Here is a 144,179-nt window from a genome sequence, read left to right as displayed (position 1 = left end):
GAAAATACTGGCTGCACCTTAATACACTTAGCTGCATAACACCAGCTGGGATGCAGATCGCACTACCCTTCTGCAGCTTGACAAAGCCCTGACAATATCCTACTTCGATTATGGGAGCCTGGCATACGGTTTGGCATCACCCCTCAGCACTGTGGGTACTGGACCTGATACACCACTGTCGGGTATGACTTGTGACAGGAGCCTTTCAAATTAGCCCTATCAACAGCTTACTCAGGGAGGCTGGGATCTCACCACTGCAGATCAGGTGCCGACAACAGCTTGTCTATTTCGTTACTCCCCACCCCCAGGAGGCTCAAGGTCCTTTCGTGAGTACGTGCGTGGCGAGCACAGGGCCCTGAGCTATTGCCCCCTTCCTTCTTTCCTGGGCTGCATTCCTTTCCCTTTCCCTTCTCTCCCCCTCCCCCTCCCCCTCCCCTGCTAAAGTTCTCTGTTCACCCAAACAGGTGAAGCCTATCTCCACTATCTTCTTTACAACACTCGATAATAATAGTCACTATTTCTATACTCTATGTAACTGATTAACTATTTCAATTTAAACGTTTCTATCACTACACACACAGATTATTATGTTTTTTACGAGCGTTCATTTGTCACTCGGAACACCATTCCTCCCTATCTTCTAATCTTCATTATACTTTTTAAAGTCGTTATGAGAAAATAACCCTTTTATTTTGTTCGATCCCGGGTATGCTAACAAATAAGCTCCAGGATTCGGAATTTGTAGGATAATGTATGGGCCAGTATATAGTAACTCCCATTTCTTGATACTTTTCTTTATTACAGATGATTTGGTATGTCGTTTGACTAGTACCTTCTCTCCGACCTGGTATGTCTGTACCCTTTTGATTAATTTGTCATATCGTTGTTTTCTTTGATCCGTCTTTTTCGTCATATTTATGATAGCTTGTCTTATTTTTTCTTCCCAAGGCATCTCAGTTTCCTGAGTTTTGGGGATATGGTCAGTCCAGAAGTTTTCCTCTTTTGTTTCGAACATCAATTCACGAGGTGTATATCCCGTTGAGGAGTGAGGCATGTTATTGTATATCTGCTCAAACTCTTCCACATAATTTGCTCACGCAGTTTGCTTATTATGGCAATACGTCCTCATAAATCGATTGAATTCTCTAAAAATCCTCTCAACCAAATTGCCTTGTGGGTGGTAAAATGATGTTAGTGTTTCACGCCGACTTGAGACAAAGTCTGCTTCCATCGGAGTCCCGTGAATATTTTAGCATTGTCTGTTATGATCGCCTTAGGTGTACCAACATGTGGAAGATAATCCTTTATCAATCTTAATACAATTACTTTGGCTGTAGCCGCCTTTATCGGGTACAGCTTTACGTATTTCGTACACACATCGAGAAATGCCAACACATATTTAACACCACCTCTTGAAGTAGGTAACGGTCCACACAGATCGCACGAAATTAATCCTTTTGGTTCTTGTACTAATATAGAGCATAATGGATGCTTAGTCCCTTTTGAACCTGGCTTTGTTTTTTGACAGATTATGCACCTCTTTAAGATCTCATGCACTCTGCGCTTTATGTTGGGAAAATAACAGTAACCACTTATTTTGTCTGCACATTTTGTCGCACCGAAATGTCCCCAGGTTAAATGAGTGAACCATACAAGTTTGTCTATTTGTGCCTCAGGTATACAAACACACCAACGGACTTTGTTTGGCCTTCCACAGCGGAAAAATAATACGCCATTTACCAGCTTGTAATAATTTGCCATCTGATCCGAAGGTTGCTGTTGTAACCTTTGAATGACACTTCCCCATTGAGCATCCTTTTTCTGTAACTGGGCCATATGCACACACAAATTGACGTAGTACGTCTTAAATGGATTTTCCTGCAGCAGCAATACAGGGAATTCTGAGGAATTATTTACTTCAATCTCTTTTGTTAAACCCAGCGGTGACCTTGATAGAGCGTCAGCAATAATGTTTTGCTGCCCTGAGACATGTACGATCTTAAACTGGTATTGTTGCAGAGCGAGCGTCCATCTAGCCAGTCTGGGGTGTAACAGTTTACACGTTTGTAAAAACGTTAATGATTGGTGATCGCAATATACGATAGTCTTCCACCCATATAAATAATAATGAAATTTTTTAAACCCCCAGACGACCGCAAGGGCCTCTAATTCTGTCGTCGTGTACGTTCGTTCACAGTTGGACAAAACACGACTAGCAAACGCAATAGGACAAAAGGTAAGCTGTCCATTTATCTTGCGTACTTGGAAAAGGCACACTCCAAGACCCACATTTGACGAATCTGTTGACAGGTAGAATTCCTCTTGCATGTCCGGATGGTACAAAAGCGGTGCATTTACTAATTGCTTCTTTATCTCTTCAAATGCTTCTTGACACTCTAATGTCCAGAGCCAGGGCACATCCTTCTTCAGCAAACTATTCAGAGCTGCTGCATTCATGGCCTGATTCGTTATAAATCTTCTAAAAAATGAGGCAAGACCCAAAAACCCTTTCAATTGCCTCCTATTTCTTGGTGTTGGAAACTTACTAATCGCAATTAGCTTCTCCTTGGTCGGTAAAATTCCCTTTGCGTCAATTATATGCCCCAGGAACTTGATTCTGTCTAGTGCAAAATGGGATTTCTGTAGGTTAGCAGTTATTCCCATGGTTTTGAACACGTCCAACACCCGACTCAGTAAGGTAATATGCTCTTCCCAGGTCTTCGATGCAATAAGCATATCAACAAATACTGTTATCCTGCTTCTCAGTTCTGGGCCTAGGGCATAATCTAGAGCTGCTATAAAGATTCCAGCACTAATGTTGAGTCCGAAAGGAACTACAGTAAATTGGTAACTTCTTCCGGCATAAATGAAAGCTGTATATTTCCTTGATACCTCATCCAGGTTGACCTGCCAATAAGAACTCCGCAAATCGATGCTCTTCAAATATTGGACATCCTGGAACCGTTGTATCAATTCGTCTATGTTTTCCGGATGTGTTCTCACTGGAATTATGATTTTATTTATTTCCCTGGCGTCGAGTACCAATCTCACAGTTCCATTTGCTTTTGCCACGACCAACAATGGGGAGCAGTATGGGCTTGTGGATGGTTCGATCAAACCCCATTTTAACATGCGATCTATTTCTTTTTGAACTTCAGCCTTTAACCTCCAGGGAACAGGATAGAAAGTTCTACAATATGTTTCGTGCGGCTTAACGTAGAGATGGCATATGTATCCCTTAATAACTCCTGGCCTTTCATCAAACACGTTTTCATACACTAATAATAATTCTTTGAGCTGCTTCTTCTGATCTTCAGTAATGCAGTCGGATTCATTTAACTTCTCATACACTAATTGACCGAAATCTCCTTTGACTTGGACCTCATTATTTACGTGCTGTTCAGAATTTTGTGCAGTCCTGATTACTTGCACGCTGATCCCACTATATTTTCTGGTAAGGCTTTCCTTTTTCAACAAGTCCAACTCAATTTCTTGTTTATTTACATTTAACCAAATTTTTCCTGTTTTAAAATCTATTCTGCATCCGTATTGACGTAGGCTGTCGACTCCGATAATGCAGTCTACCACCAAATTTTTCACAACAAGGAATGTGCTTAATATTGCTACATTTCCGACTTCTACACAAAGTAGTGACTGCACTTTTACATTAGCCGATCTAGCCCCAACGGCGCCTATTATTCTGCAATTTTGAACTGGAAAAATTGGTACTCGTCTTATATTTCTGATCTTGTTGAATAGAGCCACCGAAATAACATTTGTGGTTGCAGCTGTGTCTAAAACCGCCACTGTAGGTACAGTCTCCAAAATGACTTGCACTTCGGCTACTGCCACCTGTTCCTTATCCTCATCTTGGAGTTCTAAGTCCTCGGTCAATTCATCTGCCAGTAATCGTCCATTATACGTTAGCATGGGTACACATATCCTGTTGCCCCTCAACCTATTGTTGACCGCTCCTCCGGGGCACGAGTGGGTCCTTACAAGTTTGTTGAATTTTGATTCGCCTGTTGGTTGATATCGTCCGTCACTTCGGTAATTACCGGTTGATTCGTAGATGTCCGTCCCCACTGATGTTGGTTGTTTGAGTTTATTCCCCCCGGTTGATTCCACTTTCTATTACCGTTATTGTTCCAGGCTTGAGGTCTGAAATTCCTTTCGTTTCCCCATACGGGATTGTATCGTTTCCCATTCCTGTTCCCCCCAGGGGGTCCACAACTCTTTTGTGGATACGTGCGTGGCGAGCACGGGGCCCCGAGCCATTGCGGCCTTCTTTCTCTCCCGGGCTGCATTTCCTTTCCCTTCCCCTCCTTTCCCCTCCATACTCCTTTCCCCTCGCCCTCTCCGCTCCCACTATTGGTGTCCTTGCTTATGTTGGCCCCGCTATCCTCCTGGTTCTGTTGGTTTTACTCTCCGGCTTTGTTGCGTACTTATCTCCTCTTTTTGGCATTCCTTGGTCCCCCTCTGGGGTTTGACCTCCATTCCAAAATTTCTCTTCCGTAGTGTGAGCCATTTGGGGAAGAGCACCTTACCTAGTGTCTCCGACGTGCGCCCTCCTAGTACATTCCACCTTTTCTTTCACGTCGTGGTCTGATGCTAGGGTGCATAGCCAGCACGGTAGCCAGCCCGTGTGGTGGGGTCGCTATGTACCCTTTTGGTTGAGCCCCCTGAACACACAGGGATCACACTTCTGATACCTGAGCTGTGACCTCCTCATGCATGCCTTGGAGTGGTTGCTCGTCATCCTGGAGCATCGGAACTCCCGGCAATGGCCGCCGTGCCAGACGGCCCTTGCTGTGGCTGGGTGGCGCCCGTGAGGAGAGCCCCTGATCGGAGTGGGTGGTATCAGGGCGGATGCTATGCAGATGAAACGCATACGGGTCCAAACCTCTGGCCGTTCTGCGGCCGTCTCTCTGCGTGGTACTGATTCCTCAAGTGCTGCTTCTCTTGCCCCTTCGGCCTTCCCTTCCATGGCTACCCCCTGGGAAGAGGGTCAGGCCCGTCGTCTAGGGGCAAAACCTTTCCCCCGTTATCTAGTTTGCACCAGGACTGATGGAGATACTTTCACCAGTGTCAAGCCTTTATTCTTTGTGGAACACATTGAAGACAAGTTTGGCGAAGTGGACTCCCTGAGCAAGATGCGGTCGGGTTCGTTGCTGATTAAAACTACTTCAGCTGCCCAATCTGCGGCCCTTCGTGCCTGTACCCATCTTGGCACAATTCCTGTGTCTATTACCCCTCACCAGTCTCTAAATATGGTACAAGGTGTGATTTTCCACAGGGACCTCATCCTTCAAACTGATGAGGAACTTCGGGACAATCTCGCACGGCGGGGTGTTCACTTTGTTCGGCGTGTTCAGAAGGGTCCTAAAGATAACCGTATTGATACTGGTGCCTTTATCTTGGCCTTTGAAGGGGATACCCTTCCTGAGAAAGTTAAGATTATGGTCTGTCGCTGTGATGTGAAGCCGTACATCCCACCTCCTATGCGGTGTTTTAAGTGCTTGCGTTTTGGCCACATGTCTCCTCGCTGTTCCCAGGACCCACTCTGTGGTGACTGTGGACGTCCACTCCATGAGGGGAGTCCCTGTGTTCCCCCTCCTGTATGTGTAAATTGTCGTGGTAGTCATTCTCCACGTTCACCAGATTGCCCAGTATATAAGAAAGAAAAAAAGATACAAGAGTATAAGTCCCTCGATCGTTTAAGCTACACAGAGGCCCGTAAGAAATATGCACGACTGCACCCTGTGTCCATGACATCAAGTTACGCCTTGGTTACATCTTCCCCCCTTCCCCCCCCTTCCTTACCCCCATCCCGGACCCCACTCCTCCCCCCCTCCCCTGCGGCTCCCACACCTTCTCCTCTGGGTGCTGCTCCCCCTCCCCAGCCGGAGAAGTGTCCCACTCCTTCGGCGTCTGCCGGTCAAGGGCGCCTCTCCCGGGATGCCCCTTCCCGGCACCTTCCAGGTCAAAGGTCTGCTGCCGCGCGGCGACCGCGAGAGCCGCGGTCTGTCGGCCCCCAGGTCGCCCGGTCTCTTTCTGTTCCTGATCTTGCTGCAGCTGGCTCCTTTATGCCACACAGCCCTCCTCGATCTCAGCCTGAAAAGAAGAAGAAACATACGTCCCGGGACAAAGAGCCTCTGGTGTCACCGGAGGTCCCTTCCCCGACTTCACAACTGGATTCTGACCTGTCGTTTATGGATGTCGCCCCCTCCTTGTCTGTGACGGGTGGGGACCCGGCAGTATGACTGGATTTAGCGTGTTCAGCCCTCATTTAAACCATCGTTCTGTGGTTCTCCAATGGAATTGTAATGGCTACTATCGACACCTTCCGGAATTGAAATCCCTTCTTTCGTCCTACTCTGCAGCTTGTGTGGTTCTCCAGGAATCTCATTTTACTGATGCTCACTCACCGACCCTCCGTGGGTTCCGTGTTTTCTGTCGAAATCGGGTCGGACCCTTGCGGGCTTCAGGTGGCGTTTGTACGTTGGTCCGTACCGACATTGCTTGCACGTGGATTCCTCTCCAAACTACATTGGAAGCGGTTGCTATTAGGGTCCACTTAGACTCTGCAGTCACCGTTTGCAATCTTTATCTCCCTCCTGACAGGGCTCTTACACCTGCTGCCTTAACCACCCTTCTTCAGCAACTTCCTCCTCCCTTCCTCCTCCTTGGGGATTTTAAAGCTCATCATCCTTCGTGGGGCAGTGCCTTTCCATCTAGACGAGGTCTTCTTATAGACCAATTCATTGCAGACCACGACCTGTGCCTTCTTAATGATGGCTCCCCTACTCATTTCAGTGCCGGTCATGGTACCTTTTCTGCCATTGATCTTTCTCTTTCTTCTCCCTCTCTCCTCCCTTCATTACACTGGTCGCCACACGACGACCTTTGTGATAGTGACCATTTCCCGTTGATTATCACGCTCCCTTCGCGCTCCCCGATGGACAGGTTACCTCGTTGGTCTTTCCACCGCGCCGATTGGCCTCTATACACTGCACAGGTCGAGTTTTCTCCCTCTTTGTCGGGTTGTTGGGAACGATTCGTTTCTTCCCTTGGTTCCACTGTCCCTGTCACGGGTATGGGCTACACTTCGTTCTCTCCAAGGTTGCCATCGGCAGTCCACCCTACCAGGCCTTCACCTCCCAGATGGCATTTGTACGGACCCATTAGTTATCGCCGAACATCTTGCGACCCATTTTGCAGTGGCATCGGCGTCAGCCTCCTATCCCGCTGCTTTCCTTCATCAAAAACAGCAGGCTGAAGCTCTCACCTTACGTTTCACCACTTGTGAGTCAGAATCTTATAACGAACCTTTTACTGAATGGGAATTTCTTTTTGCTCTCTCTTCTTCTGATGATACGGCCCCTGGCCCAGATTCCATTCATAACCAACTGCTTCAACATCTCAGTGCTCCACAACGGCAACATCTTCTTCGGGTGTTTAACCGTATCTGGCTCCAGGGTGACTTCCCTTCTCAGTGGAGGGATAGCATTGTGGTTCCTGTCCTTAAGCCTGGTAAGAACCCCCTATCTGTTGACAGCTATCGGCCAATTAGTTTGACCAATGTTGTTTGTAAGTTACTTGAACGGATGGTAGCCCGTCGGCTCACTTGGGTCCTCGAATCTCGGGATCTATTGTCCCCTTACCAGTGTGGCTTTCGAGAGGGACGATCTCCAATCGATCATTTACTTCGCTTGGAATCCGCAGTTCGGCAGGCTTTTTCCCAGCGCCGCCATTTGGTTGCAGTGTTTTTTGACCTTCGCAAGGCCTATGACACGGCCTGGCGCTATCACATCTTACTAACCCTTCATCAGTGGGGTCTTCGGGGCCCACTCCCGAATTTTATCCGCCAGTTCCTGATCCATCGGTCATTCAGAGTTCGAGTTGGTACTGCTTTTAGTTCTCCACGGACCCAGGAGACGGGCATCCCACAGGGTTCTGTCTTGAGTGTCCTTCTTTTCCTCATTGCTATCAATGGACTTGCGGCCTCTGTCGGTCCCTTGGTCGCCCCTGCCCTGTATGTGGATGATTTCTGCATTTGGGTTAGTTCCTCCTCGATGGCATCTGCAGAACGGCAGCTCCAGGTGGCTATACGGCGTGCCTCTGCATGGACCCTCTCACACGGGTTTCAATTCTCTCCTTTAAAATCGCGGGTGGTCCACTTCTGTCGCCGTACTACGGTCCACCCTGATCCAGAGCTCTATCTCGCTGCACAACGATTGCCTGTGGTTTCACAGTTTCGTTTCCTGGGTCTTCTTTTCGACAACAAGCTCACTTGGTTGCCCCATATCAGACTCCTGAAGGTAGGATGTTTCCGTAAACTCAATGTCCTTCGCTTCCTTGCCCACTCCTCTTGGGGTGCGGACCGTTCCCTCCTCCTCCGTCTTTATCGTGCTCTAGTTCTGTCTCGTTTGGACTATGGTTGTCAAGTTTATGGTTCAGCTGCTCCTTCCACACTGCACGTGCTGGATCCAGTCCACCATCGTGGTATCCGTTTGGCCACCGGTGCCTTCCCTACTAGCCCTGTTGATAGTCTCCTGGTTGAAGCTGGGATCCCACCCCTTTCTGTTCGGCGGTCCCAGCTTCTGGTGTCTTATGCCCTCACTATCCGTTCTTCTCCCACTCACCCCTCCTATTCTATCCTGTTCCCAGACCATGGACGTCGCCCACCCGACTCCCGCCCTCGGGCGGGTTTATCGGTTGGGCTGCGCCTTGCGTCTCTTTACCGTGATTTTCAGCTTCCTTCTTTGTCCTGTCTTCCTCGCTCCCTCCCCTCCACCCCTCCTTGGTTAGTTCCTCGGCCTCGAATTCGGATGGATCTCCGCCGCGGTCCGAAAGATTCCATCCCCCCGGTGGTGTTCCGTTCCTTTTTCCGCCAAATTTTATGGGAGTTTCGGGATGCTGTTGTTTTTTACACTGATGGCTCTAAATCTGCTGATCATGTTGGGTATGCCTTCACGTCCTCTGTTGGAACGGAAAATCATCTGCTGCCACCTACATGTGGGGTGTTTACTGCGGAATTGATGGCAATTTCCCGGGCCCTTATCTTTATTAAACAATCCCAACACAACCGCGTTTTGTTATGTACGGACTCGATGAGTGGCCTTCTTGCTATTGACCGGTGTTTTTCGCGCCATCCCTTGGTCTCTGCCATCGATGACCATCTCGCTGATATTCACCGTGCTGCTTGTTCCATTGACTTCCTATGGGTCCCTGGCCATGTGGGTATCCCGGGAAATGAGCTCGCTGATCGTTTGGCTGGGGGAGCAGTTACTTACCCCCCGTTTCCTGTAACCCCTCCTGCAGCGGATTTACGGCTTCACATCAAATCCCACTTCGTGCAGTCATGGGCCAATTCTTGGGAGGCTACTCCACTGTCTAATAAACTTCGTGCAATTAAGGTGACACCAGGCCCATGGCGTTCTTCCTTTCGCCTCTCCCGAAAGGACTCGACCACACTGTGTCGTCTCCGCATTGGTCATACCAGGCTGACCCATGGTTTTCTTTTGCGTGATGAGCCACCCCCGCTATGTGGTTGTGGAGCCTTCCAGTCAGTGGCCCACATTTTGGTTGAATGCCCCCTTCTTCTGGCTCTGCGTGCTAAGTACAGACTCCCCCACACTTTACCTTTGATGTTGGCTGACGATTCCCGGATGGTCTCTCTGGTTCTCGGTTTCCTCCGGGAGAGTGGTTTTTATTCTCAGTTTTAAGGTTTTTACTCTCTCTGGTGTTGGGGCAGGGCGGTGAGTGTTTGGGTGTCTCCCACTGTAGGCAGTGTTCAGAGATTCCCGATTCACCTCCCTGACCAGAATCCTCTTTTCTTCCCCCTTTACTATGTTATTACCCTTTTTTTAAGGCTTGGTTAGTCTTTCTATTCCAATACGTATTTTCTGCATTGTAGCAGTTGTACCTTTTAAGTTACAGGTGGTCTTGCCTATGCTGCTTCAGCATAGTGTTGGGTTCGTTCTCTTGCCGACTTCCCTCATTTGTTTTTACCAATGACAACGTGACTGTCCTTTTACGTTTTTCCCTGTTTTCCGTTTTATTGTTCAGACTTTTCTGAGATGTCCCGTTAGCAGAATGGTGTATATTTGAAACAAGGGACTGATGACCTCGATGTTTGGTCCCTTAAACCTCAAACAACCAACCAACCAACCCATTCCTGTTGTTCCTTGGATAGCCCCTCGCAAGACTATTGCCGATATTATTATTGAGATTTTGAGGAGTTTCTCCACAATTTATCGATCTCTGTGCGTTCCCTTGCCTACCATTTGCCGGAGGTTCTATCTCCCTATATTGGAATCTATTGTTACGGGCTTTCTGGTTATTCTCTTCTATAATGTCTATATCCCCCCCATGAACCATGGACCTTGCCGTTGGTGGGGAGGCTTGCGTGCCTCAGCGATACAGATGGCCATACCGTAGGTGCAACCACAACGGAGGGGCATCTGTTGAGAGGCCAGACAAACATGTGGTTCCTGAAGAGGGGCAGCAGCCTTTTCAGTAGTTGCAGGGGCAACAGTCTGGATGATTGATTGATCTGGCCTTGTAACATTAACCAAAACGGCCTTGCTGTGCTGGTACTGCGAACGGCTGAAAGCAAGGGGAAACTACAGCCGTAATTTTTCCCGAGGACATGCAGCTCTACTGTATGATTAAATGATGATGGCGTCCTCTTGGGTAAAATATTCCGGAGGTAAAATAGTCCCCCATTCGGATCTCCGGGCGGGGACTGCTCAAGAGGACGTCGTTATCAGGAGAAAGAAAACTGGCGTTCTACGGATCGGAGCGTGGAATGTCAGATCACTTAATCGGGCAGGTAGGTTAGAAAATTTAAAAAGGGAAATGGATAGGTTAAAGTTAGATATAGTGGGAATTAGTGAAGTTCGGTGGCAGGAGGAACAAGACTTTTGGTCAGGTGATTACAGGGTTATAAATACAAAATCAAATAGGGGTAATGCAGGAGTAGGTTTAATAATGAATAAAAGAATAGGAGTGCGGGTTAGCTACTACAAACAGCATAGTGAACGCATTATTGTGGCCAAGATAGACACGAAGCCCATGCCTACTACAGTAGTACAAGTTTATATGCCAACTAGCTCTGCAGATGATGAAGAAATAGATGAAATGTATGACGAGATAAAAGAAATTATTCAGGTAGTGAAGGGAGACGAAAATTTAATAGTCATGGGCGACTGGAATTCGTCAGTAGGAAAAGGGAGAGAAGGAAACATAGTAGGTGAATATGGATTGGGGGGAAGGAATGAAAGAGGAAGCCGCCTTGTAGAATTTTGCACAGAGCATAACTTAATCATAGCTAACACTTGGTTCAAGAATCATGAAAGGAGGCTGTATACATGGAAGAACCCTGGAGATACTGACAGGTTTCAGATAGATTATATAATGGTAAGACAGAGATTTAGGAACCAGGTTTTAAATTGTAAGACATTTCCAGGGGCAGATGTGGATTCTGACCACAATCTATTGGTTATGAACTGCAGATTGAAACTGAAGAAACTGCAAAAAGGTGAGAATTTAAGGAGATGGGATCTGGATAAACTGAAAGAACCAGAGGTTGTAGAGAGTTTCACGGAGAGCATAAGGGGACAATTGACAGGAATGGGGGAAAGAAATACAGTAGAAGAAGAATGGGTAGCTCTGAGGGATGAAGTGGTGAAGGCAGCAGACGATCAAGTAGGTAAAAAGACGAGGGCTAATAGAAATCCTTGGGTAACAGAAGAAATATTGAATTTAATTGATGAAAGGAGAAAATATAAAAATGCAGTAAATGAAGCAGGCAAAAAGGAATACAAACGTCTCAAAAATGAAATCGACAGGAAGTGCAAAATGGCTAAGCAGGGATGGCTAGAGGACAAATGTAAGGATGTAGAGGCTTGTCTCACTAGGGTAAGATAGATACTGCCTACAGGAAAATTAAAGAGACCTTTGGAGAGAAGAGAACCACTTGTATGAATATCAAGAGCTCAGATGGAAACCCAGTTCTAAGCAAAGAAGGGAAGGCAGAAAGGTGGAAGGAGTATATAGAGGGTTTATACAAGGGAGATGTACTTGAGGAAAATATTATGGAAATGGAAGAGGATGTAAATGAAGATGAAATGGGAGATAAGATACTGCGTGAAGAGTTTGACAGAGCACTGAAAGACCTGAGTCGGAACAAGGCCCCGGGAGTAGACAACATTCCATTAGAACTACTGATGGCCTCGGGAGAGCCAGTCCTGACAAAACTCTACCATCTGGTGAGCAAGATGTATGAGACAGGCGAAATACCCTCAGACTTCAAGAAGAATATAATAATTCCAATCCCAAAGAAAGCAGGTGTTGACAGATGTGAAAATTACCGAACTATCAGTTTAATAAGTCACAGCTGCAAAATACTAACGCGAATTCTTTACAGACGAATGGCAAAACTGGTAGAAGCCGACCTCGGGGATGATCAGTTTGGATTCCGTAGAAATGTTGGAACACGCGAGGCAATACTGACCTTACGACTTATCTTGGAAGAAAGATTAAGAAAAGGCAAACCTACGTTTCTGGCATTTGTAGACTTAGAGAAAGCTTTCGACAATGTTGACTGGAATACTCTCTTTCAAATTCTGAAGGTGGCAGGGGTAAAATACAGGGAACGAAGGGCTATTTACAATTTGTACAGAAACCAGACGGCAGTTATTAGAGTCGAGGGGCATGAAAGGGAAGCAGTGGTTGGGAAAGGAGTGAGACAGGGTTGTAGCCTCTCCCCGATGTTATTCAATCTGTATATTGAGCAAGCAGTAAAGGAAACAAAAGAAAAATTCGGAGTAGGTATTAAAATTCATGGAGAAGAATTGAAAACTTTGAGGTTCGCCGATGACATTGTAATTCTGTCAGAGACAGCAAAGGACTTGGAAGAGCTGTTGAACGGAATGGACAGTGTCTTGAAAGGAGGATATAAGATGAATATCAACAAAAGCAAAACGAGGATAATGGAATGTAGTCAAATTAAGTCGGGTGATGCTGAGGGAATTAGATTAGGAAATGAGACACTTAAAGTAGTAAAGGAGTTTTGCTATTTAGGGAGTAAAATAACCGATGATGGTCGAAGTAGAGAGGATATAAAATGTAGACTGGCAATGGCAAGGAAAGCGTTTCCGAAGAAGAGAAATTTGTTAACATCGAGTATAGATTTAGGTGTCAGGAAGTCGTTTCTGAAAGTATTTGTATGGAGTGTAGCCATGTATGGAAGTGAAACATGGACGATAACCAGTTTGGACAAGAAGAGAATAGAAGCTTTCGAAATGTGGTGCTACAGAAGAATGCTGAAGATAAGGTGGGTAGATCACGTAACTAATGAGGAGGTATTGAATAGGATTGGGGAGAAGAGAAGTTTGTGGCACAACTTGACTAGAAGAAGGGATCGGTTGGTAGGACATGTTTTGAGGCATCAAGGGATCACAAATTTAGCATTGGAGGGCAGCGTGGAGGGTAAAAGTCGTAGAGGGAGACCAAGAGATCAATACACTAAGCAGATTCAGAAGGATGTAGGTTGCAGTAGGTACTGGGAGATGAAGAAGCTTGCACAGGATAGAGTAGCATGGAGAGCTGCATCAAACCAGTCTCAGGACTGAAGACCACAACAACAACAATGTCTATATGATCTAACGTTGTGAGGAACGACTCCAAGTCTTTATCGTTCCCGTAAATTAATTGATTCCGTATGTTAGTTGGTAATCTTGCCTTAAGTATGTTTATTATATCTGGCAAAGGCATAGGTCTGTCCCAATATCTGGTTTTATTTATATATTTTTCAAAATACTTCCTAAGGCTTCCCTTTGAAAAAGAGAAAGGCTCTGGGTAGAGCACCTCCTGCCTTAGGCGTTCCTGTGCCCCTTCTGACCAGAACTTTGCTAAAAACGCTTTCTCAAAATCGTCATATGTCGAGCAAACAGAAGTCATGTCCGAGGCCCAGATCGCCCCCGAACCTTGTATATACCCAGTAACGAAACTGATCTTCTGCTACTCCGACCAATTTCTGGGTAGCACTCCTCTAAAACTTCGAATAAAAACAATCGGATGGACCCCCTTTTGTCAGTGTTAAAAATCTGAAATTGCCGATGCTTTATCATTTTTTCTTCGGCATGGCAAAGGCTTTCGTAATCTCCGTCAGGTAAAACTTCACGCGAACAACTAGCTCGTGGCAATTTAATATTTGAGTTACTTACACAAGTCGGTATGATGTGCGAATGTGCAGTAACTGGCTCTATAGTCGCTGGCAACTTCTGCTGCTGGCCTGTATTCATTTGTTCTGAGCCTTGTTGTGAAACGCGTATCGACTCTGCTATCGTTTGTTTCCAATGCTCGAAATCAGCGCCTAACTGCTGTCGCACTTCAAGTCCTTTCGCAAACAAATTCTCTTCCTGTTTGCCACATAAACTCTGGAATGCTGCTTTAACATTTTGCTCAACGTTTTCACACGTTAGCCTTTTGTTTTCTAATGTGATTTCGGATAATTTACCCGTTAATACATTAATTTGGTGGTCTATAACGTCTTGACGTTCTGTCAGATGTTCAACACTTTCCTTTAGGTTCGTCTGCGTACGTGCCAATTCAGGAAGTTGCGCAATTGCACATGACATTGCATCTTGCTTTTGTACTAATTGCGGAACCATTTCCACCTGTTCCCGTACGGTATCTATCTTAATGGCTACATACTCCTTCATTTCTACACGTACGCGGTGAGTAGATTCCTCACATTGGGCTTTCACCAATTCTATTTGTGCAGTTAATTTTCGTTCCGTCTCTTCGGCCTGATCTTTAAGTTCCTTTGTCTTCGCCTCTATCCGCTGCTCTAATTCGGAAAAACTGTCGTGTAACTGCTGCTTAATCTCAGCTTTCAGATTTTCCTGCCCCTCCGTAACTGAGGCTAATTTCGCGTTCAAATCATTTTGCCCCTCGGTAACTGAGGCTAACTTCGCATTAATGTCAATTTTCAGATTTTCTTGCCCTTCAGTAACTGAGGCTAATTTTGTATTTAAATGATTTTGCCCTTCAGTAACTGAGGCTAACTTCGTGTTAATGTCGGTTTTCAAATTCTCCTGCCCTTCAGTAACTGAGGCTAATTTCGCGTTAATGTCGATTTTCATATTATTCATGCTCTCGGTTATCATCTGCATCTGTCTCATGATAATTACTAATGGATCTAATCCATGTTGCATACCTGCTGTTACATCTCCAGCCGAGTCTACAGGGCGTTCTATCGCGCTATCTGTAGCGATCGGTTCTATAACACTTCTTACTACATCACTATTATCCTCAGTGCTAGCAGCTGAAGGCTGTTGCGTGTTGCTCTGCTCTGCTTGACTCATCTTAAACATTGCCCTAGTTAAAACCATATAAATATTCTACAGTCAATATGTATATATCTCCCTTCACGCAATAATACTTCTGTGGCTACTTTCTTATAGTACTTATACAGGTAAATGCAACTAGGGCAGTTCAATCAATCTACGTCTGGCATGAACACAATTAGTAAATGTTCAAATCTACGTCTACTTCCAGAATACTAGCAAGCTTTAATAAAAAATTATAGATCTGGCCTTTTTTCTGCGCCCAGCGTGCTGTTTATCTGTGTAGATTTGACTGCGAGTATTTCTTCTCTTTCCCAAGTTAAGTTGGCTCGTCGTAATTCACATAAAACAGAGAACAAAATTATTTTAACAACGTCCAAAAATGTGTCCTGTCACGGATTGGCCATTATAATGAATTTTCAGTACTTTTTTTGTAAATGATGAAAGTCTATGTGAATGCAGCTTGCCGCTAACTTGGTGTAATGTTTTGTCTGTACAGAAGTGTATGTGTCGCCTTTATCGCTCTTTCACTCACACATAAATCGTTACAATAAAGTCAGGGCTTTGTTTTCTTAATAGGCTGATCCTTGAAAAGACAGACAAACAATTATGCTAATTGAGGATTCTGAGTAATTTCTAGAATTTCATTCGCTCTCTCTCTCTCTCTCTCTCTCTCTCTCTCTCTCTCTCTCTCTCTCTCTCTCTCTGTGTGTGTGTCCTTTATCTGTGTACAGTTTAAATCTATTATTTACATGAAATCAGCCTAGTAGAATCTCTGGTGGAGCCCCTCGTCTTAATATTCAGCGGCTGGCTTGCTAGAAAAGATCTTTGCATTTGTTGTTATTATTAAGCGCTGCATTCAGTTGGGAAAATCGATCGTTTGAACAATTCGTTCAGTTTACGACAGATCTAAAATTTCAGATGTGGACGAAGCCTTTTTGGACGATTTATAAAAACTCAGAGATTGCAGGCTCTCTCCGTCACAGCTGAAACTTCCCAATTAATTACAGGGCCCAGACAATCATCAATGATTCAGACAGAGAACTCATTCGTCATTCACTCTAGAATAAAATGGTCACAAACCTTATTTCTGAGGAAAATCGTCTATTGAATCCATTTCCGTACATGTTCCGTTTTCTGTGGATTTTCAGTCTTATGAAATTTGTTTTTACAGTCTTTCTTTCTCTTGACCTATCACGCTAGTGGCACAAACTTTCCTATTTTGCTTTAGCGCGAAGAAGAGTAAATAAATCTCTTTTAACAATCCGAAAACTCCCAACCGATACTTTCCGAAGCTGTTCCTTTCTCTCTCTATAATAACCATGGAGCATACATCTCCGTACCTCTGTTGTTCCCAATGAATAAACGTACTAGAAAAATACCTTGGCGTCGACGAGCTGTCGGCGCATATATTACTAAGAAATCTGATCAGATACTTTTCAAACGTAAATAAATGTGGATGATTTGATTGACCACTATTAATTATTGCGTGGTAGAAGATAATTTTCCGTGGGGAGATTACAAGTGGTTGCTTGTCATCCTGGTGCTTAGCTCTCGGCAAGGGTCGCCATGCCAGATGGCCGTTTCTGTGGCTGGGTGGCGCACATGGGGAGTGCCCCTGATTGGAGTGGGTGGTATCAGGGCAGACGCTAGGCAAATATGTGTACAGGTCCAGAACTCTAGTGGTTCCTCTACGGCCGTCTCTTTGAATGGATTCATTTAGAACTGCTTCTTCTGCTCCTTCAGCCTTCCCTTCCATGGCTAACCCCTGGGAGGAGGGTCAGGCTCATCAGCTAAAGGTAAAACCTTTCCCCCACTATTTGGTTTGCACCAGGAGTGATGTTGATACTTTCACCAATACCAACCTTTATTTCTTGTGGAAAACATTGAAGGCAAGTTTGGCGAAGTGGACACTCTGAGCAAGATGCGGTCGGGATCGTTGTTGATCAAAACTGATTCAGCTGCCCAGCCTGTGGCGCTTTGTGCCTGTGACCATCTTGGCACGATTCCTGTGTCCGTTACACCCCATCAGTCTTCGAATATGGTGCAAGGTGTAATTTTTCACAGGTACCTCATCCTTCAAACTGATGAACTTAGGGACAATCTAGGACAGTGGGGTGTTCACTTTGTTTGGCATGTTCAGAAGGGCCCAAGGGACAATCGCACTGATTCTGGTGCCTTTATCCTGGCCTTTGAAGGGGAGACCCTCGCTGAGAAGGTAAAGATTATGGTTTATCGTTGTGATGTGAAGCTGTACATCCCACCACCTATGAGATGTTTTAAGTGATTGCATTTTGGACACGTCTTCCTGCTGTTCGCAGACACCTCTGTGGTGACTGAGGACGTCCACTCCATGAGGGGGTTCCAGTGTTCCCCCTCCTGTGTGTGTTAATTATCTTGGCAATCATTCTCCATGTTCACCGGATTGCCCAGCTTATAAGAAGGAAAGAAGATAGAGTATATGTCCTTTGATCATCTAACCTACACTGAGGCTCGTAAGAAGTATACACGTCTTCATCCTATGTCAATGACGTCTAGCTATGCTTTAGTTACATTTTCACCCCTTCCTCCCCCTTCCTCACAAAGTCCTAAACCCCTCTCCCCTCTGGGTGCCGCTCCCCCTCCCCAGCCAGAGAAGTGTCCTACTTCTTTGCTGCCTTTCAAGGGAGCCACTCCCGGAACCCCCCTTCCCAGCACCTTCCAGGCCAAAGGTCTGCTGCCACATCACGACCACAAGAACCACAGTCTGTTCGCCCCCAGGTCGCCTACTCTCTTTCTGTTGCAGATCTAGCTGCAGCTGGCTCCTTCTCGATCTCAAACAGAACAGAAGAAGAAACGTAAGTCCTGGGACAAGGAGCCTCTGGTGTCGCCATTGATACTGACTCTGACCTGCTGTTCAGACGTCACCCCCTTTTTAGTGATGGTGACCCAGTGGCATGACTGACTTTAGCCTGTTCGCCCCATATTTGTATCGTCGTTCTGTGGTTTTCCAATGGAATTGTATTGGATATTACTGTCACCTACTGCAGTTGAAATCCGTTATTTCGTTTTACTCTGCAGCTTGTATGGTTCTACAGGAATATCATTTTACTGATCTCACTGACCCTTCATGGTTTTTATGCTTCCTGTCGAAATCAGTCGGCCCCTGCAGGCATCTGGTGGCGTTTGTACGTTGGTCCATAGGGACGTTAGCTAGCACATGGATTCCTCTTCAAACTAGATTGGAAGCAGTTGCTGTTCGGGTCCACTTGGACTCTGGGGTCAGTTTGCAGTCTTTACCTCCCTCCTGAAAGGAATCTTACACCTGCTGCCTTAAATGCCCTGTAGCAGCTTCCTACTCCCTTCCTCCAACCTTCCCCCTCCCCCCCCCCTCGCCCCTCTTGCGGCGGATTTACAGCTTCATATTAAATCCCACTTCACACAATCGTGGGCTGACTCTTGGGAGGCTACCTCCCTGTCTAATAAACTTTGTGCAATTTAGGTGACACTAGTCCTGTGGCGTTCTTCCTTCTGCCTCTCGCGAAACGCCTCAACCACCCTATGTCGTCTCCGCATCGACCATACCAGGCTGACCCATGGTTTTCTTTGGTGTAATAAGCCACCCCCACTTTGTGGTTGCGGAGCCTTCCAGTCAGTAGCCCACATTTTGGTGGAATGCTCCCTTCTTCTGGCTCTATGTACTAAGTACAGACTTCGCTGCACTTTACCTTTAATATTGGCAGACGATTCCGGATGGTTGAAAAGGTTCTCAGTTTCCTGTGTGACACTGGTTTTTATTTTCAATTTTAAGGTTTTTAATCTCCCTCTGGAGTAGGGCAGGGTGGTGAGGGTTGTGGTGTCTGCCACTGTAAGCTGTGTTTGGAGACTCCTGACTTCCCTCCCTGGCCAAGATCCTCTTTTCTCTTCCTATTACTCTGTTTTCATCGCTTTTTAGGTTTAGTAAGTCTCCTTTCACAATACACACTTTTAAATTCTAGCGGCTGAACTCTTTTGAATAGCAGGTGGTCTTGCCTGTGCTACATTGGAGGTGGGGTATTTCCTGTCCCTAGCATAGTCTTGGGGTTGCCCACTTGCTGACTTCCTTCCTTTAGTTTTCACCATTAACAAGACTGCACTTTTGGTTTTTAGACTTTTACCTTTTATCGTTATGACTTATCTGAGATGTAAATTTGTACAATTGGACCAACATTGAAACAAGGGTCTGATGACCTTGCTGTCTGGTCCCTTAAACCCTAATCAACGAACCCACCATCCAGTCTGCTCTGAGCTGGAAGACTACACCTGCCTTCTTGATGGTGGTGGGCACTACCCTCCCTGTTGATCCCACACCACCTACCTCAGGAGCACTGTCCCACCAACCACCACACTGGACTCGCATTCGGGAGGACGACTGTTCAATCCCGCGTCCGGGCATCCTGATTTAGGTTTTCCGTGATTTCCCTAAATCACTCCAGGCAAATGCCGGGATGGTTGCTCTGAAAGGGCACGGCCGACTTCCTTCCACATCCTTCCCTAATCCGATGAGATCAATGACCACGCTGTCTGGTCTCCTTCCCCAAAACCAACCAACCAGCCACCATCAGGGACACCAGTCCACCCTTCTCAGCTGGAGAAGTGTAATTCTTCTTTGGCTTTTCTAGGAAGGGGTCGCTTGGTTCACTCCCTTCCCAGGTTTCTGCTAGTGGGAAAGATGTCACCCGCCAATGGCTGAAGTGCCCAAAAGCAGCTAGTTGTAGGGCTTCATGATCAGCCTCAGTCCTGGAGATTGAATAAGTGAAGCCCTCCCAGCCAGAGAAACTCAAGAATTAGCGTGAGAAACCCAGGAAGAGAACAAAGACAAAGGTAACTAGGTGGCACCCCACCACCGCTACCTACAAGCTGTGTGTCTGAGGAGGAGATTCTGGTATCTGCTGAGGACCTAGCGATAAGTCGGTGGCAGTAGGTGACCCTGAGGCATAGACTGCCTCATTTTTTCATGCCTTCGCAGTCTCATTATCACGTCATCCTCCAGTGGAATTGAGGCGGTTTTTTCCACCACCTGCGTGAGTTACGGCAACTGTTAAGCTTTACACCTGCTCTCTGCTTTGCGCTCCAGGAAATCTGGTTCCCTGTAACGTGTACCCTTACCCTTCGTAGTTACAGGTGATACTACATGAACCAAAGCGAATATAATAGGGTGTCAGGTGGAGTTTGCGTTTGTCCTGAACTCGGCATGTAGTGAAACTGTGTCCCTTCAAACTCCTTTTGAAACTGTGACTGTCAGGATACGTATGATGCAGGAAGTAATGGTCGGCAACGTATTTCTCACTTCAGATTGTGCGGTACCCTGAACATATTGGTTGCACTGATTGATCAACTCCCTAAACCTTTCCTACTTTAGGGAGATTTTAACGCCGATAAGGTTAGCATCATACTAACTGGCCGTGACAGATGTCGAAAATTTACTGTCCCAACTCGACCTCGACCTCTGCCTCTTACATACTGTGGCCGCCACACATTTTAGTAGGGCTCATGGTAGTTACTCGACCATTGATTTATCAATTTCCAGCCCAGAACTTTTCCCATCTATCCACTGGAGAGCACATGACGACCTGTGTGGTAGTGACCACTTCCACATCTTCCTGTCACTTCTCCGGCTGTCACAATGCTGTCGGACGGAATCGCCATGTTGCACGATAACGGCCGCCCCACACTGCTGGGACTTCAATCGAAGCACTGCAGTACCTCTGTACAGAAGGGCTCTTTTACTCGTGTGATGGTCAAACATTCGTGTGACTGTCACACATTTTGCGGACTGTAGAAAGGCTTTCGTGGACGTCGTTTTAGTCGGACGCGAAAGTACAAGACTGGGTGCGGTTGTGGCTGCATCGGCGACTGGCCGCGCTCCACGAAACAGGAATTGATCGTCTCGTCTCCCAGTGGGATAAATGTACTAACGCGTGTGTTGATTACTTTTGACTTCAGGTCTGATTAGTGTAGTTGAAAGATCAGAAATGCGATTGTTCGCTAATAAACAGTCGTTTCACTCATGAAACAACCATCACCCACTGAAGTTTCCCTCCGATCACCGAGGTTATGCCACATCGCTTAGAATTCTTACACTCGCATTGGCAGAGCCTTCTGCACCGGCAAATAAATCGCTTAGAGGCTCAGCGTGTAACTATCTTCAGGAAAAGACTTTAGACAGTTTCGAGATCCGCATCGACGATATAAGCACACTTTCCACAGCAGCTCAGCCAAATCCTCAACTTCTTTGCTCCCAGCTTGACCCCTCGTCTCTTCGTTATCACTCTAGTCTTGTAAATTTATCTGCAAGTTGTCTCATAGCAAAGAGGTGCTTGCACTCGGAAAGTCGATCTCAAAACTTCTCACTGTTACAATACGGTAACCCCCCAGGGGGTCCACAACTCTTTTGTGGATACGTGCGTGGCGAGCACGAGGCCCCGAGCCATTGCAGCCTTCTTTCTCTCCCGGGCTGCATTTCCTTTTCCTTCCCCTCCTTTCCCCTCCATGCTCCTTTCCCCTCGCCCTCTCCGCTCCCACTATTGGTGTCCTTGCTTATGTTGGCCCCGCTATCCTCCTGGTTCTGTTGGTTTTACACTCCGGCTTTGTTGCGTAATCGTCTCCTCCTTTTGGCATTCCTTGGTCCCCTCTGGGGTTTGACCTCCATTCCAAAATTTCTCCTCCATAGTGTGAGCCATTTGGGGAAGAGCACCTTACCTAGTGTCTCCGACGTGCGCCCTCCTAGTACATTCCACCTTTTCTTTCACGTCGTTGTTTGATGCTAGGGTGCATAGCCAGCACGGTAGCCAGCCCGGGTGGTGGGGTCGCTATGTACCCTTTTGGTTGAGCCCCCTGAACACACAGGGATCACGCTTCTGATACCTGAGCTGTGACCTCCTCATGCATGCCTTGGAGTGGTTGCTCGTCATCCTGGAGCATCGGAACTCCCGGCAATGGCCGCCGTGCCAGACAGCCCTTGCTGTGGCTGGGTGGCGCCCGTGAGGAGAGCCCCTGATCGGAGTGGGTGGTATCAGGGCGGACGCTATGCAGATGAAATGCATACGGGTCCAAAACTCTGGCCGTTCTTCTGCGGCCGTCTCTCTGCGTGGTACTGATTCCTCAAGTGCTGCTTCTCTTGCCCCTTCGGCCTTCCCTTCCATGGCTACCCCCTGGGAAGAGGGTCAGGCCCGTCGTCAAGGGGCAAAACCTTTCCCCGTTATCTAGGTTGCACCAGGAATGATGGAGATACTTTCACCAGTGCCACACCTTTATTCTTTGTGGAACACATTGAAGAAAAGTTCGGCGAGGTGGACTCCCTGAGCAAGATGCAGTCGGGTTCGTTGCTGATAAAAACCGCTTCAGCTGCCCAATCTGCGACCCTTTGTGCCTGTACCCATCTTGGCACAATTCCTGTGTCCATTACCCCTCACCAGTCTCTAAATATGGTGCAAGGTGTGATTTTTCACAGGGACCTCATCCTTCCAACTGATGAGGAGCTTCGGGACAATCTCGGACGGCGGGGTGTTCACTTCGTTCGGCGTGTTCAGAAGGGTCCTAAAGATAATCGTATTGATACTGGTGCCTTTATCCCGGCCTTTGAAGGGGATACCCTTCCTGAGAAAGTTACGATTATGGTCTATCGCTGTGATGTGAAGCCGTACATCCCACCTCTTATGCGGTGTTTTAAGTGCTGGCGTTTTGGCCACATGTCTTCTCGCTGTTCCCAGGAACCTCTCTGTGGTGACTGGACGTCCACTCCATGAGGGGAGTCCCTGTGTTCCCCCTCCTGTATGTGTAAATTGTCATGGTAGTCATTCTCCACGTTCACCAGATTGCCCAGTATATAAGAAAGAAAAAAGATACAGGAGTATAAGTCCCTCCATCGTTTAAGCTACACAGAGGCCCGTAGGAAATATGCACGACTGCACCCTGTGTCCATGACATCTAGTTATTCCTTGGTTACATCTTCACCCCTTCCTCCCCCTTCCTTACCCCCATCCCGGACCCCACTCCTCCCCCCCTCCCCTGCAGCTTCCACACCTTCTCTGGGCGCTGCTCCCCCTCCCCAGCCGGAGAAGTGTCCCACTCCTTCGGCGTCTGCCGGTCAAGGGCGCCTCTCCCGGGATGCCCCTTCCCGGCACCTTCCAGGTCAAAGGTCTGCTGCCGCGCGGCGACCGCGAGAGCCGCGGTCTGTCGGCCCCCAGGTCGCCCGGTCTCTTTCTGTTCCTGATCTTGCTGCAGCTGGCTCCTTTATGCCACACAGCCCTCCTCGATCTCAGCCTGAAAAGAAGAAGAAACATACGTCCCGGGACAAAGAGCCTCTGGTGTCACTGGAGGTCCCTTCCCCGACTTCACAACCGGATTCTGACCTGTCATTCATGGATGTCGCCCCCTCCTTGTCGGTGACGGGTGGGGACCCGGCGGTATGACTGGATTTAGTGTGTTCAGCCCTCATTTAAACCATCATTCTGTGGTTCTCCAATGGAATTGTAATGGCTACTATCGTCACCTTCCGGAATTGAAATCCCTTCTTTCGTCCTACTCTGCAGCTTGTGTGGTTCTCCAGGAATCTCATTTTACTGATGCTCACTCACCGACCCTCCGTGGGTTCCGTGTTTTCTGTCGAAATCGGGTCGGACCCTTGCGGACTTCTGGTGGTGTTTGTATGTTGGTCCGTACAGACATTGCTAGCACGTGGATTCCTCTCCAAACTACATTGGAGGCGGTTGCTGTTAGGGTCCACTTAGACTCTGCAATCACGGTTTGCAATCTTTATCTCCCTCCCGACAGTACTCTTACACCTGCTGCCTTAACCACCCTTCTTCAGCAACTTCCTCCTCCCTTCCTCCTCCTTGGGGATTTTAAAGCTCATCATCCTTCGTGGGGCAGTGCCTTTCCATCTAGACGAGGTCTTCTTATAGACCAATTCATTGCAGACCACGACCTGTGCCTTCTTAATGATGGCTCCCCTACTCATTTCAGTGCCGGTCATGGTACCTTTTCTGCCATTGATCTTTCTCTTTCTTCTCCCTCTCTCCTCCCTTCATTACACTGGTCGCCACACGACGACCTTTGTGATAGTGACCATTTCCCGTTGATTATCACGCTCCCTTCGCGCTCCCCGATGGACAGGTTACCTCGTTGGTCTTTCCACCGCGCCGATTGGCCTCTATACACTGCACAGGTCGAGTTTTCTCCCTCTTTGTCGGGTTGTATTGATGACGTCCTACGTGACGTGTCTGACGCGATTGTTCGCGCTGCTAACGTTGCTGTCCCGCGCTCATCTGGACTATTTCGTCACCGGCAATTCCCGTGGTGGAGTCCGGCCATTGCCATTGCCATCCGTGATCGCCGTCGAGCTTTGCAACACTTCAAGAGGCACCCATCCGTAGCCAGCCTTACTACTTTTAAACGCCTTCGCGCTAAAGCCCGTTATTTAATCAAACGGAGCAAGCGGATATGTTGGGAACGATTCGTTTCTTCCCTTGGTTCCACTGTCCCTGTCACGGGTATGGGCTACACTTCGTTCTCTCCAAGGTTGCCATCGGCAGTCCACCCTACCAGGCCTTCACCTCCCAGATGGCATTTGTACGGACCCATTAGTTATCGCCGAACATCTTGCGACCCATTTTGCAGTGGCATCGGCGTCAGCCTCCTATCCCGCTGCTTTCCTTCATCAAAAACAGCAGGCTGAAGCTCTCACCTTACGTTTCACCACTTGTGAGTCAGAATCTTATAACGAACCTTTTACTGAATGGGAATTTCTTTTTGCTCTCTCTTCTTCTGATGATACGGCCCCTGGCCCAGATTCCATTCATAACCAACTGCTTCAACATCTCAGTGCTCCACAACGGCAACATCTTCTTCGGGTGTTTAACCGTATCTGGCTCCAGGGTGACTTCCCTTCTCAGTGGAGGGATAGCATTGTGGTTCCTGTCCTTAAGCCTGGTAAGAACCCCCTATCTGTTGACAGCTATCGGCCAATTAGTTTGACCAATGTTGTTTGTAAGTTACTTGAACGGATGGTAGCCCGTCGGCTCACTTGGGTCCTCGAATCTCGGGATCTATTGTCCCCTTACCAGTGTGGCTTTCGAGAGGGACGATCTCTCATTTACTTCGCTTGGAATCCGCAGTTCGGCAGGCTTTTTCTCAGCGCCGCCATTTGGTTGCAGTGTTTTTTGACCTTCGCAAGGCCTATGACACGGCCTGGCGCTATCACATCTTACTAACCCTTCATCAGTGGGGTCTTCGGGGCCCACTCCCGAATTTTATCCGCCAGTTCCTGATCCTTCGGTCATTCAGAGTTCGAGTTGGTACTGCTTTTAGTTCTCCACGGACCCAGGAGACGGGCATCCCACAGGGTTCTGTCTTGAGTGTCCTTCTTTTCCTCATTGCTATCAATGGACTTGTGGCCTCTGTCGGTCCCTTGGTCGCCCCTGCCCTGTATGTGGATGATTTCTGCATTTGGGTTAGTTCCTCCTCGATGGCATCTGCAGAACGGCAGCTCCAGGTGGCTATACGGCGTGCCTCTGCATGGACCCTCTCACACGGGTTTCAATTCTCTCCTTTAAAATCGCGGGTGGTCCACTTCTGTCGCCGTACTACGGTCCACCCTGATCCAGAGCTCTATCTCGCTGCACAACGATTGCCTGTGGTTTCACAGTTTCGTTTCCTGGGTCTTCTTTTCGACAACAAGCTCACTTGGTTGCCCCATATCAGACTCCTGAAGGTAGGATGTTTCCGTAAACTCAATGTCCTTCGCTTCCTTGCCCACTCCTCTTGGGGTGCGGACCGTTCCCTCCTCCTCCGTCTTTATCGTGCTCTAGTTCTGTCTCGTTTGGACTATGGTTGTCAAGTTTATGGTTCAGCTGCTCCTTCCACACTGCACGTGCTGGATCCAGTCCACCATCGTGGTATCCGTTTGGCCACCGGTGCCTTCCCTACTAGCCCTGTTGATAGTCTCCTGGTTGAAGCTGGGATCCCACCCCTTTCTGTTCGGCGGTCCCAGCTTCTGGTGTCTTATGCCCTCACTATCCGTTCTTCTCCCTCTCATCCTTCCTATTCTATCCTGTTCCCAGACCATGGACGTCGCCCACCCGACTCCCGCCCTCGGGCGGGTTTACCGGTTGGGCTGCGCCTTGCGTCTCTTTATCGTGATTTTCAGCTTCCTTCTTTGTCCTGTCTTCCTCGCTCCCTCCCCTCCACCCCTCCTTGGTTAGTTCCTCGGCCTCGAATTCGGATGGATCTCCGCCGCGGTCCGAAAGATTCCATCCCCCCGGTGGTGTTTCGTTCCTTTTTCCGCAAAATTTTATGGGAGTTTCGGGATGCTGTTGTTTTTTATACTGATGGCTCTAAATCTGTTGATCATGTTGGGTATGCCTTCACGTCCTCTGTTGGAACGGAAAATCATCTGCTGCCACCTACATGTGGGGTGTTTACTGCGGAATTGATGGCAATTTCCCGGGCCCTTACGTTTATTAAACAATCCCAACACAACCGCGTTTTGTTATGTACGGACTCGATGAGTGGCCTTCTTGCTATTGACCGGTGTTTTTCGCGCCATCCCTTGGTCTCTGCCATCGATGACCATCTCGCTGATATTCACCGTGCTGCTTGTTCCATTGACTTCCTATGGGTCCCTGGCCATGTGGGTATCCCGGGAAATGAGCTCGCTGATCGTTTGGCTGGGGGAGCAGTTACTTACCCCCCGTTTCCTGTAACCCCTCCTGCAGCGGATTTACGGCTTCACATCAAATCCCACTTCGTGCAGTCATGGGCCAATTCTTGGGAGGCTACTCCACTGTCTAATAAACTTCGTGCAATTAAGGTGACACCAGGCCCATGGCGTTCTTCCTTTCGCCTCTCCCGAAAGGACTCGACCACACTGTGTCGTCTCCGCATTGGTCATACCAGGCTGACCCATGGTTTTCTTTTGCGTGATGAGCCACCCCCGCTATGTGGTTGTGGAGCCTTCCAGTCAGTGGCCCACATTTTGGTTGAATGCCCCCTTCTTTTGGCTCTGCGTACTAAGTACAGACTCCCCCACACTTTACCTTTGATGTTGGCTGACGATTCCCGGATGGTCTCTCTGGTTCTCGGTTTCCTCCGGGAGAGTGGTTTTTATTCTCAGTTTTAAGGTTTTTAATCTCTCTGGTGTTGGGGCAGGGCGGTGAGTGTTTGGGTGTCTCCCACTGTAGGCAGTGTTTAGAGATTCCCGATTCACCTCCCTGACCGGAATCCTCTTTTCTTCCCCTTTTACTCTGTTTTACCCTTTTTTCAGGCTTGGTTAGTCTTTTTATTCCCATACGTATTTTCTGCATTATAGCAGTTACACCTTTTAAGTCACAGGTGGTCTTGCCTATGCTGCTTCAGCATAGTGTTGGGTTCGTTCTCTTGCCGACTTCCCTCATTTGTTTTTACCAATGACGACGTGACTTCCCTTTTACGTTTTTCCCTTTTTCCGTTTTTATTGTTCTGACTTTTCTGAGATGTCCCGTTAGCAGAATGGAGTATATTTGAAACAAGGGACTGATGACCTTGCTGTTTGGTCCCTTAAACCTCAAACAACCAACTAACCGACCAACAATACGGTAAATCCGTGAAAGAAAATGGAATAATGTGAGGCTTGTCCTTCGTTTTCAAACTAAGTATCTCATGTTCGTGGGAGTAATTAACTACTTCATTACTAAAGACGCTCAAATGTGACGAATAAAAATCATTTTCGTTACATATATCCCGTCTTGCAGTGCAACGGTTTTATCAGTGTACTTCCTGGCAAGAAAATTGAAGTTCTCAGAAGACGAGAAAGGGAAGAGGAAATGGGTAAGCGCCCAAGTGATAACCTTACAACGCCAATAAGTAAACGGAATTAAAAGCGACCGCACGTTAAGCCCAATCGACAGAAGGGAAGAGAGCTAACATAAAGGACTTCCTCGTGGAGCAAGGTGCACAAAATACGCCGTAGAGACATCGAAGTTCCCTAACCAAAGATTAAATGTATTTCGCCATATTGCTTAGACAGATAGAAAAGTAAAGCGCGATCGAAATCTCGTGCGTCATTCGATAAAACGACCGATAACTCCGACGGCAAACGTATACCAGACGCAAGCGGTTAAAGAAAAAAGCTTCGGATCAGGAAATAGCGAACTGTCAGACGTTGATGAAAATGAGCACAAAGTGCTGGGGATCACTACTTAACAAATGGTGATAGCTAAAAAGGCAATGACCAATACAAACCTTTGTTAAATGTTCCCCTCACGACGAGTCGACGAGAGCAGGTCGGCCAAGTGTTTGGGAGGGATTTAATTCGCCGGAGCTTGTCAACGTGATGGGAAGACCAGTGGCGATGCCGAAGTTACACCGAATTCCGACCGACAGAAACACAGATATCACCTGAATCAAAGGAAGAGGTAGGAGGCCGAGGTAGGAGGACTGCAGCCTTGGCAGCAGGCTCAGCAGCCTCATTTACCGTCAGACTGGCGTGACGTGGAACCACATGAACATCACGGTGGACGTGCAAGAAAATCACGGTGACTGCTTCAACAGCGAGCAAACGGAAGCGTTCTTGAACCCTTCAACTAAGGGATGCTCCGTGTACAGCAAACAAAAGCTATGGAGGGCAGTGAGGGAATCTGAACATACGACACAAGTAAAGAGACTGTACCGCCGTATCCACTGGGTGCGAAGAGTTATGCGGTAAGAATCGAGCAGTGTTATGAAAGACGATACTGAAAATGAGTGTGTGATGGTATTTCAGTGTTTACAAAACAAAGCAAAATTCACAAAAATCTTGACAGGATGAGTCCACTTAGCGGTATGAAGTTGTACTGTCCACACCCTGCATGCATGCTCTAATTCCGTTGGGATGGGTGTCCTGCAACGGTTGTATCCTCTCCAGAGACAAGCTGGCACACAACTGGTCCTTGATATGGATGTGGGATCTCACTGGCCACGGCAGTGCCTCGGTAGAAAGGTCATAGAGACACGGCCATGTATAGATGAACATTGTCCTGTTGAAAGATGGTGCCGTGATACTGTCGCATGAGAGGTTACACATGAGTGTGCATGTTGTTTGTGACGTACCGTTGTGGTGTCACAGTTCCCTCAATCACTGTTAACCCTACCTGGAAGGCTCACCACACCACGACTCCAGGAGTAGTGCCGATGCGCCTCTCTGCCGGTCGCTGTGGCCGAGCGATTCTAGGCGCTTCAGTCCGGAACCACGCGAACGCTATGGACGCAGGTTCGAATCCTGCCTCGGGCATGGATGTGTGTGATGTCCTTGGGTTAGCTGGATTTAAGTAGTTGTAAGTCTAGGGGACTGATGACCTCAGATGTGAAGTCCCATAGTGTTAGAGCCATGTGAATCAATTTTGTGCGTCTCTAAAACCTTGGGAGAAAGGAACATCTCCCCAGGTCTCCACCATCTTCACCATCGATGCTCATGTGCGGTTTTGAAGCACCGCGATTCATCGCAGAACAGTGTGACGCCATTCATCAGCGATCCACGCTTCCCTGTCAGGGCACCACTCCAAACGCAGGCGTTTGTGTCGTGGCGTTACCGACAGCCTACGCATGGGATGACGTTTCCCTAGTCTGTCCCCGTGACCAGTGGGTCGGGATGACACTGAACGTTGCACAGGGTCCATTACTTGTTTCCGGATGGCAAGCGCAGGTGTGAAAGGGTTACGATGTGCTCGTTGCACAGTACCACGATCCTAACTTGTGGTAGACACTCGTGCTCGATCCGAAGTCTGACGACGCCTACTCTCACCCTCACGTTTCCATACAGTCCAGCACTGGGGTACTGTCACGTCCAGCACTGGGGTACTGTCACATCCGACTGCCCCACAAGTCCTGCACAGTGATCGCTCAACACCTGACACTAATCACGCGTCCTACATACACAACCAGGTGTGGCAGCAATACTAAACGCAGAGAACGGTAATGCACTTTGGTTACTGTTCTAAATGTCACAGAGAATTGAAGCTACAATCGTTAGGTACCCTCCTCGATGTGTACATGTAGAAACTTATTGATATCCTACAGTGTCTTCGGGTAATCAATACTTTTGTCAGGCAGTGTATTTCTGTAATAGATATCAAAAGTACATTTTCAGACAGTATGTAACGCTATTTTACAAAATTTACTTTTGCACACAAGCATTCACTAAAATTAATACGCAGTACTTGATGAAACAACGCTTGGAAGAGTTTACGGAAACTGAAGTATAAGCAGCGAAGAAAATACAGATATTATAGAAACGTCATTTCGAACAGAACAGCTTCGGAGTTATAACAAATAGCAAGCTAGTTAATCGGCATAATATTCTGCAAAAACCATCTACTGCACTTTTGAAGTGATTTACAGTCGCTGCGAGGTACTCTATTGAGTGTAATGGCTCAGACCCCAAACGTGGACACGTGGAAGAAGCCATCCGTTTAAATTCTCTGTTGCGCATGTTGCCTGAGCATAGTAAAACGAAGTATGTGTCTGACGCTGGATGGCGTTCACATAACATGAAATGCAGTATCTGTTCGCGGAAATCATATTCGCATTAAAGCAGCTATCGTAATTGGAAAGTGAGGTCTATATGCCAGTAACTTAGACGTGGTTGCTGAGGGGTTAATATAATATAGTGGAAAACGTCACAATTCATTTTTCTGCCTTAGAGCAGTCTGCGTCCCTTTCTATGCTTCTTAGAGAAACATATTACAGCGAAACAATAATGACATAGTATAATGACAACATCACGTGCACCTTAACTGTGAGCTGCTTTACTTTTGTGGTATCATGTAAGTGCGTTGCAAACTAAGTATATGTGACACACGAACCTCACACGCAGTGTGAAGCATAACACGAGCTGGAAGAAGGCGTGGAAGACTTCCCAGAGTTCCGTTACGTCTCTTGTATCCAGCACCATCCACACTGTTGCATCGTCGACTGGCCGTGATGAAACCCGAAATGATACACGGGGTATGGTGTTCCGCTTGCGTATGCTCGTTTTTCTGAGAATCAGTGTCCCAGAAATACCACATCCAGGCACTTGGACACCGTGGTACCAATACCATAAAAAAGTAGGTAATCGTAAGCTGAAGAATGGAGTTAAAGGAATCCTGACAAGAAAACCAAATGTGCGCCGATCACTAACTAGGCCATATATAATACATAACTTGGAAACATTTGCTAAACTGGAGATGACCAGCGGCATTATCGTCTGGATAATGTACCCGAATATTACTGTAGTGTGCTCGGGGAATTAGATGCCAGTCAGGACTACGTACCTACAAATCACCAAAAAATTACTTTAACACTGTCCATCCTCTGAAGTACAGCTTCTCACCCTGTTTTGAAGCTGCCAACAGGACGCTGATTGATAACTCTTTGGGAGTCTCAGATAACTCTTTGGGAGCCGATGTTTGCCTGTGTTCAGAACAACCTCTACCTTGTCCTATTCTACAGTCGTTGGCCAGTTGACAGTACGGGATATCTCACTGAAGAGATCTATAATATGACATACATTTAGCTGAGGCAGTTGGTCAGTCGGTGAGGTGCAGCAATCTTGCTGGTAGGCAGTGTTAAAAAACTGGCAGTAGTCCTACTCCGAAGTAATGGAGTCGAACTCATCGCCTGTATTTACGCAATATATTCGTTTGGCTAGACATATATTTTGCTTAACATGTAACAGGAACGAGCACTATCATATCCAGCGTAGAATATAAGCGGCGATTTTTAGAAATTTTTCACGTAATCCCTATGAAAGTTTGATGGTCTACGACCAGTTCAACGAGGCAGGTAGAGCGTTACACTACCCTTGACATTTGCATCATGTGAAAGTTACTCAGTCATAGATCTGAATCCAGTACGAAAATTCTCAAGAGTCAGTATTCACCTTTATCAGACTAAGAGATCTGAATCCAGTAGTTCGAAAATTCTCAAGAGTCAGTATTCACCTTTATCAGACTAAGTGCGCCAGATAAATCTGCACTGAGAACCTAAACGTGCGAGATAACTGCACTGAGAATACTCAAGATGTTGTATTCAGTTTTATTACATTTATTCGATATACAACATTGTAACATTCTGTTTATTGGAGCCGAAGGAAAGACTGTCAGCAAAAGCAGCGGCATCAGGAATTTTCGCAGAGGATCCCCGGGAACTCGAGAGGCCCCGTCCACAACAAACACGCCCGGTGGCGTCGCAGCTTGTATTCTCGGTAAACGTGGCTGTCCTCGACTGACGAAGTTGCAGCGTCTTCCCCCCAGAAGTGAGAGTACGACTTGATGCCAACACCTCCGCTCCAACCTGCGAATACAAAGCAGTGGTGTCGATCTGCAAATGGGTTGCGAAATGAGATGAGTTTGTAACACAGGTGGGAGCTCCTATGTAGCGAAATACCATCGGTACTTACTGACCTGAGGAAGTACTGCACACAGCTTCGACATTGGCGTATGCATAAGCTACCTCTTCTCTTTGTGACTATGCGATGCCCTCTTAGCTTGGTTGTGTATTACCACAAGCCAACGATGCGATGTCCATTTGGCTAACGAGTTCATCGCTACAAGCTAGAGACGCGATGTCCTCTTGATTTCCTTGTACACTACTAAAAGATAACGACGCCAAGTCCTTTCGGGTTTCTTGTACACTACTAGAAACCAGCGACGCCATGTCCTTTCGAGTTGCTTGTACACTACTAGAAACCAGCGACGCCATGTCCTTTCGGGTTGCTTGGACACTACTAGAAACCAGCGACGCCATGTCCTTTCGGGTTGCTTGGACACTACTAGAAACCAGCGACGCCATGTCCTTTCGGGTTGCTTGGACACTACTAGAAACCAGCGACGCCATGTCCTTTCGGGTTGCTTGGACACTACTAGAAACCAGCGACGCCATGTCCTTTCGGGTTGCTTGGACACTACTAGAAACCAGCGACGCCATGTCCTTTCGGGTTGCTTGGACACTACTAGAAACCAGCGACGCCATGTCCTTTCGGGTTGCTTGTACACTACTAGAAACCAGCGACGCCATGTCCTTTCGGGTTGCTTGGACACTACTAGAAACCAGCGACGCCATGTCCTTTCGGGTTGCTTGTACACTACTAGAAACCAGCGACGCAATGTCCTTTCGGGTTGCTTGTACACTACTAGAAACCAGCGACGCAATGTCCTTTCGGGTTGCTTGTACACTACTAGAAACCAGCGACGCAATGTCCTTTCGGGTTGCTTGTACACTACTAGAAACGAACGACACAATGTCCTCTTGGCTTCCTCGTACACTACGAGAAACGAACGACACAATGTCCTCTTGGCTTCCTTGTACACTACTAGAAACGAACGACGCAATGTCCTCTTGGCTTCCTTGTACACTACTAGAAACCAATGACGCGATGTCCTCTTTGGATTGGTTGTACCCTACTACAGGCTGTTCTCCCGTCACTGTGCCTGCGAGTCTCTGGTGTAAAATATCCAGCGCTTTCTCTTTTATAGTTGTACGACAATACAGTGAGTGATTTCCCTGGAAACGACTGCTGACGTCTTTGCTTCCCCCATTGTCTATGATTATTTTCGCTACATAGTGCATATTACACTGCATTTCACGGTCTACCAAACGATGAAAGGTATATTACTTCAATCATTGGGCTTTATATTTTCCATCTGGGCTGAATACTCTCACCTTATATTCGCCAGATCCATGTTTGGTAACTTGAAAACACTTTCCCAGACGTCGCGTATGAATCTCTTCGGACACTCCAGATTATTGGGGTCTAGTGAAGCAGGGGATAAAACCCGTCGGCTTTGACCAATGACGTCAGAATTGGCCAGAGAGCATTTATTACACAGATGGAAGAGCTGACAAGACTGTTCAGAAACAAAGGAATACGAGAGATGAAAAATATGGTTGACATATATCATGACAATTATTTTCACGTTTCGGATATCGCGTGTTTGTATCGTATTTCTGTGGAAAATGAAGGGGAAAAATGGATGGAAATATTGGTAGCGTAGAATACCTCACATCGCATATATACGGGTTGTATCTCGAACGTCATTCGAACTGTATTGGTTAAGTGCAGTACGGGATACAGGTTTAGCGTACGTCGATTTCTTCGTTTTCGTTAGCATCGTTGTTCAGTTGAACTATATGGGTCAAATGAAGCATGGGATAAAATTTTTCATGTGTTGTTTCTTTCGCCTCTGCTATCACTAATAGTCTGTTCTTACGTAGATAGTAGTACTACAGATGGCAGAAGGAGCTACGTAAATAATATTTGTATCCCATACTTCCCTATATATATATATATATATATATATATATATATATATATATATATATATATATATATATGTGCACTGCTAACGAAAAGGAGGAAATGGACGTACGTCAAATTTGCAACCCGTACCTCAGTTGAACTACGGGAAGAGGCCATAAGACGACACATACAATTTGTATCCCATACTTCACTTTGGGGTATAGTTATTTTTTTTTTCGCCTCCAATGCTAATAGTATCGACTGAAAGTTATAGTTTTGATCACTGCAGTGACAATAGTATCCCGTTCTTTAGTTGAACTATACAGTTACACACAACATTCGTATTTTGCTCTCCAGTTGACATATATAGGTAAATGTCATCAATGTTACATATGTCGTTCTTTTCGAATAGGTAGTGTCGGTGTGAAGGCCAACTGAACCACAGGATACAAATTTTAGTTGTGTAGGGCCGAATGAATTGCAAAAAACCAATTATATAAATATTTTGAGCAATATGTCGCGGTCTCTCTTAAAATCACATTCAATTATTTTAATGTACAATGACAGCGCTTATCCGGAACACAGAACTGTTTTATCTATGGCTGAAAGTGAAGACATTATTATCTATGAGTAATGTATGACGTCATTGGTCAAACCCGACGGGTTGTATCCCCTGCTTCACTAGACCCGATTGGTGCCAGTACTTGCCTCATTTTCAAAAAGTATTTGAACTGGCAAAACCTCACTGTATACATCGTTTTAACGTCAGACGTGCAACAGTAGCTGAACTAACAGAATCGTAACCGGAAGGAACGAGATGGACGTTCGTATCTTTTTATTTTATGGCTTCCTATAATCATATGATGCGAAAATCGGTATTCCATTAAAAGTTCACAATCTAAAAGTCCCAAAGCCCCTCCCAAGGCCGCTCTCTTGTTTTCGGTTTTATGCTATGATCTCCTGACTTGGATGTGGGCCAGACATTGAAGTCTACCCAGAATGGCGGAGCTAACCCATCTTGTTGCTTCGCGAGCGGTTGTGGGACTGTCAGTCCTGGTCCAGGTTTAAGTCCCGTTATTGGTCAGCCTAGATCGCAGCGAAGTTGAGAAGCTTCGTGAAGGAAACAACTTATTTTCCTCTCAGTACTACTTTCTACGCACCTCATAAAAACGGACGGAACAGTAAGTACGCCCATATTGCTTTGGTTTCAGACAGTCGTACAAGAACAGTGCGCGCGCGCGCGCGCGCACACACACACACACACACACACACACACACACACACACACACACACACACACACACACACACACGCGGGCACGCGCGCACATGCTTGTCTGAAATTTACTGAGCTCTAATACATAGATGAATTGCTTCTTGGTTTCTAGGTTACACAGAAATTTCCACGTGTTATCATACGTTAAATATTATTTTAAAAATTTCTTCTTTGCTTAGTCCGTTCGGAAAGGTTAGAATAATCATATTTTATTTCTGTTTACGAACACTATTCCACCCTATTTTCGTACACTGCTGTGTTAAATACGTATATAACCTTGTGTGTCGAACACCTTATCCAAATACGACATATCAGCAGTAACACTTGCATTCAAACTTAGGAATTTCCATGTTGCTTCTAGAAATTTCACAATGTTTTTGTCGATTATTGATTAACGTTTTCTGGTCATGATATTTTGGAGGGGTCCTGTCTAGGGAAAACGTCTTACGCTGTTCGAAAACAGTAGTAGTAGTAGTAGTAGTAGTAGTAGTAGTAGTAGTAGTAGTAGTACGGAACACACTCCTCTCCATACGTTTCTGATCCCACCTGAAAAGTCATGTTACTGATTTCTGAAATTTCACAATAATCTTGATGTGTACTCGCTGTTCACTTAAAGTACGTATCATTTTTCGTCACAATGCAAACCCTTTCTGATCCTTGCGAAATGACCTTTCTTGAAGTTCCTAAAGATGTATTCAACTTTGACCCTGTTTTTTTGTGGATACTCAGCCAGCAGGAACAGAGTCAAGGGCGTGTCTGACACGACGGCCAGTGTCAACAAGAAGTGTCATTTTGACACTCTTTGTAAACAAATTGTTGTCTGAATTTTTTTTTTACAATCGATAGAGCAACCTCGAACCAGTGATCTACAATACGCTCTATGAAACAGTCTGTGAGGAGTCCGCTTTTGGAAATACTGATTGCTACGTTTTGCTATGTGTCGGCAGCCGTAATTGGAAAGAATGTCTCAGCGCACAAATTTAAATCATTCTGTATATAATTATAAATTTTATATTTCGTTTGTAATGAGAACAAGAGCATCGTTTTCATACACTACACAGCACTGACATTCACGTCGGTAGCGACGAGAGGCGACGAACATCCGTACGTGACACTGCCTCCAAAAATAGTAGACTAGCCTTTCTCCTGTACCCACTACATGTGACACATTCGTTGTTATTTCTGTGTCCATTCTCTTCTACCAATATGGTCAAATGAATCCTTCATTCGGAGCCTGATAGAGACTGACCCCATTATTCCAAGTACCTTTGCAAATAAATTTTCGAAAGCCTTCTTCGCTCATCACTGATTTGTATTGTTTTTGGTACTGGACGCTAGATTTTAAGCGGAATTGTCTTCCCCAGCATTCTTTTAGCTTGGATCTACGGCCGCATTACATTTCTTTTGAGGAATGTTAAATGAATTATCAGCGTTAGGCAGTTTGTTCACTCGAAATAAACACTTTGTTTCGTTTCCAGTTAATTTCGCCACTTAAAGCATTTTCAAGCAACTTAATGATAGTTGTGGACAGTTTCAGATAAAAAAGAAATAACATACGTCCTAGATACGTCTCACAAAAAATTACATTATATTCTTACACGTGTAGGGAACAGTATGGAAAAAGCAACATGTAATGTCTCTTCTGCAACAAAAATTCGGTAGGTATGCTAACAAGCTGTATGTAAATGCACTAACATTCTCACCACAAGTCATACTACATTTTTGTTGTTTCTTCCTTTCTTTGTTTGAAGCTGACGCCATGTACGTTTATTACCGTCATGTACGTTTATTACCGTCATGTCTGTCTGTACCCAAGAGAAAGAAATTACCTAGGTGCAAATGAAATAGTGTGTATTTGGAATACGCAACAGCCTGTGCCAAACCTACATACCAGGTAGTTGTAATTAAAGTGGAGGTGCTCACGGAGGTCCAGTGTAAGCTGTCACCATCGTATGGCAGCGAAACTTGTTAGATATCGAAATGAGAAACCAATTTACGCTGGAAAACAAATCATTTCAGATTCTGGCCATTAAATGCAAATCTGGCGTTGTTCATTGTTTATATGACGGTGTAACAACCACATTGTCATTTGACAAACCATAACAGTGTGGCTATCGAGAAGAGAGCCTGTGCGCTGTTAGCGAAACTGTTTTACATGAACGTCATCAATTACAGTGTTGGACTGAGAGTATCACCGACTGGTTTAGATGATGATGATGATGATGATGATGATGATGATGATGATGATGATGATGATGATGATGATGCTCTAAAACACAGGTCAGCTTGGTGTGGCACCTGAAAGAGAAAGTCGTCCTATCCCGGTAGAAGTTATTGACTAGGTTGCTGTTCCTGTTGCTGTGACTGACCGTGGAACACGTACCCCAGGTGGTGGTAGTGCTCGCGCAGTCTCACGAGAATTGTCATTCCATGGTCAACGGTACAGAAAGCTTTGCGGTCTGTTTTAAACTGGTACTCGTACAAAGCCCAGACGGTGCAACAAGTGAAACCTGACGATCCGCAGCACCGTCCTGAATTAGGTCTTCGGTTTTTGCCACGGGTCGAAGTTGACATCCGGCCGGGCAATATTGTATGGAGTGACGATTCTCATTTTACATTCTATGTTACAGGGTACCGTGATACACGGAACTCTGAATTACGAGCTCCTTTGAATCGCGTTTCGCGCACGAAGAGCCACTGAACTTAAGGTGTGTGTCTGTGTGTTGTTGATTCAAAAGCACCTTTACTCTCGGTCCATTCCTCTTTTTAAGAGAATACACCCAGAGGGCCTGTCAGGTGTACCGCGATGTCTGCACGTTGAGACCTCCTTGTGCAGCAAGTGATTCCTGTTGCGGAAGAGCGCAGCTGTGTGGAAAGCACCGCTTTCCAGAAGAATGGCCTAAAAGACCACATGATCTGAATCCATGAGACTTGACTCTGGGGATACCAAGGACACGTTCGCTCTCAACCTCGTCTGAAGGTCACTATAATACAGGAACACGTTACTCAGATTCCAACCGCACTGCTGCGAGCAACTGTTGATCTCGTCGTTTTAAGGATGCAGCATGTCGTCGACGTTTCCGCTGTAAGCAGCGGTTAATAACAAAATGAACATTATGCCTTCCTATTTCCCCTTTTTTGCTCACGTCCGTTTCATAAGCAATTACATATGAAGACATTTCTATACGCCTTTATTGCATTAACAGCGCCAGATTTTCACCTCGTGGTCAAAATTGTAACTAATTTTCTTTTCCAGCGTAGATCGACTCCTCATTGAAGAGTTAAATTGGTGTCCTTTTGAAGGCAGGACACATGAGGGAGACAGGGCTTAATGGAAAGTGTTGCTGCATGGAGCTTTCCACTGAAGCTCGCTCTCGGAGGGATAAGGGCTACGAAGAAAAATACTGCGTAGTTTCTCCACCAAGGTACAACCTCAGAAGGATGATTTCACGTGATTCACAAGGAAACGCAGACAAAAGCTTCTAGTTCACAAAGATTTATTACGCACAACCCCAAACAATTTTACAAAATCTTTTACAAAACCGACCTTTCAATTGCCACCAATAAGAAATATAATTAAAAACTTTATACAGTCTTCACAAGAGTGTAACGCATGAAGTTAGTTAACATTCTTCCTTTTAACTGAATTACAAAGAGCAGCAGATGAATATAGATTACAAGCATAATTTCTCACGAATTTAACAGAAACATACCTGGACTACATCCCCAATGGGCAAACAAGCAACAGCACGGAATATTACTTAACAAATTTTAAGTAAAAAGGCAAATGCCCAACAGGAACCTTAGACCAATTAACACATAATAAATCAACGGAATTCCACCAATTGTATAGCTACTTTTTCCACTGAAATCACTCATGAAATGTCTTTTCAAGTAAGACACAATATTTAGGCAGAAGTCAGTTATATTAATAGTCTGTTTCACGCAACGGCGGCGGCGGCGGCGGCGGCGGCGGCGGCGGCAGCAGCGGCAAACCTTGGTGCCGCCCGAACACGTTAACGAGGGTAATCTCCAATAGTTGGGAGATAGAATACTCAACCTCTGTCAACTGCTGGGGCGAACAGCGACTCTGACAGGATACAGCCAAGTAGCGCCGAGCGTCACCAAGACCTAACCGGCCGAGCTAACGCCGTCCGAATATACACTCCTGGAAATTGAAATAAGAACACCGTGAATTCATTGTCCCAGGAAGGGGAAACTTTATTGACACATTCCTGGGGTCAGATACATCACATGATCACACTGACAGAACCACAGGCACATAGACACAGGCAACAGAGCATGCACAATGTCGGCACTAGTACAGTGTATATCCACCTTTCGCAGCAATGCAGGCTGCTATTCTCCCATGGAGACGATCGTAGAGATGCTGGATGTAGTCCTGTGGAACGGCTTGCCATGCCATTTCCACCTGGCGCCTCAGTTGGACCAGCGTTCGTACCGGACGTGCAGACCGCGTGAGACGACGCTTCATCCAGTCCCAAACATGCTCAATGGGGGACAGATCCGGAGATCTTGCTGGCCAGGGTAGTTGACTTACACCTTCTAGAGCACGTTGGGTGGCACGGGATACATGCGGACGTGCATTGTCCTGTTGGAACAGCAGGTTCCCTTGCCGGTCTAGGAATGGTAGAACGATGGGTTCGATGACGGTTTGGATGTACCGTGCACTATTCAGTGTCCCCTCGACGATCACCAGTGGTGTACGGCCAGTGTAGGAGATCGCTCCCCACACCATGATGCCGGGTGTTGGCCCTGTGTGCCTCGGTCGTATGCAGTCCTGATTGTGGCGCTCACCTGCACGGCGCCAAACACGCATACGACCATCATTGGCACCAAGGCAGAAGCGACTCTCATCGCTGAAGACGACACGTCTCCATTCGTCCCTCCATTCACGCCTGTCGCGACACCACTGGAGGCGGGCTGCACGATGTTGGGGCGTGAGCGGAAGACGGCCTAACGGTGTGCGGGACCGTAGCCCAGCTTCATGGAGACGGTTGCGAATGGTCCTCGCCGATACCCCAGGAGCAACAGTGTCCCTAATTTGCTGGGAAGTGGCGGTGCGGTCCCCTACGGCACTGCGTAGGATCCTACGGTCTTGGCGTGCATCCGTGCGTCGCTGCGGTCCGGTCCCAGGTCGACGGGCACGTGCACCTTCCGCCGACCACTGGCGACAACATCGATGTACTGTGGAGACCTCACGCCCCACGTGTTGAGCAATTCGGCGGTACGTCCAGCCGGCCTCCCGCATGCCCACTATACGCCCTCGCTCAAAGTCCGTCAACTGCACATACGGTTCACGTCCACGCTGTCGTGGCATGCTACCAGTGTTAAAGACTGCGATGGAGCTCCGTATGCCACGGCAAACTGGCTGACACTGACGGCGGCGGTGCACAAATGCTGCGCAGCTAGCGCCATTCGACGGCCATCACCGCGGTTCCTGGTGTGTCCGCTGTGCCGTGCGTGTGATCATTGCTTGTACAGCCCTCTCGCAGTGTCCGGAGCAAGTATGGTGGGTCTGACACACCGGTGTCAATGTGTTCTTTTTTCCATTTCCAGGAGTGTATTTCAATCAAGGCGCCTTCCCCTGTATTGGTCAATAGGGAACTGATTGTGCCCGCCGTTCATTGTACACTGTAACATAAAAAAAGACAACCAAACCAAAGAACATAACACAAACCCTCTTACTTTAGCTATGCCCCCACTACCTTTAAATTTAATACCCACAACACATGCAAGACCTCAAACACTATTCACTTCTTACAGCTCATAATTCTTTACGCTTACAGGCAGACCCCAATAACATGCTTAAGTATGGAAAAGTTAACGGCGTGCCGAACCAAAAGCATAAAAACCCATAATACAGGACACCATAGTTACGGCCCCCCTTCAAACGGAGACCACAGAATGAATCATAAGATACTCAAGTAATATTATAAGCACGCTGTCTTAACACTTAACATAGCCTGCGCAATATCCTAGAATGACTCATGCAGCCTTCACGCTATTCACGGTTAGTGCTCGTCACTGAGCAATGCTTTACAGTCTTTAACACCACTACTCAACATATACCGGAACCAAGAGCGAATTCCTTATTCCCGCCACGGCGGGGATAATCACATACAAAAACTGTTTCCGGCGGTGAACACAAATTACGATCAGATTGATCACAAACGCAACTTCAGAGAAATAGCTGATGCCCACCGTGTATAGCGGCAAACGATGAGAATCCACATAACGTACATAGGCATCCAGCATAAGGCAATACAATATACACACTTGCTAGTGTATTGGAGGTCATCATCACCACCAGCCCGCCGGCGACACTATCCTCAAATCAAAGCACAACGCCGCGAGCAACCAACGCTCCTCCGTAACGGTCACTCCCAGACTCGCCAACACAACATATGCCCAAGCAGCGGGCAAGAACGATCACTTGGACCTCGTAGCTGAAAAGCGAGAGAACCATAGCCGGAAGTGCCGTGCTTAAATAGCGGCCAGAAGAGGAAAACCAAACAGAAAACGTGCATGCCAACTCGAACGGGATTACTGCTCCTACTAGATAGACATTGGCGCCAGTGACTCCACCTCTGCTCAGATGAGACCGACCTGCGTCCGGAAATACGGCATGATCACGGAAAAGGCAGCGTTGCTTGGGCCACGAAAGGTCGCCTCCGCTTTAGAGAAGATCGGACACATTAATGAACATTTGAAAATACAGAACAGAAAAAAAGTTAACATGAACATGGTGTGGGGTTGTTATAGAAGCCACCCCTATCAGACAGAATGAGAACCTAATGGTCGTCGAAAGGGGTCGCCCCTGCCACGTTTCCGCGAGTAGCCGACCCAGGCCTTCAACCTGCACTTGAGGCGAGCGCAGCAAACAACGGGACCTGTCTCACAGTGACGCACTGCTCCACTAAAGGGAAGAGAAACTGCATTTGCACTCTTCTTCTGTTCCGTTCATGTCATCCGTAAGTGCTCAATCGCAGAGGGCCAAGGGCCCTGAATTACGTAAGTAGGTGCAATCCAGCCAACGCTGCATTTCGTAATTTCTGTTGTGTAGCGGGATGAACTAAATCCCGGCGGCAGCGACTTGATAACAGGTACGTACTCGCACATCTAGCTCGCTATGGCGAAAATGAAAATAAAAAAGCATATACGCCTAATAAGGCAATGGAATATTTTTATCAAGATACATAACAGCAGTTGATTAAGAATCGGAAGTATGATAATTTTGAAATACTGATGTGATTTTTAGGAAAAACGACTTACTTTTAAGGGCTTCTCTACTCTTCAGCAGTTGCTATGCACCCCCGTTCGACAGTTCATCACGATCATGGTAGTCCTCATCATTCCAGCCATCCCCGCTCTCCAGGTTATCCTCGGACGTCCACATTTCCTCATTCGTGGCAGCGACAATTCCAGGATTCTTTTGGCCATCGTCCTTTCTCCTTTCGCCGTTCATGGCCATACCACTGCACAGCTCTATTCTCAATTCTTTTCACTACTGGTGGTTCCATATCCATTATCTCCCAAATGTCCTCATTACTTTTCCGCTCTGTTCTGGATATCCTGGCTGCCCTCCTCACTCCATCCCTTCTGTATTCTGCTTCTCTGCCGCTCCACCAGAGTCCATCCTTGCGCAGCGTACATGAATACACTTTTCATTTCTGTTTGCAGAATCGTCGTCCTTGTTTCTTTTGATATTTCACAGCTCCACAGAACTCCATTTAGCATTTCAATTGCTCTTCTTGGGTGCTGGATCCTGCGTACCACATTTGCTTCACAGCTTCCCGAGGAATGGACAATGGATCCAAAGTTTTAAACTGTTTTACAGCTCCAATAGTTTCCTGCGACAGTACTATCTCCCTTCTATCTTCTCAAACTACTAGATATGTTTTGCATGTATTTATTCTAAGCTCACCTCGTTAAAATACTTTCATTAACTTCATAAATTTGACATCCTACTTCGTTCTATCAGTACCTGATCATCGGCAAATGAGTAAATAGGCATGGCTGATGACACTGTTTCAATATGTACTACTTACATATTTTAAGTAGGGTCGGTGAGATAGTGCAGTCCTGTTTAAACTGAGAAAAAGCCTGGCGTAATAAAATGTATGTGTACCACATGGACTTGATACTACATGACATATATTGCCGTAAATCTTACTCCGTTTCGTGGACGAAGCCATAGGCTGCTGATCGATAAATAAGAAAAAGGCTTCAGCCGAAAGTAACTGATTCATCACATTTACTCGCAGTAAATGAATATGACCAAGTACGCCTCGTTGTGGGTGTGCGTACTATTAATAAAATAATTCTATTAGTTTGCATGCAGTCAAACGTTCTAGAAGGAAAATTACAAAAATTCATGCAGTAGGGGCTGTTTGACTGGCCTGGATCTTCACTATTTCTATTGACAGTTCTTATTCTCCAATGAGTCAGGAAATAGAGTTTATGTCCGCGCTGACAGAAGTTATTAGATGTTTAAGTTTGGGCAAAACGTAAATCCGGGTGTATTTATTTTGCACTAGGCAAAGTTCGAGAAAAAGATACCCTAGACAAAGGAGCACTGTATGTTATCTGCATTGCTACTCCTAAATGGGTAAAATACCTCGAATTACTGGACCGAACGTTACGTATATTTTCACATGCTGGAGTCACAGTTAACGTGTAGAAACCGAAGTTTGGTCGTTAGGAAGCAATTTTTGTCATGTTATATATTCTGCAGGAATAGCACATGATCCTGAAAAGAGCACTGAAAAATTTTCCCTCTCCGAAGACAAAAGGGTAGTTGAAATCCTTCCTTCGCCTTTGTTACTTTTTCGTCGGTTTGTTCCTGGACAGTTACTTAACGGTCCAGATTGGTAGAGCCTGTTCAGGAAGAATTCTGCATGGTGTACTGGTCAGAAAAATTTCAAGCAGATCTCGATGCACTAAAGAATTCCTTAGTAGATTCTGAAATGCTATGTCACTCTGACATAAGTTTAGATATTGCATCCTTTTCGGGAACAGGTGCATGACTCTTTCAAACGCCTGAAAAAGGGCGGTAATATTGAAGTTAACATGATTAGTTTTGTTAGAACCCTTTCAGAGTGCGAAGGTGGATATTCTGTTTGAGTCAGAAGCTCTGGCCCTAATACGAGCGTTTAAGTAGTTCAGTTATTACACTTCAGGAAAGCACGTTGAGGTAATTTGTGACCACCCCGCTCTTAGCTTTTTATTGACCTTGATTTAAAATCCGTGCAAAGATTGGTAACTTGCTTTAAATATTCAGAAAGGTAAAATTGTGCACTTCACAAAACTGAAAAATGTAGTATCCTATAATGTCAATGAGTCACTGTTGGAATCGGCCAACTCATACAAATACCTCGTTGTAGTATTTCGCAGGGACGTGAAATGTAATGGTCACATAGGCTCAGTCATGTGTAAAGCAGGTGGTAGACTTCGGTCTATGTGTAGAATACTGGGGAAGTGCAATCAGTCTGCAAACAAGATTACCGAAAGATCACACCTCCGGTCAGTTCTAGAATATTGCTCAAGCTAAAACGAATAACGGGGATGTTGAACGTTTACAGAGAAGGGCAGCATGAATGGTCACAGGTTTGTTGCATCCGTGCGAGAATCACAGAAATACTGAAGGAACTTACGACTTTAGAAGACACTAGTAAATTAGTAAACTATCTCGAGAAAGTCTGTCCATATTTCAAGAACATGCTTTAAATGATGGCTCTAGGAATATACTACAGTCCCCTACGTATTGCTCTCATGAGGATAGTGAGAATAATATAATAATTATTATATGCACACAGGCATTCAGCAGTGATTCCTCCCGCGCTCCAAACGCGAATAGAACGAGAAGAAACGACAATAAGTGTAATGATGGGACGTACCCTCTGCCATGCACCTCACGGTGTTTTGCAGAGTATAGATGTATCTGTAAGCTACTACAGCATAGGATTACTAGATGGGCAGCTTTTCTACAGGAATAAAGTTTCAATATAATGCATATAAAAGGTAATAACAATGTTGTGGCTGTCGGTTTGTCGAGTCTGCCGCAAGGACTAACTGATCTTACGGATTTAACAGGACAAATAACTGACCATAGAACACCGTTCATGAAAGAAACTCAATACAGACAAGAGTACATATGTGTAACAAAATGGCTACATTATAGGATTCAGATCCGACGTGGCTTATAATACTCTTATTACACAAAAGCCACCTGCCAAAATTTTTCAGCATTACAAATCTCAAAACAACGCTTTAATCTGCAAATGTAATGTTTTTGGTGACAACTGATGTGTGTGCGATACAGATACTCGTTATGTTCGGGATCATCACGATGCAACTATACGTTCAAGAAATCTATATATTGCTACTTTCCAAATATGCGTCGGGAAGTTAAACAGCTATTAAAAACTTGCGTACTGCGTCGAAAGGCAAAGATTAGTTGTAAGCGCTGCTACACGGAATGACACACATCTTACAAACACAGCCACTACAAATTCTGATATCAACAGAACAGAGCATCTGGCCAAGGTGGTGTCGAATATTTAGTGACCCTCTATGATTTTCTCCTAATTATATCCAGATATATGCTAAAAGATCACCGGCAGCGTCCATTTCCATTAGGATCTTCAAACGTTATATGCCAACAGATAAATCATATTCCTCAAAGACAATGAGTGGAATTGTACGTGCAAGAAAAAGAAATTTTTTTTAGCAAGTGATCAGCATTAAACACATTTTGAGACCCTGGTACCACCTTACAGTAACCTCCTTGAAAACGTTTTCACAGAACCCAGTCAGCTTACAAGAACTTACGCCACTATACCACACACAATGGATAGAATTTATTGAACCGTTTGAAAAATATTCGAAATAATTCGTCTATTTGCGCAACACCATACGCATCTGCAGAGTTATCATAATTTAACCAACGAGTGGATAAACTAATTGCCACGCCTGCCTAAATAAACCAGATCTGGGAGAAAAGGTAAGTAACAGGCTTGTCGCACTCGCTGACTATGCCAGAAATATAAAAGAAAACATACGACGAAATTTGGTTACGTTCATATACGTTTAGTTGGATAAACAGTACTGCTCAATTCTCATCCGAAATTGTCTGCTTTACATAAAAGAAATAGCAAACAGCTATTACTCTCTAGAGCCCAAATGAATAGTCAACATACAACACCCAGGTGATAAACTTTTGGCCTTTTCTAAATCCGGTAAAATTAAAGGAAGATCTGAAAATATATATCTACATCTGTAAAATTGATCTTGTTCTCTGAGCTGAGGAGGTATTACATGTACTGTTTTTAACACACACACACACACACACACACACACACACACACACATAAATTAAAATTGCAGAATGTGGTGCCACACAACGTGGCAGTACACAAAATTGGCGCTAATAGCATAGCTCTGTGAGTGAGGACTCGAACCTGTGGCGGGAGTGGACGCGCAATTTGTAACATGACTCAAACCACGCAGCCACTCAGATGAAACAGCATAGCAGGAAATGCTGAAGTAAAATGGGCTTAACCTGACGTGTACATTTACAATTTGATAGTCCTCGGTCATTACTGTCGTACAAGACAAGGGAAATATTTGGAAATAAATATCAAATACTGACTTCTTTCTGTAAAAACGATGAAAACATGTCTGATTTCATGACTAGAAATGAAATCTCCAGGGACGAGTTGAAATTTAACTATGGAATGTGATAAAGCTCTGCATTAGAAACCCTTAAATTTTGCCGAAACTGTAAAATGCTAAAGGAAAGAGGGAGCGTTGTGTGCGACAAAGGTGGGCAACCTACGACGGGAATAAAGTGGAAGTGAATCCTGTGTTTGTCAAGAGTTGTGTAACCGGAACATTTACCGACACCGAAGCATAAGGTGAAAACTTTGCTTACCCTGACTTGCTTAAAATCCGCCTGGCAGTGGTTTAATGTGGGGAAGAGGGATGCCCTTGACAGGTGTTGCAAGGCGTTCCATATAATCGGGATGGTGCGAGGACGTTATCCACTTTACGTCAGTACCGACCAACTGTTTGCCGCACGTGAGCAGCGCGAACCTTGCAACAACCCCAGTTACGCAGTGCAGGCTTTGTCGAGAGAGAATTTCCTACTCGCCGAAATTACGAAGTTGAAAACGTAGTAATTAAAATGAACACAATGCAAACTACATACAGACACGGACTGTGCGTAATGTAAATCTTCATAGCATGTTACGCCATACAGGCTCTACTTATGCTGTGTGACTAAAAGAAACTCGTGTCCCTGAATAAAGCAGAGCGAGTCACTTACGATATTGTAGAATCGCTTATCACTTACGATTTATCAAAATGTACATACACTACTGTCGAACAACCACCTCTGGCCGTAATAGCGGCCTTGAAACGCCTGGGCATAGTCAGAGCTTGGATGGCGTGTACAGGTACAGCTGCACATGCAGCTTCAACACGATACCACAGTTCATCAAGACTAGTGACTGGCGTATTGTGACGAGCCAGTTGCTCGGCCACCATTGACCAGAGGTATTCAGTTGGTGAGAGATCTGGAGAATGTACTGGCCACGGCAGCAGTCGAACATTTTCTGTTTCCAGAAAGGCCCGTACAGGACCTGCAACATGCGGTCGTGCATTATCCTGCTGAAATGTAGGATTTCGCAGGGATAGAATGAAGGGTAGAGCCAGGGGTCGTAACCCATCTGAAATGTAGCGTCCACTGTTCAAAGTGCCGTCAATGCGAAAAAGAGGTGACCGAGACGTGTAACCAGTGGCTCCCCATACCATCACGCCGGGTGATACGCCAGTATGGCGATGACGAATGCACGCTTCCAGTGTGCGTTCACCTGCGATGTCGCCAAACACGGATGCGACCATCATGATGCTGTACACAGAACCTGGATTCATCTGAAAAAATGACGTTTTGCCATTCGTGCAGCCAGGTTCGTCGTTGAGTATACCATCGCAGGCGCTTCTGTCTGTGATGCAGCGTCAAGGGTAACCGCAGCCATGGTCTCCGCGCTGATAGTCCATGCTGCTTCAAATGTCGTCGAACTGTGCGTGCAGATGGTTGTCGTCTTGCAAACGTCCCCATCTGTTGACTAAGGGATCGAGACGTGGCTGCACGATCCGTTACAGCCATGCGGATAAGATGCCCGTCATCTCGACTGCTAGTGATACGAGGCCGTTGGGATCCAGCACGGCGTTCCGTATTACCCTTCTGAACCCACCGATTCCATATTCTGCTGGCAGTCATTGGGTCTCGACCAATGCGAGCAGCAATTTTGCGATACGGTAAACCGCAATCGCAATAGGCTACAATCCCACCTTTACCAAAGTCGGAAACGTGATGGTACACATTTCTCGTCCTTACACGATGCATCACAACATTATTTCAGCCGGCCGCGGTGATCTAGCGGTTCTAGGCGCTCAGTCCGGAACCGCGCGACTGCTACGGTCGCAGGTTCGAATCCTGCCTCGGGCATGGATGTGTGTGATGTCCTTAGGTTAGTTAGGTTTAAGTAGTTCTAAGTTCTAGGGGACTGATGACCACAGATCTTAAGTCCCATAGTGGTCAGAGCCATTTGAACAACATTTCATCAGGCAACGCCGGTCAACTGCTGTTTCTGTATGAGAGATCGGTTGAAAACGTTCCTCGTGTCAGCACGTTGTAGGTGTTGACACCATTCACAAGGATTGGGCCACTCCACGCCCACACCAACGTGGTAACCAAACCAAAAAGTTCTATTGTCACCGCCGTATAACATGTTAGTTTTTGAATCCATGCGTCTGGGTAAGATTACTCATTAACATAAGCGATCGAAGGGTAGCGGTTGTAAGGGCAGAGGAAGAAACCTCTGCGACAGTAGGACGGGTAGTAAGGGCAGTAGCGGCTTGCTATCTGCGACAGTGCATGCGAGGTGTGGTTATGTTAGTGCGACGTATCGTGCATCGTTACCTTTGTCTTTGCTGGAGCTCGTTGCGGGGCTTTCTGCAGATGCTGCGTCCCTGCTACAGTTTAGAGTCGTACATTAGTGGGCGATCGGTCATAGATCGGCTCACAGACAGTGTAGGGGTGTGTGTGTGGTTGGTTTGCGTGCCGTGTAGAGTACGTTTTCCCTGCGGTTGCCTGTTTTTCGGCTGGTCGAGCATTTGGGGTACCAGTAGTAGCTGTGTTGCAGGGGCTCGCCAGTACTGTCGTGTTAGCGTGCTATGGACCATAGATGTTTAGTTCTTAGCCAGTAGTGTCCTGGGTCTGTTATGCTTCCATCTATGGTTGTGGTCGTAGTTACCCAGAGAAAGGATAAACGGGTTGCGCGAGTGTCTCGTGTTATTGTACAGTCGTGTGGAGAGTTTCTGGAATACCTGCAAGATGGAATCTAGCCGGTATTCCCGGTGAAGGTCCGCGATGCGTGTGTTGCGCGGAGCGTTGCTTATGATTTTGAGTACTTAGTTCTGTATGAGCTGCAGACGGCGCAGGAGAGTGGGCGCAACGTATCCTCAGACAGGGGCTGCGTACGTCATCAAGGGTCGAATAAGTGTCATGTACATGGACCTAGACACCCTCCTATTCAGTGTATTACGCCTGTTAAGCGTAGGGTAGAGTTGTTTGAGCCTCGCGGTTGCTTTGTTGGTCACGTGTTGAATGTGGTCCCCCCCCCCTCCCCCCCCCCCCCCCCCCCCGAGTAGTTTCCTGTCCAGCCAGACACCGAGGTATTTGACCTTCTCGCGGAAACGTACTGGGCGTGTGTGTTGTGTTATTGGGTTGCAGTGATATTGTTTGCGCAGTTGCTTCCGTCTTCTAGTGAACAGAACGGCTTCGGACTTGTCGACGTTTACTCTAACACGCCATTTCACCAGCGAAGGCTCCGCCGTTCTGAGTGCAGTCTGTAGTCGTGAGTTAATCTTAGACGGCTTCCAATATTGCGCAAGGATGGCGGTGTCACCCGCGTAGATTGCCACCGTCGTGTTGTGTGTAGCTTGGAGGTCATTAAGGTAGAGGTTAAACAGTAAGGGTCCTAGGATGCTTCCTTGAGGTACTCCTGCCTGGATACCATGTCGTGTCGATTGTCCCTGCACGTCGGTGTTCAAACTCCTGTCCCTGCGTCGCTGAGTTTGCGTATTAGGCCGTCGTGCCATAGACGATCGAAAGCGATTTCGATGTCCAGGAACACCACCCCAGTTGCTTTGTTTGTGTTGTATCCGTGTTATGTATTCAGCGACGCGGAAGAGTAGTTGTGTTGTTGAGTGCTCCTGTCTCAGGGTGTCGTTTGTGATACAGATCCTGGTGAGTCGTTTTAATATTACCTTCTCAACGATCTTGCTGAGCGCGCTCAGCAGACTGATGGGTCGGTAATTTTGTGGGAGGGAGTGGTCTTTCCCCGGCTTCCTGAACATCAGGACTTTGGCCGTCTTCCAAAAGGCGGTAAGTGTTGATACTTGAGTATGGCATTCGTGATGTGTGTTAGGTAGTCTACAGCTTTGTCCGTGAACTGCTGGAGGACGCGGTTTTGAATGCCATCGTGACCAGGGGCCTTCCTAGCGGTGGTATGCATGATGGCCCATTTGACTTCAGCTGTACTAGCTTGTCGGATGATGTTGCGCGCTGGTTGGGCCAGAAAGCGTGTGACCTCGTGGTCGGTAGCAAGTGTGAACGCTGGGTCTGAGGGATCCAGGTTCGGTGTGAATGACGTTGCGAGTGTGAGGGCCATCAGTTCCACTTTTTCTGCCGCAGAATATGCTGGTCCGTCGGGCCCCAGTAGCGTGGGGGTGTACAGTTTCTCCCTGGTGAAGCGTCGGGCCAGCTGCCACACGCCAGGTCGCGTGGTGTCCAGCCCTTCGAGTTTCTGGTCCCACTGTTGTCTTAAATATTTGTATTTTGTCCCGGATTATACCCTGGAGCCTTTTCATGTGCTGTTTGAAGTGCTGGCGCATGGTACGCTACCAATGTCTCCTGAGGCGGTTCCTCATTGAGATAAGGCCCAGGATCTCCTGGGGCAGGGCAGCACTGTGTTGTTGTTGTGTACGGATCGGTATGGTGCCGGTTATTGCGTCTTGGACGGCGCTGGTGAGGGTTTCAACTGCCTCGTCAATTTGAACTGTCTCGTTAATCGCGTGGGTGGGATGCGACTGTCAAGCGTTTCCTTGAAATGCGTCCAATTCGCGCGCCTGTAGCCTAACATCCTGCGTTGTTCCATGTGCTGCAGTGTTTCTTCAATGTACAGTATAACGGGTTGGTGATTTCAGGGCAGATCGTTTTCAACGGCAACGTTGAGTGTCGTTGTTATGCCCTTTATGAGGGCCATGTCTAACACGTCTGGCCTGTGTCCCCTCCGGTAGGGAATGTGCGTCGGTTCGGTCGGCGCTAGTGTGATGTAGTTTCGTCCTAGTGCGTGTTCGTATAGTTTCTTGCCGTTGGAGTTTCGTATTCGTGAGTTCAAGTCCGGGTGTTTTGCGTTAAGATCTCCAGCGGCGATTACGCGCGGTGATATGTTGAGTATTGTGCTGATGTCGCATGCTTTGATGTTTTTAGGGCTGTTGTACACTGACACCAGTGTAGTGTAGGCTCAGTTGAACATGACCCTGACGGCGGTTGCCTCTAGTTTTTCAAGTTCAGGGAGCACTATGTTTGTGTGTTCTATGTCTTTGTGTATGATGATGGCTGTTCCGCCATGACCGGAGCCGTCCGGTCGGTCGGTACGATAGACGCAGTAGCCGGTGAAGTTTAGTTGGTTGCGTCGTTTGAGCTTAGTTGGTTGCGTCGTTTGAGCTTAGTTTCGCTCAGTAGTGCGATAAGGATACCCTTACGCTCCATGAGCGCGGCAAATTCCGCCCTTTTGTTGTTGATCCCGTCTGCATTCTAGAACAGGATCTGTGTCAGTGTCTGGCTGTTTGCGATGGGGGCCGGGTGTGGCGTGTTATCCATGTACGCGTGTAATCAGTGTGGTGAGCGCTGTTTGTATGACGGCCCAGTACTGCCCAGGTTGAGCAGTCATGAGCCATGTGATGAGTGTGGTAACGGCCGCCGCGAACTTGTTAAAGATCTGAGCGGTCGTGTGATGGGGGAATATTGTTGCCAATAAACCCTCATGTGTTATGTTGGTGTTGTGTGTGTCGGCCTGTGGCTCGGTTGTAGTGTTGGCGGCCGCTGTAGTGTTGGCGGCCGCTGTAGTGTTGGCGACCGCTGTAGTGTTGTTGTTGTGAGGAGTATTTTGAAGTGACTGTTTCAGTTGTGGTGAGGGGTGGAGTAGTGTGTGTGTGTGTGTGTGTGTGTGTGTGTGTGTGTGTGTGTGTGTGTGTGTGTGTGTGTGTGTGTGCGCGCGTGCGCGAGCGCTGGTATCACTGGCTTGCTGACTGTGTGCCTGCGTTTCAGTGTTCTGTTATTTTTGGGTACTTTGTTGTGGTGTACGTGTGTTCCCACTCCTGTTACCGTGTGGTCGCCTACGCCTTCTGTGGGTTCTTGGTTCTGGGGGTCCTTGTGTAGGTGTGTCTTCCTGTGTGTCGAGTGTGGATTCGCAGGCTGTGGCTTCAAGGGGTGGGGTTGTGTTGTTTTTGGGGACTGGTGTTGGTACCGGTGTGGTTGTAGTGTTGCATGTTGGCTGAGACGGTTGTGTTGTTGTCGCAGCGGTTGTGTTAGGTGCGTGTGCTGGGCGCAGAGGTTCAGCGGCCTGCTCCGCTCTTCCAGGGCGTGTAGCCATGGCGAACGATACTCCGTTCCTAACAGGGTTTGGTGCGGGCCTTGCCGTGTTATGGCGTTGGGTGGCTTAGATTTTTGAGTTTTGCGCCTCTGCGCCTCTTTGTACACGTCGCAGCCCCTGTAGTTGGCCGCATGGCTTTGGCCACAATTGGCGCAACGGCGTATGTTTTGGTGGATTAGTGTGCAGGCGTTGGATGCGTGTTTGCCAGCGCATCCGCGGCAACGGGGTGCCAGGCCGCAGCGAAGGGACGAATGATCGAACCGCTGGCAGTTGTTACATTGTTGGGGGACTTGTCGTGGTTCGGATATCTCTACCCTTACGTCCATCTGCAGAAGGCTCTTTATCTGCAGAAGGCTCTTTATCTGCAGAAGGCTCTTTATCTGCAGAAGGCCGCGGGAGGCGGCCGTGTCGGCCATCTCGACCAGGTAGTGTGGTAGACGATGGTGGGAGCGGAAGCCCGTCATTCTGGAAGCACTTTTACAGGCGAATCCCAGAAAGTTGAGCGCCGCTTGTACTGTAGTGTTTGGGGTATTGGGGTCCACTCCCTTTACCACGTACTGCTGTGTTCGTTCTTCAGCAGTTCTGTACGTATAATGTTCGATCCCCTTTTCTTTCAGGAAGATAAGGAGATCTTTGTATTCGTTGTTAGTTGACACGTACAGTAAGGCCCCTATCCCCAGAGTACTTCGTTTTGAGCGTGCAAGGTGGGTGCCTTACCGGGAATGTTGTGTTGAGGACACTAAGGTCCTCGTAGTTCTGTATTACGACTGGGGGAAAAACCAGTCTTCTGTTGTGCGGGCTTACCTGGGGTTTGTGTTTCTGTGGTGTTGCTGACCGCAGTTCGGGTCGTGTTTGTTGTTGTGGTAGTGTTCCTAACCGGAAGTGTGAGTTTCGGTGTAGGCAGCAGCGTCCGGCGCCAACCTTGTGTGAATGTTCTGAAAAGCTAATCATTTGCGTATGAAAGCATTTTCTTCCTGTCTGTTAAATTTCGCGTCGGTAGCACGTCATCTTCGTGGTGTAGCAATTTTAATGGTCAGTAGTGAAAATGTGTGCACATATGTATTTTCACGTTGTTTTAGAAATGGAGATTATGTACTCTTCGTATTTTAGAAAGTCTTTTTCAGCACAACTGTCTTTAGTTGTATTTGTCGTACAGTACTACAATACCGCACATCCCGCCGATAATGTGTGATGATTGGAACTAAAAGGTGACAGTGGTGGGATGTAGTACAAAGAGATCGACAAAGGTCAGTATTGGGCTCATTACTGACTACTCTTACTTCAGTTTATTGTTCTCTCCCACTGCAAAAATCACGTATACGCTAACGACCTTCAGCTACATCTAAGTGCAAATCCAACAAAGCTGTTTAATCATCCAACATATAAATGCTGATTCGTTCCCTTGTCAGAGTGGACGCAGAACGCAAGCAGTCTTAGTCGTTCAAAAACGACCTTCTACCACGCAGTTCAGAGAATCTGTTCAATCCTTAATCCTAAACAGCACGGAAATAACTCCTCTTCTTTCGTAAGAAAAACTTCGGGATAATTCTGTACCATCAGCTAGACTACACTGAACTTAACAGCAGTCTGAAAGGTGGCATCACTTCATTCACTAACTAAATGTAAAACAGATTTCCATTTCGAACTTAATAAGAAGCTCGCAGTGACTAACATTCCTCATACCCACTTACGGTGATGGTATTCTTAAAGGAGTTTCGTCAAAAGGCTCACACAGGCTGGAACAAGCGATAAACTCTTCTGTACATTACATTTGTGACATACGCTATTTCAGCCATATCACTCTTGCCTATGAATAATTGTCATGGCTACGTCCTGTTAAGTGGATCCCTTCCCATCGTCAGTTCTTCTACTATGTGAACTTAAGAGCAGAAATACTCGTTCTTTACAAAGTAAGATCCTCTCTGTACAATCACATAACATTGCCGTGTTCTCCAAATCATTCTGTGCACCAGAAATCCGACTTGGGAACATTCTTCAAGACATTCGAGAAATTAAATTCCTTCCAAATTTCGAGAGACAGCTAATAGTCGACTCATCACAACAGACATTTCTACCATATACTGGTCTGCAGCTCACTATCGTTATCGTCAATTCTCCCTCCCCCACAACTTTTGCCACTACTTCTAACCCAAGTCGTTTGAAAACTTTTAAAGCATTCATATGCAGATAATTATCAAATGTGAAAAAGGAAGTACGGAATGCAGCACTGCATTTCTAGACTTTGTTAGAATGTTGGTGACAAACCAGAAACGGTATCCTGGAACGGATGCGAAATACTGGAGTTCGGAACCCCATGTATAACCTACTGACAGATTTTAGTTTAAAATCTAATGGCGCGAAACAATTACAATTATGTGTGCCAAAATGTCTCCAACAGAAAAAGTTTGCCTTGCGCCAAACGTTCGCAAGAGGGGGTACGTAAGCTGTAGTTCTGTCGAGCCACAAACCCTAAACCAAAATGTTCTGTTTCTGAGCTATCTCGGGCACTTCCCTGTAATAGTCGTGATCAGCCGAAATATGTTTCTGGTGTTATAAAAATACGGAGACTGGCCACTCAGGGAGATAGCTTGGGGCGAACTAGAAGCGAAACGAAGCTCTGGGAGTGAGGCGTGGATGGAGATTGGCGACAAGGATCGTTGGGATCCTATCCCACAGCTCTGGGCTGCATGGGGTTACAGATAGAAAACCTGTATACCTACTCACTTCCCTTAGGTATGCAGAGAGCATTGTAGCGTAAGAACAGTAACTAACGTCATAAAAATATACAACAGAGTATAGAGGATTTAAACATGTCACACCATAATTATTCGCAATAAAAAGCTGTCCGTCAACTCCACAACCCTCTGCCCTTGTAAAAATGAGCACAATTCAAACACTGCGATTGCCATGTAGACACTTTCATTGCTTCAAGGTGATTGGTTTCGCTGCCATCATATAAGGGGAAAGCAAAGATACTAAGGGGTTAAGTGAGACTACAAGTCATATGACAAACAGTTTTATCCCTATCTTTTCCGTTTTACTTCTTTATAAATGTCACAGCAGTTTTATCCCTGTGTTTTCTGTTTTACTTGTTTATAAATGTCATCGGCTATAGCTGGATCAAAACCATTTTTATGTGAGATATACTTGAACTTCGTCATTTCTTGCATGACACTTCGCTTTCCGATGGAATTCTTCACAGCCTATTTACCACAGAGTAGAAGTATGCTTTTTTACATTTATTGGAATGGCATGAATTGGTATTAGTAATAAATCTGTAGAGGCGGATTTCCTGAAAATACTAAACTTAAAATGGGCAACTACCTTTTTTGGTAATTCTATTAGCTTCCATTTAAACACGAAAAGTAATCTGGTTATGCGGTGTAACCTCTAGACTGTGTCGTAGGAGCTTAAAATGTTGGAAGTACATTTTGTGGAGTATGTTAAGGTCGCAAAACCACGAGAATACAGTTAGTTGCAAAGAAGTAACGAATTGAAACGATGCGGCAGTTCTACTGCATTAACAGCGTCGATTTACTAAGCAATAAACACTTCTCATAACTTTGTGGGCGTTGTGAGCCAGTAGTAGTTTCGTAAAAATTTGAAATTATGTGTGAAGCTTAAGTCACAAGTACTAGCACGTCGTTGTCTACACTTTCACCCTACATCTAACCTTTTGATAGGTAGGTGGTGTCATCCCACAGCGACGTTTTTTTAATGAGTAAGTGATACGTGTACCAAACTGACCCATTAGTTTAGGAGGAATTGAGTTACATAAATAGGTACATACATACATTTTTATATGTTCCGATTAATGTAATACAGTATTCATACATTCTTGAACAGTATACAATATGTAATGGTATGCAGGTAGCATGTTAAGCCAATTCCAGCAAATAATAAAATTAAGTAGCGGACACTGTAATGTAACTAATACAGCTGGGTACACGAATGTCCCCTGAATTGTGAACAGAAGGAATCGGCCGTTTATAACGACGTCACAAACTAATGCCGCCATAATTATGAATTGCCTGGATTGAAGTGTAATTATCTATACAACAGTGTTCTCGGGAAAACTGTACTAATGTTTAAATTTCCTGGCAGATTAAAATTGTGTGCCGGACCGAGCACTTCCCCGCGAAAGGAAAATGTGCAGAGATCAAGTCCCGCTCCGGCACACTGTTTTAATCTGCCAGGAAGCTTCCTATCAGTGCACAATCTGCTACAGAGTGAAAATTTCATTCAGCACTAATGTTTGTATTAATGTTGCAGAAGTCGCTGGATGAAGTGCGTTACAGTTTTGTTGAAGCTGCAGGCGGCGGAGGACTCCGGGAGGGACACCGGCGCTTGTCGTAGTCACAAAATACCTCTTCCTGTAATTTTCCTCTTCACTTACCTCAATAAATAAAATGCTTGGTACGGTTCTTTAACATTGTATTACTCATTCACACATACACTACATCAACATCGAAATACTTCATCTCTGTCCGCAGCTCGTGGTCGTGCGGTAGCGTTCTCGCTTCCCACTCCCCACTCCCGGGTTCCCTGGTTCGATTCCCGGCGGGGTCGGGGATTTTTTCTGCCTCGTGATGACTGGGTGTTGTGTGATGTCCTTAGGTTAGTTAGGTTTAAGTAGTTCTAAGTTCTAGGGGACTGATTACCTCAGATGTTAAGTCCCATAGTGCTCAGAGCCATTTTTTTTTTTACTTCATCTATAAAATCACACATCCTCGTTGTCCTTTTACATACGAGAAAATCTGACTAGTTGTCTAAAACAAAAAACTGTACAACAAATTGAATGAGAAAATATTTTCTTTTGTATGCGGCTTACCGCGCATTCAGAATTAACGTCTTTGCCAACTCTGGTTCAATCGGTGTTTCACTTTTGTTTTGTTTTTAAATAAATATTAACTTAGTGGCATCCTGGGGGTCTTTCATCAAGTACTTATACAGCGACCACTGGTAAATATCGAAGTTGTTACCCCACGGGGTTCGCCGCTCTTCAGCGGGTCCTTTCTTGACTACCACGGGGGCTCCAATCTTTGCGGCATCTTTTTCTTTCCGTGCTGCATATCTGTCCTTGATCTTCTTTTATCCCCCCCCCCCTCCGTGGGGAACATGTCTGCAATGTTTTTGGAAAGGTGTTCTGCACTTTCAGTAGCCGATATCAGAAGTCTCTCCACTGTTTCCCGTTCCTTATTTCTTCTCCTATACTTTTTCTGTTTCGGCGTTTGAGGTTCAGCTTTTCTTCTTCCTCTCTGTGCACTCATGAAGGTCAGCCCACTCACGCATGTGACACGTAACGGTTGACTGGGTTACACGCAATTCCCAGACCCAGATTGAGAGGTAGGGTTCACACGTACCCTCTGGTACAGGCCTGGTGCAAGGAGGGGTGATTACCTGAGCTGCTACCTTCCCAAATAGCCGATTAGTCCCTCTGTCAGGTGTGAACAACCACCTAAGGTGGATGCGCCCCCTACTGAGGGGGGCCCCAGTTAGTAGCAGTGCACCATAGGAGATGCTGGCAATCATGGGGGAATGTCTCGCAATGAGCCAATCATCTACACAGTCAACGTCTACTAAATGTAAAAGCAATGAGGCCAACGATTCAAAGACCCTCCCAGTGGCACAAAGGTTCCTCATGGTTAGTCATACTGAAGACGTACTGAAGACAGTCACTGTTATTCGGGAAGATGTTGATGCAGTTGCTGGCCGTGTGGAATTCAGCTCTCTTTTACACAATGGCACTCTGATTTTGGAGACTACTTCTGATTGTCATGCACAACTGCTTGCAGCTTCGCTCCTCCACAGGACATCTGTGTCATCGTTAAAACCACACTCGGTAAACTTTCTCCAGATTATTGGGCAACTCCCTCACCCCTTCCTGCTGCTCGGTGACTTTAATGCGCACCATCCCCTTCAGGGTTTACCCAGAACCTGTCAGAGGTGTCCTCTTGGCAGACCACCTTACTCAACTCAGCCTCATCCGCCTCCATGAAGGAGCAGCCACGTTCCTTCCAGACTCCACTCACACCTATTCCCACTTGTATCTCTCGTTCCTCACTGCCCAGCTTGCCTATCGTCTCAAGTGGTCCGTTCTGACAGGTATTAGAGCGACCACTTGCTGTGTGCCGTCCCATTGCTGACTCCTACCCCACCTATGTGCACACAAATGGCAGCTATCCTGGCGACCTTAAACGAATATTTCTCCAGTTCCGATGACAGAGTATCATACAAACATTATCCTTACCGTCGCAGAACGTTCCATTCCTCGCACTTCCTCTTTACTGTGCCGTGCCGCGATCCCTTGGTGGACTGAGGCGTACTGCGAAGCAATTCGTGCGCGGAGACGTGCTCTTCGCGTTTTTAACTGTCATTCTACAATGGCAAACTGCATTCGTTACAAGCAGTTGCGTGCACAGTGTCGTCGCGTTCATCGGGATAGCAGAGAAGCTAGCTGGATTATCTTTACTAGCTCTTTTCACAGTTCCACTGTGTGGGCCAACCTCTGACGGCTCTCTGGTTCAAAGTGGTTCAAATAGCTCTGAGCACAATGGGACTCCACTGCTGAGGTCATTAGTCCCCTAGAACTAGAACTAGTTAAACCTAACTAACCTAAGGACATCACACACATCCATGCCCGAGGCAGGATTCGAACCTGCGACCGTAGCGGTCTCGCGGTTCCAGACTGCAGCGCCAGAACCACGCGGCCACTTAGGCCGGCACGGCTCTCTGGAATCAAGGTCCATTCCCAAATTCCCGGCCTGACAGTAGATGATGATGTCATAATGGACCCGAATGCTACCTCCAATACATTGCGGAAATTTCGAACTCCACCCCCTATCACCCTGCCCTCCACAGTCGGAAACAAGTGGAGGTGGCTCGGGCAGTACCTTTCTCTTCTCAAAATCGTGAGTGCTACAATACCACTTTTACTATGATGGATCTAGATCATGCTCCCACTTCATCCCGATCTTCCACCTCAGGGCTGGATGATATTTACATTCAGAACCATTCTCTTGTGGGCAAGCACTTTCTCCTTCATACGTACTACCGCATCTGGGCAGAGGGTACGTTTCCCAGATGCTGGAGTGAAGTCACTGTCATGCCCATACCTAAGCCTGGTAACGACATATAGCTTCCTTCCAGTTATCGCCCCATTTCTCTCACCAGCTGTGTTCGCAAGGTGGTGAGACATATGATGGGTGCCTCGCTGGTATGGTCGCTGGAGTCTCTCAATCTGCTAACCACTGCACAGGGTGAATTTCGAGTGAGCCATTTGAGACGCCTTGCTAAACCCACAGGACAGGACAGGTAGTTTAAATTGTGGAAAGAGGCCTAATTTTTGAAACTTAATAACTGGCTGAATACGCCATACAATCTCATGCCCTAAGGGTAAGACCACTTTCATTTAAAATCGACTGAAAGCCAATAACTTAAAACTCAAACCAAAATCAGAAATTTAAAAGGCAGGAGGCCTTATCTTAAATCAGTTCTTTCAGTTAGGCTGAAGGCCCAAACGATCTCCCACATTAAGAGCAAAACAACTTTAAGTTAAAAAAGAACATCAGCTAAAGGCCCATCTCTTAAGACTCAACAAAATCAAATTTTTAAAAAGACCAAAGGCCATACTTCAAACAGTTCTTTAAATTAGGCTGAAGGCCAAAACAATCTTACACATTGAGGACAAAACAACCTTCATTTAAAAATAGGCTAGAAACCATATAAATACAAACAACAAGAACAAATAAGAAAATGTACACCATGCTGGACAGCGATAACACGATGAGGAAAGTACACTGTCTGAATTTACGTCAACAGCCAGGGCAGGTAACCGGAACGTTAACGGCCGCAAGACAGAAGATTCCGATGGCGCACTTCAATTCGAAACAACCAAGTACAGTGAAACTGCACCGGAGGGTTGCTAAAATTTGCCAACTTGAAAACCCATGTTGTTGCTCGCGGGAATGTTCAAACAGCCGACAACAAAATCCAAACTACACAATCCAAACGACTTGCTGGTAGATTAAGTCGAAACTCAACTTTCGTGTCCAGGATCGGTGAGCCACGAACCTCGTAGCAATGGGAACTGCACTACACACTCAGACCGCGTGTAGACCCCGCCAGCGGCCTCGACCAAAGTACGTGCTGCAGAGATTTCCTCGCTGCTCCAAGCCAACCGACCAACTGCCCAGGCCCGGAAATGGTGAAAGGACCAAATATACGTAGACTGATGAGACGACCAACCGAATTACCAACCAACGGCTGTCCCGCTCCGATCTCCCTCTGTTGGATAGTTCATGTGTGTCGCCAGCGGTCGGCGAGCACTGGCTTTCGGCGCCTCACCGGCGCTCCGTCCCCGACTTCACTGCTGCTGTGTCCCGAATGCAGTGCTGGTCCGTCTCCAACTGACAGCCAGACACACCATGACCCGGAAATACTATCGGTCGCTCCAGAGATGGTACGCACTGCTGCTGCCGCTCATGGGCAAATAAGGCAGGAAGTTAGTGACGCCAGTAAATGGAATAAGAAAACGAGACGGCACTACCGTAATAGATGATAAACAATAAATGGGATAATCAAAATATCCACGGGTGTACTGCCGGTCTACAGTGTCCAACGGGCACAATATTTCGGCGATCATACATGTCGCCATCATCAGGTGAACTGACGGACTGAGCTCCTGTGAACGTGCCGGCACGGAGATCCGTACACTATGGCTGCTCAGGGGGAACTGGGTTCGGTCGCGGCGGCGGCCGATTTAAATACCCTCCGCCCGCGGCGCGCTCACTCCGCCGTCCGCGCCCCGCGCCACGGTCGCGCGGTGGAACAGATTGCGACGGCGTCTGAGATGACGTCGGTGTGATGGCTCTGTCCGCCGTGGTCGTCACAACTATACATTTGCTCGATTTACTCTTGATTAACCCAATCGCTGGTTCCCAAGCCTTGCTAAGATTATAGCCACAGTCACGGTTTATGAGGTCGTCATTGGTGCGAATTTCGATGGCCTCTCTAACAACGCTGTCCCAGTATCTCGACGTCTGTACCAGAATCCTCGTGCGTTCATACTCCATAGCGTGATTTTCCGACAAACAATGTTCAGCGACCGCCGACTTGCTCGGATACATCAGTCGAGTGTGCCTCTGGTGTTCACGGCATCGATCCTCGACGGTACGCATCGTCTGACCAATATACGACTTGCCACATTGACACGGAATCTGGTACACGCCGGCCTTCCTCAAACCGAGGTCATCTTTGGCGCTCCCCACCAGTGCACGAGTTTTATTCGGAGGGCAAAACACAGTTCCGATCCGGTGTTTCTTCAAAATGCGGACGATTTTCCGCGAGAGTGAGCCTGTATATGGGATAAACGCAGTGCCTACCTCCTCCCTCGTGATTTCATCCATCTCCACAGGTTGTGCTGTAGTGGGTGGGCGGAGAGCACGTTGAATCTGCCACTCTGAGTACCCATTTTTTCGAAATACAGTTCTCAGATGTTCCAATTCCTGGGGTAGACTCTCTGCGTCAGAGATAGTGCGCGCCCTATGTACTAGAGTTCCCATTCCTCTGTGAAGGGTGGTGGCAGCTGTCTGCGTGCAAATACAGATCAATGTTCGTTGTCTTCCGATACACCCCATGGCCTAGGGTGCCGTCAGGCCTTCTCTTGACCAAGACGTCAAGGAAAAATGGGTACTCAGAGTGGCAGATTCAACGTGCTCTACGCCCACCCACTACAGCACAACCTGTGGAGATGGATGAAATTACGAGGGAGGAGGTAGGCACTGCGTTTATCCCATATACAGGCTCACTCTCGCGGAAAATCGCCCGCATTTTGAAGAAACACCGGGTCGGAACTGTGTTTTGCCCTCCAAATAAAACTCGTGCACTGGTGGGGAGCGCCAAAGATGACCTCGGTTTGAGGAAGGCCGGCGTGTACCAGATTCCGTGTCAATGTGGCAAGTCGTATATTGGTCAGACGATGCGTACCGTCGAGGATCGATGCCGTGAACACCAGAGGCACACTCGACTGATGTATCCTAGCAAGTCGGCGGTCGCTGAACATTGTTTGTCGGAAAATCACGCTATGGAGTATGAACGCACGAGGATTCTGGTACAGACGTCGAGATACTGGGACAGCGTTGTTAGAGAGGTCATCGAAATTCGCACCAATGACGACCTCATAAACCGTGACTGTGGCTATAATCTTAGCAAGGCTTGGGAACCAGCGATTGGGTTAATCAAGAGTAAATCGAGCAAATGTATAGTTGTGACGACCACGGCAGACAGAGCCATCACACCGACGTCATCTCAGACGCCGTCGCAATCTGTTCCACCGCGCGACCGTGGCGCGGGGCGCGGACGGCGGAGTGAGCGCGCCGCGGGCGGAGGGTATTTAAATCGGCCGCCGCCGCGACCGAACCCAGTTCCCCCTGAGCAGCCATAGTGTACGGATCTCCGTGCCGGCACGTTCACAGGAGCTCAGTCCGTCAGTTCACCTGATGATGGCGACATGTATGATCACCGAAATATTGTGCCCGTTGGACACTGTAGACCGGCAGTACACCCGTGGATATTTTGATTATCAAATACGCCGGGAGAAACTCAAGAATCACAATAAATGGGATGAACACGATCCGTTCTCGGCTCAAGTATCTTTGTGTATACTGATGGCTCTTGGACTGACCGTAGTGTCAGATGTGTCTTCGTCATTGGCACTTTGGATTTCAGGTATCGTCTTCTGGAACACTGCTCAGGATTTACAGCAGAGCTATTTCCCTGTGTCAGGCCACAAAATACATATGAGAACACAGGCTTTTCATTTGCGTCACCTACTCTGACTGTGTGCCCTCCACAGCCTCTGTGTGCTGTACACTGTCGATAGCTTAGTGCAACAGGTGAAGGAAAGCCATCACTTGCTCTTTAGATAAAGCCATTCTGTTGTCTATGTGGGTTCCTGATCACGTCAATCTGATGGGAAACAAGGCTGCTGACGCAGATGCCAACCCTGCAGTCCTTGTACTTCAGCCCACTATTTCTTCCATTCCCTTCGATGATCTGTGTTGCCGTCTGTCAGCAGGTGGTGTCAGTTTGCCATCACCACTGGTCCTCCCTTGATGGGAACAAGCTCTGGGGAATTAAGGCTCTCCCAGCAGCTTCGACGACTTCCTCTCGGCCCTTTTGTCGTAAGATCATTTTAACTAGATTGTATATTGAGTACTGTCCTTTTAACCATCGCCATTTAAGTGGTGCTCACTCGCCACTTCCTGTGCGTTGCCCTCACCCCCAGCGGTTCACCATTTCCTGACGGAATGCCCTTTTTTAACCACTTACGTTCTCATTCATGTTTGCCATCTGACTTACCGTTTTAGCGAACGACGCGATGGCTGCCGACCGCGTTTCACGTTTTATCCGTCGTCGCAATATGGCGAAGGACATTTAATCTTTAGTTCAGGACCTCCGTTTATCTATGGCGAATTTTATGGACCTTTCTCGAAGTCCGTGCTTTAGCTGTCTTTCCTTCCGTCGATTGGGCTTAACGTGTAGTCCTTTTTAACCCCCTTTTTTTCCTTCGTGTTCTACGGTTCTGACAGGGTGGGGTGGTGGTATCACCCTAGTTCTTCTTGTGCTCTAAAACAAAAAAACAAAAAAAAACAAAAAAAAACAACAAATCAAAGTCGAAAGACCGAGTATGACTTCGGAACGACATTCATTTGTTACTGGCCTCTACCAACCTTAGATGCCAATATGTCTGCGCTAGTATTGTGGTACTGTTACAGGCACATTCATTCAGATTACTTTTGCCATGCGGATCTGACTTGCAAAGCTATTTTTGATCTGTATTCAGTCTGAAAATGAGTGAAGAGTCAGATACTACTTCATCATGGGTGATAATTTAAACTCCTTCACTCCCTTTCTGTGATTTACAGCTAAGCTATCAAAGTAGTAATTGTAAAATCCTGCGGCACTGGAAATCAGTAGAAAAACTGCTACACATTTACACTGACTACAAAGCGAACTTCTTTTTACACAGAAAAGAGGTTGAGTGCCTAAAGAAGATGCTGAAGTTTAGTAATGAGAGAGGATGAGTCCTCTCACTTTTCTCCATATTCAAGGGTACAATTTAATGTCTGCTTTTCACTCAAGACATCCTCTTTGTGAGACGACAGGACGTTACCAACATGAGCAGGCACTTATGGAATCATGCATATTGTTAATGCATTCAGGGTCGTTTTTGTGGAGTTGCGAACAAGTTGGCAGTTCAACCACTTAACAGTAAATCTTGCAATGGACGTTTGTGGCTTGAAAGCCATGAGCAAATGTTAAACTAACATCTTGAAGCACTTGCTGGGGGCAGAATTCTGGGCCCAAGAGTTTCTCCCACAGTGTGCAAACAACGTGTTCGGTCAAAGGTGCAATTTCTACACTGTTATAATAATTATCCATGTAGAGGTGATGCCACTTTCCATAAGAAGTTGTCAGTAGTTCCATCACTGTTTCTGCTAAGGCTTGTCCAGCGCCGGAATACATCTTAAATGAGGAAATGTATCCCGTACTCGAATCTCACAGTATCCGAATGAGTATGCCACATTTAAAATTTAACCGTCGACGTCACGGTATCATTCCTTCATCAACTGAGGTGTTTTGACTTAGATTAAACGTTTCTTTAAACTCTTTGGAAAAGTAATCAATTACGAATTGAACATTATCCGGTTTATTGTTGTTGTCGGAAAAATGTAAAAATAATATTTTTCTGAATCGGTTGCGGGACATCGTTTTGCGAAATATCGGTGTATCTATCAACGGATTCGTTGACCAGTAATCATCGATCTCTTTTTTTACAATTCCCATAAGGATAACAAGCCCACATCATTTTCGAAGTTCGGGTCCCGTAACGTCGACAAATTTGGCATTTTTTTCGTCCAGTTTCCTTCTATTGCAATTTTGACTAAAATACATGTTGGTTTCGTTGCTAATATATTCAAACGGATAGTTCCCAATATATAATTCTAAGATATCCACGACGTTCTGTGTATATTTGGCAAATGTGTAGAATCCTTCAAATTTATTAGTGGTCCTCAGTAAATCATAGTCCGTCTACTTCATCTGATTCAACCTAAACATTTAGCAACCGTAGCGTTCGCAGAATTCCTCTTGGACGGATTTAACTATCTTCCGAAGATTCTGCTTCACTTTCATTTTTTTGATATCCAGTGTCTTCTTCCCAATCGGCCAAGTCGTCCGGAACGTCAGACAAGACGTCCGCGCATTCGTCGTAAATAATAGTTTCGTCTCTTTCGTCTGCCATGATGAAAGTGCACAAGTATTTATAAAAACAAAAAACTTGTTGACGTGTGTAACTTTTTGTTACCTAAACAAAACACCAGCGGAATGAAAAAGATACTAAAGTGCTGTCACCGGCCACTGCGCGATAGTATGCTCACGACGCCACTGTGGTGGCGCCGGCCGTTGACCGCTATTTCGCGTACGACACCACTCCAAGGTCGCCGGACGGGGAAGTGTTAATATTAACTTTGATTAGAATTGGCGATGAGTAGAACAGACGACTTGGAGGGAGACATGGAGCTTGTGGAGTCTTGTGAATGGCACTAGCTCCTTTTTGGGGGAGGTTGTGGAAGTGCTTTTGTGGAGTTTACTAACGCTTGATGGGAAGTGAAGGGAGGAGAAACTCGTTCTTCTCATTCAGACTCCAGGCTGGAGGGGGGGGGGGGGTCTTCTGATTGACCCCGGTCTGGAGATGATTCTGGTCTTTTGTTATGAGTGGATTGCGCTAGGAACACTTGTCCTGGGCGTGACTAGGCACTAGCACTGGTCTTGACTGGAGAGCATGTGGTGAGCCCACCTGTACCATCAGTTTAGACCTCAGTTATGTCTGACAACTTGATGTGCGAAGTGCGATCTTACTCGTAACAGGCCTGATGCTCTGACATTTGATCTCAATTGTGTGCACTACTGTGTAAGTGAATCAAATTGGTCCATGTCATGCCCGGTGAACGGGATTGTCACTCGCTGGAATCTGCTGAGATTTCAAGGCTCTGTTAGAGATAGACTGCGATCCGTCTAACAGATCGCTAGTTGCCATTTCACATATTTCCTGCCCGCGATAGGGAAGTACAGGCGCTGCACATGGTAGCTCTGCAGACGATTGAACCACAACCATCACCTGGGATGGCGCCGCACATCGAGAAAAAGTGTACTGTACTGCTGCTCCGGCTTGTTAGGGCAACAAGGTCGCAGTCTCGCCAGCTGTTCTCAGCTGCATCCAGACCTAGTATAACTGCTCTGTAGAATAAATCCATCGTCTTTTCAGATTGCGTTATCCATATTTTGAGCCAGAGTAAATCGTTCAATCAGAGAAACCTTAGTCTTTGACAACCAGCAGCCACACAGAGTTGTCAACTGTTCCTTGCATATTTTTGCTGACATAAATCGTTTTATTTTTGTCATCACACTTAACATGTACTGTTGTCCAATTTTTAATCAATAAATTTGTGCCATAACTTTTTACAAGAAACCAATCCCGTGTTGATATATTAATCACCCATCAACAATTGGCAAAAATGAGTCACCACTTCATTAATACTATTTCGTCACTGAAGTTCATTTAGATTCTGATTACTGTGAAAACCTCGAATGCAGGGTATCAACAACAAACACAGTGAAAGGGCAAAATCAATTTAGCACACACATGGGACAGGTAGTCAAATGGAAGGTTTACTAGTTAAAGTGATTGCTGTCAAGGCGGTTAACTCGGAATTGCCTTTCACCTTCCAAAAGTCCCGAAACTCCAGTGTAGTCTTGCAGTAATATTCCTCTTGACGCATTTATGCAGTACCTGCTACGTATTTTCTAGCAGAGGGTAGCTTCATTGATCATCTTGTGACACTTTATCCGTTTTAAATTCAAGTACAACGTTTCCGAGACATCGAATTCGATGTTAGATCTGCTTTCGTTTACGAGTAAGAAGATGCGCTGAACATATTCGTCGTGTAGTTACCTTCGTTGGCCGCGCGGAATCCGCTGTCTGTACCTAATTAGCCCGTCAGTTCTATCGAAACTGCGACCTCAATCGGTCGCCATGTCGTGGCTCTTTTGAAAGGGAAAAAAGTAGTAGGTGTGACGCATTGTTGACAAAAGCGGGTCCTCTGTCATTTAAGAGCAAAATGGCGATTCAATATTCACTGTAAACTATGTACAAAATGACTTACTGGAAGTCACAGACACAGATTAAGTTTAGTAATGAAGAGTAGGCTGAAGTTTAAGAGCCAAGTCAATAAGAATCAATGTGTATAGGAGCGATACGGAAGTAGAAAATGAAGAGATAAGCTTTAAGTTCTAAGACGCCATAGGTATTACTATGATGAATAGCTAACTAAGCAGTTCACCTGAATCGGCGGGAATTCAATATGCAGAAAACACTGAAAAGAAGGGAAGACATAATAGTACATCTGTTACATCAGGAGTAACTTCCATGGTGCTTGAGGGAGCTTTAAAGGTTAAAATCTGCAGAAGACAGAGGTTGGAATATATCCAGCAAACAACTGAGGACGTAGGTTGTAAGTGCTACTGTGAAATGAAGACGTTAGCATGTGAGAGGAATGCATGACAGGTCGCATCAAACCTGTCAGAAGACTGACGAATAAAAACGTACACTCAGGTTGTTAAAATGTAAAGTTGTATTTGGACTGTTAAGGAAGATCACTATAGTTCTATACGTGAAGTAGTTATAGACGCAAATGATTGAAGTACTAAAACTACTTAATTATTAGATAGGTGTAAAGTTGATCGCTTTATTTTTCCTTTCCAAATACGCGTTAGCATGTAAGCGGCACACCGTTGCATATATAGATACACCGGCGTTAGCGACCCGTTTGTTTCTCTATCGCGCAGTCGGTGACGGTTGCTTGAAGACATATCTGATGGCCAGACAAAGAATAATGGAATCCTGAGTCACATGTCCTAGCACGGAACAGGGCGTGCGGTTAGGAGATCTCAATAGCAAACAGGCAATTATTTGGTGGTGCGTTCAAACGACACATGCAGTGCACAATTCAAGACAATTCCTATGTATTACAAACACATGCTTCACGATGGTGACTGAAAGAAGATAATATTCACGACGGAGAGATCGATAGACTATCGTGTTTTGGGTGGGGAAGTGATACAGATCTATGTAAGAAAAGTTAGTGAAAAGTGCCCAATTTTCGGAATAGTTATTACCGCAGCAGTGGAACTTTAATTTGTGTAACAGCATCCCTTCCTTCCGTGTCGAGCTTTTCTGTTGTATTGCTCGAATATTTCAGAATTTCTACAAACGACAGTACCACGGATGAAGGAGCAGTTTGTGCTTGAAGCATCAGATACGTTGTAAGAACCACAGTCGAAAACATTCTCCTATTACCTAATGCAGTGCAATAATCTTCTTTTAGCCGGAACGCTTACAAGCACTGTTCAAGTATGGGCGGAGTTGGTTGTTGTTTTGTGTACCATGTATAGCAAGAGAAGATTGTCATGAAATACATCCCACAAAAATACGAAATAAATGTAAGTAGTGAACAAAGGTACTTGGATTTCGTAAAAAGAAAATACGGGAACGGGCTTCACTTGTGAAAATGTTGATCTGTATTCAACAGTGCGATGATGGTGCGCGATCCTCGATTCAGCAACTCCATCGCTTCCACCGTGTTAATAAGCTGGAAGCATAAAAAGTTCAAAATTAGGACAGTTCATAATGATTAAGAAAGGAATGAAACAAATAAAATTCTAGTTATTAAGAATGTTACCAAGGATTAACTACAGAACCTCTTTCTCGGTATGTCCGTTAGAGCGCGAACAAGGAGCAAAAGACAACTGATTACACCAGATTAAGTCATATATCAGTTGCTTGTAAGCAGATTCAAGTATATTAAACCAATTTTATCACACACTGCACTGAAGTATGCTTCAGGAAAAACTACATCCTTGACTAGAAGTAAGAAACGCGTACGTATGTAACTGGGGTGTAACACAATGGGATGCTGGAGTCAGCATCCCATTTCTGACTCCACGGCTGCACCGAAGGTTTAGCTTACTATCCTTCGGTAAATTCAGACACCTCGAAAAAAGATGGTTCAAATGGCTCTGAGCACTATGGGACTCAACATCTGTAGTCATCAGTCCCCTAGAACTTAGAACTACTTAAACCTCACTAACCTAAGGACATCACACACATCCATGCCCGAGGCAGGATTCGAACCTGCGACCGTTGCGGTCAGGCGGTTCTAGACTGAAGCACCTAGAACCGCATGGACACACCGGCCGGCTCGAAAAAAGATGTTAAAATTTACAAAAACAGCAGCGGTTTAAATTGTTAGGTCTAACGGTCCATTTCATGAAATGGAGCTACCAATCAACCTTAATCACACAATCCTGTTGTTGATACCGAATAACTTGTTTGGAAATAATTTAATCCCTTTATACCCGAATTTATCGACAAGATTAATTCAACACCAAACTACCTTACAGTGAAGGATTTTTCCCTAATAAAACAAAATTTTAAAAAGTTCTTTAGTTAATATTGTCGTGAAGTAGAAAAAACAGTTCGTCTTCGATTAGTGTGGGACAGCCATATTAAAAATAGCGTCATTGTCAAAAATCGTATGATTTATATGTCTAATAATAAATAAAAATTCTGCAGAATGTCTAAATCCTGGAAACACATACCAATAACTTTTTGAATACAGTGGCCAGATGAGCTAGTAAACTTACCGTCAACATCAGCTGGGGCGCCAAGGTAAGCCTGTGACGTCGCAAGTTATCACGGGATAACATTTATTGCAGTAAGATACCTGGACGTGGAGCCCGGTGAACGTAAAGGAGGCTACAAACTTGTGTCTTAGCCATGGGTCTCAGCACATCTGTCGCTACTAGCCAGCGGGAGAACGGGCTTCTGTGTCACTTAGAACGAACGTATGTTCGTACCGCTACGAATCTAAATAAAACATACTAAATATTAACCGATTGTTTTCAAACTTCGTATACTATTTTTTCTTGTTCAGAAGATGTCCTCCAAATTTCAAAGCTGTACATATAATAGTTTCGGAGATTGAGAAAATTACCAAAAACCCACCAAATCGACACTTAGGATGAAAAATTCAGTTAGGAAGGATTGTAGTTTGTCTTTTGTTACCATTTGAAATCATGCACAGAGTCTTCAATATATCAAATCAATTAGTTTGGATTTTTATTTTCAAAACTTTAATTATTCTTCATTTTGTAGTATAAAAATTCAGAAAAAAACTAGTATATGTTTATTAAGTTGTTGTGTGAATAAATGAGAATGACTGAGAGTGTGTATGTGGAACATACGAAAAAATTCAATATTATATTATGTACAACATTACGTAATTGGTACATGGGAAAGATGTAATTTACCGCCGGCCGCGGTGGTCTAGCGGTTCTAGGCGCGCAGTCCGGAACCGCGCGACTGCTACGGTCGCAGGTTCGAATCCTGCCTCGGGCATGGATGTGTGTGATGTCCTTAGGTTAGTTAGGTTTGAGTAGTTCTAAGTTCTAGGGGACTGATGACCACAGATGTTAAGTCCCATAGTGCTCAGAGCCATTTGAACCATTTTTTGTAATTTACCCACAACACTGATGACGTATGTCTAGGGGCGATTGCTTTTGTAAGAAGCAGACAGAATGTTAGTTTGAAGTGGCATCGCTTCCTAAATTATTTTCAAGATTAATTTTATTTCGTTTTGTTTTACTAAACATTGTGTTAGTATTTGCATTTTGGGATGACATAAATTACTGTCTGAACAGTGATTGCCTTAGGCGTGTTTCACCGTGATGATGATCTCGAAGGATCATTCTGATTGGTCCGTTAGACTGATCAGCCAATCAGAATTAAGTAGTTCCCACGCACAGCTAGTTAGATATGCTGTGAGTGAGGCAGTATCGAGAGAGTCGCTCGCCAGCTTCGGATGCGGAAGGACATGTTAAATGTGATGATTCTCATTATGTGTAAAATGAAGGAATATTGAGTTCCTCACGTTTAATACATGTCGTGACTAACGCTGATGTAGTTACAAACAGTTTGATGAAAGTTTGGAGTTTCGGGAGTGTTTTGTTGGAAAGTTAGTCGCGTGTGAACTTTCGACCTTTATGAAAATTCCGCGTGGAGTATTCCGTATTCAGTTATGGAGTATTTTGCGAGCAGATTCTTTTAAAGAAACCCACTGAACAGGACCGAATGTGAAACTCATTTATAGTAGCGGATCTCTGACTGAGATCGCGTCGTCAATCAGGTCTGACTTGGTAAATTTCTGGCTGCTTTGCGTGTGAAATTGGTTTATGAACTGTGAACGGAGAAATATAGATACCCGAATGAGATTTTCACTCTGCAGTGGAGTGTGCGCTGATATGAAACTTCCTATCAGGTTAAAACTGTGTGCCGGACCGATACTCGAACTCGGGACCTTTGCCTGTGAGGACAGGGCGTGAGTCGTGCTCGGGTAGCTCAGTTGGTAGAGCACTTGCCAGCGAAAGGAAACGATCCAGTGTTCTAGTCTCGGTCCAGCACATAGTTTTAATCTGCCAGGAAGTTTCAACTATAGATATGTTAGTTAGGTAAATGCGGACCTGATAACCCATTTTCATGTGTGCTAGAAGTCCGCCCCCCGGTAGCTGAGTGGTCAGCGCGACAGAATGTCAATCCTAAAGGCCGGGGTTCGATTCCCGGCTAGATCGGAGTTTTCTCCGCTCAGGGACTGCGTGTTGTGTTGTCGTAATCATCATCATTTCATCCCCATCGACGCGCAAGTCGCCGAAGTGGCGTCAAATCGAAAGACTTGCATGCGGTGAACGGTCTACCCGACGGGAGGCCCTAGTCACACGACATATTTATTTGTGTGTGCTAGAAGCAATAAAAAGGCTTATCTACAGATTTTTTGAACATTTACTGTGAGAAAAAATGCACCATATCACTACCCGAAATCTTGACATATGTGAGACTGCAGGAACTGAAATACTACTAGAGCTTACGCCGACTTTGCAGGACAGATAGTAGGCGGAGTTTTCTTCAACGCAGCTTTTTCGCCGTCTAGTAAGTATCTACGCCTGCAAAGTGAAGGGGCGACGAGCAGAAGCCATACTGAGGTAGGTGGACGTTTATTTTGAACAGTCCGACGAACGATTTTTTTTAACCCTCCCCGCCGCAAGCCCTAGCCGCTGATGTCTTGTCTGAGCAGGTCAGCAGTAGCAAGCGGAACACAGACTTGGGGTGGAGCCATAGTATGCCTATTCTACACATTATTATGCTAACATAAATACGTCTCGAGTGTGGATAGAGAAGTGGTAGTACATGTGGTTAAAGGAATGAACACACATAAAAAAAAAGTTCTGCATCACCCCGGTTCCCAGAACTCCTGAAGATAAGCGTTTACTGTGGATATTTTATAACACAGACCCTTTGAGTGGCCGGCCGGTGTGGCCGATCGGTTCTAGGCGCTTCAGTCTGGAACCGCGCGACCGCTACGGTCGCAGGTTCGAATCCTGCCTTGGGCGTGGGTGTGTGTGTGTCATGTCCTTAGGTTAGTTAGGTTTAAGTAGTTCTAAGTTCTAGGGGACTGATGACCTCAGATGTTAAGTCCCATAGTGCTCAGAGCCATTCGAACCATTCCGTTTGAGCGATCAGAGGTGTCACTAAACCTACCCAAAGATGTAAACAACCATGCATGAGTAGAGCTTATTAGACGGAGGGGATCCGACAGCCAATCAGTTACAGTCATTCCACCAGGAAGGAGGTGCATGGCTCATGTCGTCTATATTTCAACAATACCTTGACGGTCAATACCACGTTTCGATCGCATCCACTTTGTTACTTTGTGCCAGGAAGGGCTCTCAACAAGGGAAGTGACCAGGCGTCTCGGAGTGAACCAAAAATGGTTCAAATGGCTCTAAGCACTATGGGACTCAACTGCTGTGGTCATCAGTCCCCTAGAACTTAGAACTACTTAAACCTAACTAACCTAAGGTCATCACACACATCCATGCCCGAGGCAGGATTCGAACCGGCGACCGTAGCAGTCGCACGGTTCCGGACTGCGCGCCTAGAACCGCGAGACCACCGCGGCCGGCCGGAGTGAACCAGAGAGATGTTGTTCTGACGTGGAGGAGATACAGAGAGACAGGAACTGTCAATGACATGCCTTGCTCAGTCCACCCAAGGGATACTACTGCAATGGATGACCGCTACGTACGGATTATGGCTCGGAGGAAACCTGACAGCAACGCCACCATGTTGAACAATGCTTTTTGTGTAGACACTGGTCGTCTTGTTACGACGCAAAGTTTGCACGATGCGTAACTTCACTCCCGACGTCCACGGAGAGGTCCATCTTTCCAACTACGACACCATGCAGCGCGGTACAGATGGGCCCAACAACATGCCGAATGGACCGCTCAGGATTGGCATCACGTTCTCTTCACCGATGAGTGTCCCATATGCCTTTAACCAGACAGTCGTCGGAGACGTGTTTGGAGGCAACTCGGTCAGGCTGAACGCCGCTGGTGGTAACGGCTGTACGATACGTGAATGCCATCCTCCGACCGATAATGCGACCATATCGGCAGCCTATTGGCGAGGCATTCGTCTTCGTGGACGACAATTGTCGCCCCCATCGTGCAAATCTCGTGAAGGACTTCCTTCAGGATAACGACACCGCTCGACTAGTGGCCAGCATGTTCTCCAGTCATGAGCCCTAACGAACATCCCTGGATAGATTGAAAACGGATGTTTATGGACGACGTGACCCATCAACCATACTGAGGGATCTACGCCGAATCGCCGTTGAGGAGTGGGACAATCTGGGCCTTTAGTGCCGTGATGAACTTGTGGATAGTATGCCAAGACGATACAGGCATGCATCAATGCAAGGGGACGTGCTACAGCATGATGGTACAGCATGCAATATGTGGTTTTCATGAGCAATAAAAAGGGCGAAAATGTTTATGTTGATCTCTATTACAATTTTATGTACAGATTCCGGAAGTCTAGGAACTGAGATGATGCAAAACTTTGCCAGTGAAATATATAAACTGGAGAGCTTGATTATTGCAAACCAACGAAAAAGCAGATCTTACAATTAAAAAAAAATAATTCAGAGTATTTGCGGAAAGTAAGTGGTGTGCAACATTGATAGTCAATGTGGGTCACCTACTCCGAATGTTTTTCCTGATATTATGGTGTTCAAATGTATTATAATAATCGTATTTTGACTATCTCTTTAACCTTTAGACCTAGACTATTTCTCAACGGACCCAAAAGTGGTTCAACCCTACAACCCTGAGTTATCAAAAGATGAGGTCTCAGAGTAAACGACTGAAGTCAGCACACATTGACAAGGCTCAGTTGTGGGTTTCAGGTTACATGGTGCTCGATCGGCGTAAATAATTCAGCTAGAACTGTAAATTAAAATTTTAATCTGTCCTAAAGCTAAAATTTTTTCCAAACTGTAGCAATTACAAGTTATGAAATGCTACACATTTGAAAAGGAAAGGACTAATAACCTCAGAAGTTAAGTCCCATAGTGCTCAGAGCCATTTGAAAAGGAAAAAGGTGGTTTTAATTACTGTTAATAATTAACTGAAACTAGCAGCAAGAGTTGCTCATTTCAGCATATCAAAACCTAACATCTTCATGGTGAACAACAAGCAGCCCCAAACCACCTCGAATGTGCAAAGCAAATGAGTTGAAGTTGTCATGCGAATGCTCGGTATTTTCGGATTTTCAAATTTTGTTCGTGGTGGTAGGTCCTGTAGGATATCGTACTTTCCTCTTTCGTTCACCCAGATACATTCCAGTGCCTAAACTCAATCTTCCACACTTTTTCTGCGAAATTAAGTTTTTTCTCAAGATAGATTTCTTAGACTCATGTACGTTACAGATGGCTTATTAAACCAATAAGCATACCCTTTGCACGAAAAGAAAATTTTGGGCTGTAGTTTCGCAAGTTAATGGTCTTGTTACACTTAACTTATGGTATAGCATTCTTTCACATTTTCTGTGCAATAAGACACGAGTGTAGAAACTTCTCTGTGAAGCAGTGCAACACCGTTTTGACAGTTATGAAATAAAGAAAATTGGGAGACACTAACTGAAGCAGAATTACGTCTGTTATGTCATTATAGACACTAATTTTAAACTACACATTTTATAACTTTTAAGGTCGTATGAGCGGTACAAACTCGCAAAAACCTCACGCGCGTTTTCGGAGGACACTCAATGATTAATAGCTAAAATGGTAACTTTTGTTATGCGAAATAATATTAAATAAAGCTGATTAAAACCAGAAGTAAATCTCTCGTTCTCCTATCCAATGTCCTCAATTTATTCCCCTTCATTTGTATTTGTGTAAGCCAAATCTCTCAGGCATAGATCTACTAAGTCTCTTGCGGATTTTTTCATGTTTATAGTGTCGTTATCCGAAACGGAGTAAACATGAATACATAAAAAATCTTTTCTGAAAACCTGTCTCTATTCTCACTTGCAGATCAGCATTTTCAAGAAATGTACTTGAATTATCGACATCATACTATCACTTTTGCCTCATGCGACAGTATAAGGCAGCGGTTCGTAAAATATAAGCACAGTATAGCTGAATTTACTTAGGTTTACTATCACCACAAAAGCAAGAAGAGACCTCTGGAGCTCAAAAATGAGACGACGTAAAATGTAACAAAGGACGTAAGTTAGTGATAATACGAGGTTAGGTCTTCAGTTATCGTCGTGACGCACTTATAAAGCAGACCAGTAAAGGTGGATGACCTAAACGAAATAAACATATGTCTGCCGGAACAGTTTTTAGCTGAACATTGCGTTCCAAGAGATCATGGTCACCTCTCTTTCGTTTAGTTTTTCCTAGGATATCCCTTATCATATGTCCGAAAGTCACATCTTCTATCTCTGATTTTCCTATCTCGTTTTCCCTTTAATGATTTTCGAACTGTATGCCCTCAAAGGTCCACGACCTAATTCACTTGGTTTCTGATGCCTTCAGTTTCATTTTTACTTTTTAGAATGCTTAATCACTCCTTTCTATCTACCCGGTCAGTTTTTTCAACGATTCACAGAGATTATAGTCAGTTTGAGTCATAAGCCTCTACGCTTAATGATGATTGTAGATGTTCTTGACAAATACCTTATTTTTGCTTTGAAGTCTTCCTTTTTCTGTGATATCAGTATTTTCCAGTAAAACTTCCATTTTCATTAAACATGCTTCCGAAATAAGTGTAATTTGCTTTTCAAATTTATTTTTTCGTGTCGTTACATTTACTAAACTGTATTTTATATTTAATTCTGTCTTGTATGTTGAAACCTACCAAGTAATATTACGCTCTAAGCTTATGGCACAATTCAACAAATTGCATTTGTGCCCGTCTGCGGTATGACAAGGAACTTCAGTTTTAAGGTGTATAGCCTATCTTTGGTATTCAATGGAAGTAATGTTAGCTCCATTTTCAATCGATATCTCATACTTCAGATCTTTATACTGCATATTTTTCAAACAGAAGTTTTCAGCAATCGACACTTTACGCAGCAGAAGCCCTGAGTACAAGCAATGTGATCTTTGGGTCTTAGTACTTTTGTCGTTCTTAGTAGCATTCAGAATGAAGGGAGAGAGAGTCTGTTATTGGTCATTGTACTGAATGGTCTGGAAATAGCTCGTAGAGACAAGAGATGCAAATGTAAAAGATGCTGAATTCTGGAAATACGATTTTGTACAGTTTAATTTCAGAAGTGTGAAGATTTTCATGTAATGTTGTCGCTGAATTGCTAACTTGCACGTAAATTATGATGTGTTTGGGAAAGGGAAAGTCTTAGGAAATTTCTTTTTTGGCTTGGGATAATTCGACTGTCAAAGCGTTATTAAGCACAATTATCTGCTCACATGGTTAGCACTCAGAAACTGTAAATTTACCACTCAGTTACCATTTCTGTAATAATTTCCGAACAGAGAAATATTTTGATTAGTAAGAAGTGATTTTTGTAAAGAGACTGCAGCTGTTAAGGTATCACAATTTTACAACATAATTTTTGAATATTAGTCTCTTTTTAATCATTTTGTGAATTCAATCAGTTTAATTTCTTACACCGTCTCCTCATGAAAACTTTGTTTTTGCAAATGCGCCACCACATTACTCTGAGCGGAAAATAGACATCCTAAGTAAAGCATGATCTCCTTATCATAGCTGCATGTCCTTGCATTGTACGGCGCAAGGCTTTCCTTTCTTTCCAACCTGTCTGCTGCAGCGCTGTATTTTAATGTTCACAACTTTCGAGCAGTACCGAGTTTGATGCCACAGGAAAGCCACGAAAATTTGTTAGGGCCCGTTTAATATCAGTCAGGATACAACGAGATCATTCAAAGTTACGCTTTGCATTTCAAAATTGTCAACAGGTTCAATTGAGGTAAAATTTAGTTACAATTTCATTTCTTATGCAGAAATTCTTAGAGTGCGTTGTTACATTAGCATGTGCATCACTTAACGCAGGCTCATCCAAGAATTGCGCCCGGCGGTCGTGCCCGCGCCCCGCGGGCGCCAGGCAGTGTAGTTCAGCGCCCCGTCCGCGACCGTGTGTCGCTAGTGTCGCCATAGGAGCTAGAGAGACAGAGAGAGAGAGACACAGAGAGCTGCGGAGCGAGTGAGACGGCACACCACTGCTCTGCGCTGGACTGTCCCGCAGTCAGATCCAACGCAAACAAAATAACAGAGGAAGCGTACCTCTGTAAAAGAGGCCGATGAGCGGTGAATAAAGCAAACCATGTACCGTTTAGGTAGCAACTAGTGTTCGTGTGGCAGAATTTCTACGCAAAGCTTTAGACAACAATATCCAAAACAAGAATCGAAGAACATCTTAGTTGTTCTCTGACCCACAGGTTCATTCTTCTATAAATACTCCACATGAACACTCGTCATATGTACAATAGGCGTCTTCTGAAAAATATATCAGTTTCTTAAATGAACTAGAGTCATAAATATTCTATTTTAGAAATAACTTTATGTAAGGGATATAGTCTCATTCTTACTGTTAGCAGTTACAAGTAAATATTTTTTGTAATACTTCGGGATACATCTCTTTGTATCCCTTTTCAGAGTTAAAAATCGGATCCTTAGTTTGCTGTTTTGTACGTAATAATTTTAGCCCACCAAGTTTGAAAACTTATTAAAAGTAGAATTAAGGTTATAAAGCTCTTTAATTCTTACAGTCAACATTGTTAAAGAAGACAATTAACATTTTACACTTTTTTCTTTTTCGAGGAAACGGTTTTGTCAATGTTTGGTACAATATTCCCTGAGACTGATAAGCTCAAAGAATTAGTCAAATTTTTATCGCCAAGTAATGAACGGTTCTTAGTTTCAGCAAGCTTTAAAAGAGAGAAAAAGCGCTCACAGATATACGTGGAACCAAACATTGAGAGAACTTAGGCCGCGTGCTTTCTCTCGTGTAAGACAGCTGTAAAAGTCCTCCAAAGTTTTACACATGAGAAAGCGGTCCTTCAGGCGGATATCGCATTGCAGGTCAATCAGCTCTAGTTGAAGCACTTGTGAGACGTCCTATGCCGAAGGGAAAACGGGCGAACAAATATATCTAAGGCCGACTGAAGCTCACTTATCTCCAAAAATCTGTTTTGAAACCTTTCTTGTAATTCGCAAATGATTGCAACATACTCTGAAAAATCCACGTCTTCTTTAACGCTGTCTAGTGCAGGAAAGTGTCCACAATTCTTCTCGTGCAATTGTTTTTCCCACAAAATAAGCTTTTTTTTTTTTTTTTTTTTTTTTTTTTTGAATCGTCTGCACTAAGTCAACGACATACTGATTTTCGCGTTGGAGTGAAATGTTCAAAATATTTAAATGACCAGTAAGGTCACTCAAAAGAGCCAAATTCGCCACCCACTTAGGATCACAAAGTAATTCTTCTGGACGTCCTTTCATTTCCAGAAAGGTTTTTATTTCACCCCTTAAGGAGAAAAACCGATGAAGCACCTTTCCTCTGCTCAGCCATCTTACTTCAGTGTGGGAGGGGATGTCCGAATATTCCGCTTCGATATCAGCCGAAATACTTTAAATTGGCGATGTGTGAGTCCATGCGAGCGAAGATAATAAACCAAATGGTTCAAATGGCTCTGAGCACTATGGGACTTAACATCGGAGGTCATCAGTCCCCTAGAACTTAGAACTACTTAAACCTAACTAACCTAAGGACGTCACACACATCCATGCCCGGGGCGGGATTCGAACCTGCGACCGTAGCGGTCGCGCGGCTCCAGACTGAAGCGCCTAGAACCGCTCGGCCACACCGGCCGGTGATAATTAACCGTTCGAAGAACTGTGTCCATAACATTTTTATGTTGATAGTATTCGCACAAAGTGCCTACTGGTGTATCAGACAATGGACTGTCGCGAATAAGGAACAGCCAACTTCAGCCATTTTTGATCTCACGTAACTCAGAAATCCAGTGCGTATCCCTCGTAGCGCAGGGGCTCCGTCCCTTGTTACACTGGTCAGGCGTTCCCATTTTAAACCCATTGACTCTAAGACGTTTTCCACGGCTAGAAAAATATCCAAACCCGTGGTTGTGTCTCTTAATGGTATAAGATCGAGAAATTCTTCGGTGACACGCAGATTGCCGTCGACACCTCGAACGAATATGAAGAGCTGAGATATGCCCGCAACGTCCGCGGATTCGTCAAGAGCGATAGAAGGTGAAATAAAGTTTGCCGCTCTCTCCATTAATTGCTCCTCCATATCTAAGACCATATCTTCGACTCTGTGAGCAACAGTTTGAGGCGAAAGAGCAATTTTTTTTTCAAATTTTTCCGTGAGATCTTGTGGACAAATACAAGCCGTCGAGTCGATCTTGATGAGATTAAAGGGTTTCGCTGCTTTCCCAATTCTCAGCGATCATTCGTAACTTGCGCACAAACTTTGTCCACCTGTTTCCTGCTCGTACCACCCTGAAAAAGAACATACAGTTTTGTACAATCCTGTTTTTAAAACACTTTTATCACTTTAACAATTAATTGTTTCATTCATTGAAACTCAAATAAAAAACTAACAAAAACGACTGTTTTTAGATGAGTTTTCCACCTGTTCCGCTGAAAAGGACAGCGATGTGTGGTCACAAAATAAATTTTTATCTATTGCAATATTTGCGTACAGCGGCATGGTGAGGCTCGGCGGGCGGTCTGCACGGCCAGCTAAGCGACACGGGTCGGCCACTGCGACAACACACGAATTCGCCCGGGGCGCTGGCCGCGGGCGATCGCGGGCGCTAGCGCCCTAGGGGCACAGTTTGGACGAGCCTGTCTTATCGTGTGGAACTTTATTTTGTCAGTTTGCGTACATAAATTTACAGGGCATTTCTGTAGAAGCATTTTGGACATTTATTCTTTCAAAGTTCGATTGGTAAACATATGATGTATCATTCTGTTAGCTTTGTGTGTTGGAACGGCAACTCAGGCACTATGACATCACGCATTGTAGAACTGTTCACTGCACTTCGCGATACATAATTTCACAGAACAGCTTATTCAGTACCAATTTTCAGTTTTCTATTTAATTTGATAAAAGTTAATTCAAAAACAGTTATACAGTTTCAAATAATTTTGTGGTTACATTTTATCATATACTTTTCGTAATTACGCAACTTGCGTTCTGGATTGTAATAGAAACACGCACAAATTAAAGAATAAGAATCCAGTTCTGTTACAGCAACAAAAGTTTCCTTGAGACAAGTTAAACTGTGAAACACGCTAGCTGTAAGAACGAAGTGGGCTGCAGTGGGCGTCGCTTGTGTCTACACGCCAGTTGTCCCTTTTGCCACGAATACGGATCCCAACAGATGCCAGAGTGCCAGCACTAAGCTGGCATCTGATACAGATAGTCTCGCAGTCAGTTGTCCCATCGGATAGGCAAAGCGCAGGCTACTGACCACTAACCCTACTCAAGGTATACACATCAATTTTGATCTGTTTTGGATATGTTGTAGTGAAGAGCAAAAGTGAATTTAATATTTCTGAATGAATACCGTCCAAACGGTAAAAAAATTTCAAGGAAAAAGCTTCAAATAAAAGTTCTATGATTTTTAATGTCCGTTACATTTGTGCAACCAGATTTGTCGAAAAAGTAATCTTTTTTCGAAATCGCCTCTCACCCACCATTTTGTTTTTGATTTCGATGTTTATCCTAAGCTAAAACGTATTTCATCGGTAATACCGAATTACACTATATATGATGAAGTGGTATTCGAGAGACGCATTTGCCAGAAATAAGCTAGCAGCACATCTATATCAAAGCTCACTCAGCACTTTTTTTTTCTTTTTTTTACCCGATCGGTTCTGCGCCTTTGTCGTTATCGTGCAGATTTACAATAGTTTTGCAACGATAACGTTCAAGCAATTTCAAATATAACAATTAAATCTGAAAAGGTTGCTACATGAATACAAAAAACGCACCAAAAGTATAAAGAAAGCACACGATATTTTATAACCCGTAAAATTAGTATAATACACACGTGAAAAATATATGTAGATTATATATTTAGGATATATCCACATGAGAAAGAGTTATTAAACAACCCAACGTGACAATTCGCGTAGAAGCGGACACACATCAGGCGCATGTACGGTGACAGATATTCATAGCTTACTGCTGACAAATGGGTCTTTCAAATACCACTTAATCATATATGACAGAATTTCGTATTAACGATACTATACATTTTGCTATTAGTCAAATATCGAAACGAAAAACAAAATAGTGGATAGGGTGGGAAGATTTCGAAAAGAAAAATGCCTCTTTCATCAAATCTGCGTATACTGTTTAAGCGTACTTTAAAAACCACAGAACTTTTATATGGAAGCCTTTCTTAATATCTGTTACCTTTTCGAAGGCATTCATTCGGAAATATTAAACTCAGTTGTTTTCAAGGAGGAGTTTCACCCCCCGTACGGCCATATAGGCACGTATGAATAAAAATGCGTCTCTACACTACAACATATTGAAAGTCGACAAAATCGAAGTGTATCCCTTGGGTAGGTTTACTTGCCAGTCTTGAAGCGCTGCGCGGGACGGATAACGGCATCTGGGAGTGGATTGATGCTACTAAAAGTCTGATGCTTTGGGGTGCCGTGTGCTGTTTACTACCTAGGAAGAACCAAAACAGAAAAATGTTCAATACGTTCTTTAACAGTGTAAGTTGCTTGCACTTCGTTAAGTTTCAAACAGAACTGAAGCACTTTACAAGAATAATCAACTATTCTGACTGTGGAAATCTCATTACGCTAATAGATATGCAAATCTTCTTGAATTGACCTTTTGCGCTAGGCCAATAATGTACAGCATCAAACTAATATTAGTTTAATATGCTTGTCTGACTAAACTGACGTAAAATGACTAATACAGCGGACTGCCTGGACGTCATTGGCCAAAGGTCACTGTCAATGAACACCCCTAAAGTGCTAGATCTAAATTTACTGCTGTTTCGCCAACATAATTCAGTGCTAGAGTAATACTTTCCCCTAACCTACACGTCGTTAACTTCACTTCTGCCTGGTCAAGCATCAGTGTTACTACAATAGATTTTCTTTTGTAAAATGAAGAATATTTCAACTGTTTTTGGAATATTCCGTCGGTTCTTGGAGGAAATTAGACTTATTAGGAACTTGAATACCCAGTATTAATGTTCCACAATTATTTATTTAGTAGTTAGTTATGAATCGGCTTTCGGCTACTAGACTGAGCGTGGAAAAGAGTTGGAGATGGGAAAAAAAATATTCACCTTTGCTGAACATGGTCAGACTGAATGTCATTTATAGGACGTCAAATGTAATGTTCTCCGTAAAGGAATTAAATGCAGAAAAGTAACATTACTTGAACATTGATAAACACCAATTAACGAATCCTGACCTGGCCATTAATGACCAAACTTATTTCCATCACTCAGACTTGTTAAAGGAGCAGTAACCGATTATTATTTCTCTCACAATTATATATGGGTGCTGTTCAATAAGTAATGACCCACATTTATTAAAAAGGCATTAACATACATAGACGAACGTCCTTGTTGATGCTCCACATTTGATGTTTGTTCTGTGCGCCGGTAAAGTTTCGAACCGTTCTGGCAGATGACAGAGCCGTAATACAGCATCAAAATGGCGTGTCATACCACTCTCGTTACAAGCAGCGTGCTGATATTGAATTCTTGTGTGCAGAAAAAGACCGTGGTGAACATCAATAAACGTTTTTGTGCAACGTATGGTGATGCTGCAGTTGATAAGAGTAATAGGAGTACAGTTGGGTAAAGAAAGTTACAGCCTCAGGAAATGCAGAAGCAGACCTGCATGACAAGCCTCGCTCGGGACGTCCTGTCACTTCAATGCCTCATGCACCCTGCAGTCCAGACCTGGCACCCTCGGACTTGCATCTCTTTGGGTCACTTAAAGATTCTCTACGGGGAACATACTTCGAAGATGACGAGAGTGTCAGTTATTACAGTAAAAGCATGGTTACACCTACAGGACAAGAGCTTTTACGAGCAGGAATTACATGCTCTCCCACAACGTTGGCATACGGCCATAGAACTTGATAGAGACTACGTAGAAAAATAGGACATGGACAAGACATGTTGATGTAAATTGTCACCAAATTCTGACTCTTAACAATAAACACGTTGTGAGAAAAAAATTGGGGCATTACTTATTAAATGGCCCTCGTAATAACCTTGTTACAACTGTTCCACATTCCATAGACTTCTTTCTCGCCCCCCTACCCCTCTTTTTCGGTCTGTTCATCACTTGCACCAATTTGTCCATATGACATAGTAGCCTGTGCCATTACTCACTTGTACAACTCGTAAATACACATAGTTTTAACATTTGAATATATTGTAACATAAGATTTATTCGTTCATAGTCTCTATATTTATTACATTACGCTTGTGTTTCTATTGATATAGCCATAAAATATCACATGTCGTTTTATAGCAATCTCCGTACAGCCATGAATTTTAACGGAATTTACGTTTAGTATTAAATTAATTGTGGAACGTTAGTATTGTGTATTCAAGTTGCTAGAATTTGAACTATTATAAATATACAGAATGAAATTTGATGGTAGAGCACTTGCCCGCGAAAGGCAAAGGTTCCGAGTTCGAGTCTCGGTCCGGCACACAATTTTAATCTACCAGGGAGCTTGAATTTATTGAGTTGTCTGTACATAAAAGAGAAGATCGGGCAGAAACTCAGTGATGTCTATCAGACGGTAACAGCAGTAGTGTATGAAATGTCTGTCAAGTTTGTTCTTAACATATGTTGACTTGAAATGGTACAATTGGAAATAGCTGTACAAAACAAATATAAATTGCAGAGATACGCGAGACAGCCGACGGGAGGCCCTAGTAACACGACACTACCCACTACAAGGTGTACCGTGATTCAGCACTCCAAGCCACTCATTTCCAGAAACCCACTGTCGTCGCTCTTTACACCACCTGATGCGTCGCTTAGCGCTGACAGCAGAAATGTGCGGCTTATGTGGAGCCGCTCGACCACTGCACGCTCATCTTTATAACCCCCTCCGCCCGGTCATTGTGCTAGCTGGACTAGTGGTAGCGCCTTGGAACTCACGAGTGGCGCCTTCCACTGAATTCGCACGATTTCTTACAACCACTCTTCGCAATGCTCGACAGACCCTCTCCGTCCAAACAAGATGGCTGCCTAGTCTTGGTTTATCTGTGGTTATTCATTTGCGTTTCCACTTCACCATAACTTCATCAACTGTCGTCTTGGATAGCTTTATAAGGGTTGAAATGTCACTGATGGATTTTTTACACAGAAGGCATCCAATGACTAATCCACGTTCGAAGTACATTTAATCCCATGCTCCACAGTGACAAGTAGCAGATGTCCAGTGTTCCACCAAGTTTCTCTCCATCTCAACCAAGCGGTACCAGTCCATCATTATGTGCTAATGAACAGCATACCAGTGGACGGATGCGACTTGAAAGGCGCCGTTGATATGGGCCGACGAACTGTAATATGCACTGCATTTGATAACACGATCAATTTTAGCAAATTTACCAGTTGTTCTGTAATTTCAACGCCAGCCAATGAAACAGCACAGTACTTCCCAGTTTCTGTATCATCGCTAAATCACTCCTCCTCTACTTTGCAAGGACCATTTACTAGAGTGCGAATCCAGATACATGACTGCACAGTACGTCTGTTCGGCTATATACACCAAAGTATACCAGACAGCATCCTATACCGATGCAACATACACTCCTGGAAATTGAAATAAGAACACCGTGAATTCATTGTCCCAGGAAGGGGAAACTTTATTGACACATTCCTGGGGTCAGATACATCACATGATCACACTGACAGAACCACAGGCACATAGACACAGGCAACAGAGCATGCACAATGTCGGCACTAGTACAGTGTATATCCACCTTTCGCAGCAATGCAGGCTGCTATTCTCCCATGGAGACGACCGTAGAGATGCTGGATGTAGTCCTGTGGAACGGCTTGCCATGCCATTTCCACCTGGCGCCTCAGTTGGACCAGCGTTCGTGCTGGACGTGCAGACCGCGTGAGACGACGCTTCATCCAGTCCCAAACATGCTCAATGGGGGACAGATCCGGAGATCTTGCTGGCCAGGGTAGTTGACTTACACCTTCTAGAGCACGTTGGGTGGCACGGGATACATGCGGACGTGCATTGTCCAGTTGGAACAGCAAGTTCCCTTGCCGGTCTAGGAATGGTAGAACGATGGGTTCGATGACGGTTTGGATGTACCGTGCACTATTCAGTGTCCCCTCGACGATCACCAGTGGTGTACGGCCAGTGTAGGAGATCGCTCCCCACACCATGATGCCGGGTGTTGGCCCTGTGTGCCTCGGTCGTATGCAGTCCTGATTGTGGCGCTCACCTGCACGGCGCCAAACACGCATACGACCATCATTGGCACCAAGGCAGAAGCGACTCTCATCGCTGAAGACGACACGTCTCCATTCGTCCCTCCATTCACGCCTGTCGCCACACCACTGGAGGCGGGCTGCACGATGTTGGGGCGTGAGCGGAAGACGGCCTAACGGTGTGCGGGACCGTAGCCCAGCTTCATGGAGACGGTTGCGAATGGTCCTCGCCGATACCCCAGGAGCAACAGTGTCCCTAATTTGCTGGGAAGTGGCGGTGCGGTCCCCTACGGCACTGCGTACGATCCTACGGTCTTGGCGTGCATCCGTGCGTCGCTGCGGTCCGGTCCCAGGTCGACGGGCACGTGCACCTTCCGCCGACCACTGGCGACAACATCGATGTACTGTGGAGACCTCACGCCCCACGTGTTGAGCAATTCGGCGGTACGTCCACCCGGCCTCCCGCATGCCCACTATACGCCCTCGCTCAAAGTCCGTCAACTGCACATACGGTTCACGTCCACGCTGTCGCGGCATGCTACCAGTGTTAAAGACTGCGATGGAGCTCCGTATGCCACGGCAAACTGGCTGATACCGACGGCGGCGGTGCACAAATGCTGCGCAGCTAGCGCCATTCGACGGCCAACACCGCGGTTCCTGGTGTGTCCGCTGTGCCGTGCGTGTGATCATTGCTTGTACAGCCCTCTCGCAGTGTCCGGAGCAAGTATGGTGGGTCTGACACACCGGTGTCAATGTGTTCTTTTTTCCGTTTCCAGGAGTGTATTTCCCGCGCATCGATCATAGTGCAGAATTTACGTTTGCGACTGGCCATCTTTCCCTGTGTGGATGGGTGGCGCAGATTGTTCTCGTATTCGTAGGATAAAGTCGGAGATTAACAGATCCCTGCCACACTGTTCTTGACCAGTCCTCCAAACAAAACGGTCGTCAATTTAATCTGCAACTGACCAGAAGTGTGAGGGTCCTATACCCACTACATTCCAAGTCTCGTGAAGGAACAGGGCAAGCTGCGTACATGACTGCTGTTCGGTGACGACAGTTCCGCACCAATCTTATCTACAGCACCCTCGCCCCCAAATGCACAAGATCTCTCCAGATAGGTGCATGTCGAGGAGGGTAGCACATCTTATCGGTGTGTCGTAGACATGAGAGCGTTTTGGTGAAATAGCAGACGGTTAAGAAGATGGAGCTCCAGACAGATGGAGTTTAAAACATTTCATGTATGTTAACTGTGCTACCAATTCTGAAGTATTATTCCACTGTCTGGAGTCAGTACCAGGAAGTTACCTCCATGAGAGAAATTATCATTGATATACGAGGTGCGGCTAGAAAAAAACCGGACTGATGCTGGAAAAACATTTATTTACAGTTATTTTCAATTTCATGTTATCTCCTTCAATGTACTCTCCTCCTCGGTCTCTACACCGCTCCATACGAATTTTCCACTGTTCATAGCAATGCTGCAGATCGTTTTCGGTAAGTCCATACATTACTTCCGTCGCTTTTTCTTTTACTGCTTCAACAGTCTCAAATCTAGTTCCTTTCAAAGCTGACTTGACTTTAGGGAAAAGAAAAAAGTCACAGGGGGCCAAATCAGGTGAGTAGGGTGGATGATCTAAGATGGGAATGTTGTGTTTTGCCAAAAACGTCTTCACTGACAACGCACTGTGATCTGGGGCATTGCCTTGGTGAAGGATCCATGACTTTTTTCTCCACAAATCGTTCCGTTTTCTCCGTACTCGCTCACGTAGGGTAGCCAGGACGCTAATGTAGTAATACTGATTCACTGTTTGTCCCTCTGGTACCCAATGAATGTGCACAATCCCTTTGATGTCAAAAAAAAAAACAATCATCATTGCCTTGAATTTCGATTTTGACATTCGTGCTTTTTTTGTCGTGGAGTTTTCCAATGCATCGATTGGCGTTTAGTTTCGGGATCGTAAGTAAACAACCACGATTCATCGCAAGTAATAACATTTTGTAAGAAGGTGGGATCACTTTCAATGTTTTCCAGGATGTCAGAACAAATCATTCTTCGGCGTTCCTTCTGTTCAATTGTGAGACACTTTGGAACCACTTTTGAACACACTTTGTTCATGTTGAAACTTCCATGAAGAATCTGCCTAACACTTTCATTGTCAAATCCTGTTAACTCAGACACTGCTCTGATTGTTAAACGGCGATCTTGTCGAACAAGTTTACCGATTTTTTCAATGTTTGCATCAGTTTTTGCTGACAATGGTCTGCCAGTGCGAGTGTCATCACTGGTGTCTTCGCGGTCATCTTTAAATCGTTTAAACCACTCAAACACTTGTGTTCGCGATAAACAATCATCGCCGTACACTTGTTGTAACTTTACAAACGTTTCACTTGCAGATTTTCCTAGTTTGAAACAAAATTTGATGTTAACACGCTATTCTTTCTGTACACTCAACATTTTCCGACGCACAGAGAAAACGTCAACTACTTAAAACAGACGCCACGGGCAGACTGAGTGCAGGAGGCAGATGAAACTCGAGCAGTAGGCGGAGCGAGAGTCACGTGACAGGCCACGCGACTTTCAGCCTTATTGCATTCGTTTTATTGTTTCACCAGTACTAGTCCGGTTTTTTTCTAGCCACACCTCGTAAACACGCACTCCTATGGCTACACGGTTCTGCACCTACAAATCCTATATTGTTAAAGCCATATGGTTTCCAAAATATTAGTTGTGCATAATGGAACGCTTTTAATACTCTAATGCAGGAGCCGGCCGCTGGTGGCCGAGCGGTTCTGGCGCTACAGTCTGGAACCGCGCGACCGCCACGGTCGCAGGTTCGAATCCTGCCTCGGGCATGGATATGTGTGTTGTCCGTACGTCAGTTAGGTTTAAGTAGTTCTAAGTTCTAGGGGACTTATGACCTCAGCAGTTGTGTCCCATAGTGCTCAGAGCCATGTGAACCAATCTAATGCAGGATATATTTGCCCAACATCAGACATTCACCCCACCCTGCATGTTTCCTATCCCAATCACTATCGTGACAAAGCTTAAAATGATAAAACTACTTCCTCCTACACTATTATGGTGTCTTAGGAAGGCATCATAAGTGTATATCCGCCGCTAGAACTGCTTACAAACCAACTGTTCCGTCCCTTAGGAAATTAATGGATTTTATACGTCTTTTTAAGTCGGGAACGTATGCACCCTCAACAACACTTCATGCGCCATTCATGCTATCATTAATAGTACTAGTGTCAATAGGAAATAGAGCGAAGAAAACACCGACATGAATACTGTCGATAGCTCATACAGTGAGATACCACCCACACCATGCTACACAAAAATGCACACGAAGAAGCAGCAACTTCTTACGAGGAAGTAAGCATCACGATCAGCAGCCAAAGGAGAAAAATGGTTCAAATGGCTCTGAGCACTATGGGACTCAACATCTAAGGTCATAAGTCCCCTAGAACTTAGAACTACTTAAACCTAACTAATCTAAGGACATCACACACACCCATGCCCGAGGCAGGATTCGAACCTGCGACCGTAGAGTCCCGCGGTTCCGGACTGCAGCGCCAGAACCGCTAGACCACCGCGGCCGGCTAGCCAAAGGAGATGTAACAGTACTACTGCTGTTTACTGTAGCAGCACCACGGCTGTCGTGGCATTCCTCTTGTACAAAGAAGTCCTGGTCTGATGTTAAGTAGTTTTGCTCACGTTAGGATAATATGGCAATTTCGTCCTAACACCACGTCTATCGAACACACTACCATCACAAAATTAAAGGTGACATGTGTGGCATCGGTCCACTCTCCTACTGAACACTCTACGGAATGGCTTAAATCTCGAAAACACATTGATTCTTCTCCTTAGTAATTATAGAATAACATTCCTTGTGAGAACCAACCGTAATTCGGTAATTTCTATTTTCAACTGCATGTGTGAGAAAACAGTTACTGCGATACATACGGTTCGCATGCTTTAATCTAGCGCATCTGTGTAAAGCGTATGTCGCCTTTGTTGAAGTATGTCTTACGAAAACCTACGTAGTTTACAGGGGAGGCTTGAAACTGAATGCAGCCAGAGCATAATTTTTAAGCTTTTCTCGGTCTGAATGTCTGGGTATTCCCAACCCACCTCAATTCGCTGTATTTCATGTTACAATACTGGCCATTAAAATTGCTACTCCGAGACGAAATGCAGATGATAAACGGGTATTCATTGGACAAATATATTACACTAGAAGTGACATGTGATTTCATTTTCAAAAAATTTGTGTGCATAGATCCTGAGAAAATGGTTCAAATGGCTCTGAGCACTATGGGACTCAACTGCTGAGGTCATTAGTCCCCTAGAACTTAGAACTAGTTAAACCTAACTAACCTAAGGACATCACACACATCCATGCCCGAGGCAGGATTCGAACCTGCGACCGTAGCGGTCTCGCGGCTCCAGACTGCAGCGCCAGAACCGCGCGGCCACTTCGGCCGGCTAGATCCTGAGAAATCGAGAAATCAGTACCCAGAACAACCACCTCTGGCCGTAATAACGGCCTTGATACGCCTGGGCATTGAGTCAAACAGAACTTGGATGGCGTGTACAGGTACAGCTGCCCATGCAGCTTCAACATGATACCACAGTTCATCAAGAGTAGTGACTGGCGTATTGTGACGAGCCAGTTGCTCGGCCACCATTGACCAGACATTTTCAATTGGTGAGAGATCTGGAGAATTTGCTGGCCAGGGAAGCAGTCGAACATTTTCTGTATCCAGAAAGGCCCGTACAGGACCTGCAACATGCGGTCGTGCATTATCCTGCTGAAATGTAGGGTTTCGCAGGGATCAATGAAGGGTAGAGCCACGGGTCGTAGCACAACTGAAATGTAACGTCCAAAGTGCCATCAATGCGAACAAGAGATGACCGAGACGTGTAACCTATGGCACCCCATACCATCACGCTGGGTGATACGCCAGTATGGCGACGACGAATACACGCTTCCAATGTGCGTTCACCGCGATGTCGCCAAACACGGATGCGACCATCATGACGCTGTAAACAGAAACTGGATTCATTTGAAAAATGACGTTTTGCCATTCGTGCACCCAGGTTCGTCGTTGAGTACACCATCGCAGGCGCTCCTGTCTGTGATGCAGCTTCAAGGGTAACCGCAGCCATGGTCTCCTAGCTGATAGTCCATGCTGCTGCAAACGTCGTCGAACTGTTCGTGCAGATGGTTGTTGTCTTGCAACCGTCCCTATCTGTAGACTCAGGGATAGAGACGTGGCTTCACGATCCGTTACATCCAAGCGGATAAGATGCCTGTCATCTCGACTGCTAGTGATACGAGGCCGTTGGAATCCAGCACGGCGTCTCGTGTTACCCTCCTGAACCCACCGATTCCATATTCTGCTAACAGTCATTGGATCTCGATCCACGCGAGCAGCAATGTCGCAATACGATAAACCTAAATCGCGATAGGCTACAATACGACCTTTATCAAAGTTGGAAACGTGATGGTACGCATTTCTCCTCTTTACAAGAGGCATCACAACAACGTTTCACCAAGCAACGCCGGTCAACTGCTTTTTGTGTATGAGAAATCGATCGGAAACTGTCCTGATGTCAACACGTTGTAGGTGTCGCCACCGGCGCCAACCTTGTGTGAATGCTCTGAAAAGCTAATCATTTACATATAACAGCATCTTCTTCCTGTCGGTTAAATTTCACGTCTGTAGCACGTCATCTTCGTGATTTAGAAATTTTAATGGCCAGTAGTGTACTTTTTTCTCTAATTTTATGTGTTCTCATTCAGTTTATGTAATTTTGAAAGTCTTTTTAGTGGTATTACATAGTTCGTCGTATTTCACTCAATTTTACATATTTCTAATCAATTTGTCGTAATTGTACCAGATTATCCTCGATTCTAAATGCAGTCGTAAAAATAGTGATTATCTGCAAAAGTAATTATAGCTCCAGTCTTATAAATAAATCAGAAACACCAAAAGGAAAAGGACTGAGAGGACTGTGCGCAATCTCACACAGGGTCGGGTTGCACGTAATCCACGTGGCCATGAGATATACGTAGATACAAATGCAAAGAAAAGACAACAAATTAAACTTTATGATGACGAACAGGTTTAAAACAAAACGCATTAGCACGGAAAAATCACACTGTGTGTTCATACCCATTAATGTCGTTTACATCAGATGCCAACGAGATTTGTCGTCGAGACTTGCAGCCCCCCCCCCCTCCCCCTCTCAGCTTCAAGCATTGCCAAATTCGAAAGTTAACGATACGGGATAAAGACTAGGAAACGAATGAAAGATTTGTCGTGCCGACATATTTGGCAAGTTCATCTACAAAAAATTACAAGGAACACTCATTAAAAATAAAATATAAAGAAACAGTGGCGTTGTACAGAATTGTATGATTTGCGTTTCCTAAGAACTCCAGTGAAACGTAAGACGGGTCGATGTTTAGGTTAGTGTAGTTAACCAGCATGTGGCTACTTTAAAATAGTTTGTATTTATCGTGTTTTCAAAGATATACAAATTCTATAAATTACTTACCAATCGCGTTTCCATTGAATGAGTTGGAAACGTCGACGGACATCGTGCACATATCTAAAATCCTCCCGCGTTTTGTTTCCGCCATAAACAAAAGCACGAAACGAACAACTGGGCCGGCACGATGAGTAGTCACAGCCATGGAATGGAGTTACTAATTGGAGCTCCAAGAGAAGTTGCGGACAGTCAATGGGCAGAGGGGGGCAGAAGCTGAAACACTGCTCAGAGAACAGTGGCACGGCGGTAATAACACCACAATGGAACCCACACGGCTAAGTGTTTTCGAAGAGTACAGTTCCGATATGCCCTTTTTGGTCCTTTCAGTTCATCGGCCTGTGAAGATAATCACTATTTTTATGAATCAGACGTTCGAGCGCACGGTATTCTGTCTTAATTGTTGCCATCGACGGGTTCTTTTCTGAATTGCAATTTACGCTACCATTTTTGAAATACATGTTTAGATGAAGGCTGAAAAGACGAATGAAAATTTGTACCAAGGCCGGGATTCAATCCCATGCCTCCTGCTCACTAAGCAGATACGCTAACCAATACGCCAGATGCTCGACTTTTCGGGAGTGCTAACTACTGCAAACATGAAATGAAACTATATGGTTCCAGAGACCTTTTCGAGTCTCAAACATGTATGAGCATCTAAGCAGGCTGAAGCGACGAATGAAAATTTGTACCAAGGGTGAGATTCGAACGCGGTTATACTGCTTACCTTTCTTTTAATTTAATTGGCGGCCGCTGTGGGTTTGGTGGCCGGGGGGGCGGGGGGGGGGGGGGGGGAGCAGAGTGGGCAAGTGTCGGACTCGAGGCCTGGCCACCTTAACCCCAGTATCTCCAACTGTCGGGTCTTACTTTTGGTGAAGGTGTTTTATCCCGCCTGGAAGGCAGCGCGTGGGTCTGCTGCTGTAAACTGAAGGGTAGGCCGAATGTAGGATGCTAGGAGGAGCAGGCGAGGTAGAACTCTCGGTACTGAGTGTGAATTTAAATCACCTTTACTTCAGCAAGAAGATGAATACATAACTTTGCACTGAGGAGCACGTAGGTGCGAAGTGGGATGTATCAAGTTCACAGAAATTACACAGGCAAAATCTGTAGTGGCTAGCCCGCTATGAATTAGAAAAAATGTTACTTGTTCGTCTGCTCGGCATCAAATGGTAGAATCTGGAGTGGCGCTCGTATAGCTGCACAGCGCATGCTAGAGGGCGCTGTCGTCGGTGTCGGTGTTGTAGTGCCAACCTAGCAGGGTGCACCTACGTTGTGTCATCGTAGCTATCGATACCACAGAAGGAAGGGTAAAGCATATTGAAAATACAGATAGATAGTATCTTTTTTATTTTATTTCTGTTTATGTGCTTTTTAACGGCGAAATGCTGAGTAAGTCGACAATGGAAAGGAAGGAACTATAAATAAACAAAGCCTCTCGAGAGGGGGGGGAGGGGGAAGATGCCACACATCCGGCGCTGGATCTGTCGGGTACGTCTCCAGGGGAGATGTACTTCCATTAGTTCCCTAGAACGTGGTTCTATATGTTCTTCGGAGCCTTAAGTTCATGGACGGGTGTCGTCTACTGCCTAGGAAGTTCCAACTACACGGAGAGTCGCGGAAAGCATTGCCTAGGTCATTTGAAAAGAACTGTTGATACTTTCTTTCAAGTAATTCCAGAAATCCAAGACGTCTTTGGTATCATTCCGAAACAGGTAAAGAACCCCGTGTCCTTTGATCCATGCGTCTACATTGGCTTTCGTACGACGGTAGTAGGTCTGATCAGGAAAAAGGAGGGCCTGTTGATCAATCTTTACCGGCGACATTCGGAAAAAGTAGGCCAGGATTTTTCGCAACAGGTGCCAGATGCCACCGGCCTCACCACAGGAAAGATGATGTGCATCCATGTCTGGTGTTCCGCCGGAGGTGGTTGAGTGTGCCATGTTGATCCGGTGATTGTGTGACCTGTTTGCGACTGATAGTTACATACCACTTGGACCGAACATCAATGTCTTTCAGGCCCGTCCTTATCTTTTCCCACACGACCTTCCATCGGACATATGGATTTTTCGACTCGGTCAATTCATGGGTCAACCCCTTTGAGGGACGCAATAAACTTCTCGAGTCGTCATATGACGCGTTGCCGGTTCGGCGAAGCGAACATAGAGCTGGTTCCTCTGAAAGGGCACGGCCGACATCCTTCCCTAATCCGATGAGACCGATGACCACGCTGTCTGGTCTCCTTCCCCAAACAACTAACCAACCAACCAACGAACATAGCTCATTACAGAGGCTCACAAACTGTATTGAAATTACACCGCAGCGTAGGAGCTTTAATCAGGTGAAACTATGATTCAAATGGCTCTGAGCACTATGGGACATAACATCTCAGGTCATCAGTCCCCTAGAACTTAGAACTACTTAAACCTAACTAACCTAAGGACATCACACACATCCATGCCCGAGGCAGGATTCGAACCTGCGACCGTAGCAGTCGCGCGGTTCCAGACTGAAGCGCCTAGAACCGCTCAGCCAGGTGAAACTATGTTCTAGAGACATTTTCAAGTCTCAAACATCTATGATATGAAACTTGGAAAGGTGCTTAGAATCGTAGAGTTTAATCTGATGTATTAAATTGCTAGCAGTGGGACAGAATTGAGCATTTTGTGTCCCTCACAATGCTTATGCTGGTAGGGTAATCACAACTGTAAAAGCCGGGACATCTTCCGAAAATCGGGACACCTTACAATACTACCTGTTGACGAAGTATGCAACGGAAAGCAGTAGCAGCAGCAGCAGGGAGATCAGGGTTTAGCGTTCAGTCGTTCGACGACAAAGGGCATTAGAGAAGTGGCACAAGCTCAGTTTAGAGAGGGGTTGTGAGGGAAACCGGGCGCCTCATTTCAAACGAATCATCCCAGCATTCGCCTTAAGCGATTTTAGGAAATCATGGAAACCCTAAGTTTGCATTGCCGTACGGGGTTTGAACGAAAGAGGGAAGGAAGATTGGATTTAACGTCCCGTCGACATCGAGGTCATTAGAGACGCAGCACAATTTCTGATTGAGTCAAGGATGGGGAAATCGGCTGTTCCCTTTCAAAAGAACCATTTCGGGATTTGTCTGCAGCGATTTAGGGAAATCACGGAAAACCTAAATAAAGAAGGTTGGACTCGGGTTGGAACCGCCGTCTTTCCGAATGCGAGTCAAATGTGCTAAACACTGTGCCACCTCGCTCGGTCCCGAATACGAGTTCGGTGTGTTCCCACTATACCACCTCTCTCGATAAACAGTTTCATAGGTGATGGTTTTTGGTGGTTCAGAGCAGTTCACAGATGGCACATCTCCGTATCAAATGACATTCATCTTCGTCTTGTTCATTTCCAAAAACCAGGCTTCTAAAACAACTCTGTTCACTCAGCATTTGCACTTCGAGTTATTGCAAATTTTGGCACGCAACACACCGGCAAGTTAACTTACTTTGCCTATTTTCATCCATTGATCTGCAGAGTTTTCTTTATTGTGGGACCTGCAGCATATATTGTGTCACAGTAGGATATTATGCAGAGAACTGGAAAACAGTGTGTTGCTTGATATTTTATTATAGTATATAAGGTATTTAGACTTATACATTCGTAAACAATCGCTTTTCTATGTAATTCACATAATATAGAATTTACAAAGATTTTTTTTTTTATTTTGATGTATTCACGTCCTGACGTTTTAGATAGAGTTTATCAACTTCGCGTAAACCATTACTGCTGTCCGTAAGTGTTGACCGTAATACTATTTTTAGCAACGTTTTACAGCTGTTCGATTATTTTATTTTGCACGTATATTATAATACTTTTTACTATCTGACGGTTTTAGAAATTCATACTTGACTGCTAGTTGTTTACTAAAAGATATTTGTGTCGTTGTGGTTCAAATGGTTCAAATGGCTCTGAGCACTATGGGACTTAACATCTGAGGTTATCAGTCCCCTAGAACTTATATCTACTTAAACCTAACTAACCTAAGGGCATCACACACATCCATGACCGAGGCAGAATTCAAACCTGCGACCGTAGCAGTCGCGTGGTTCCGGACTGAAGCACTTAGAACCGCTCGGCCACCGCGGCCGGCTGTTGTTGTGGGTCGTGTATCTTTGGACCTGTTATTGATGTGTTTGTAATCTCTGGATTTCTTATCCGTCGTCCTTACACAAAATTTCAATTTTTCTTTTTTTTAACTGTGTGCGCCATAAATCGGTTTGTTCATTTGGTATACCGTAGGGATAATCCTTCTACAACGTCAGGAGATGAGTACAACATCAAATGTAAAAAGGTCTTTATAAATACTGTATTATGTAAATTGTACATAAATGTGATTATTTGTAGAGGTACTGATGAAGTGAATAAAGCCTAAATAAGTATATGTACCAAAATAAAATATCAGGCAACATACTGTTATCCGATTCTCTGCATGATGTAGAAAATTGTGTGCTGGAGCATCTCAGCTTTAAGAAAGAATTCGTTGCCGGAAAAAGAGCTGCATGAATGAGTATAACTATACTGGAAAATTACATTTATTTCTAACGAAATTACTGATTTTATCTGTGGTTTTTGCAATAGTGGAACTGAACCGTGGCCTGCATTTTACGGTCTGAGGCTGGTCGATGCTTACCGAAGCCGGTAATTTCATTAGAAATAAATATGGTTTTACCGGATAATTAAATTATTCTCAAAACAAAGGTTCACTGCTGTCTCCAAAACATCAGAAATGACGCTTTTCCAAGAATAATATGTGGTACTCATCCAAGATCATCTTGTAGACGTCTGCTTGAGGAGTTAGCCATTTTGACTACTGCTTTCCAATATATTTGTCGGGCTTGGCTAGCACTTGGATGAGTCACCGTTCGGGTCTGCGGGGTTATGTTGGCATGCGGAGAGCACTCAGCTCTTGTCAGGCCATTTCAGGAGCTACTTGACTGAGAAGTAGAGGCACAAGTCACGAAAACTGACAACGGTCGGGAGAGCGGTATGCTGACCACATGCTCATCTGCAGCCGGTGACGCCTTTTGGCTGAGTGTGATGTGGCGGTCGGTAGGCACCATTGGGCCTTCAAGGCCTGTTCGGACGGTGTTTGTTTTTCTTTGTTTGTTTTACAATATATTTATTCCCTCATTACGTTTGTTGTAAATAAGCCACTACAACTGAAATGGAACAATAGCGTCCATAATTACAGTACCAGAAGAAAAAGTGGCATTCATTATTCCACTTGAAGGTTGCCATCACCACAGACTCTGGTGTACAACGCTGCCACCAAAATTTCTCAACACTTACCCAGTGATATAAAACGTCTAACAGATAGCAAAGTTAAATTTTAAAGCAAACTGAAAAAGTGTTTCTTTGGCAACTCCTATTCCGTAGAAGAATCTTTATTTCCATAGTACGTAAATGGTAATGGTTAGGGATTATGAATTCATACATGTATTAATAAACGAAACACATACCTGTAAATGGTCAACATGTAGGCTTATTTACAAACGGATTTGTAATATGATTCGAGATAACTTGAAATATTGCAACTGAAGGAAAGAAGAGATTGCTGCATTTATCTAGTTCCTGGATAAATCCAGTCTCATATTTTCAGATACTGTGATCTCTTTCTTCATTGCTTTAGTTCCTGCTGAATGTACACCAAAGTCTTCTATAACACTACATCCTGATAACATAAACGTTACCGGAATAAATGTGTGTAGCAAAATATCTGCAAAGGTCCTGTCATAAGTTTTATTTCAAGTCATTAACACAGTTCATTCAGGTAGAAAAATTGGAAAAAAGGAGGAAAGGGCAAAAAAGTTTAAAAAGACTGGGTTATCAAAATAACCACAAAAGTTAAAAACAGGCCTTTACAAAAGCAGAGAGAGAGCGTTCACATATATGCGCAATGCGGCTTCGCAACGCTAGCTCTAACGAATTACGCTCGAACGACTTGACTGGCGTGGCGGTAATACATTATACATACAAACCTTTGGTGTGAATCAGTCTATTAGTGAAAGTCTTATCAAAATCTCTACAGTAGTTCCTGAGATTAGCCCTAAGATACAGATAAAAAAACGCGACATGGGACTTCAGATTATAAAATGATATAGGTTTAGTGGCGGCTGCCGGTGGTCACTATCTAACAGTATTTACTGCAGTATGTAAAATAATGCTTCCAGTGCACAGACGAGGCGAATTTTTTCCTTAACGGGAGTTGAATGACACACACCTGTTAACTATTCTATGTTCGTTCCTTAACACAATGTCAGTGAACACTGAAACTGCTGTATCAACAACAAATTAGTCGTGGTTAACATTTTACACAGTAGCTACATGAAAGTTTTGATGAACAATAAAACGCGCTTTGCTCCTGACTTGCTATCTATAGCGTCTTGTCACGGTTCGCGCGGCTCCCTCCGTCGGAGGTTCGATTTCTATCTCGGTCATGGGTGTGTGTGTTGTCCTTAGAGTAAGTTAGTTTCAGTTAGGTTAAGCAGTGCGTAAGCCTAAGGACCGATGACCTCAGCAGTTTGGTCCCATAATCCTTACCACAAATTTCCAATTTGCGATCTATGTTGCTTCATTGGCGCAGAAATCGTAGGTTTCTCTTATACCCAGAGATTTTCTTATGTTATGTGCGCGGATAAAAAGGAAACTGTACTAGTGGTCAGACCAACTGATCTGCACTCGAAATTATACTAGAGAACAGATCATCAGAGATGTATAAATGTCACACAATCTTCACAGAACCGAATAATTACAATGACAAACGGTGGCAAGCGAAATGTAAGAGGATTTGTTACACAAAGTCCCGAAGACGACGAGGTCAGTATAATCATAGCACTAGATCGGATAGGACAAGAATTGAGAAAAACATCGGTTTTGTTCATTTCAACTGTAATCGATTTAAGAGAACCGAGGACATAGAAACCTACCTGACAGGAGAGGATTTCAGCCCTGATCTTTCAAAAAAAAGAGTCCAGCGCCTCAGATGCAATCTCACAATTAAGGTCTTGAGATACAGAATGCCTGCTATCTTCTAAGCTAGGTCGTCAGGACATGTAAAATTAACTCTTTGTGTCATTACTTTTTATGCAAACATCAAGGTAGGAACAGGTAGCTGTGCAATATTTCAGAACACCCACTGAAAACTTCTTATAGCTAAACGGCGAAAACGTTCCCGTGGTAATAAATACCAATATTGTTTCACAAAATAAGTATTTTATTCACTAGGAAACTATAGAAATAATTTTTTCACTGTCGAAAATGCGTAAGTTGTACTTCTTTTGTAAGACGTACACGACACTACCAGTAAAACTTCTGAACAGATTTCTTTTTCACTTTTCCTGTTACTGTTGGATCACCCACTAATATACGTAGGCTTAGTTGTGATCTCTTCAGACGTATTTGTATGCCATGTAACGCCTAAGGGATAAACAAGAATATTGTTATCAGATATAGGGAAGTAATAATGCATATGGTAAACACCACCTGCAACTTCCTAAAGTAAAAAGAAAAGGTTGTTACTCGTAAGTTTTATTTAGAAAGGACAGCTGAAGAATTAATTGGTTGACAAATCAAACTAAGATTTCGCTCTCAGAGATATGGATGATTCTGATGCAAAATAGCCTCTTATACATTTAATGGCGAACGAGGAAATAAGAGTTTCGTACACTACGTATTTCAGAATCAGCTTTTGACGATCTTCGAATTCCGGCTGATATACATTAGTCAACTGCCCGCCGTTTCCTGATGTGGATGGAACTTCCTCTACTGGACGGAATCCAACTAGCCCTCACGTGATACAGTACAAGTCAGTCTTGCAACGGCATTCGATAAGTGCCCAAGTTCCTTGTCTTGCAAACAAACGGGCGCTAGTGAAGTCAGCTGTTTATCACTGGTGATAGCATGCGAACGGAAGTCAGCTGTTGTTCTGGTAAGATAAGCCTGTTTTGATTAAAAATTATCGTGCGAGATCGTGCGTATTTGTAACTTAAGATCAGATATCAAAACAAGGGTAATGGAATGTAGGTGATGCCGAGTGAATTAGATTAGGAAACGAGTGGATGAGTTTTGCTATTTGAGCAGCAAAATAACTGGTGCTGGCCGAAGTAGATATGGTATAAAACGTAGACTGGCAATGGCAAGAAAAACGATTCGGAGAAAGACAGATTCGTTAACATCAAACATAGATTTGTCAGGAAGTGTTATCTGAAAGTATTAGTATGGAGCTTACCTATGTCTGGAAGTGGAACATGGACGATAATCAATTTACATAAGAAGAGAATAGAAGATTTTAAAATGCGGAGCTACCGAAGAATGCTGAAGATTAGACTGGTAGATAATACAACTAATAGGGAGGTACTTAATGGAATTGGGGAGAAAAGAAATTTGTATCACAACCTGACTAGAAGACGGGATGGGTTGATAGGACACATTCTTAGACATCAAAGCATCGCCAATTTAGTATTAGAGAAAGGCAGAGAGTCAGAGAATGTGTTTGTTTGTTGTGGGGCGGGAGGGGGGGGGGAGGTAGAGGTAGACGTAGAAATGAATACTGCAAGCAGATTCAGCAGGATGTAGGTTGCAGTAGTTATTCGGAGATGATGAGGCTTGCACGGATAGAATAGCATGGACAGCTGCATCAAACCAGTCTTCGGACTGAAGACCATAACACATTTAGTTATCTTCTGTTAATACTGTTTTTGTGGTGATTTACCTTTGGCCAATACGTATTGCTCTGCAGTATTCAGAAAAATGATGTCCATGTAAATTTATAATGCTTATAATGGGAGCGTGTTGCACTCTAGTGTTAATATCAGCATTTGATTTTCGACTACTGCTAGTATTAGTAATAATAATAATAATAATAATAATAATAATAATAATAATAATAATAATAATGCTTTCCGAAATATTTCGGGTCGACAGAAGCGTCCGATCCCACGCGTCGGCTTTGACCCGTGACGTAAGGGTGTTGTCGTGTGTGACGTCATGACGGCGCGGAGTTTGGTTTGAGTGTGGCTGTCTCCAGTTCTGTTTTATCTTATTTTATTTACTTTTCTGATCTGTTCGTTCTATCTCGTGAGATTTTTTTTAATTTTAAAAACACTTATTACTTATTTTAATTATCTGTTTCCTCCAATTTCTGTTTTAGTTTATTATATACCCACCCACCTCCCCAGGGGTCGTAACCCCTGCAACCCATAGAAGATAAAGATGCTTCAGTAGCTGATTAGTGTTTTTTGACTTAAAAAAAACAATCTCACGGGATAGAACGAACAGATCAGAAAGATAAATATAATAAACTAAAACAGAAATTGGAGGAAACAGATAATTAAAAAAGTAATAAGTGTTTTTAAATAAAAAAATCTCACGAGATAGAACGAACAGATCAGAACAGTAAATAAAATAAGATAGAACAGAACTGGAGACAGCCACACTCAAACCAAACTCCGCGCCGTCATGACGTCACACACACCCTTACGTCACGGGTCAAAGCCGACGCGTGGGATCGGACGCTTCTGTCGACCCTTATCTTCTATGGGTTGCATGGGTTACTACCCCTGGGGAGGTGGGTGGGTATTCATGCATGGTTGTCTTCACTTACACGTTGTAGCTACGCAAGGCGTCTAAATTTGTTTATATTTAGTTTGCCCCCCACCCAAAACACCCCATTTCCCGCGCTTGTCCCGTTAGTGTCATTAGGCTTCTTGTGGAAAGTGTGTGTGTTTTTGTTTCCGCCATATTTGTGACGTCATGGGTCAAAGCAGACGGGCGGGATCGGACGCTTCCGTATTTCCAATATTTCGAAATTAATTCACTAACAGAATTGCTTGAATTCAGCTGTGTTAGGTATAGATCTACTATCCAACAGTGACATGTGAAAACTTGCCGCGGACCGGGACTCGAACCCGGATATCCTGATTTTCGCGAGCGGTCACCGTAATCACTTGGGCTATCCGTTCACGCTCCCTCGACCGACCCAAAGTTCCTTGTGTCAGACTGTCTACATCGTTACATCGTAGTCCACTTCTTTCATCACCTAATGCTAGCAACATTAAAGACTTAGAGAAGTGAATGATACACACTATGTTGTCTTACAGTATATTTATTGCCAAACGGTTTGGATCACGGACCATCTCCAGAGTGGAAAAATATATATTGTGACAATTTGTCACATGTGCTGTTTAACCAGAATAGTACACACCATAGCTGACTTGAAACCATCAGCCGGCATGAGAGTTAATTTTCTGACGTTTTCAAGTCAGCCACGGCGTATACTTTTCTGGTTAAATACAATATATAGTATGTGAAGCTGACACAATAGATATTTTTCCACCGTGAAGATGGTTCGTGATCGTAAACTGCCGGATGTGAATAATTACAATGTATATCATGCGTTTTTTTCAGGTATATCGATGGTGTTGACAGTCGCTGACAAGAGAGAGAGGTTCCCACACCAGGGAGAACCGAACCAGAAAACGAGAAATCGCGAAATGTGTTTTTTAATTGTGTGCTCGCTTTGCTTGTAATAACCTAGAATCCTAGCTAATCCAATGGTTAAAACAAGAACATTCTCATATCTCATTCTCCTAGTCCGTTGCGGCTCTCTGCCCCTGAAACAATCTACCCCGCCCGCTGTGCACAATGCGATTCCCTACTCTGTTTAATAGGCATCCAAAGCACTTCCTCCTTTCAGCTTCATAGCATTTTCCCCTAAAAACGAATAACTAAGGGAAGTTTCATTCTGTCAAACAGTAAAGCAAATACTGTCATCCCCTCCCAGTCATGCTTCCTTCTGTTCACATTTTATAGTCACGCCACGTCCTGCTCTCCTAAGCTTCATTACTTGTTTCTCTCCCTGTTTCAAACCTCCTCTTACATCCATTGCTACTAAGGCTCATAGTTTAAATCTGCTCACCTGTAATTTCTCTTTGTTCTAAATTTCAACAAAGAATAAAAACTGTTTCTCTCTCCTTGATCTGCTATTGTTCTCACTATTTGTGTCGCAGTTAATTCTAAATGTTGGATTATATATTACATGTAGACCACTTTCAATATGTAAAATTTGTAGGATGCCTGGTTATGTGCTAGTAATGGGCTTAATGGCTCTAATCTAGTCAGGATTAATAGATATATGCAGTAAATAGCAACAGTCCCACCCCTTACTATCATTTCATTAACTAAAATGGCATGAAATTCTCTTGTCAGATGTTTCCTGCCTTAGACTTAGTGGCAGTTTTCTCGAGACGTTATGGGTTCATTAACATTACCGCAATTATCTACTGATTAGAAGTCACTTTCAGATCAATCCAGGCGTTTCGCGAGTAAATATGTCTAAACACTCTGAACTAGTACACGAAAGCGCCACTATCTTTTATTAATAATAATTTATCTGATGACAATATTGTGCTCCAAAATGAGTGACACACACTACTAGCACCAAAATAAGTGAGAAGCTTTAGTGCTCTCACTTTATTATAAAGCAGACGTTGCCGAGAACTAAAATAGCCGCAGATCTTATTGTGACTACTCTGAGTATTTAAAGCATTCTGATGTCCGCATTTATGTTGTCGTTTTCCATCCGTATTTAAGTGTTGGTCGAAGAACTGTTCCGACGCTTCATTTTATACTGCGCTATCGCCAACCGATGACAGTTTTCATCTAATTTCACTATGCCGAATTTTTTTCAAGTCAATCATATTTATGGATTTCCCTAACTGAAGGTGTCCTCTACCCGAAGGTTTACAAAGCACAGACCCTTATGTCCTTCCATTCCTACGACAAGATGACGGACTTCTTTTAATTATGACGCGACAGGAGGACGCAGTTTAGTTCGGACTGAACCATGTCGCAAGTCTACCTGTCACATTCACTATCAGAATCGAAGTAGTGGCTGATCTGGTGGAGAAATGAGCTCCGACCCTTTGTTTATATAGTATGACACCTATTCAGCCTTAGGGCACACCTATTACAGTATATTTGCCATTGCTTTCTTCAGTAAATCATTTATCCTGTCTTACATTCTTTGTTTCATAAGATTAGCATGTTTCTTTTCGATAGTATCTTGCTTCAGTATTAAAGATCAGATGTGCTTTGTCTCTGACGTCAGAACTGATGCAAAAATTGAACATTTTGTTTGTTAGGCAGTTCTACTGTCACGCAGTCCCAAGTTCAGGGAAATTGCTTCGCAGCGGCTGTGAGTTACTGAATTACACAAACTGCCAATCCATTTAATATCAGTTGTTTGTTCAACAAAGTTTTGTCTGAAGGGGGTAGACCAGGGTGAAGCTCTATTTTGCAACCGACACTGATGATGTTTTCGACCAAATAACAAACAACTTACAGAAATGACCTTAGAACTTTATCGTACACCCTTACGGTTGTATTATGAATTTTTTAAAGAAAAAAACTTGCATCCAGAGGACAGCACACGACTTCGACGAAAGGCCTTCGCGGAGTGAGAGGGCTATTAGAGTTCTCAATGCCACTCTTTCCACTCTAGGAAAATATTTCAAAAGCTGCTTTGAAACTGATGATACTTTCTACTTTAATACATAGACATTGAAAAACTAGTTTTTAACAAAATGGCGGCACTCTGAAATAAATCAGTGTTTGCGCCAAAAATGACGTTATAAAATCATGCACCAAAAATTAATGTTAAAATATATCGCAAAGTACTACCTAACACAGTAGAAAAAACGCAGACTCACAAGTTACGAAAACGTATAATAAAACTGCATGTTTGTTTTGTTACAGATCCCGCCACTGTGAAATAACAAACGTTTAAAATTTCAGGCTGCGTTCTTTAATATTGAAACTGGACACCAGTTCAATCGGCAATGTCAGCACTTTCCTTCACTCTCATTTTGACGAAATAATGTCGATTAACTGGCTTCCGCTTGCTAATAGAAGCGTTTTTTGCACGATTGGGATTACTTTCGAATCTTTTCTATCCATCCGTATAGAAACGTTTGTCGCTTTCAAGCTCTCATGTTTTTCTTCATACAAAAAAGCGAAATGACAAGTTAAGCAGACGAGAGACAAGCACGTATTTTCAGACTGTTTACCACAAACGAATCATGTTACGAAGAACAAAACAATCCTTGAGAATAGTATTTTACTTGATTCTAATTCCATCTCTGATGCTATATGAACCTGATATGACCCCTATTCCATCGGTAACTGTTATAATTTTACATCGGCTGCATTCGAGTGCTCGGATGTGCCAGGCTCCAATGAGTAAATCGGGGCTTTAACGTATTTTAACATTTATGTTACACTTTATATGAACGACTCTTACAGATTTTCTAAGGAACGTTTCACTTTGGTAATATACCATTACTTGGAACTTACCCACGGTTTAAAACTGTGAGCCAGGCAACGAAATTTAAGGTGTGGAGGTGGCTTGTAAAGTTTCCTGGACCGTAAGGACGTAATACTTTTATTGTGCTGACAAACCAAGGTCTGACATTTAGCCACATTATACAGCTTTTATATTCCTGAAAAATTAGAAACAGCACCCACACTGCTACAAAGAAACATTAATTCACGATCAATTTGCATGACGTATCTTTTAATCGCTAATCTTCCCACGTTTCTCTTCTAATTAATTGAATTATGCTGCCATACTACATCTAGTTTGTTTAGAATTATATGAATGTTGGGTACCTATTTTTATAACACAGTATTATATGGAACGGAATGGTTTCGTTTAACGAATGGCGGTTACTCATGCTGAGGCCTAAGGGCTTCGACGTACGTTTTGTGTAACGTGTCTGATTGCGGATCTAAATGTAAAAAAGAACATGAAAAATGAGCCACGACGATTGAAGTTTTATGTGAGGACGAGTAAGAAAAGTGATTAGGTTAGAACAGACCATGATTACAGAGAACAGTGAGGAGAAGCATTCTATCATACAGATTTCACAGCAGTGGCATTTCCACTATGAAAAGGTATTGCCAAGAAAGCATTAGATCCGGTCATTGCTTTTGTTTGATTAAAACACTGAGTGGCCGGTCCCTCCAACCTGTAAAGTTAGTCAGTCAAGTTGGCAGTCAACAGTAATCCAGTACGCCCAACGTAAGCCATTACTACGTGCGAGGGAGAATGGACAGCTCTCAGCATCATGTTTTCAAGAACAAGCAGGTGAATTAGTTTGACAATAGTATTTTAAGCCTCAATTAAATCTCGGCTAGTATCTTTGGAATCATTTACGTCGTAATATCCCGTAGCCGTTGACCTTAATAAAATCCGCCGACCGCTGTGGCCGAGCGCTTGTAGGCGCTTCAGTCCAGAACCGCGCTGCTGCTACAGTCGCAGGTTCGAATCCTGCTTCGGGCATGGATGTGTGTGATGTCCTTAGGTTAGTTAGGTTTAAGTAGTTCTAAGCCTAGGGGACTGATGACGGACGATATCTTGCAACAGTGGCTCAATGATGGGTCCACCAACTTTGCTTTACAGTCACACATTAGGGAAAGTTTTAAATGGGGCGTTGATTTCGTGCTAGGCCAGTTCTTCCGATATCTTGTATACATAATAAATTAAAAAAATTCAGTACATTTTGGGAGAAACATTTAACACACAGGGGAAACCATTGAAGACTTAGATATAAAAAAAGAGGCTCTTCAACTTTTTATATCAACAGAGTTCTGAGAATGAATAGTAATGGGGATTCTTAGAGGTAGGATAATATAGTATTCCTGACCGTTAAGTATCTCATTCTATGAATTTGGAGGTGAGCTACAGATTACAGTTTTACATTTTCAATAATTGGGCGTCTTGTATATTGTCAAGTGGTAGTTAAATAAATTTGTGTACCGTGCCACAATGAGCACTGTTTACTGGAAGTGGTATATACATCGTTTGTAGTTTACACGTATTTTCTACGCTATTGTCACAAGTTACATGAAGTTTAATGTATAATGAATAATGTACTCTTTTTTTTTCAGAAAAAGTCCAGTGAGCCATGGAAGTTAATCCTCTACGATTCTTTGCACCTTTAGTGGTAAGATAAAACAGTTTTCAACTCAGTGTTTATGCTATCCTATCTGCATTAACGTGTCACCACCCAACAGTGGCGGCATGACGCGTACACTGGACACATGTGCAGGTTTGCATGTGACTCAGCTCATTTGCATGTTAACGAAGATATATTACTTTTTTATTGTTTTCCCATTCTTAAGACTTTTCCGTAGAATGAGCGCTGTTAGCCCTCTTGTAAGGATGATGGAAATAATGTTAGTTCCTATCGAAGATTATTTTTGCTTGCACTGTTATATTTTCTTTGTCTTTAGTTCTAAAATGCATCTTACATAGGTATTTTCATGCTTTATAAATCAAGGGAAGAACAACACAAAAACCTGGAGTCGTGTTTGTAAAAGGATGACCGCTGCCGGGCTATTCTTTTTCTCTAACTTTTCCGTCCTTTCGTGCGAACAAGAAAGTTATCTGAGAAAAGACCACTTGTTTTCTGCCCTAACCTAAACCTACTGACCTACTGCTCTAGTCAAATGAGCTTGATACAAACTTCTTTCTTTCTTTCTTTCTTTCTTTCTTTCTTTCTTTCTTTCTTTCTTTCTTCAGTCGCACTGGAACCAACGGCGAACATCCTTAATGAGCTCTATACTGTCACACAATAGTCTTAAAACCTTACATAATACAAATTTCGCTGCTGCTAGTTAACACTTACCTTTTTAGTTCTCAGAAAGAATGTTGTTTGTAGTCCTCAAAGTAGGGAATCTATATGGATAAAAATTGAGAACACACAGAAAATCCTTAGAATTACTTGCTGGAAGTTGTCGGTTGTGGTAGTGGTGGTGGTAGTGGTAGTTGTTGTTGTGGTTGTTGTGGTGGTGGTGGTTGTGGTGTTTGTGGTGGTTGGTCTTAACACCTTAATGTCTCCTGTAGCATCACATTTTAAATACTTGTATTTTCTTCTTGCCTAACTTTGTATTATCCACCTTTCAATACTTTACAAGGCAGCACTCCCGACAAACGGTTCCTAATGTTTAAATTTATATTCATGTTAAAGTAATTCTCATTTCGGAAACTTTTTCCTTGCTATTTACAGTCTGAATTTTGTATCCTATCTTCTTCTGCCATCGTCCGTTATTCCACTGACCTATATAACAAAAGTAATTTACTACTTTTGCCTGATCATTTCCCACAGCATCACCTGATCTAACTGAACTACAATTCATTACCTGTCTTCCGCTTTTGTTGTTATTCATTTTACAACCACTTTTCAAGACATTACGCATTCTCTTCAACTGATCTTACATATCCTTTGTCACCTGAAAACCTCAAAGTATTTATTTCTACCCCAATAAACTTTAAATTCTTTTACGAATTTCTCCTTCGCTTCCTTGACTGTTTGCTCCATGTACAGACTGAATAAGAAGAGCGATAGATTGCAATTCTGTCTGTCTTTCCTTCTCTACTGCCTGGTTTTCATACACTTAAGCTTTTATAGTTGCAGTCTGGTTACTGTGCATATTGTAGATGGCCTTTCGGTTTCCGCACCTTATCTCTGATACCTGCAATATTGTCAAAGCTTTCACTAAATGTACAAATGTTATAAACGTAGTTTCTCTTACTTCAGTCTACCTTCTAAGTCAGTTGCATAACGTGTTCGTACATTTATCAGAAATCTCCCGTAAGGTTGACTTCTGACAGTATTTTTATTCTTCTTTAAATAATTCGTCTCAGTATTTTGCGACCAAGACTTAGTAAAATGGTGGTTTGGTAATATCCAGTGTTTCCAACAACTGTCTTCTTTCGAATTGTAGTTATTACTTTCCTTTTAAAATCTGAGGTAATTTTTCCAGTGTGACATGCCTTTTACACTAGGTGGAATATTGTCATGACAGGTTCTCTGAAGTCAATCAGTAACGCTGAGGGAACATCGTCTAAGTAGATATTGTTAGAAAAAGCATTTTTGTGCAGTTCAGTCTCACTTCACAAAGATGAGATATCTTTTACTATAACATCGCAGGTCTGTATAGAAGGCGTTAGAAATAAAATCCGAAATGGATCTTTTAAACGAGCACTGCTGATATCCTTCACTGTCCTGGTATAACTGAGGTACCGTTCCGTATCAAGTAGCTTACAGTTTTGAGGGGACGTGAAATTTTACTCTCCTATTCCCTATCCAAGCTGAAATGTGAAAGGGGGATCTTGGAAAAAAAAAATGAACTTCAGCTGGTTGGTCAGATGGAGTGGTCTACATTTATGTTGCTTAAACCACTCTCGTACTGTTTCAGTGAATGTGACTGGTCGGAAAATCAAATACGAAGTACAAAGTATGACTGTGTTGAAGCACGTAAAAATAGCGGCGCTCTCTAAAAGACTAAGTTAATAATACTGGTATTTACTTAAGAAGCTGTCATAGTTTCCCACGTGTTTAGTGTCTGGCGCAGTGGCTCAACTGCAGAACTGTAAGAGTATACAGAGCCTTAGGACTCAATCTCCTTAGAGTCCACGGCATATTTGTCACATACCACTTCTTTCATTTCCAATAAGATTTGTAAATGTAAGAAATACCCAGTTGCACCGTTGTTACTGAGACTACGTTAACTGTAACCCTCTCAACCTCGCCCTCGCCTCTTTAAATGACTATTAATGAATTCTGAATTTGTGGGAAAACCAGCGTTACAGGTGATGGTTTCAGCTTTACTACTACCTGGTTAACGAACCTGGTGTCAAGACACCAAAGAAAGATTAATCTTCTTACTTACGCTCATTGTGCATCTCTACAAGCTTCAGAATTTGGGGGTCCGGTAAAAACATAAGTAAAATAAAAAACGAAAAATTAGAATCCAGGAAGATGTTAGCCCGCTACATGGTGTCGACAAAACCATCGATTACACCTTCACAACGTCGATTAAGTGCTCAATGCACAAAAGCAAACTTTGGCTGTGTTACGGACTCTATTATTTGACGACGCTTCAGATTGTTTAACGGACGAGATGTGATTGGAACTGGATAGGTTCCATCATTTACAGTGTGTCTACCTACAGTAAAAATTTAGTGAGTTGCTTTTGGTATCTAGAGCTTCAGCCTTCTTATGATATCTCTCAATGCTGAATGTTTCTGTGGTTCGTCTCCCCTGGTGTTAAGCATTCAGTGAACTATTGAACCGTCTACAGTCGTACATTCGGGCTTAAGTTATATCGGCGCCACTAAAAGTCAAACATTTATCTTAACTCATTCCATCTTAAATTACGAGTGTCTCAGCCAATTCAGACTGATGAAGGTTCAGTTGCAGAACAGCCAAATTTTAAGTAACTACCATACTGGTACTATAAAGCTCCGGCCCCTCCCCCCTTCTCTCTCTCTCTCTCTCTCTCTCTCTCTCTCTCTCTCTCTCTCTCTCTCTCATATACATCCCACCTAAAACTCTTCCTCTCCCCTATCATCCTTTTACCTCCACTCCCCCCCTCCTATTCCACTACCCCCCTCATCCAACCCCGTTCTCCCCCTCCTCTCACTCCCCTCCCACCAAAAATCTTGGGTGTGAAAATCTTGATAGTTTTTTATTGGAGAGAAGAATTTGTTTTTCTTCACATCTTTCACTTTTCTGCAAGTTTTGCTCACAATTAAATACATTGTTGTATGGCAAAGAAACGTACAACTCACCTAACAAACTCTGTCCATTACTACCGAATTATAAAAGCCTGTCCTGAATTAAAGACACATATTACTAACGTTCATCTGCAGTAGGATTTTGGAGTATATACCGTGTTCGGACGTTATGAATTACCTCGAAGGAAACGATTTATTAAAAAATAGTCCATATAGATTCGGAAAAGATCTTTCTTCTGTAACACATTTAGCTCTTTATTCTCACTAACTAATGAATGCTGTCGACGAGGGATGTGAAATTGATTTTATATTTTTAGAGTTCCAGAAGCCTTTTGACACCGTTCCACTTAAGCGACCTCTAATGAAATAGCGTGCCTTTGGAGTGTCGCCTCAATTGTGCGACTGCATTCATGATTCCTTGACAGAAAGGTTACAGTTTGTAGTAATTGATGGAAAGTTGTCCAGTAAAGCAGAAGTAATATCTGCCGTTTCCCAAGGAAGTGTTAAAGGCCCTCTGCTGTTCCCGATCTACATAAACGAGATAGGAGACAATATGAGCAACTTGTTAGTGTGTTTGCAGATGATAATGTCGTTTACCATCTTTTAAAGTCATCAGATAATCAAAACCAACTGCAAAATTATGAAGACAAGCTATCCGGAAATTGCGAAAGAGACAATTTTGACTAAATCGTGAAAAGTATGTAGTAATACATGAGTACTACAAGAAATCCGCTAAATTTCTGTTACAAAAATCTAAAGGCTGTTAACTCATTTCAATACTTAGGGATTACAATTACGAGTAACTTAAATTGGAACAATCACATAGATAACGTTGTAGGTAAGGAAAATAAAAAGACTGCGATTTATTGGCACAACACTTAGAAAATGCAACATGGCTACTGAATAGACGGCGTATATTTCGCTTGTCCGCCCTCCCCGTGAAGTGTAGGATCGGCATCAGATGGGACTGACAGAGTACATTGAAGTCCAAAGAACGGTAGCTAGTTTTTTACTATCATGAGATAGAGATTGCTAGGTTATGACACGTGAATTGGAATGACAATCATTAAAACAAAGGCGTTTTTCGTTGCAGCCGAATCATCTTATGAAATTTCTCCTGAGATGGCGAAAATGTGTCATTGGTGCCCACCTATGAAGGAAGAAATAATCAACATAATATAATGAATCAGAGCTTGCACGAAAAGATTTAAGTGCTCATTTTCCCCACTCGCTGTTAGTGTGTGGAGCGGTGTAAAAACAGCTTAAAAGTGGTTCGATAAATCCTCTGCCAAGCACTCCATTGTGAATTGCAGAGTATAGTGTACATGCAGATGACGTGGAGGGGGTCAGACTTGTAAGGGGCGCTACTTCTCGGTATGACGTAGTCATTCGTCACACATAGGAATAGCTGGTTCTCTAGAACTTTCGGAACTGCGTGCGTCTTTTCTCGTCTGGTGCGTTGTATTGTGGTTAGGATCGATAATGCACAAGAGCCAGCGGTCATGCGCCAGAAATTCGAGGAGCCAGTAGTTGTTTGGGCTCAGCGCGGAAAGGTTGCGTGCAGTTGCATAGCATCAAAAGTCATTTGGATAGTTTGCAAATGCGACGAAATATAAGTCCGGAAATTTTCCATGGATTCTAGAGCAACAGTGTGTGTTTATTGGATTTAGGCGTGGGAAGATTGCGTGAATTTACAAAATCAATGGAAAAACCCATCTTGATTCTTTCTCAGTAGCATCTTTTTGGCGGGACACTCTCATATTTGAGCAGTTATAAAGGCCTTCGTGTACAGTTTCAGCGTGATAGACTGAGATAATCAATAAAGCGTTTGTAGTTTTCAGTGTGAAATAGGAACTAAAATTTAAATGTTAATACGCGCATTGGCGGGTCTAAACGTCGTGAGGAAGTGTTTACGTAGAATTCGATACACGAAATAGAAATGGTATGTACTGTTATCCTTTGGAAGCAACATTTTTCCACTTAAATTCGAGGAACTTTAAAATTCGTAAAGAGACGTTTTCGTTCCTGGCATTACGAGCAGATTCTGCAGCGAAGCGTGTTCTCTTTGTTACGCACCACTTACCTATGACAGATCGCCGCCGACTAAACGATTGCAATGAAACAAGAGCAAAAAATATACATAGGCAGGAAGCTTAAAAATCATACGATGTAATAAAGGCAAACTGCCTATGTCCATTGCAACATAAATGCTACCGCAATAGAAACGCGTTTTGCGACGCCCGTAAGACAAAGCGGTATGTAAAGCAATCGATAGATGGATTTTTGAGTATTGTTAATCAGTCTGAGTCCCTTACCAAAGAACGTTAATACAAGAGAGAAAGTAGATCCAAAGAAAAGCGTCATTGGATCGTTTATTCGGCGAGAGAGAGTTACGAAGATGATCGATAAACTACAGCGGCAGATCCTACATGAGGCGGTGTGCGTACGCGGAGACGTTGATGTTTGACACGTCGAGAGCTTACGTTACAAGAAGCCTTGATGTTGATGTTTGACACGTCGAGAGCTTACGTTAAAAGAAGCCTTGGCAACGTATTACTTTCTTCCACATACCTATCACGAAATGATCACTAGTAGAAATTTTGAGAAATTTGATATAATATGGAGCTTAACCGACAATTCTTTTCCTACACGCCTTTGGTGAATAGAACGCCAAGGAATAGAGTGTGGGGGGGGGGGGGGGGCGAAGAGTGGGGGGAGGGGGGTTGGGAGATAGTAATACCTGAAATACCCTCCGCCAAAGAACATGACGTGGCTTTCGGAATGTAATGACACAGGATGGTTTCTCTGCTTGAAACTATTTCCTTATGGGTAACCAACATTATAGGAATGATACTTAAAATGTACACTGAACAATTTGCGTCATTAGTAGTGTCATGATTTGCCGTTATTTGCCGGTAGTGGTACGTCGACGTGGTAGAAAATCAGACACCAAGGACATACAGTCTGAGCGGCACCGGCTCCTGTGATCTGCTTCACGAACACGTGATCGCTGCTGTATGGGAGAGAGGTGCTTTGGACTCAATTGTTTTGATACATGAGGAGCCAGAGCTCGCATTGCTCGTAGGGTCACTCGGTTACTTCGCAACACATTTGGAAAGAACTAAATCATTGGTCGATCGTTCCAAACAGCGTGGCCATCAAGATCACCAGATTTGAGCTAGAGTGATTTCTGACTGTGGTTCTATGTGAAGGACAATGATGTGTAAGGCGAGCATAGCGAGGGAGGTAGCCGACAACACAATTGAGAAGTTTTTAGCAGCAGTAGATCAATCTCCAGTGTGGTTCCAGGCTGCAGTGTCTGTAGACGGTTGTCACATTGAGCGACGCTTGTAACCTGGAACGCAAACGTGGTACGTAATTAACAAATGTTACTCATTGATGTGGAATTTAAAATGTGTTTCTTTCAATGCTTTATTCGTTACTTCGCTTCCGCACGTTTTCACAAGTGTAAGGTTCAATGTCCTACGATTACTCGCTTTTCATGGGGCCCTGTCAAAGCGAAAGTTCAGTTCCTTAGACGTAACAGTAACAACTACCAAGGCAAAGGTGGTACCTATAATATGCTCTATAACAGAGGTTTCCAAACTTTGACCGAACACGTTGAGAATCCTGGTACTCTGACGTAGTATCTTGTCTATTTCTAAGGCTAATAAAATTTGAAGAAATGAGAAAAACGTTTTTATTCGGTGAATACGTCAGTTTTAAGTCATAACTAATGATACAGAAACAATAATAAATTTAAAAAAACAGTTTGTAGCAGCAAAATACCGAAAAAAGGAAACGCCATGTTAATAATAATTTTTCGCGGAGCCCGTATTCACTTCCCGGGGAACAGCAGTGTTCCGCGAAATAGTATGGGAAATCCTACTACAGAGGTCTACAAGATGTAAAGTTCTCCTGTCGAATTGGCAAGCATAACGCTAATGACAAACGGAGCTGTTACACGGACAGCTCAGTAACGGAAGCTCAAGTAATAGTACCAGCGTACTCGCTCGTAATCGTACAGTGGATAAAAACCTAACAAAATATTCAAGTTTCATTAACTTCGCTGAAGCAATGTGTAGAATTTGACTTCCGTTAACTCAACCACATGCGTTGCAGTGCATGCTACGTTTACTTCCATGATGTTTCACTAAAGAAATAAACACAAACTTTTTCTCATACTCAAATTATGGACTACAGCAATACTTTATGCTATGTTATTAAAGACGAAACATTAGGTGGAGCGCATAAGAAATATGGGATTAGGAAATATACGCATACATTCGCAGACTAGGTGTTGCGCTTCCTTAAAACACTCTTTTATTAGAAATTGTGGAAAGTTTGTCTTCAAACAGAATACTTTTAATACCTTGTCCACAACGTATGTTACGTTGTTCCACAGGGTAGATGAACGCTTTTCAAGAAGACCTCTACAATCAGTTTACATCAGCTATAAGAATTCCTGTATAAAATTAGTAGTATATGTAAATTCTTCTTTAATATCTGGCACGTACATTACATTTAAAAAATTTACTTGTGTATTTTTTCTTGACATAAGTAGATCTATAAAGCAGACATCAGTTGCAAGAGTTCGGCTCTTTCAAAGTCGATCTGATCTTTGGAACCCAACTAAACTGTACGAAACAACAGATTCGTTATTATGGAAAATGTAGGTAACCTTTATATTAATTAATTGGTATGTAATTTTCAGATTGAGGCCGGTGCATCTACTCGTATGGTCCAGTCAGTTACATTACACAGACATGGAAAAATGGAAGGCATTAAGGCAAGTGCAGTATCATAAAACATATATCAGTTATATGTACTATAAAGTACGACATTTTTGGTAGTTACACAGTCGTCTTGTGTTGCTAGAAATGTTGCATGGGATTAGAAATCTTCTCACGCGAAAAATTTTCAAATTTGTCCAGCTAATATCAGGTTAATCAGCAAATTTTGGAAGTGTTAATTTTCCTCTGCAGTATAAGATACTTATACTGTTTGTTTTCATTTCTACTAAATACTCTCCATCACCGATTACTGAGTACTGATACAACAATGGCGTGGGCTCTTAAGGCTGCAGCAGTCCTTAAGGAACCTCACGTAAATGACTTCTTGAAAGATTCAACGCTGATGACCAGATTTTAAAACTTACAGCCTCCTACGGCCAGCAGTGGAAAATCTGTCCTTTCACCGATTTTGAATATTTTCCGGTAATAGAAAACCTGTGATGTAAAAACATTGAACGCATGGTTTTCCTGGATAGAATAAGTCCGTATATTCTGTGTATTATTGTCAAGACTTGTACATTTTCCCTTAGATGCCACAAATAGAAGAATGAACCACTTCATAGCACTGACTGCAAAAAAAAAAAAAAAAAAAAAAAAAAAAAAAGTGTAGCGATTGTAACATTTTCTCTGGAGTCAACAGAACAAAAACCTCATGGTTTCAGGATACCAAGTAGTGTCTTCACTGAGGATACAGCACAATGTGACAACAATTTCAACGACATACATAAGCTTATTTTATAATTAACTTCCAGGTTGAGGATACACCAATTGAGAATAGTATTCCAGACAGCCATGTCGAAGTAGAGGTTTACTATTGTGGTTTGAGTTTTACGGATAATTACTTGCGCTTGGGAATTATGAGGAATGACATATTCCCTGTGATTATGGGCAGTGAGTGCTGCGGTGTCGTAACGGGCGTGGGTAATGGCGTAAGAGACCTCCAGGTATGAGTGTCAAGATTTATAGAGTATTTACAAACGTGTTAACTGAGAGAAATGAGCAAGCTTGTAGTAAAACTCTATTGCAGGTGGGACAGCGGGTCCTGTGCTTGAGAATGCAGGGCGGTCTGTTCCGCCACATCGTCCACGTGCCACAGGCGTGCTGCTTCGTGGTCCCGGACGCGATGAGCCTCAGAACGGCAGTCAGCCTCGGTCTTAACTTCGTAGTGGCTTATCTCTGTCTGTTTGAGTTTGGCTGCCCCAAGAGGACAAACACCATTTTCATGGATTCCATTGGAGGTATGGTTATTAAGAAGAGCATTGTTGCCTACAGTTAACTATGTTATACACTTACATTGAAGTTAGGATTAGGTCACCATACACAAAGAAACCTTAATTAACAGTGAAAAGGTAATTTTTTCTCTCTTTCTATCTTTCTATATCTTTCTATATCTTTCTATATCTTTCTATATCTTTCTATATCTTTCTATATCTTTCTATATCTTTCTATATCTTTCTATATCTTTCTATATCTTTCTACCTTTCTACCTTTCTACCTTTCTACCTTTCTACCTTTCTACCTTTCTACCTTTCTACCTTTCTACCTTTCTACCTTTCTACCTTTCTACCTTTCTACCTTTCGTACTTTTTCTTTTACTGACCTAGTGAAGGATAGGCCGACTGGTAAGTTGCATTACAGGAGCACGAAGTGTTTTGTTGCAGGTAGCGTTGGCACCGCTGTGATTAAACTTGCAAGAACAGTACCTGGTGTCAAAATCTTTGGAACAGCTTCAGAGTCAAAGCACAAAAAATTACTGTCTCTGGGTGCGGACCGTCTCTATCGACATGAGGATAAGTACGTGGACGCAGTATTGGAAGCTTATCCTAAAGGCGTAGACCTTGTTATTAATAGCGGCGGAGGAAAACATTTCGATCGAGATTTCAGAATGCTTACACCTTCTGGAAGGCTGATTACAATAGGTAAGATCTCGACGAACAATGAACAACGACGTAGTTTTTTCTTTTTTCCTTTAAAAAAAAAAGAAGAAAAACTCAAAGGATCACCAGGCAAAAACAGCCATTTACGTATTAATAACTCTATCTGAAGCTATGTTCAATTATCCTTTTGTATTGCATCTATCATTTGTGGATAAACTGACAGGGGTGAAATTATATGATAGCAGAAGCAAAACAGTTCCAGTTCACTTTTATATGTAAATGAGAAATGAGTCGTGTGCTGAGGTAAATGAACTTATGGTTAGGCCTACTACCCGCAATTGACGTCACTACAAAATATTGTTCTAGTTAGCACAAATGTATTCGAAATGTAAACGTTTTGATTACGACCCGGCCCAGTTAGAGCTCAAACGTCACAAATGGCCTGTCTTAACAAGAAATGTGATCCCACATCAGCACGTTTCACGTTTCGATTTATTGTATATTTCTCCCTGTTGAAGAAGGTATTCCACGTGTAGTTTTCGCATGTGGATGCAATACTGCAGCCATCTCGCAAAGATAGACAAGGCTGCACAATTCCTGTTCCGTTTCAGACGTATTAACGGGAGTGCTGTACACTTCCGTTTTGAGATGACGGCGCACAGAAAAATAAGATACATTGCGGTCAGCAGGCCTTACAGGCCAAGGTACAGACCCTGCTCTTCTCATCCATCTCGGATTGTATTGACACGTTATACATCTCCTTACAAAAGCACCAAAATGTGATGGTGCTCTACTGTGCATGTGCAGTATGCACCAACGTTGCGCATTGTGAGCATTCTCGAGCAGTCTTGGAGACCCCTCCACAGAAAGCGAAAGTTCCCTCGTGCAAAAAGTTTTTTTGAAAGAATGTGTGGCCAAATGAGGATGTCACCTAGTACCCTCCAACCACACATTGAATGAGAAACAATGCTGATACGACTCATGAGCACGGGATGCGTTTGCGTCGCATAAAAACCGAGTAACTTTTTTTATCAATCTCCTGGTGTGATGCGGTCCGCCACGAATTCCTCTTCAGCGTCAACCTCTTAATCCTAGAGGAAACATCTTAGAGGCGCTCAGCGACGAAGTTACCAGTGCCCAAATATTCTCTCCTCCATTCCCTCCCCCTCCCATTCCCCCCCCCCCCTCCCCCCGTGGTTTAATCTTTGTTGAGTAAGTGCTTGGCCAACAAGGGGCTCCAGTCTTTTCAGCACTACTTCCTCTTTCTGTGCTGCAAACCGGCACTCGGCTGTATCTTACCTCCTCTGACATTGTCGGATGGTCCTTTTTAGTTTCACTCTCGGCACTATCTCAACCTTCCATTAACCATTATATGGCCCACATCATTGGGTTTGAGCTGCCAGATTTTACAGAAGTGTGTGTCGTGCAGGGAAAGTTGTTCACTGTGGTGTGTGCATCACCTCAGTGCCCCTCCATCCTGACACCCTTCCTTCCCACGCCCGGGTTCCCGGGTTCGATTCCCGGCGGGGTCGGGGTTTTCTCTGCCTTGTGATGACTGGGTGTTGTGTGCTGTTCTTAGGTTAGTTAGGTTTAAGCAGTTCTAAGTTCTAGGGCACTGATGACCATAGATGTTAAGTCCCATAGTGCTCAGAGCCCTTTTTTTTAACCCTTCCTTCCTGTCGCTGTAATACACCCAAAATCCAGGAAAGTAGCCATCCCATTGTGGAGGTTGCCTGTGTTTCTCACTCCCGTGTATGCCATGGAGTATGTGCCCATCGTGACAGAGGCATGGGGACTCCTGCGAGTGGATTACTAACCAGATATCCGTTGCTTTACCTGGGTGGCCCCCCTGGGGAGAACCCCTATTTGGAGTTGGTGGTATCATGGCGGATAGTTCTCACATGAAGCGAGTGACACTTCCTCCTGCTGGTGGTCACATGGACCCAGCAGTCGCTTCAAATGGAAAGGCCTCATGTTATGCAACAAAATATGGCCCCAATGCATTCCCTTCTCTTGCCATGCCATGCCATGCCATGCCATGGGAGGAATGCAGGACTAGGTGACAAGGAGCAAAATTCTTCCACAATTCCTTTTGTGGGACACTTTGAAGACAAATACAGGGAAGTGGAATCAGCTCTCAGATGATGAACAGTTCCCTCCTCACTAAACTGTCATCTCCTGCCCAGTCAGAGGTACTGGTCTTCCATGAAAAGTTGGGTGACATGACTGTCACTCTCCACAAGACACTAAATATGGTCCAGGCATCATGTTTCCCTGTGATTTTCTTTTGCAATCTGACGATTGGCTGTGAGACAACTTGGAGTGATGGGATGTGCATTTCATCTGTAGTGTCCGTAGGGGACCAAGGGAAAAAAGAGTTGCTACCTGGCCCTTCATCTTGGGTTTTGAGCTTGATAAGTTGCCTGAGAAGATCAAGGTGAAGGTCTAACAGTGTGATATGAAACCCTGTGCTCTTCCTTGTATGAGAAGATTAATGTATATCAAGTTCATCTCCCCATTGCATAGCCACCTCTGTCTGCCGGGATTGTGGGTGTCAAATACACGTGAATATTCCTTATGCATTTAACCCCCCACCCCCCACCTCCCACCTGTGTAAACTGTGGCGAACTTCACACTCCCTGCTCACCTGATTCCTCGATTACCGAGCGAGGTGGCGCAGTGGTTAGACACTGGACTCGCATTCGGGAGGACGACGGTTCAATCCCGCGTCCGGCCATCCTGATTTAGGTTTTCCGTGATTTCCCTAAATCGCTCCAGGCAAATGCCGGGATGGTTCCTTTCAAAGGGCACGGCCGACTTCCTTCCCCATCCTTCCCTAATCCGATGAGACCGATGACCTCGCTGTCTGGTCTCCTTCCCCAAACCAACCAACCAACCATTCCTCGATTTTTAAGTGTGAGATGGAAATCCATAAGACCCTGGAGAAGTTCACATACCTGGAGGCGAGAAAACGTATGAGCATCTTAACCCCATACAAATGGCACAATCTTACACTACAGCCATGCTTTTCTCTGTTGAGCCTCTTACAATGAGCCCTCAGAGCTGCCCCTTCTCCCCCCTCCCCCCTCCCCTCCTCAGGCACTCAGGGGTGCTCCTGGCGCTTCCACTACATACACTTAAGAGCACTGGCTCCCCACCTGCTGGGGGTACTGGACCTCATACTCCAGCTAGAGGCATGTCATCCTCCTCCAGCTTCTCCAGCTAGGAAGAGGTTCCTCGGAGCTCTCCATTCCACGGTTCCTGCTGGTTCACAGCCAGACACCAGCCGGTGACTGAAAGAACGGCATGCTGCCGGCTGTCGGCTCCTCATTCTTCCTCTGTCCCTGAAACCAATGCAGGGACACCTTCCCAGGCCTCATCTGCTAAGGAGAAGAAGGACAAGAAAATTTCTCCAAGATGAAGGAAACTCCAGTGACCTCCACATCACTGGACTCTGCATGTACTCCTTTCATGCCCAAGGTGGAGATACTGCTGGTCCCCAAGACAGCAGATCTCCCCAGGCATTGTGCTGCAGAAGTAAGAGGATCCCCTGAAGCCTCAACTGGTGGCAGCACATGAGCCTGGGTCCTAACCTGCCTCCCACCCTGTTGGCTTCATGCCTCCACAGCATTCAGACAACTGGATCCTCCAGTGGAACTGTAACGGATTTTTCCACCACCTGGCTGAGGTATGGCAGCTTTTGAACACATGCACTGCATTCCATGTTGCCATCCAGGATATGTGGTTTGCTGGAACTAAAGACCATGCCCTTTGTGGCTGCTGAAGTTACTTCAAGAATCATACCGACTTGATAGCGGAGCTTGTATGTATGTGCTGAACACTGTATACAGTGACCTTGTGCCTCTTGATACACATTTGGAGGCTGTGGCTGTTCACATTAGGGCACTTCAGTATTTTACCATCTGGAATGTTGATGATGATGTGTCCCAGGATGTGCTGTCTGCATTACTCTCTCAGCATCCCCCTCCTGTCCTAGTCTTGAGCGACTTCAAAGTCCATAATGTTTCGTGGTGTGTACTATGATCACTGCCCCTGGCTAAGATATTGAAACTTTACTACCTTGTCTTGATCTTTGCCTCTAAAACTCTGATGGCCCAGGCACTTAAGTGTGATACACAACACTTACTTGGCCATTGATAGCTCGTTGTGCAGTCCTGATCTTACACCATATATCCACTGGAGGGTCGACAATAACCTGTGTGGTTGTGACCACATCCTGATTTCTCTGTACCTCCCTCAGAATTGCTCCCCTGGATGCTCACCCTGACTGGTTGTCCATAATGTTGACTGGAATGGGTTCACTTCTCTTGTCGTCCTTAGCTCCCCATCACAAGGCTGTTAAGCATACAATGGCAGCCACTCTTCCAGCAGCCAACAAAGAAAACCCCTCTTCCTCAGGACCCACCGTGCCTAATTGGATGACAGTGTCCTGGTAGACTACAGAGTCTGCTGTGGCCGTTAGAGATAGCAGGTGGACTTCCCAACACCATAATCAGGAGCCAAGGGTGGCTGATGTGAAGACATCAGAGGACAGTTGATTCCCTGTGATAAGCATGCAGGGAAGACTGCCACATGGTCATGATCTCCTTAGCTGTCCTTAGTGTGCTTGGAAAAGTCACGGCAGACTATTCTGAGTTCTAGACTTCCAGCAATCTATGGCATACAAATGACTTGAGGTCCAGTTCTGTGACCCTCATTTCCAGGATCCTGGTGGCCAGCTTGGCCATCTGAAGCACCTCACTGCCTTCAGATGGCTCTGTGTCTGCAGCTGTTACCTCAAAAAACAAATAAGACAAGAATACTTCGAACACTATGTTTCCACCATTGGATCATGTACCTCTCCATCACAGATATGGGCTAAGATCAGATGCCACTATGGCTTCCACTCCCCTGCAGGTGAGCCAAGTTTTTCCTTAGATGGTGCAGTTTATATTGATATAGACACTGTAGCTGAACATTTTTCTGAGCATTATGCTCAAACATCTCCTTCCAAGAGCCATCACCCCACCTTTCAGCTCATTAAACAGCAGGTGGAGCACATGGACTTTTCTTCGTCTACCCACCACCTGGAGCAATGTAATGCCCTGTTAAGTGAAAGGGAATGCTCCAGTGCCCCAGCCCATTTCTCCAAGACCCCAGGGGCGCACCGCATCCACAACCAAATGCTGAAACATTTCTCAGTAGATTCTCAGCGTTACATCCTTGCCAGATCAGTTGCATCTGGAACATGGTGAGATCCCATCTCAATGGCGAGAAAGTGCGATAGTTTCGGTACTGAAACTGGGTAAGAACCTATTAAAGATGGACAGTTGTCGCCCAGTCAGTCTTACTGACACTGTAAGTTGCTTGAACACATGGCGAGCAAACCTGGGTTGGTTCCTTGAGTCATGAGCTCTCTTCGCTTCATCTCAGGACGGTTTTTGCACAGGGTGCTCCACTACTGATAATCTGATTCACCTGGAGTCTACCACCAGGACGGCCTGAGAACGTCATCAGCAACTCAACGCTGTCTTTTTCGACCTACAGAAGGCCTAGGACATGACATGGAGTCACCACATCCTTACTACACTACATGAGTTGGGCCTCTGGGTCCACTCTCAATTTTCAAGAGCTTCCTTTCACACCACATATTGCGCGTCGTAGTACCCTCCCCCCATACCCAAGAGAAAGGGGTCCTGTGGGGCTCTGTACTGACTGCCCCCCTCTTTCTGGTGGCCTTCAATGGTCTAGCAGTGGCTGTGGGATCTTCGGTATAGCTCTACTTACATGAACACGAATTTTACTTTTATTATTGCCCGTGTGTGTGTGTGTGTGTGTGTGTGTGTGTGTGTGTGTGTGTGTGTGTGTGTGTGTGTGTGTGTGTGTTTGTCGCTGAGCATCTAAAGGGATGGATGCATCTCCTTCAGGAAGGTGCAGTCATGGGCTCTCACCCACCGCACTCGGTTTTCAGTCGCCAAGAGTCGTGTCATGCACTTCTGTCGCCGTTCTACTGGCCATTCACATCTGAAGCTTTGCCTAGATAATCAATTATTTCTATTTGAGATAAACCGCTTTTTGGGATTGGTCTCAGATCATTGGCTGACAAGGCTTGCCCACACTCTCCAACTTAAGCGAAAGTACTGAGGACATTTCATTTAACTTTGTTGGTTCAGGAACACTAACTGCCTCAGTAAGACTACCTTTTTGCAGATTTATGAAGCACTGATTCTTTTCTTTGTTGGAAATAGTTCACATCACCGTCAGCACTGCTGATTCTGAACCTCATTTATCATTGTGGAGTCTGACTTGCAAAAGGAGTCCTCTGAAGTACGGAGCGAGGTGGCGCAGTGGTTAGACACTAGACTCGCATTCGGGAGGACGACGGTTCAATCCCGCGTCCGGCCATCCTGATTCAGGTTTTCCGTGATTTCCCTAAATCGCTCCAGGCAAATGCCGGGATGGTTCCTTTCAAAGGGCACGGCCGACTTCCTTCCCCGTCCTTCCCTAATCCGATGAGACCGATGACCTCGCTGTCTGGTCTCCTTCCCCAAACCAACTAACCAACTAACTAAATCCTCTGAAGTAGCCATGTAAACATTCTATTAGTAGAGGCTGGAGTGCCAACAATGGCTGCTGAATTATGCTAAACGCATTCATTAGCTTCCCTGAACATTCCAACTACCATGACCTTTTCCCTGGAACGTTGCTCCACCTTCCACAACAGCGACTCGGACTGGGGTTCACAATTGCTGCACACCTCCAGTGTCTGTCCAGAACTTCAATTTCCTCCACTGTCGCCTCTCGTCAGGAATATAGCATCATGTGCCCCCCCCCCCCGCCTCCCCCGCCCTCCATACCTTGTGGCCCATCCTCAGATTTGCCACTAATTATCCTTTGGGCCAAAAGATGCCATTAACCACAAGATTTTTTGCCACCTATCCTTCTGCGTTCAGAAGTACTAAATGATGGCTCAACAGTCGATGGATGAACAGGTTTTGGGTACACATATGCATTGTGCAGTGAACTTCACTATCTGCCAAATGTCTGCAGTGTTTTCACTGCTGAATTGATGGCCATTAAACTAGCCCTTAGCCTTGTTTGTTCTTGCACTGGCCAGAGTATCCTGATCTATAGTGACACTCTTCGTGGCCTTCAGGCTCTAGACTAAGGCTACTCTCCTCATCCTCTGATTAGGGCTATTCAGGATCTTGTCTATGACATCCATCAAGCTGGGCAGCCTGTTATTTTCATTTGGAATCCCTGGTCATTTAAGATTTCGGAAAATGAATGTGCTGACCATTTGGCTGGTTCTGGATATGAGTGTCCCAGAATCGGAACTCCAGTCGCTTATATGACACAGATTGCAGGAAGTCTAGAACTCAGAATTGTCTGTCCTGATCTCTCCAAACTGAGAACAACTAAGGAGACCACAACCATGTGGCAGTCTTCCCTGCGTGCTTCTCACATGGAATCAACCGTCCTCTGTCGTCTTCACATCACCCACCCTTGGCTGACCCATGGCCAAATTCTCTGACATGAGGATCCCCCTCACAGCCGATGTGGAGCCCACCTCAAAGTGGTCCATTTATTCATAGACTGCTCTAATTTGGCTGCGGTGAGGTGTCACATGCTACCACTGGCACTAGCAGATGACACCAAAGCAGCTGATATGTTAGTTTCAATTCATCTCTGTAAGGTAGGGCTTTTTGGCCTAATTGACCACCTGGTGGATTGTTGGGGTCTGTAAACATTAACACCACAGTCCGTTTCTTGTACCCACAGAGTAAAACATAAAGACGTTTAAATTGAATGAAGTCAGCGAAGACTGGTCGCTACTGTATTGCAAATGGCTCGTTTGTGGACTCATATTTCGTAACTTGTTGGGTTTGTCGTTTTCGTTACGAACTGCAAATGGACTATACAGGTTTCCTGTTCTTAACTTCACGTGTGTCTGTATTATTATCTTGAATAATGGAAGTAGTGTAATTATGTAAACGGTATATGATAAAGAATAACTGAATGTCTAAAATGGTAAAACTGTATTGTAATTAACTTTTGCCAAAAAATTTGCAAATGTAAAACCGTATCTTAAATAAGCTCTACTGAGAGATTCTGTACCGTGCAGTGCAGTGAACAGTGCTACCATGCGTGACGTCGCAGCACGTGACTTGCAGTTCCAACTCGAACAGCTAACAGAGTAAAAATTCTTCATAAAATTAAGAGTTGAACCTTGAAGGAGTAAATGTCTAGACTGCTTCTATAGAAGTTCACAGTAAATTTATATACACAAAATGATTAAATAAGGTTCTAAACATTAAACGACAAGTGCGAATGTAACATTCCTCTGTAAGAATAAGCTTGACAAAGAAGTGAAGTTCGAACTGAACTTTACTGAAACTGATCCTGACAATGGTTTTGTTGTGCAGTGGTTTTGTTGTGCAGTGGTTTTGCTGTGCAGTGGTTTTGCTGTGCAGTGGTTTTGCTGTGCAGTGGTTTTGCTGTGCAGTGGTTTTGCTGTGGAGTGTTTTTGCTGTGGAGTGTTTTTGCTGTGGAGTGTTTTTGCTGTGGAGTGTTTTTGCTGTGGAGTGTTTTTGCTGTGGAGTGTTTTTGCTGTGGAGTGTTTTTGCTGTGGAGTGCTTTTGCTGTGGAGTGCTTTTGCTGTGGAGTGCTTTTGCTGTGGAGTGCTTTTGCTGTGGAGTGCTTTTGCTGTGGAGTGCTTTTGCTGTGGAGTGCTTTTGCTGTGGAGTGCTTTTGCTGTGGAGTGCTTTTGCTGTGGAGTGCTTTTGCTGTGGAGTGCTTTTGCTGTGGAGTGCTTTTGCTGTGGAGTGCTTTTGCTGTGGAGTGCTTTTGCTGTGGAGTGCTTTTGCTGCGGAGTGCTTTTGCTGCGGAGTGTTTTTGCTGCGTCCTAGCTGGTAATACTCAGCTGGCCCTAACAGATTTGCACGGCTTACCTGTAGCAACGGAAACTTGGTTCTTCTCAACAGTGGTGAACCTCAGAAATGCAGCACAGCATCAGACTAGCTGAGACGAAAGAAAGCCTTGCAAAAGTGCAGTGCAAGGACTTGAAATTATGCTAAGCACATTAGGTTAACCTTTCCTTTTAGCCACTGTATTCCGCGAAGTGGAATGCGGCAAAACACAACTACAAAACACAGTTTCCGTGTCGATACCGTGGAAGATTCGCATTTACTGAATGATGTATAAGAGATACACATTCAAAACCTATATTTGGAATAATAGTAATTCCTTGACACTTATGACCATCTTTACAAATAAATTAGTTATTTTTTAAAAAATACTTCTCTGCCATAATATTAATTGAAAGAAAGGTAAAGGAGTGATGCCTCTAACTCTGAATGCAAGCTATACGAACAGATAATTTTGCTTAATCTCAACACTCGAAGTAGGTGATCCGAACTAATAAAGAAAAAGCACCGAAAATTAGCCTTTCGCAAACTCATAAATTACACGCGAGCAAGCATAGCAGTAAAACATCGTTACCTAAAATCTTCACATTCTCAAATCAGTAAATTCTGGGTTGAGGAGCGCGGGACTGCGGCTGGTCGATGCACTGTAATAGTACTGTACTCAGAGCTGTTACTCTGATGTTTCAAAGTTCCATTGACTTCAGCTTCAGTGCTATGCAATAAAGTTACAACAAGCAGATAAAGACATAACATAATGTCGCAAACAGTATTACATGAGGGCCGGCCGGTGTGACCGTGCGGTTCTAGGCGCGTCAGTCTGGAACCGCGTGACTGCTACGGTCGCAGGTTCGAATCCTGCATCAGGCATGGATGTGTGTGAAGTCCTTAGGTCAGTTAGGTCTAAGTTCTAAGTTCTAGGGGACTGATGACCACAGCAGTTAAGTCCCATAGTGCTCAGAGCCATTTGAACCATTTATTACATGAACAAAACAGATGATAAATATTAATGCATACAAGTAAAAGAAAACAACAATGAAGTAAAATATTCAGGTTATAATGAAAGATAATACGATCGAACAATACGACATGCAACCTTAAAATAAGCACGTCGGTCACCTAACATAAACAAGAAAAAACAGTAGAGTGAATGTATGCAAACATTAGCCCTACATATTTATTGTCTACAATTATGTGAGAGTATAAGCGACGAGGATCCATTTTATTTCTCTTTCTTACGTAGAATTAACATGAATAATAGCACTAGGTATCCAACGTAAGATTACAAGAAACGTTAAACGTGCTAGACGAACGTGACAAGTTAATAACCGTATTGGAAAAATAACCATGATGGCTAATATATCTGACGACGGTTGAATAGCAAAGTGGTCATCATTAAATAACCTAAATAATTCAATCAAATAGGCATTAGTGCCATTAATCATCAGAATCAGAGAAAGGAAATGACACCCATCAAAAGATAAAAAAGAAGCATGTTAGACGTCACGCATGTAGATGTCGTGTAGCCAGTAAATTAAGATTAAGAAAGCGGTGTAATTGTTTCAGGCACAAACAGTTCGGCTCTATATCCAAAAGCCGCGGCATGGGGATTGATTCGGCCGACATGGGACAGCAAGCTCGTAACAACTGTAGAAATGATAAAGAAGAACCACACCATGGTAGGTATAAATGTCGGCAGGTTGCTACAAACTTATCCAAAGAAGATACGATTTGTTCTTGATCGAATATTTGAGATGCATTCCAGTGGAAAGATAACGCCTTGCGTTCATTCCATTCAACCTTTTGCCAGGGTAAGTTACTTTGCGACCGGACGTCGGTGAAAAATTGCAAACTCTGTCTGAAACTTTTTTTTTTTCTGCAGGTTGTTGACGGACTCACGCAACTCAGCGAGAGAGAGAACTGTGGCAAAGTGCTCCTCGCAGTTGATAAGAAGACCGATGTCTGGGACGCACCAGTTCCCGTCTCAGGTCCGGCATTCACACTCCCGGGTTGCCTCGGGCGTCCAGAATGCAAAGACGAGCAGGCGGCGCTCGACGAAACGTGAAGATGGTGCCGCTATGGCCAAACAAGCAGCAAAATACAGAAGGGCAGCGTTGTCAACCACCTGCCGAAAGTGATCCTGGCCATTAATGAATCGGACAAACTCTCAACGCTTGGATATATTAAAATTAAACTTCCCGCGTTCCTGTAGACCGTATAAGTGGTGAGGCTCTAACGAAGTTATCGCAACAGCCATTACTATCCTGTAAGGTTTGGACACTTATTCAATTTTTGGTTCATGCACGCATTGCTAACAGCATAATAAAATATTATAAATGCGAGACAGTTTAATTGAAAACTTCCAAATCCACCGTCACGTTTTCTTCAGTACCTGCATTTTCTTTCCCTGCTGCTTAACTTTTCATACAATTATGTCGCCTTCAGCGCTAGAGAAAAATCTACCCGAAGATGTGCTTTAAGTAGCTACACATGATCAGTTACGTAGTTGACGCCGTACAGTGACAGATGTCTGGTTCATTATGAAAACAAACGTTGGAACTGATACATTCTAGGCACGACAATGCGGGCATTGGTTAGGCCTATACCTTGATTATAGTTCACTGTCAGGCTCAGAGTATTTTAAATGTTACAGGATGATACCAGAACACTATTTTACCTGATCTTAGAGAATGTAATCGTGAGTATTCTGAATCTTGTTCGGACACACAGAGGACCTGGTGCCGAATAATTGCAGTGGTCTGAAAGAAATGTGACCCGTTTGTTCGATAGTTTACCCACCTTCCAATGGGAGCTATCGGTTCTTGTATTTGCTTATACAGCAAGGTTGCGGAGCAACGGAATGGATGGCCAGCGGCAAGTGGTAAGAAAATATTTGATATTGCGACGATAAAGCGCCTGACGTTCGTTCTTAAAGCGAATGTACTGCGGTGGTCCATTCGTAACTACACCGGAGGATATAATTTAATATTGCATAGAGTCCTACGCTCCCATTTGAATCTGACAGTGTTTCTTTGACGAAATACGTGTTTCTTACTTGTCATATGGTTCAGTGACTGCCAAGGTGTCCACTGTAAATGTCTGCTTCTAAATACAACGATGCAAATAATAAATGTACTCCGCCAGATATGTTTCTCACGCGTAACACACGGCGTCAGGAGAATTTATTCACAGTTTCGAATGTAACGGCAGGTTATGTAAATTCTAAATTTGATGCCTGCATGTGTGTTACTCTTATATTTCTTTCCCCACAGTCGTGTTTTTGAGTTTTCTAGGGGCATTGCCCTTCCGTCACGTAGAAATTCATTCTCTCTCTCTCTCTCTGATGTCATAAAGACTGAGGGTCAACATGAATCGATCTTTCCATGACCCTTCACGACTGGATCACACGCCACAAGCCATAAGGTGATCTGCGGAGCATAGGCGTAGATGCAGTAGCAAATAATCTAATTCGTTACACTCTGACTAAAATTTCAGGTTTCTAATGATGGTCGCTTATTTCTCGGAAAACGTTAAGTATTTTTCAAACATCTTTTAGTCTTACAAATTCTTAGTAAATTTACTTCGGAAATATTGTGCATGACGGTGAGACCAATTTTCTGAAGCACTTGCACAAAGGTATAAAAGGCTGATCGAAAATCATGGACACGTACTTGGATGACGAAGCTTCAGAGGCAAGAGAGTGAAAAAAAATTCAGGATACTATACTTCATCAGTAACAAATTGGGAATCAGTGGAAATGGTATTGTAGAATCTCATATCGTAAATCAGTTATGTCATCATTTGTTTGCTGTTCGTAGATAACCTACTGATATGCTCCACTTAAGATACTCCTTCTACAGTAAAGAGTTTTAAAAAACATAAACTGCTTGCCACTATCTGTTGTAGACTTCTGACCTCGACAGTATCAACCCTCTGCAGGTGTAGTTTCGACATAAAGCCTGGTTGGCGGCCGGCAAACAGCTTTCAATCCTACATGAAATTTTAGTCTAGCTTAGTTCTCAGAGTATAGAAACGTAGGACCAGGAATGAATGAGACAGTTAAAGAAGTCTCCTAAACCGTAACAGTGCCGTAAAGACAATCGTTACATAAGAGTGCCTCAAAATATGAATCATTATTTAGCTGGCGAGAATACAAGCAGTTAATGTGGAGAGGGCATAACCACTGAGATTCCAGCAATCACTGATAACTTAAGTTTTAGTAACATTCTCGTACTCGTTGCAATCAATCAGCAAAGGCTACCAGCTAGTGTCAAAAAGGGGAACAATGTTAACACACAAGTGTACAATGCTGAAATTAAATGTAATGAATACTCCTAGAGTAAGAAATGTGTCAAACCGCACATCTTCTGACTGCAACGTCTCATGGTCGAAAATCCTCGCTACCTAAATTTTTATAGCGCCTTTCGTCTGAATGCTGACATTCTGAGTGTAATGGTAGCACAGCTACAACCATTTTTTGCTTTGACGTACCGGTAGTAACAGTTTCGTCCTGTAACAACTCCAACAACTGTCATCTTTTCTGCGGGCTGTCTGCCTTTAAAGCCGCATACGCCAGATCTCTACGGGGAACCTCGCCGTTTATCGAAACAAACAACTACCGATCATCGCACTGGAGAGTATATACTGTTGTAGAGTGACGCACCAAAATAAATGTCTACGATTTGCATTTCACACGAGATAGCAACTGGGGTAGACGACCCGTTTTAATGTGATGTGTATTGTATTACACTAATACACAAGACACGAATAAGGTCCAAATTAATTTTATAGTTTGTGATACGATCAGTATACTCATTACCTTGTTTAATGTTACTATTAATGCGTTATACTTCTTTTTTTTTTGTTTGTTTTGGAAGCATTTCTTCAAGCAATTTCTTTGTCAAGCCACAGTGATTAATTGTGGTTTAATGCATTTTACTGTCATTGTTTCATTTCTTACCGAAAACGTATGCGAAAAACTGTGAATACCATCAGTGTGTGCTCTATAGCAAAGCGTGCACACTGTACATTTTGAGGTCCACGTGTGTTTTCATGGCGAACGTAAACACTGATCGAAAGTGATATTTGAGGTATTCTGTTAAATTTAAACCAACAAAATTCCCTGATTTTCCCTGACCACACAGTGCGTAGTGGGGCGATCACTCTGTTGTAGAAATAATTCAAAAGTCAAGATCGTTTAAATACTGTTCACTGGATAACCGCTTTCAATACACTAAAGGTGCTATCATCGGATCTGAATGTTGATTAACATTTATAAACCATTTGGGTACAAAGATACATGAGGCCGAAGAGCTGATATAAAGTCATTGTCACCAAAAAATAAAAAAAAAACTGCTCTCATGGTCATTCTTTTCCATAAGATACGTAAAACCGAAGTGCAGTGTGATGCCGAACGTTGTTGAGCAGCGGTCATGTACCAAATAGTTTTATCTTATGACTTCGGTTGTATATATCTTATGGAAAATTTTTTTTTTGATAACAATGATTTTATATCAGCTGGTCGGCCTCATGTGTCGTTGTACCCATATGGTTTATAAACGTTAATCTACATACAGATCCGATGATGGCATCTTTGGCGTGTTGAAACGGGTTATCCAGTAAACAGTATTTAAGCGATATTGGCTTTTGAATTATTTCTAAAATTCGCTATTCTTGAAGCTACCCAGAGTGGAAGTTAGGTTCCAGCGCTAGTGTCAGCGAACGTCTACAGGGGTGTCTCATTACTATTACAGAGATTTAGGCAGGGGAACTACATTCACTTCGTAACTAGTCCAGTGGCTTAAGTGTCCTAAGGAGACTTAATGCATAAGATTTTCTTCGATTTTTTTTAAAGAATTTATAATAGCAGTTGGCAACTACATTAAATAAAATGGAAAACCAGAATCTAGATTTCACTGGTCTGCACGGCGATTAGAACCGACAACTCGAACCACCATTGCAGTTCAGTAAATGTGACGGAGTACATTTTTTTTTCTCCATTTCGTTCGACACTTATTTGGTGTGTGTGGTCGTCACTTGACACTCTAAGTTGATCGTTGAATACTACACTCCGTTTATTATTACAAAGGGAGCCAACCCTCTGACCGTACACGCTGAGGTACCGAGCTAACGAGGCGTTCTTGGGAGCAGGTCTATCTCATGGCATCAGTCTACAGACTGGTTTGATGCGGCCCGCCACAAATTCCTTTCCTGTGCTAAACTCTTCATCTCAGAGTAGCACTTGCAACCTACGTCCTCAATTATTTGCTTGACGTATTCCAATCTCTATCTTCCCCTACAGTTTTTGCCCTCTACAGCTCCCTCTAGTACCATGGAAGTCATTCCCTCATGTCTTAGCAGATGTCCTATCATCCTGTCCCTTCTCCTTATCAGTGTTTTCCACATATTCCTTTCCTCTCCGATTCAGCGTAGAACCACCTCTTTCCTTACCTTATCAGTCCACCTAATTTTCAACATTCGTCTATAGCACCACATCTGAAATGCTTCGATTCTCTTCTGTTCCGGTTTTCCCACAGTCCATGTTTCAATACCATACAATGCTGTACTCCAGACGTACATCCTCAGAAATTTCTTCCTCAAATTAAGGCCGGTATTTGATATTAGTAGACTACTCTTGGCCAGAAATGCCTTTTTTGCCATAGCGAGTCTGCTTTTGATGTCCTCCTTGCTCCTTCCGTCATTGGTTATCTCATTGCCTAGGTAGCAGAATTCCTGAACTTCATTGACTTCGTGACCATCAATCCTGATAAGTTTCTCGCTGTCCTCATTTCTACTACTTCTCATTACCTTCGTGTTTCTCCGATTTACTCTCAAACCATACTGTGTACTCATTAGACTGTTCATTCCATTCAGCAGATCATTTAATTCTTCTTCTCTTTCACACAGGATAGCAATGTCATCAGCGAATCGTATCATTGATATCCTTTCACCTTGTATTTTAATTCCACTCCCGAACCTTTCTTTATTTCCATCATTGCTTCCTCGATGTACAGATTGAAGAGTAGGGGCGAAAGGCTACAGCCTTGTCTTACACCCTTCTTAATACGAGCACTTCGTTCTTGATCGTCCACTCTTATTATTCCCTCTTGGTTGTTGTACATATTGTATATGACCCGTCTCTCCCTATAGCTTATACCTACTTTTTTCAGAATCTCGAACAGCTTGCCCCATTATATATTGTCGAACGCTTTTTCCAGGTCGACAAATCCTATGAACGTGTCTTGATTTTTCTTTAGCCTTTCTTCCATTATTAGCCGTAACGTCAGAATTGCCTCTCTCGTCCCTTTACTTTTCCTAAAGCCAAACTGATCGTCACCTAGCGCATTCTCAATTTTCTTTTCCATTCTTCTGTATATTATTCTTGTAAGCAGCTTCGATGCATGAGCTGTTAAGCTGATTGTGCGATAATTCTCGCACTTGTCAGCTCTTGCCGTCTTCGGAATTGTGTGGATGATGCTTTTCCGAAAGTCAGATGGTATGTCGCCAGACTCATATATTCTACACACCACTTCCCCCAATGATTTTAGAAATTCTGATGGAATGTTATCCATCCCTTCTGCCTTATTTGACCGTAAGTCCTCCAAAGCTCTTTTAAATTCCGATTCTCTTCTAAATCGACTCCTGTTTCTTCTTCTATCACATCAGACAAATCTTCACCCTCATAGAGGCTTTCAATGTATTCTTTCCACCTACCTGCTCTCTCCTCTGCATTTAACAGTGGAATTCCCGTTGCACTCTTAATGTTACCACCGTTGTTTTTAATGTCACCAAAGGTTGTTTTGACTGTCCTGTATGCTGAGTCTGTCCTTCCGACAATCATACCTTTTTCGATGTCTTCACATTTTTCCTGCAGCCATTTCGTCTTAGCTTCCCTGCACTTCCTATTTATTTCATTCCTCAGCGACTGGTATTTCTGTATTCCGATTTTCCCGGAACATGTTTGTACTTCCTCTCTTCATCAATCAACTGAAGTATTTCTTCTGTTACCCATGGTTTCTTCGCAGCTACCTTCTTTGTACCTATGTTTTCCTTCCCAACTTCTGTGATGGCCCTTTTTAGAGATGTCCATTCCTCTTCAACTGTACTGCCTACTGCGCTATTCCTTATTGCTGTATCTATAGCGTTAGAGAACTTCAAACGTATCTCGTCATTCCTTAGAACATCCGTATCCCACTTCTTTGCGTATTGATTCTTCCTGACTAATGCCTTGAACTTCAACCTATTCTTCATCACTACTATATTGTGATCTGAGTCTATATCTGCTCCTGGGTACGCCTTACAATCCAGTATCAGATTTCGGAATCTCTGTCTGACCTTGATGTAATCTATTTGAAATCTTCCCGTATCTCCCGGCCATTTCCAAGTATACCTCCTCCTCTTGTGATTCTTGAACAGGGAATTCGCTATTACTAGCCGAAACTTGTTACAGAACTCAATTAGTCTTTCTCCTCTTTCATTCCTCATCCCAAGCCCATATTCTCCTGTAACCTTTTCTTCTACTCCTTCCCCCACAACTGCATTCCAGTCGCCCATGACTATTAGATTTTCGTCCCCCTTTACATACTGCATTACCCTTTCAATATCCTCATACACGTCCTCTGTTCATCTTCAGCATGCGACGTCGGCATGTATACCTTGTCGGTGTTGGTCTGCTGTCGATTCTGATTAGAACAACCTGGTCACTGAACTGTTCCCAGAAACACACCCTCTGCACTACCTTCCTATTCATAACGAATCCTACACCTATTATACCATTTTCTGCTGCTGTTGATATTACCCGATACTCATCTGACCAGAAATCCTTGTCTTCCTTCCACTTCACTTCACTGACCCCTACTATATCTGGATTGAGCCTTTGCATTTCCCTTTTCAGATTTTCTAGTTTCCCTACCACGTTCAAGCTTCTGACATTCCACGCCCAGGCTCGTAGAGCGTTATCCTTTCGTTGATTATTCAATCTTTTTCTCATGGTAACCTCCCCCTTGGCAGTCCCCTCCCGGAGATCCGAATGGGGGACTATTCCGGAATCTTTTGCCAATGGAGAGATCATCATGACACTTCTTCAATTACAGGCCACATGTCCTGTGGATACACGTTACGTGTCTTTAATGCAGTGGTTTCCATTGCCTTCTGCATCCTCATGTCGTTGATCATTGCTGATTCTTCCGCCTTTAGGGGCAATTTCCCACCCTTAGGACAAGAGAGTGCCCTGAACCTCTATCTGCTCCTCCGCCCTCTTTGACAAGGCCGTTGGCAGAATGAGGCTGACTTCTTACGCCGGAAGTCTTCGGCCGCCAATGCTGATTACTTATCAAAATTTAGGCAGTGGCGGGGATCGAACCCGGGACCGAAGACGTTTCGATTATGAATGAAAGACGCTACCCCTAGACCACGGGTAGCCTCATAAAGCAACGTTAAGGATAAGAACAGCTGTTACTTATGTGAAGCACGGCAATCCTGGAGTCCAAAACATTAAATTTTCTGTCCCAGTGTCTCATCTTACTTACAGCTTATATACAGGGTGGTCCATTGATAGTGACCGGGCCAAATATCTCACGAAATAAGTATCAAACGAAAAAACTACATAGAACGAAACTTTTAGAGTTTGAAGGGGGCAACTAGATGGCGCTATGGTTGGCTCGCTAGATGTCGCTGCCATAGGTCACACGGATATCAACTGCGTTTTTTAAATAGGAACACCCAATTTTTTTAACATATTCGTGTAATATGTATAGAAATATGAATGTTTTAGTTGGACCACTTTTTCCGGTTTGTGATAGATTGCGCTGTAATAGTCACAAACGTATAAGTACGTGGTATCGTGTAACATTCCGCCAGTGCGGACGGTAATTGCTTCGTGATACGTTACCCGTGTTAAAATTGACCGTTTACCAATTGCGGAAAAGGTCGATATCGTGTTGATGTATGGATATTGTGATCAAAATGCCCAACGGGCGTGTGCTGTGTATGCTCCTCGGTATGCTGGACGACATCATCCAAGTGTCCGGACCGTTCACCGGATACTTACGTTATTTAAGGTAACAGGAAGTGTTCAGCCACATGTGAAACGTCAACCACGACAAATGATGATGCCCAAGTAGGTGTTTTAGCTACTGTCGCGGCTAACCCGCACATCAGTAGCAGATAATTTGCGCGAGAATCGGGAATCTCAAAAACGTCGCTGTTGAGAATGCTACATCAATATCGATTGCACCCGTACCATATTTCTATGTAAAAGGAATAGCATGGCGACGACTTTGAACGACATGTATAGTTCTGCCACTGGGCACAAGAGAAATTACGGGTCGATGACAGATTTTTTGCACGCTTTCTATTAGCGACGAAGCGTCATGCCTGGCCCTGGTGGCCGAGCGGTTCTAGGCCCTACAGTCTGGAACCGCGCGACCGCTACGGTCGCAGATTCGAATCCTGCCTCGGGCATGGATGTGTGTGATGTTCTTAGGTTAGTTAGGTTTAAGTAGTTCTAAGTTCTAGGGGACTGATGACCTTAGAAGTTAAGTCCCATAGTGCTCAGAGCCATTTGAACCATTTTTGAAGTGTCATTCACCCACAGCGGTAACGTAAATCGGCATAATATGCACTACTGGGCAACGGAAAATTCACGATGGCTGCGACAAGTGGAACATCAGCGACCTTGGCGGGTTAATGTAATCGATGGCAATCTAAATGTTGCAATGTATGCTGATTTCCAACGTATTGTTCTACCGATGTTACTTCAAGATGTTTCACTGCATGACAGAATGGCGATGTACTTCCAAGATGATGGATGTCCGGCGCATAGCTCGCGTGCGGTTGAAGCGGTATTGAGTAGCATATTTCATGACAGGTGGATTGTTCGTCGAAGCACCATACCATGGCCCGCACGTTCACCGGATCTGACGTCCCCGGATTTCTTTCTGGGGCGAAAGTTGAAGGATGTTTGCTATCGTGATCAACCGACAATGACTGACAAAATGTGGCAGCGCATTGTCAGTGCATGTGCGAACATTACGGCAGGCGAACTACTCGCTGTTGAGAGGAATGTCGTTACACGTATTGCCAAATGCATTGAGGTTGACGGACATCATTTTGAGCATTTACTACACTAATGTGGTATTTACAGGTAATCATGCTGTAACAGCATGCTTTCTCAGAAATGATAAGTTCTCAAAGGTACACGTATTACATTGGAACAACCGAAATAAGTTGTTCATACATACTTACGTTCTGTATTTTAATTTAAAGAAACCTGCCTGTTACAAACTGTTCGCCTAAAATTGTGCAGCGAGCAAGTGTACAGACGTTTTCAGACGTGCTAATGGTGACTGTGTGTTGCAATTGGCTCAAAGGACACATATTGATGAAGTTATGAGGGTAGAATACTAGAGCGATTGGAGGCTGGTCAAACACAGCAGGTCGTAGCACGGGCCCTTCGTGTGCCACAAAGTATGATCTCAAGATTATGGCAATGTTTCCAGCAGACAGGAAACGTCTCCAGGCGCTTCAGTACTGGACGTCCACAGTGTACAACACCACAAGAAGAGCAAAATCTCAGTATCAGCACCCACAGACGGCCACGGAGTACTGCAGGTTGCCTTGATTTGGACCTTACCGCAGCTATAGGAACAGTTGTCCCCAGACACACAGTCTACAGACGACGGAACAGACATTGTTTATTCGCCCGGAGACGTGCAAGGTGCTTTTCACTGACCCCTGGTCACAGGAGAGCCCGTAAAGCCTGGTATCAAGAACACAGTACATGGTCATTGGAACAGTGGTCCCAGGTTATGTTCACGGAGGAGTCCAGGTGTAGTCTGAAAGTGAATCTCGCTGGGTTTTCATCTGGCGTGAACCAGGAACCAGATACCAATCCCTTAATGTCCTTGGAAGGGACCCGTATTAAGGTCGTGGTTTGATGGAGTGGGGTGGGATTATGATTGGTGGACGTACACCCCTGCATGTGTTTCACAGAGGAACTGTAATAGGTCAAGTTTATCGGGACATCATTTTACACATGTCGGCCTTTTCAGGGGTGCCGTGGGTCCAACCTTCCTCCTGATGGATGATAACGCACGGGCCAACAAGCTGCCATCGTGGAGGAGTACCTTGAAACAGAAGATATCAGGCGAATGGAATGACGTGCCTGTTCTCCAGACCTAAACCCCATCGAGCACGTCTGGGATGCTCTCGATCGACGTATCGCGGCACGTCTTCAAACCCCTAAGACACATCAGGAGCTCAGACAGGCACTGGTGCAAGAATGGGAGACTGCCCCAGCAGCTGCTCCACCGCCTGATCCAGAGTATGCCAACCCGTAGTGCGGCCCGTGTACGTGTGCATGTTGATCATATCCCATATTGATGTCGGGGTACATGCGCAGGAAACAGTGGCGTTTTGTAGCACATGTGTTTCGGGACGGTTTTCTCAACTTAACCCCTATACCGCGGACTCGCAGCTCTGTGTCGTGTGTGTTCCCTATGTGCCTATGCTGTTAGAGCCAGTTTTGTGTAGTGCCACGTTGTGTGGAATCACATTCTGCAATTATCCTTAATTTATGAGAACGGCTATATATTTGACTAACCTTAAATTCACAGTATAAAAACGAAGTTTTCGTTCTGTAGTTAATTCGGTTTTCGCACACTTCATTTGCGAAAACAGAAAACGTTAGTACAGTTATGCTCAAAAGTATACTAGCGACCTGAATTGCATTTCACCTGATTAGCATGCAACCCACATAACGCAGCTGTCTACCAGGTCCTCTAATCACTCCTTGGTACAGTCGTTCGACTATTGAAAATGGTCCCAACAAGTCACCACTAGAAAACACTGATCTCTACCGCAATAATTCAAGATGTAACGTAATACCACGATACTACAAATATCAGGGAACACCTTATCACAGATAAGATTGTCCTTAAGGCTTGAAAGCTCACATTTATTGCAATAAATGACATACCTGAAATGTTACCACTCTCATTATTACGTCAGGTAGGTAATGCACGTAGTAAGTTCGTTGTATTCATGATTTCCTCTTCAAAGTAACATACCGTACTAGTTATTTAACACAAAGTGACATTAAAAATTTAAGTTATTCTGTAGCAGCTAGTTGAGAATATCTATGAACTTCAAATGGCACGACGAACCGACTCGTTCTGCATATGGATTCAAACCCAGGTCATGCAGACTAAGCAAAGATTTCGTGACTGACGGAAAATAAGTCATTCCTTACTAGGCATACAGAGAGTGATATACCTCAATCTTAGACAGTATTGTTTAGCAAACATAAACTGTAAATTACATAACGTAAACGTTTTTAACGGACGCGAATTCCTAACAGCATCTATTGTCCCTGTTAACGAACTACGAGAGATGTTAAATATTGCTTCTTCACAAGTAACTCACTTGAAATACCGTGAGATAAAGCTTTGCGCTGGACAAGGATTCGAACCCAAAACCTAATCAGATTGATTTCGAAGCACAATCAACTGTGACATATCGGATTTTCTTGGCATAGCTAGATGTTTTTTCCTTCTCAGGACTCCAACCCGGCACCTATCGCTGTTATATTCTAGAGAAAACGAACGTTAAATATGGGTTTCTTGCACCAGAAGTGACATGTGATCATGTTCGAACTAGAATAATATGACGAAGAGTTCAGTACTGATATCGTTGTTGACTACACACAAAGAGGCGTCAGCTACCGAATTTTTCTCCACCAGCAGCTCGGAATAACATCCTTGAACTTACAGTGATCTGTCAAATAGTTGTGTGTGTCACTGGGAGTCAAAAACGTCAGATATCGGCAATGTTGACAACGAATGAAAATGTATTAAAAATCAAGATTATTTTCCACCAGCAGACAGGTGTTCTCATGCTACAGCTTGATAATATATAATGAAAACTTTAGTGCCAGGCCAGGATTCAAACCCATTCACGCGCAATATGTGGAGATGTTGAGGAATCTGCAGCAAACAACAAACTGTAGTAGAGCTGTATTGTCACGAAGGGATCAAATTCCGCGTTTAGGGCTGTCTGATTTGCCTTCCCAGTTCAGAAACAATTTTATCGACATACAGAAGCTCAAATAAAAGATGGAATAAGTTTCCTGTGACCCTACATAGTGTTTGGTTCGTCACTAGAAAGAAATAACTAGTATAAGAGAGGTTACTGGTGGTAGAGTTTCTACATGTCTCCACTCCTGACTTTATTGTGGTTCAACCTAACGTATACATGGTAGAGAAGGAATATAATGTTCAATGTGAATTTCAGACCACAATGCCATTATAGCTTCTTCACTTGGTGTAGCCAGAAGTGAATAGAATCTGTCTCTCCCTATGAAAAACCATCGGCAGAACTTGAAATCGAATCCAGAATATAAGTATAGGAACATATCAATCCAATAGACCACCTAATACTTTCTCTGTGACTCATTTTTCTATCATAACACCGTTGTGGCACACTCGATGAGAATTCTGACACACAGGCTCCCTGTAGTGCTTTGCAGTATGTTCAGTACATTCATTAACTTGGTTGTCCGAATCGCCATGAACTAGTTGCCTCTGCTACTCGGTGCATAAAATTTGACTCTATTTTGTAGTCACCGAAGTAAAATAACGTAACTGCCACCTACACAGAACTACCAACAGTGTTGGATACAGAAATTTAAATAGGAAATGTTTCTTTCCAATTGAGCTACTCTATTGCGCTATCTGTTTGTTGAAACCGTCGAGCAGTGCAAAAGAAAAGTTGTAACCGTATGCCTCTCAGAAGTCTAGATCCGGCCATATGCATTATCTCACAGCACTGTGGAATGCAGAAGTTCTGGGGGAAGTGTTGACTTCCAGACATGCTGTAGCTACGTGATAGCTAGTAGTGTAACGGTAAGCATCGCGCACTGTAGCTAAGACGTCGCGCGTTCTATTACATTTGCTGCTACATTTTTTAACACGCAATTCTGGTGTCTGCTGAAGTTATCAGTTTAATGCAACTTTGAACATAATTCCCTTCACTTCTCAACCCAAAATTGTCGCATGTGGAAAAGGGCTAACTTCTTCGACATTTTTTTATTTCAAGTTTAATAGACGGCCAGGCAGCAGATGCATGTCTAAGCTTTCGTATTATGTCTGGGGAGAGCGCATCGTGCCAAAACAGTCAGAAAAGTTTTTTTCTACATTAGCTGTCGTCTGGTAGTGGCATTTTATTCTTCCTCAAACCTTTTTTAACAGATTTAACTCTGAACAAGTTTTTTTACATGCTTGTAATCAATTACCTGCATGTGCATTGTCAGACCGTTACAGATAACATAAGAGAATTTGCATATATCGTTGATGGTTAATTTCTCTCATCTGTAGTATTGTTTTAACAACACTCAAGGAAACCTTACGAAAATTGTGCCTGTATTATAAGAAATTAAATAAAACTACCCACGATAACCTTACGACGAAAGTCTGTTTTAATTGAACTGAGTATCTGTACACAACCGTGCCTGTATCGAAAAGATTTAGTAAAATATTACTCACTTAGATTTCTACTGGCTCTGTGTTTAATTGGTATGGTGTGTCATACTCAAGAGGCATGCAAATATGGCATTTCATAAATAAAGTTATGTATTCCTAGAAACCCAAGATTTGCTTTTCACCAGCGGAAAGAGGCGTTACCTGTTTTGCAGCATTTAAAGTTTTTCTCCATTGCACTATGAGCTGAAAGTAGTTTCTTGCGATTTGCTTATCGATGTTTGATCTGACTGCTTGTAGCTCTTTCACAGAAGGAATAA

This window comes from Schistocerca nitens, chromosome 5 (assembly GCF_023898315.1).
Source record: "Schistocerca nitens isolate TAMUIC-IGC-003100 chromosome 5, iqSchNite1.1, whole genome shotgun sequence".
In the NCBI taxonomy this organism is placed as follows: Eukaryota; Metazoa; Arthropoda; class Insecta; order Orthoptera; family Acrididae; genus Schistocerca; species Schistocerca nitens.
This window is presented reverse-complemented; position numbering follows the sequence as displayed.